The sequence below is a fragment of the Oncorhynchus gorbuscha genome, linkage group LG06 (assembly GCF_021184085.1).
Source record: "Oncorhynchus gorbuscha isolate QuinsamMale2020 ecotype Even-year linkage group LG06, OgorEven_v1.0, whole genome shotgun sequence".
Taxonomy (NCBI): domain Eukaryota; kingdom Metazoa; phylum Chordata; class Actinopteri; order Salmoniformes; family Salmonidae; genus Oncorhynchus; species Oncorhynchus gorbuscha.
The window spans coordinates 56,111,268-56,233,163 of record NC_060178.1 but is presented as its reverse complement, the minus strand read 5'-3'; the positions used below and the strand labels follow the sequence as shown (position 1 = coordinate 56,233,163).

Sequence of the window (121,896 nt, the reverse complement as noted above, 5' to 3'; positions counted from 1 at the left end):
AGATAAGGCTCCGCTGATAGCCAGGTGTAGCGGTGGTAAGGATTCACTCCATGGAGCTGAAAAGAAAGCTCTGCTGTTGGGACAGCTTTATGTAGGCTCTAACAGTTTGCAGGCACCTTTTGTCACTGTTACAGTGCAATTAAGTGCAATTATTATTTAGTGTTGTGTAGTGGCTTTGCTGGCATGCATCTCCATTTTTGTTGTTGTTTAGTTTGCCCAACCAACAGTAATAGCTAGCTAGTGATTTTACTGTCATATCAGTGGCATAACTGGTAACCGTCATGGTAGGATAATATCAACAGAACAGTTTTTACAACATGTTGCCATGCAAGGCTAATTTTTGCTTGTAGTTTTTTTTCACAGATTAGCATGGTGTTGGTGGGCTCTTACACAAGGTATGTCATGCAACAGTTTTTTTTTTTTGCGCAACTGATGTTAAAACATAAAATACATTCTAAACACTAAATATCCACTGGGGGGGGGGTTATCTTTCCTTTTCAGGACGACCCGATACGTTTGTAGATATGATACAAGAACGATACATGTTTATACGGGGGAAAAAACATTGGTTATACTTCACTGACAAGCTCTAAACTTTGCCATGATACTTGTTTGATTATTGGCGGTTTAATTGGCTTTTATAAACATCCTTAGACTGCGCTGGAGAGAACCTGTCAGTCAAGCTCAGAGGTTTGTTTGTATGCAGAAGATAGTAATGATTTAATGCAGTATAGTAAATTCTGATTAAGGGCCTACTTATGGTTGTTTTAACTATCTACATCCAACATGTATGTTATTCTGTGTCACTCACTGTCAATACACTGTGTTGTTACCCGATGGAAAAGACTGCTTCCTGACTTTTGTGGCCCATGCACTGGGGAAGGCTTGTGTTCAGGGACACAGTGGTAAGCAAGGCTGCATTCAATATGTGTTTCTCCTGCATTGATGATTGCAACTGCTGCACTTGTCCATTCATCAGAAGAGTTACATCATTTTGTGTCTCTTTCTGCAGGGTTAGTGTTTGAGGTACTGGCACCTCGCTTCTCCTCCTGCACTCACTCAGACATGGTGTGGCAGATTGTGTGCTGGAAGCTTCTGGAGAAGGTCCTGGAGTGCTGGCTGGAGAGTGTGATCACTGGGCAAGGTGCAGGCTGTCAACAGGTAAGGGAAGGGGATGGGTGTCAAACTGTCTGCGTCTTTGTCCAATCTCTTTCTCTCATAATGTAAAAGTGTTATTTTTCCTCTAGGCCCAACAGAGGTCCAGGATCATGGGGAACCTGGTGTTGAAGGACAAAAAGGCCCGGTTTGTCATCACCCAATCCCCTCTGGAGCAGCAGCTGTATGTGAGACGGGCTCTGCTGCTGTGTGTGGGACGACTGAGTGATACAGGGCTACAGGAGCTATGCTCGGATACACTACGACACAGTACTGTGTCACACGATCAGAGCTGTTCACATTACTTTCTGACCTGTCCACCTCCGGGTTGTGTTCATTTGAGAAATTAACAACAACAAAAATCCTTAACATTTTGTTATGGGAAGTGTCCATGAAGTTCCGTTTTGTTGAAGACTATTTTCTCCTGTTTGGTGCTTCATGATCACGACCCTTCTATCCTTTCCTCTGTCAGAACTGCTACAGTTCATGCTGGGAGAGATGCAGAGCCACCTGGATAGCAGCGTAGTGCGTGTGAGGGGCATGGTGGTGGGGGAGTGTCTCCACTCCTGCATGGACCTCAATGGAGCCAAGCTGAAATTCTAGGTTCAGTGTGGCACCTTTACCCAAGGTTTTGGGTGCATCTCAATAGTCTGAAGTGGCTCACTGTCATTCTGTTCTGTTCTCTGCTCATACTCACCTGAATGAACTGGACGGGTGAAAACAAATACCCGAATGCTTTCGTCTATCTGCTGTTCAGATCAGAGATCGAGGAAGCCACTGTAGACTATTGAGGTGCACCCCTACAGTAGGCTATGGCTGCCTTGTTATGAGTCCTGTGTAGGACACAGGGAATCCCCTCAGGATGAGGAGACAAAAGGAGCTGCTCTCAATGATAATCACTGGCTGATGAAGAAACGGAGCCGCTTGATGACAGATTGGGCAGACTGTAACCGCTCAGGTTGTACCATACCAGGCTGCTTCACTGGCCCAAAAATCAGGAGCTGACCCAGATTCAGAGCTGGTTAGGTAAGAGATAGCATTATCATACTCAAACCCCTAACACTCTGTAATACCTCTTGTTACGCACTACATTTATAAACATGATGTTGTCTATGAGACCGAAGCTTTAGATTCCCATTCAAATCACTACAACGTCTTTAATCTTCCCATGGGCAATTAAGAAGGCATGGTATAGAGCTCGCCAGTTTGTAGTCGTAAAAAACGGAAATAATGTACCTCTGGTTTGTTCAGTCATTTCTATTGGGAAAGAAAATGATTTTAGGATAAATGCTGAAAATGAGGTCTGAGGTTAACACAGGTATAGGAGATCTTATGTGTTTTGTTATACGAGATAATGTCAGTCAGTTAACATGACCTTTATGAATCATGACGCCTATGTGCATTTTATGATTACAAAAACACGGATGAATACTATCTCATAGAACAAAACATACAAAATCTCCCAAACCTTTGTTTACCATAGACTTTATTTTCAGCGTTAGTGCCTACAAAAGATGCCATTTCTCTCTGTAGTAGTGTTGTATTAACTAGGCTATATGTCCCTGTCCTGTGTGTGTATGAACCAGTGATGATTCGCTCACCCCTACTGACCAGGAGATGAGCCAAGCCACCCCACCTCGCTACCTCCGAGACCTCTTGATGGTAAAATACAGTATATATAGTAGGTCTCTCCATGGATGGGAGATGGACATTTTAGCTTATCAATGCTCTCTTTATTTAACTGACTTGTCGAATGACTGATTCTTCCATCCCTCTATCTCTTCCCAGCCTTTATCTCCTCTGAGGAGCCAGTGAGGCTGGAGCTCAATCAGAGAGCTGTTGAGGGACTGGTTAGGAAGAACACTTCTACAGACAGTGAGGTGAGAGGTCACATGGTTTAGATGATAAATATTTGTCACCATAGTGGTTCATCTCTGGCTGTATGAAAGTGTATTTCCCCTCAGACACACACATTTTTCTTCGTTTTTTATCAAAGTAATTTGTGTAGAATGTACATTACCCCACTCATTCACCATATCTCTTTACATTGCTTATGCATATTCGGATGCCTGATTGCATCCAGACTACACTACCGGTCAAAAGTTTTAGAACACCTACTCATTCAAAGGTTGTTCTTTATTTTTACTGTTTTCTACATTGTAGAATAATAGTGAAGACATCAAAACTACGAAATAACACATATGGAATCATGTACTAACCAAAAAAGTGTAGCCCTTTGCCTTGACAGCTTTACACACGCTTAGCATTCACTCAACCAGCTTCATGAGGTAGTCACCTGGAATACATTTCAATTAACAGGTATGCCTTCTTAAAAGTTCATTTGTGGAATTTCTTTCCTTCTTAATGTGTTTGAGCCAATCAGTTGTGTTGTGACATTATACAGAAGATAGCCCTATTTGGTAAAAGACCAAGTCCATATTTCGGCAAGAACAGCTCAAATAAGCAAAGAGAAATGACAGCCCATCATTACTTTAAGACTTGAAGGTCAATCAATACAGAACATTTCAAGAAAGTTTATTCAAGTTCAAAATATACATGTTTATTTCTGTGTTACAGGGGCAGTCAAGAAATGGAATGGCAAGGCCACAGAATATGACATACGCAGACCACCTCGTGCATGCTCCTAGTAGAGCAGGGTGTGGAGTTTACCCAGTGGTGTAAAGTACTTAAGTAAGTACTACTTAAGCAATTTTTTGCGGTATCTGTACTTTACTATTTATATTTTTGACTACTTTTACTTCACCAATATTCCGAAAGAAAATTGTGATTTTTACTTCATACATTTTCCCTGACACCCAAAAGTATTAGTTACATTTTGAATGCTCAGGGACAGGAAAATGGTCCCATTCACGCACTTATCAATAGAACATCCCTGGCCATCTCTACTGCCTCTGATCTGATGGACTCACTAAACACAAATGCTTCATTTATAAATGATGTCTGAGTGTTGGGGTATGCACCTGGCTATCCGTAAGTACATTTGAAGAAAAAAAAGAAAGAAAACGGTGCCATCTGGTTTGCTTAATATAAGGAATTTGAATTGATGTATACTTTCACTTTTGACACTTAAGCATATTAAAAACCAAATACTTTTAGGCTTTTAATCAAGTAGTATTTTACTGGATGACTTTCACTTGAGTCATTTTCTATTTAGGCATCTTTACTTTTACTGAAGTATGACAATTGGGTAATTTTTCCACCACTGTGTTTACCACACCACCACGCCTTCAGCAGGCTTGAAAAGTGGGATTGATCTGTTGGTCTTTGTTTGATCCAATTGTTCCAGTTTCCAGTAGTTAAATCCTTTGACGTATTGTTGATTTTTCTTTAAAAATGCACTGGATTGGTTGAAAGGCAATACTAAACCTACACTGACTGTACAAAACAATAAGCACACCTTCCTAATATTGAGTTGCACCCCTCTTTTTGCCCTCAGAACAGCCTCAATTCGTAGGGGCATGGACTCTATAAGGTGTCGAAAGCATTTCACAGGGCTGCTGGCCCATGTTTATACCAATGCTTCCCACAGTTGTGTCAAGTTGGCTGGATGTCCTTTGGGTGGTGGACCATTTTTGATGCACTCGGGGAAACTGTTGTGTGAAAAACCCAGCAGTGTTGCAGTTCTTCACACAAACCAGTGCACCTGGCACCTACTACCATATCACATTCAAATGCACTTAAATCACCCTCTGAATGGTACATACACAATCCATGTCTCAAGGCTTAAAAATCCTTCTTTAACCCATTTACACCCCCCATCTATACTGATCAAAGTGGATTTAACAGGTAACATCAATAAGGGATCATAGCTTTCACCTGGATTTACTTGGCCAGTCTGTCATAGAACGAGCAGCTGTTCCTAATGTTTTGTACACTCAGTGTACGCCATTGTACATCGAAGCACAGTGGATCTCAAAGCTGTATTGCTGTGATCATAAAACATGAAAACACATACCAATATCAAATTCCTTATTCATAAAGGCCTACGCTGTAGGTATCCTACTGAATTGTATATGTTCCATGTGAAGAAATCCCCCTTACAGGTATTATATGTCCCCATTGTATACACTGAAGTATGCCTTTGTGAGTTGGGATTGGGTTCTATGAAAGACTGTTATCCTTATAATTGCCAAACATATTTCTAATTTGTAAATTCATAAAGGTACACCGGGAAGCATTATTTCATGGCTTGTACAGTCGTGGCCAAAGGTTTTGAGAATGACACAAATATTAATTTTCACAAAGTTTGCTGCTTCAGTGTCTTTAGATATTTTTGTCAGATGTTACTATGGAATACTGAAGTATAATTACAAGCCTTTCATAAGTGTCAAAGGCTTTTATTGACAATTATATGAAGTTGATGCAAAGAGTCAATATTTGCAGTGTTGATTCTTCTTTTTCAAGACCTATGCAATCCGCCCTGGCATGCTATCAATGAACTTCAGGGCCGCATCCTGACTGATGGCAGCCCATTCTTGCATAATCAATGCTTGGGGTTTGTCAGAATTTGCGGGGTTTTGTTTGTCCACCCGCCTCTTGAGGATTGACCACAAGTTCTCAATGGGATTAGGGTCTGGGGAGTTTCCTGGCCATGGACCCAAAATATTGATGTTTTGCTCCCCGAGCCACTTAATTATCACTTTTGCCTAGAACAAAATAGACAAAATCTCCCAAACCTTTGTTTACCATAGACTTTCCATCATGCTGGAAAAGGCATTGTTCATCACCAAACTGTTCCTGGATGGTTGGGAGAATTTGCATTCGGAGGATGTGTTGGTATTCTTCATTCTTTATTTATGGCTGTGTTCTTAGGCAAAATTGTGAGTGAGCCCACTCCCTTGGCTGAGAAGCAACCCCACACATGGTCTCAGGATGCTTTACTGTGGGCATGACACAGGACTGATGGTAGCACTCACCTTGTCTTCTCCGGACAAGCTTTTTTCCCAGATGCCCCAAACAATCGGAAAGGGGATTCATCAGAGAAAATTACTTTACCCCAGTCCTCAGCAGTCCAATCCCTGTACATTTTGCAGAATATCAGTCTGTCCCTGATGTTTTTCCTGGAGAGAAGTGACTTCTTTGCTGCCCTTCTTGAGACCAGGCCATCCTCCAAAAGTCTTTGCCTCAGATGCACTCACACCTGCCTGCTGCCATTCCTGAGCAAGCTCTGTACTGGTGGTGCCCCAATCCCGCAGCTGAATCAACTTGAGGAGAGTCCTGGTGCTTGCTGGACATTCTTGGGCACCCTGAAGCCTTCTTCACAACAATTGAACGGCTCTCCTTGAAGTTCTTGATGATCCGATAAATGTTGATTTAGGTGCAAGCTTACTGGCGGCAATATCCTTGCTTGTGAAGCCCTTTTTGTGCAAAACAATGATGACGGCATGTGTTTCCTTTTAGGTAACCATGGTTGACAGAGGAAGAACAATGATTCCAAGCACCACCCTCCTTTTGAAGCTTCCAGTCTGTTATTCAAACTCAATCAGCATGACAGAGTGATCTCCAGCCTTGTCCTCGTCAACACTCAGCTGGTCCTTTTGTGGCAGGGCTGAAATGCAGTGGAAATGTTTTTGGGGGATTCAGTTCATTTGCATGGCAAAGAGGGAATTTGCATTTCATCTGATCACTCTTCATAACATTCTGGAGTATATTCAAATTGCCATTATACAAACTGAGGCAGCAGACTTTGTGAAAATGTATATTTGTGTCATTCTCAAAACTTTTGTCCACGACTGTACATACACAGGTAACTCTAGGTTACCTTAAACCTGCTTAACTCCTCCCTAATTTCCTTACCAACAGTGTGGGACTACTGGACTTTCACCCATAGAGCCTCGGCGGTCAACAAAAAAAAGTACAAAGGGTTGGCCATAAAGTATGTAGTCACATAGCCTGGATGTCAATCTAGCTCAGAACATAACGGCTGTATTACAGATGCAGAGGACTGGTGTCTCGGTTAGTAAACATCTCAGGATGAGGAAGAGGACCGGTGACCATGATTCCGAGGAGCAGAAGACTGACGGAAATAAAACTAAGGTGTCATTGAGTGCGCAGCCGAGGTGAGTTGGTAGGCTGTGCCTCACACTAGCACTGCTTAAAATGATCATCCCGTCTAGTCTAGTCGAGACTTGAGTCAATGAGTCTAGACTAGTAAATAGGCCTACAGTTGAAGTTGGAACTTTACATACACTTAGGTTGGAGTCATTTTTAAACATAAAAATGTGTATTTAAGGGCTTTATTGGCATTGGAATCATATGTTAACATTGCCAAAGCAAGTGAAATAGATCTCTCTCCCTCTGTCTTTCTCTCTGTCTTAGACCTAGCCCCCATTTGTTGTGGTGGTTCAAAAGAGGTCTCCTGGCTGTATGTGTCATTTATGTTTCTGTGCCTTTCATGATGCCACTGTTTCCTGACATCATAAAGCACCTGGTTTATTCTCACAGAGGTGAGTGTAATCATGAGCATTATCCAAAATACTGGACAAATGAGGAATAATAACTCAGAGTAATTAGTATATATTCTCACCTTGTTTTTTAGTCAGGGTCCCATTCTTCGTCGACCATAGCCAGCCAGCCGACCTGTCTCTTAACCACACAATGAACATGTACCTTACATCCGAACAAGGGATCTCATTGGGCGTATGGTGAGTAGGCTAACATAAACCCTTTCTCCGGGTTACATTGTGAGTTACGTTTAATGTAGCCTACCTACCTTACATCTGAAGTACATTCACTGCCACTGGACAGTGTAGATTTCTAAAAGACTGCATTGAACTTTATACATCAAAGTCAGTATACAGTCCCTTACAAGTGTTGTCACTACAATATCTTCAAGGCACACAGTCCCTGAAAGTCAGTGGAAAGAGGCAAAGGGAAAGGACTTGGAATGGTACCAAGATTCTTTGGGAGCTGGAAATCCGATCATCATTTATCTCCATGGCAATGGAGGCACAAGGTAGCAAGAACAATGGATTGCTACACAATAATATTTCAAATGTTCTCACTTTGAATCTAAAAGTACACATTATTTCAAACAGGGCAGCAAGTCACCGTGTGGGAGTAATAAATGTAAGTGACTGACAACTACAACAAAAGTTGCTTCATCATGGTGTGAATGATAAACTGGTGATTGGCCTTTGTCTACAGCTACTGAGTGCAATGGATTACCATGTTTTGGCTTTGGACTACAGAGGTTGGTTAAAATTTAATTATTCTACTAGACGGTTGAAACATGTCATATCCTTGACAACCTGACATTAGCCTCATTTTGTGGTGTGTTATTTCACCTTGCTGTAAAGAGAATGATAACCAGCTCCCAATTCCAAATACTGTAGTAAAGTTCACCTTACCCTCTGGGGTTGTTTTGCTTCTGACTGCCCCCTTGTGGTAATTTACAAATCAGTATACAACTGCATCAAGTTTACCTCAGGCACAGACATGACGTGATAGGACTATACGTAGTCTAGTACGTTTGCATACTGTACAGCCATTGATATAAGAAACTCTGACAGGTTTTGGGGACTCCACCGGAGAGCCCACTGAAGTTGGTATAACCACTGACACCCTCTACTTGTACCAGTGGGTAAAAGCCCGCAGTGGGAGCAGTCTGGTGGTATTATGGGGACACTCCCTTGGCACTGGGTGAGTGACCAGGTGGATGGTTCAGTCTGTAGAGAAAAGCGAGTGGAAATGATAAGTTATCTCAATGCATAGTTGCACACAATTCTGCTTTTACTCAAACTATACACAGTGGTCTCTTAAATGAACAATGCTCAGATTTCAATTCAAAACAAATAACAGTTAAATCATATGACCACGATTAAAATCATGAAGAGCCCAACAGTCAAATAAAATGCACATCTCAGATGTAAATGTAATTGAAGTGTAAGGCAAATTTCATAACAGCAAAGGAAATCAAAAGTAATACTGCATCTGCATAAGCAGACACAGTATTACCTTGATTAAATGTACCTTGATTAACTTCAACTTTCCCTGTAATGCCTTTGTCTTGCATTCCAGAGAGATGTGTACGTCATTCCACTGGTAGGTATCTCATTATTTAAATGATGATTATGTTTAAAAGTAAGCATTGCTCATTCAAGAGACTGGACTATGTTTAAAGTTTGATTCAACACTTACTTGTTTCATTTGTTGCTTGTTCCCCTCATACACAATACAGTATTTGTGATATTTATGTTGTGAGTTCAAGTTAGAGGATCTGTCACTATCACTACTTCTACTTAATCTACCCTCACTAATGGTTATGATTGAAATACTCAAATCAATGATTAGAAATATGACAGAACATTTTGACAGTTACTCTGATAGAGTATAAGACATGAGCAGTAAAATGCCATTTTCCCCCTCATCTTTGTACAGAGTGGCCACTAATACTGCAGTCAAACTAATGGAACATGGTAGGCCTAAATCCATTCAACTTTTGTATTTTATACCCTCTGGTTAAAGTACGATACACATGATCGGCATAATTACATTAATTTCATGAAAGTTTCTTGTGTGACTCATTATGGAAGCTGACTTGATATATTTACATGCTTAGAATATTTTTGCTTTTATCAGGGATTGTTGTTGATGGTGTGATCATTGAGGGAGCATACACCAACATTCGACAGAAGGGTGCTCATCATCCGTTTGGCTGGGTAAGTTTCACATACCCTCCTCTCCATAGTGATACAGTACATCTTTAAACGCCATGATTTTGTATTCATTAATGTACTAAACTGCATTTTGTCTTCAGTTTTATTGGAAGTTCCCAGGTTTTGAGTACTTTTTCCTGGACACAATGGCAGAAAACAATATAATCTTCCCTAATGACGAAAAGTAGGTATTTATGATTTAGACTAAAACATTTTGTTATAAATTTGTTTTGGTTCATGCAACTTTTCACCGTACTTGTCATCCTTTATTTTGATATCATAATACAGGTTTGCAATATGCGGTAACAAATCGAATCAAAATAACTGCTACACCCACTGCAACCAAAATGTGTTTCAGGAAATGTTCTGAGAGTTTGAGGTTGACTGTTCATGAAAGTGATGTTTCACCATGTCTCTACAGCTTGAAGAGGATGAGGAGTCCTCTTCTGATACTTCATGCAGAGGATGACAACGTAGTGCCTATCCACATGGCTCAGCAGGTGTGGCTTATACTTTTACTGTAACTAACAATAATTTATCTGTTGTCATCTGTCTATTTTATCACAGGCAACATGTGTGATATTATATGTATGGTTTGAATGACAATAGCAAGAAGGGTTCCTGGAAACATGATATAGAGTTCAAAGGAAGTTTCCACCTCTCGTCCTTTGTTGTGTTCCTATCAAGCTATATGAAATTGCACAGAGTGCCCAAAATTCAGAGAATCGAGTTAAGATGGTACCATTCGCCAGATCCCTTGGGTACCTTCACAATGGATTGTACAAAGACCCTCGCATGCCCAACATTATTGGGTGAGGAAATCCTGTCAACTCTTCAATTGCAATTTGAAAAAAAGGCAATTCCGATTCTATATCAATGTTTATTCTAACTATAAAACGTACACCTTTTTTCATCCATATCGTTACAGGGAATTTGTACATTCATTGCCCCCCTAATCCAGTGACCTATGCAGAAGAACCTTTGGACATCAACTGTTTCAACATATCTAGAGAACTGCAAAACCTAGATGCACAGTTTGCATGTCTCTTTACCTTATGGCAAATCAGTAGGGTGGACTTCAATCACATGGTCCAATCATTGATCTAATATCAGATAGAAGTTACATTGCCAGTAATGTAAAAGCACTTACTTAGCTGAAAGGACTGAGAAAAAAAAGAGAATCTATGAGGTTCAGCTCTGGGTTTAGCACTTACTGAGATGTCCAATGCATTATTATCTAGCTATAGTCAGTCTATGTGCAAATCAAATAACTTTTGAGATGGAGGCAATGCATTGGTTTCCTTTCTATGAATTATAAATGTGAAAAATTATTATTAATCAATGTTTAAAGTGTTCAAGCTTAGGTGAATTCTTAGTAGTGATTACATTTACAAAGTTACTGCTGTAAAAGCTTTTCTTCTTGGCGAGTATTACATTACAAATAAAACGTGATCAACGTCCATGAATCGTACATGTTCTTGTTGGATGTTTACATGACTGGTTACTAGTACGTCTGAGATAAAGACTAAAAGAGACAAATCACTACAGTGGAAGTGATACATACTGTATTTTATGATGATGTAATGAGATGTACCTAGAAATCCTAGTAGATACACTACCGTTCAAAAGTCTGGGGTCATTTAGAAATGTCCTTGTTTTTGAAAGCATCCCCAAGTCGCCTCTTCACTGTTGACGTTGAGACTGGTGTTTTGCGGGTACTATTTAATGAAGCTGCCAGTTGAGGACTCGTGAGGCGTATGTTTCTCAAACTAGACATTCTAATGTACTTGTCCTCTTGCTCAGTTGTGCACCGGGGCCACACACTCCTCTTTCTATTCTGGTTAGAGCCAGTTTGCTCTGTTCTGTGAAGGGAGTAGTACACAGCGTTGTACAAGATCTTCAGTTTCTTGGCAATTTCACGCATGGAATAGCCTTAATTTCTCAGAACAAGTATAGACTGACGAGTTTCAGAAGAAAGGCCTTTGTTTCTGGCCACTTTGAGCCTGTAATCGAACCCACAAATGCTGATGCTCCAGCTACTCAACTAGTCTAAAGAAGGACAGTTTTATTGGTTCTTTAATCAGGACGACAGTTTTCAGCTGTGCTAACATAATTGCAAAAAGGTCTTCTAATGATCAATTAGCCTTTTCAAATTGTAAACTTGGATTAGCTAACACAACATGTCATTGGAACACAGGAGTGATGGATGCTGCTGATGGGCCTATGTAGATATTCCATAAAAACTCTGCTGTTTCCAGCTACACCAATCATTTACAACATTAACAATGTCTACACTATTTCTGATCAATTTTATGTTATTTTAATTGACAAAGAAAATTAGCTTTTCTTTAAAAAATAATGAATTTTCTAAGTGACTCCCAAACTGTTGAATGGTAGTGTATAATGATGATCTGTTCAATGAGTTGTCTCTGTAAAATGAGATATCAACAGTTTAGTCATACATGAGAAGTGGGCCAGGTTTCATGCCCCCAAAGGTGAGGCATTTCTAATACTTACAATCGGATGACGTGGCTGAAAGTTGCGGACAGCGTAGAAACCGGAGTTCCATTATTCAACGGATTGTTCACCGTCTTCGATTTGATTTGAGATTACAAGCCATGTGACATGTCTGCATCAATCACAAGCGAATGCGATGCGAGTGAGGCAATTTACGCCATATGCGTACGAGAGTATCCAGAAAAACTGCCAGTGTCGTACAACCAGGAAGAAGGTGGGATAGCACTAACAGAGCTAACATCCCAAATCTGCAAACTTTCCCAGAAAATGATGGGGTCTTCCAGGTGGAAGATTGCAGTGATGGTCTTTCTCTCGGTTGCCGAGATGTTAATGCCGATTGAGGCAGATGAACACGAACACACGGTAAGATAATTTGAGGTCGAATAAAAATGGGTAGCCTTGTGTGTAGTGTGAAAATAATGGACGTTCTGGCTTGTTAGCCAGCTGTAGTAGCTACATGATACAACCGATTAGCCTATTTATTATTTTTTATCTCTGCGAGATAAGAGTAATAATATCGTTGCATGAAAATAACTAGTTCATTGTTATGAGGTTAACGTTCAATGTTGATAAATAATACATAAAATAACTAACGTTGGCGAACAAGTTAACGTAGGGGACCAAAGTTAGCTAGCGAAGTTAGCTGGCTAATGTTAGCCAGTGACATCTCATTGCATACATATGGTAGGAATATTTTGCATAACCACTCATCCATATTTGGTTATTTAGCTACTTATCTAGCTAGTTTGCAAAGTACATATAGGAAAATGTCTCTAGGAATATGCCTAGCTAGTTAAGTATATTTGGTAGTTTACTAACGTTGCCATTGCGAAGACTGCATATCCGGTTATTAAGGCGGCAGGCCTGTCTAGGTACTAGGACATCAAATGGTCAAGACTAAAGCAAATCGCATTCCGCGTTTTACAGTACAATTGGAAGTAAATACTTTTGCTCTTGATTTCTGACCTGTAACCTATATAGTGTTTTGATCATGCTTCAACCTAGCCAATAATTCTCAACTTTGCACGTTGGCTAGCGTCAACACTAGCCCATTCATAGATGCTGACTACCTTTAGCGTCTTATTCATGAACATATCTTCTGGCCGGGGGAGTGCTGTAATAGCCCCGACACTCGGTCTGAGCGTTAACGCGCATCGCTTGCGGTACTGGTTTGGAAACGTAAGAGACGTGTATTTCATATCGGTGACAAATAATTTTCAAAAAAACAATTACTAAACTTTTTTTTATAGGGTTTGTGATCCCACACGGCCATATCTCCATGTTAGCGATTGTTTACTGAAGACAGACAGCATATAGCTAATTAATACAGGTGGTCAACTATCTAGCTTGCTCCGAAAACTTGTGTGTAATGGGGAAGTGTAGCAGAAGTGTAGTTTGTTGGTTGAAGGCACACACAGGAGTATGGATCTGTGCAAACCTGCTACATGGCCAAAAGTATGTGGACACCCTTACAAATTAATCCATTTGGCTGTTTCAGTCACACCTGTTGCTGACAGGTGTATAGAATCGAGCACACAGCCATGCCATCAATATGGACAAACATTAGCAGTAGAATGGCCTTCCTGAAGAGCTCAGTGACTTCCAATGTGGCACTGTTCTAGGATGCCACCTTTCCAACAAGTCAGTTTGTAAAATGTATTCCCTGCTAGTGCAGCCCCGGCCAACTGTAAGTGCTGTTATTGTGAAGTGGAAATGTCAAGGAGTGACAACAGCTTAGCCGTAAAGTGGTAGGCCACACAAGCTCACAGAACGGGACTGCCGAGTGCTGAAGCACATAGCCTGTAAAAGTGGTCCATCCTCGGTTGCAACACTCACAACTGAGTTCCAAACTGCCTCTCGAAGCAACGTCAGCACAATAACTGTTCGTCAGGAGCTAAATTAAATGGTTTTTCATGGCTGAGCAGCTGCACACAAGCCTAATATCACCATGCACAATGCCAAGAGTCTGCTAGAGTAGTGTAAAGATTGCTGAATCTGGATTTGGGGGGTGCCAGGAGAACGCTACCTGCCTAACTGCGTATTGCAAACTGTAAAGTTTGGAGGAGGAATAATGGTCTGGGGCTGTTTTCATAGTTCGGTCTATTCCCCTTAGTTCCAGTGAAGGGAAATCCTAATGCTACAGCATACAATGACATGCCGGACGATTGTGTGCTTCAAACTTTGTGGCAACAGTTTGGGGAAGGCTCTTTCCTGTTTCAGCCTGACAATGCCCCGTGCACTGAGGTCCATACCTCACTAATGCTCTTGTTGCTTAATGGAATGTTCCAACATCTAGTGGAAAGCCTTCCCAAAAGGGTGAAGGCTGTTATCGCAGCAAAGGGGGGGGGGACCAACTCTATATTAATGCCCATGATTTTGGAATGAGATGTTTGATGAGCAGGCGTCCATATTCTTTTGGCAATGTAGTGTATGTTTAAAAAAACGTAGGCCTTTTGCAAGCGACTATTGACGTTTCTAAACATTAAAATAGAGTGTCAGGATTGTAGTACACATGGTCTTACCGGTAAAAGGCTCTGCGTGGTCAATTTGACGTCTGCAGTGGCCGTACAGCATTTACAGTGATATGGCCTCTGCAGAAGTCAGGTCATTCATACTTCTTGCGCTTTGTTGTTAAGGGAGTGAGTGTGTTTATACAGAACCTCCTGCCCCCACCTACCATCAAACAATCGTGTCAATGCAGAGCTATACGGAGCCCTCGGCATTGTTACAAAATTTGGCCTCTGCGTGTCTCCAGAAGCTCCACAATTGCGTCCCTCCATATGGAGCCTTCAACCACATTTTCGGATCAAGTATAAATTGGATTTAATCCTTGTTTATAGTTGAGAACCCTTTGCATAAGGCACAGTGCCTTGTTAATGCCTTGGATTCTCAAGAGCAAGCTTCAACTTGGTCCTCACTGGTACCGTAGCCAGTTAGCACTAGCTAGTAAGCTTTGCATCCGCACTCAGTGCAGAATGAGTAGCTGACTACACAACCAGCGCAAAGCAGACATCCTTACCAATGCTGTCTTGTCAGTGTGAATGTGATCGGATGAGTTTTTATATGGATAAAGCCCATTGTCGCTACATTGTTTTCTGCCCATGATTGTCAAGCTGACAACTAACAAGGGTGCTTGCTTGAGTTTTCACTCCGGTTGAAAAGACCTGTATTCAGTTCAATATACATTTCGTTGTTGATGACATATGCCTGTATGTCGTGTGGATTGGTTTTGACATGGTATCATTAAAACAGTAACTTTATGACTCATTGTCAATGTATTTTTGCCACAGACAGCTGCTATCCAAAAGCTTTATAGATGGAGGCTGCTTGGAATAGACTAACATGTTGGCTGTTTTTGTTATTATTTGCCTGAATGCACAATTTATATCCTTGAATGGAATACCAAATGCTGCCATCTGAGAACTAGCAAAACAAGTAAGTTATAGCATGTTTAATGTGTTTCTTCCCTTTTTCAGTACACAGATAAAGAGGAGGTGGTTTTATGGATGAATACAGTGGGGCCTTACCACAACAGACAAGAAACGTACAAGTACTTCTCCCTGCCCTTCTGCGTGGGCACCAAAAAGACCATTAGCCACTACCATGAGACATTAGGAGAGGCTCTGCAAGGAGTCGAGCTGGAGTTCAGCGGCCTAGACATTAAGTTCAAAGGTATACAAAAATCTACACCCACAGGCAACTGTACTACTTGGACTCTGGAGTGACAAAGTCACTATTTGATCAGCATTGTTTGATTTTGAGTAGTCAATTATATCCTTTCCTAGCATGAAGTTAGATCCAAAAGCAGCCTACACTTGCATTATGTCTTGTAGTGTTATGTCATACTAAACACTTTTTTTGTTGTCATTTTGCTCTCACAGATGAAGTCATGCAAACAACATACTGTGAAATCGAGCTGGACAAAGCCAAACGGGATGCCTTTGTATATGCCATTAAAAACCACTATTGGTACCAAATGTACATTGATGACCTCCCTATCTGGGGTGAGTGATACTGCTGCACTGCCTGTTGCAACTTGTCCAGTCATTTAGTTATGGAGAATCAGTTATGCCCCTGAGGCAGTTGAAATGAAGGCATCCAAATGTTCATTCATACTTTTCTGGGCTTATCTGTTGCCTCACTGGTTGGTGTGGGAAGTTGTTTGACTATGACAAAGGTTATCTATGGAAAAGCCTACTTCATTACTGTTGAAAAGGGCCAAGTTTTGGAATGAGGAATGTCTTAAACGTGGAGTTGATATGACTTCGGTTTTTATGCATGCTGGCTTTCTCCCACCGCGCTACTTCATGATCAAACAATTAATTTATCTAATGGAGTTCTAGGCTATATCAGGAAGTTTGAAGTTGTTTTTGAATGACCTAAAAACATTAACATGTTCTAACAATGTCAACTCGGCATTCCTCTCTCCCTCTGTAACATATTTCAAGTTTAGAAGTCAGAACCCATCATAGACCTAAGGTAATAATGAGAGGTAGAACAAACCATAGCAAGACAAAAAAAAACGGTGAGTCATTTAAAAAAAACATACAGTTCAGTAAATATTAGTTTATTAGCTATAAAGGAAATGATGCATGCATCCCTCTTTCTTGCTGTTGCAAATCAATTGACCAAAAGACAAATCCTACTAATTAAAATAGCCTATCAAAGCATTAATACAAGTTAGTTATGAAGAGTATTTCCCAAATAGGCTTGTGTTTAATGTCCTAAAGTTTCAGCTTTCAAATGAGAAAGTCGGTCTATAGGCCATTTTCGGCCAGTTTTATTTTGAATGAAAACTAGTGAAATCGAGCGAACAATATCAAGATGGAAAAGTCCAATTGGAAGTGAAAAGAACTTAAAGCTGATCAAAGCTTATGGAAGAGTAGGCCTATTTCCATAGCCTATTATTCGCAATGTAGGCTATAACCTACCTACATCGTATAAAACAGAAGCATAGGCCAAATAAGAGGAAGATTAGTCAAAAATGTCAATCATTGAATAATTATCCAGTTCTGGGGACAGCAGCGTTGGGGTTTGAAATTGCAACCTTCCGGTTACTAGTCCAACACTCTAACCACTAGGCTACCCTGCCGCCCCTCCACGACATGGATTGTGTATGTGTGCTATTCAGAGGGTGAATGGGCAAGACAAAAGATTTAAGGCGTATCGGTTTGTAAATTTTTCACATTCAACCGTTTCCCGTGTGTACGAAGCATGGTCCACCACCCAAAGGACATCCAGCCAACTTGACACAACTGTGGGAAGCATTGGAGGCAACATGCTTCCACAGGTGCCAGCAACCCTGTGGAATGCTTTTGACACTTAGTACTGTCCAACCCCTGGCGAATTGTGGCTGGGACGGGGGGGGGGACGGGGGGTGCAATGCAATATTAGGAAGATGTTCCTAATGTTTGGTGTACTCTGCATATATATATATATATATATATGAACAGGAGGTGGGGCAGATGGCCTTGCCCAAGTCTTTAACCACGGAATAGTTCCAGTAGCTGAGTGAATAAATATGGACTTTGGCCCTGGATCTGGTTACTGCATTCCACACCAAACTTGCCATGTTGCCAGTAAATTTCTGGTGGCAGTGCACTCATCGCACTAATCTCTCTTTATTCTAGGAATTGTTGGTGAGGCAGATGAAAACGGAGAGGATCATTATCTGTGGACTTACAAGAAATTGGAGATTGGCTTCAATGGCAACCGAATTGTTGATGTCAACCTGACAAGTGAAGGCAAAGTCAAGCTTGTGCCTAACACACGAATTGCAATGTCGTACTCAGTAAGTATTTGCAATTGCTTTATAGAGACCGGAAATGGGACTTGATTTTTCTAGTATACACAGGGTTGAATATGTATTTTGGAGGTGTGATGTTTAAATTTACTACACCAAGCTTTATATTGTTTTATATAAAGCTTAAGTCCCCTACATCAGCATCCAAACGTGGCTCATTTGGCAAAGGAATGATGTGAATCGTCTTTTACCACAGGTAAAGTGGAAGAAGTCGGATGTGAAGTTTGAAGACCGATTTGACAAGTATCTTGATCCATCTTTTTTCCAACACAGAGTAAGTTTAAGCTTTTAAGATGAGCAATGCAATTTTGCACTGCACTCTACAGTACCTGGTGGTCAACCTGTTTTAAAGATGCAGTATGTGGAAATGGCTCCGCCATTTCCTGGCTGCTAAAATTCTAATAGTTTGCCTAATTTCAGTTTGTGACCCAAACAAGCAAGTATAGTGTAGAGAATCATTGTGCCATCTAAACAGACGGGAAGCATAGAAATGGCACACAGAGAACATGTATACTACTTCTTAGACTTTCTTTCAATGAGTGACAGCTCTATAACTAATATTTATATGTGAATTTTATCGGGTCACCCAGAATGTTACATATTGCAGCTTCAACAATTCTGGGATTCAAGGATGTCATGTTCTGGAATCTAGGGATGTGCGACATTCCCTGTGGTAATAAAAAAGTATGTTTTCTCTAGATTCACTGGTTTTCCATCTTCAATTCCTTCATGATGGTTATCTTCTTGGTTGGCCTGGTGTCCATGATCCTGATGAGAACTCTAAGGAAGGACTATGCTAGATACAGCAAAGAGGAGGAAATGGATGACATGGTAACGTTTCATAGCCGTGGTAGCATTAGTGATAGAAAATCACATTGAACATCATGCACTTAAGATTTTGCTTTATTAGTTTAGGCCCAGGGCTTCGTATGATTTTGGCTAGTTGTATGTCCTTTGTCTTAATGTACCCCTGGACCTTTGACGCCTCTCCCTGCTGCAGGACAGGGACCTGGGGGATGAGTATGGGTGGAAGCAGGTCCATGGAGACGTGTTCCGGCCGTCCAGCCACCCAATGATCTTCTCCTCTCTTATTGGCTCTGGATGCCAGATCTTCTCGGTCTCGTTCATCGTCATCGTCGTGGCCATGATTGAGGATCTGTACACCGAGTGAGTGATGAGCACCTCCCCGCAGATAACCTAATGGAGTGTTTCTTCATTGCGGTCTAACGTGGGTGTGTTCATGCGCACTGCGGCTTCCCGTTTGTCTCTGCAGGAGAGGATCCATGCTGAGCACAGCCATCTTTGTGTATGCTGCCACCTCTCCTGTCAATGGCTATTTTGGCGGAAGTTTGTATGCAAAACAAGGAGGTATGTCAGGGTTTGTCTTAAATAGAAACTCCATTCCTACACATCACACCTGAATAATTACTTCACTTTGCAAGGGAAGTTTTGCACACACAATATTGTCACCATGACATTTTCTTAACATGGAGCCTGGGTGGTCAAAACGCTGTTTGTGGTACTTTGTGTAGAATGCTGAGGTTGATGCCTATGCCTCACATGAGAGATCAATATCTCTTCCAGCTCATGGCTTTAGCCAATCGGACAATAGCCATGCGTCTGCATAGCTAGAGCGCGCACAGTAGTGAGTGTCTCCAGGTCCTGATTGGCTAGCCAGCCTGACCCATGCTCCAGCCTGACCCATAAGTAAATATTGCCAGTACCTGAATGGTGTTATTCCAGTCTGTGAGTGTGGGTGGACATATGTGCATGGGATGTGTGAACACAGAAACCATACCCGTGTTCATATTCTCTTGAGTGTGATTTAAAGTTCCTGTGTGTGTGTTAACTCTTGGGCTGCATTATTCCCCTCTAATCAGGGGCGGTGTCAGTGAGTCACAGACCAATAAATTACATAGAGCCGTGTCCCTCTCTTTCACATGGTATGGTAGATTGTCATTCACTCATAATGTGCACCCTTATGGTAACCGATTTTATATTCGATCCTAAAGGCAGACGATGGATTAAACAGATGTTTATCGGGGCCTTCCTGATCCCTGCCATGGTGTGTGGGACAGCCTTCTTCATCAACTTCATCGCCATGTACTACCATGCCTCCCGAGCCATCCCTTTTGGCACAATGGTGAGTTTAGAGCAGTGGTATTCAAAATATTAGAGAGAACAGATCATTTTTTTAAATTTATTTATTTATTTCACCTTTTATTTAACCAGGTAGGCAAGTTGAGAACAAGTTCTCATTTACAATTGCGACCTGGCCAAGATAAAGCAAAGCAGTTCGACACATACAACGACACAGTTACACATGGAGTAAAACAAACATACAGTATAAACACGTCTATATACAATGTGAGCAAATGAGGTGAGATAAGGGAGGTAAAGGGAAAAAAATGCCATGGTGGCAAAGTAAATACAATATAGCAAGTAAAACACTGATTTGCAAAGGAAGAATGTGCAAAAGTAGAAATAAAAATAATGGGGTGCAAAGGAGCAAAAATAAATCAATTAAATAGGGTAGGGAAAGAGGTAGTTGTTTGGGCTAAATTATAGGTGGGCTATGTACAGGTGCAGTAATCTGTGAGCTGCTCTGACAGTTGGTGCTTAAATCTAGTGAGGGAGATGAGTGATTCCAGCTTCAGAGATTTTTGTAGTTCGTTCTAGTCATTGGCAGCAGAGAACTGGAAGGAGAGGCGGCCAAAGAAAAAAATGGTTTTGGGGGTGACCAGAGATATACCTGCTGGAGCGTGTGCTACGGGTGGGAGATGCTATGGTGACCAGCGAGCTGAGATAAGGGGGGACTTTACCTAGCAGGGTCTTGTAGATGACATGGAGCCAGTGGGTTTGGCGACGAGTATGAAGCGAGGGCCAGCCAACGAGAGTGTACAGGTCGCAATGGTGGGTAGTGTATGGGGCTTTGGTGGCAAAACGGATTGCACTGTGATAGACTGCATCCAATTTGTTGAGTAGGGTATTGGAGGCTATTTTGTAAATGACATCGCCAAAGTCGAGGATTGGTAGGATGGTCAGTTTTACAAGGGTATGTTTGGCAGCATGAGTGAAGGATGCTTTGTTGCGAAATAGGAAGCCAATTCTAGATTTTACTTTGGATTGGAGATGTTTTGATATGGGTCTGGAAGGAGAGTTTAGTCTAACCAGACACCTAAGTATTTGTAGTTGTCCACGTATTCTAAGTCCAAGCCGTCCAGAGTAGTGATGTTGGACAGGCGGGTAGGTGCAGGTAGCGATCGGTTGATGAGCATGCATTTGGTTTAACTTGCATTTAAGAGCAGTTGGAGGCCACGGAAGGAGAGTTGTATGGCATTGAAGCTTGCCTGGAGGGTTGTTAACACAGTGTCCAAAGAAGGGCCGGAAGTATACAGAATGGTGTCGTCTGCGTAGCGGTGGATCAGAGACTCACCAGCAGCAAGAGCGACCTCATTGATGTATACAGAGAAGAGAGTCGGTCCAAGAATTGAACCCTGTGGCACCCCCATAGAGACTGCCAGAGGTCCGGACAGCAGACCCTCCGATTTGACACACTGAACTATATCAGAGAAGTAGTTGGTGGACCAGGCGAGGCAACCATTTGAGAAACCAAGGCTGTCGAGTCTGCTGACGAGGATGTGGTGATTGACAGAGTCGAAAGCCTTGGCCAGATCAATGAATACGGCTGCACAGTAATGTTTCTTATCGATGGCGGTTATGATATCGTTTAGGACCTTGAGCGTGGCTGAGGTGCACCCATGACCAGCTCTGAAACCAGATTGCATAGCAGAGAAGGTATGGTGAGATTCGAAATGGTCGGTAATCTGTTTGTTGACTTGGCTTTCGAAGACCTTAGAAAGGCATGGTAGGATAGGTATAGGTCTGTAGCAGTTTGGTTCAAGGGGGATGACCGCAGCTGCTTTCCAATCTTTGGGAATCTCAGACGACACGAGAGGTTGAACAGGCTAGTAATAGGGGTGGCAACAATTTTGATCATTTTAAAAGATAACTTAATAGAAAGGGTCCAGATTGTCTAGCCCGGCTGATTTGTAGGGGTCCAGATTTTGCAGCTCTTTCAGAACATCAGCTGAACGGATTTGGGAGAAGGAGAAATGGGGAAGGCTTGGGCGAGTTGCTGTGGGGGCTGCAGTGCTGTTGACCGGGGTTGGAGTAGCCAAGTGGAAAGCATGGCCAGCCGTAGAAAAATGCTTATTGAAATTCTCAATTATGGTGGATTTATCAGTGGTGACAGTGTTTCCTATCTTCAGTGCAGTGGGCAGCTGGGAGAAGGTGTTCTTATTCTCCATGGACTTTAGTGTCCCAGAACTTTTTTGAGTTAGTGTTGCAGGAAGCAAATTTCTGCTTGAGAAAGCTAGCCTTGGCTTTTCTAACTGCCTGTGTATAATGGTTTCTAGCTTCCCTGAACAGCTGCATATCACGGGGGGCTGTTCGATGCTAATGCAGAACGCCATAGGATGTTTTTGTGTTGGTTAAGGGCAGTCAGGTCTGGGGAGAACCAAGGGCTTTATCTGTTCCTGGTTCTAAATTTCTTGAATGGGGCATGTTTATTTAAGATGGTTAGGAAGGCATTTAAAAAAAATATCCAGGCATCCTCTACTGACGGGATGAGATCAATATCCTTCCAGGATACCCCGGCCAGGTCGATTAGAAAGGCCTGCTCGCTGAAGTGTTTCAGGGAGTGTTTGACAGTGATGAGTGGAGGTTGTTTGACCGCTGACCCATTACGGATGCAGGAAATGAGGCAGTGATCGTTGAGATCTTGGTTGAAGACAGCAGAGGTGTATCTAGAGGGCAAGTTGGTTAGGATGATATCTGAGGGTGCCTGTGTTTAAGGCTTTGGGGAGGTACCTGGTAGGTTCATTAAAATTTGAGTGAGATTGAGGGCATCAAGTTTAGATTGTAGGATGGCTGGGGTGTTAAGCATGTTCCAGTTTAGGTCGCCTAGCAGCACGAGCTCTGAAGATAGATGGGGGGGCAATCAGTTCACATATGGTGTCCAGAGCACAGCTGGGAGCAGAGGGTGGTCTATAGCAGGCGGCAACTGTGAGACTTGTTTTTAGAGAGGTGGATTTTTAAAAGTACCAGTTCAAATTGTTTGGGTACAGACCTGGATAGCAGGACAGAACTCTGCAGGCTTTCTTTGCAGTAGATTGCAACACCGCCCCTTTGGCAGTTCTATCTTGTCTGAAAATGTTGTAGTTTGGAATTAAAATGTCAGAATTTTTGGTGGTCTTCCTAAGCCAGGATTCAGACACAGCTAGAACATCCGGGTTGGCAGAGTGTGCTAAAGCAGTGAATAGAACAAACTTAGGAGGAGGCTTCTAATGTTAACATGCATGAAACCAAGGCTATTACGGTTACAGAAGTCGTCAAAAGAGAGCGCCTGGGGAATAGGAGTGTAGCTAGGCACTGCAGGGCCTGGATTCACCTCTACATCGCCAGAGGAGCAGAGGAGGAGTAGAATAAGGGTGCGGCTAAAAGCAATAAGAATTGGTCATCTAGACCGTCTGGAACAGAGTAAAATGAGGTTTCTGGGGGCGATAAAATAGCATCAAGGTATAATGTACAGACAAAGGTATGGTAGGATGTGAATACAGTGGAGGTAAACCTAGGTATTGAGTGATGAAGAGAGATATTGTCTCTAGAAACATCATTGAAACCAGGAGATGTCATCGCATGTGTGGGTGGTGGAACCAATAGGTTGGATAAGGTACAGTGAGCAGGACTAGAGGCTCTACAGTGAAACAAGCCAACGAACACTAACCAGAACAGTAATGGACAAGGCATATTGACATTAAGGAGAGGCATGCTTCTCGAGTGATCAAAAGGGTCCAGTGAGTAGAGGCTGGTTGGGGGTCACGGCGATTTTCAGACAGCTAGCCAGGCCATTGGTACCAAGCTAGCATAGGATGGCGGTCTGTTATCAGCCACCTCCTGCGTTCAGTCAGTAGATTAGTGGGGTTCCGTGTGGTAGAGGGGATTAATCGAAATCACATAACAACAACAAAAAACAATAGATATAGTTATAGAGGCCCAAGAAGAGAAAATAAATAATAATAATAAAAATAAATTAATGAATTGTGTTGTATGGGACAACATACAAATGTTATTGAGAAATGTAATTAGAAAATTACTATTTTATTGAGTAAATGGTTAATTTACTCAATTTAATTTGGTTAATTTACATTTTGAAACGAGAGATTAGTTATTTGTTGATATAAAAATATATTTTTTAAAGATTGTATCATTAGATGTGGGGTGGGTTTGGCAGAAATTCTAGCAAAAAGTGAGGTCCCCTGAAATTCTGTTAATTGGTAACCAATTTATATTAGCAATAAGGCACCTCTAGGGTTTGTGGTATATGGCCAATATCCCACGTCTAAAGGCTGTATCCAGGAACTCAGTTGTGATTAAGAACCGCTCTTAGCTGTGGTATATTTAAGCAATAAGGCCCGGGGGGGGTGTGCTATATGGCCAATACACCACAGCTAAGAGCTGTTCTTATGCACATTGCAACGTGGAGTGCCTGGACACACCCCTTAGCTGTGGTATATTGGCCATATCACAAACCCCGAGGTGCCTTATTGCTATTACAAACTGGTTACCAACGGAAAAATAAATGTTTTGTCATACACGTGGTATTCGGTCTGATGTACCACATCTGTCAGCCAATCAGCATTCAGGGCTCGAACCACCCACATTACAGCCAATCAGCCTAATGGCCAATATGCCACCCCCCCCCCCCCCCCCCCCCCCCCCCCCCCCAGGTCTTATTGCTTAAATATAGTCTGCTCTCTCATGAGTCATCTCATGGATTCTACCATTCCATGTTTTCAGGTGGCTGTTTGCTGCATTTGTTTGTTTGTTATCCTGCCACTCAACCTTGTGGGGACCATTCTGGGAAGAAACCTCTCTGGCCAGCCCAACTTTCCATGTCGAGTCAATGCAGTGCCGCGGCCAATCCCTGAGAAGAAATGGTATCTATGACTATGATCTTATTTGTACAGCACGACTCACTAAAAGCAATGTATGTGTGCCATTTTGTATTTTACATTCATTGGCGTTTGTTTATTAAGCTCCCAGTGCTGATATGTTTGCTACTTGAGAGCCACTGTACTGTTAAGTTTATTTTCTCGTTGATAGTTCAATAAATGTCTGATTGGCCAAAGAGTTTATACCTACATTCCCAGGTTGAAACCAGTCCTGAATTAACAGAGGAATGAAAACCGTGCTGAGGCCTGGAGTTGCATAGCTCTGATTGATTGGTGAACTATTGGTGACACTGTCTGTATTGTGAGTTGATTGTAAATGTATAACATTTTCCAGGTTCATGGAGCCAGCTGTCATTGTTTGTCTGGGAGGCATCCTTCCATTCGGTTCCATTTTCATTGAAATGTAAGTCCTACCTCACATTAACCTCACTACACTATAATCTAGATCAGTTCTCACCAACCGGTCGATCTCCAAGGCAATCCTTGTCTATCACCAAACATTTCTATGAAAACCCAACGATAAAGCCTTGAGTTCCTATTTTAATTATTTGTTTTTCTATGAATGTACGGCGATCCAGCCGTAGGTATCAGGAAAAGCTGTGTGCAGAGAGCAACTTGTCCAAAACACTTCCAGACAGCATGCAGAGAAATATAGGAATATGTCTTCTGAGCAGAGGGCAGGTGCATCAAGAGTTTTTCTCAGTTGCAAAAGCAGCCAGGGCTTTTCACAAAACTGCATTCAGCAAATTGCGTAATTGCGAGCGCTAGCTATGCACTGTCCCACAAAATTGCTAAACATAGCAAGCCATTCGCTGAGGGCGAATTCATTAATGTTTAATTAACTCTGCAGCAATACTTTGACCCGACAAAGAGCTGTTTGAAAATGTTTCCCTGTCAAGACAAACAGTGACACTGCATGTTGAGGACATCGCAGAGAATATGGAACAACAGTTGAAAGACCAGGTAAAGGATTTCACCTATTTCTCCTTGGCCCTGGATGAGAGCAGTGATGCATGTGACACGGCACAGTTGTTTGTATTCTTACGAGGCATAACCCCAGACTTTGACATTAGAGGAGCTTGCTTCAGTGCAGTCAATGAAGACCACCTTGAACGGAGGTTGATAGCTTCGACGGCGACGATAGCTGTTACCTGTTGGCCAGTAATGGGCTGTTCCTGGGGGACAATGCTGGCACTGTTCACCACTGTGAGCACGGCTGACAGGCCATCCGAAGCCGGCGGTGGGGCTTCATCTCCCCCAGAGCTCGAGAGACTATGAGGGGCCTTCTCACTCGGGTAGCCACTGCACTGGGCATCAAACTGGTGGACAGTGATGAATCTCCATCTGTCCCCATCTCTGCTGAGTCCTGTGAGGCCTTGCTGGAGAGCTGGGCCTCTGCCAAGGGGCTCTTCCGACTCAAAGCAGAGACTGGACCATGTAGTTATGTGGCGGGCGCAGAGTCACTCGGCCTCGGGTTACCCAACCATGGACACCATGATGGCTGCCATGGTCCTCCCGGACCAGTAAATTATAGGGCGGACCCGCGACTGAAGCCGGGACCCCCCCAGAGTATTTGATGCGGACTTGAAAGCCACCTATGGGTCCCTCTGCTCTCTTGGCTGCCTTACCAGGCCTTCCTGCAGACTGTTTCCCCAGCTGCAAGGGGCACAGAGGAGCTCCTCCGGGAAGCGATGGAGGTGTCTCGCCTGCTTTCCCTGCTCCAGAGGGATGTGGCCCGCTCCAACAGATGGGCCATGGCACAGGAGGTTACCTCCCGGCACCATGTTTGGCTGGCCCAATCCTGTCTGCCAGCTGTTCTCCCCATCACCCCAGGGCTGACATTTGGCACAGGGGTTAAAGACATTCTGGAGCAGACCGATAAGGTTTGTAGGGACTGGGAGACCCTAAGACTGTTCATGCCGCCACCCCGGGTCCAAGGCAGATGAACCGTCGCCACCCACCTGCACCTGAACAACGGTGGGGTCCCTCTCTTGCCCCATCGCCTCGTGCTGAGGAACGACAGTGGAGAGGGGCACAGCGTGCGGTGGAACAACAACCTGTCAACCGTCACCGCCATAGGGACGTGCGTGGGGCGCCAGAGGAAAGGCGTGCCTCGGCAGGGCCCCTGACTCTATTTCCCTGTCCTCGTAAAGGCGCACAACCCTGCGTCTGGAGATCTCTCTCCTGGACAAGGGTGCCATCTGCAGGATCGAGAGTTTAGAACGTCTAGGTGGGTTCTACTCCACTTATTTTGTGGTCCGCAGGACCCAGGTACTGTCAGACAAACTCCTGACCCACATCGGTGGCGGGCTGGGCATTGCTATAAACGACGAAGTCGTCTGACGCCAACCCAGAGGATGGCCTTCATTGGCATGGAACTGAACTCAGTCATCATGAGAGCACGCCTACCCACAAGAAGGGTTCAGGTGATCTTATCTTGCCTCAACCACTTTCGTCTGGGGCGGATGGGATCCGTCCTAACCTACCAACGCCTGTTGGGCTTGCTGACAGCGGCCTCGTTGTTGATTCCCCTGGGCCTGCTCCATCTCTGGCCTCAGTTGTTCAACTCCCACAGGCTGCACCCGAAGCACCACCACCGGCTGCGGGTGACCGCTCAGGGCATTGTTGAGGTGGTGTAGTCACTCTTTTCTCTCAGGTGGGGTGGAGATGCTGAGGATGTGCCGCCGGGAGCTAGTCAGCACAGATGCCTCCCGGTTTGGCTGGGGGGGTATGACCAAGGGCAGGTCGGCCAGCGGCTGTTGGCTACCCACTTGGAGCGGCAGGCACATCAATACACTAGAGCCCCGAGCTGTACTGCTGGCCCAACATGTCCTGGTGAGAACGGAAAATACCACAGTGGTGGCTTACATCAACCAACAGGGTGGACTGAGGTCGTACCGCCTCAATTAAATGGCACGATAGCTCCTCTGGGCTCAGGGACGTCTAGCGTCTCTACACGCAGCACACTTACCTGGCATCCTGAATGTGGCAGTGGATATGCTCTCGAGGGAGGGCCCACCACCTCGGGACTGGAGCCTACATCCCCAGGTGGTGCAGCACCTGTAGGACAAGTTCCGGAGGGTGCAGGTGGACGTGTTGCCTCCCTGGACAATGCACACTGCCCTCTGTGGTGCTCCATGTCGGTGACACCAGGGCCTCTGGGCTTGGATGCTCTGGATCACAATTGGCCAGGGCCAGAGCTTTACGCATCCCCCCTGGTCCAGGCTGTGCTGGACAGGACCAGGTTGGCAGAGCATCGTCCGCTTCTGGTGGCCCCACACTGGCCCAGATGACCCTGGTTCAGCTTTCTGCTGTTGCTGTTGTCTGGGACATCTTGGCAACTTCCCCTGAGACTGGACCTGCTGTCTCAGGCTGGGGGTACTCTGTGACATCTGAGGCCGAACCATCTCAGTCTTTTGGCTTGGCTACTGAACGGCACCAATGGAACATGTTAGGACCACATGAGGGTGTAATGAACACCATGCAGAGCACAAGGGTGCTGGCTACAACCGTGGCATACCAGTTGCGCTGGCGGTTATTTTGCTCTTGGTGCACTGGTATTGAGGTTGTGCCCGAGTCATGCAGTATGTCCTCCAATACCTGCAGTCTCGGTTGGATGAGGGCTTGCCAGCCTCACCGAGAGTGTATTTGGCTGCTATATCTGCCTGCCATGTGAGGTGGATGGACAGGCCAGTGGGGCGCCATCTATTGGTCTCCAGGTTTATGAAGGGGTTTCGTCGCCTGCGTTCAGCTAGGACCTGCTCAATGGCAAGCTGGGATGTGGTCTTGGCAGCTTTGGCAAAGCAGCCTTTCGAACGGTTGGAGTCTGCCTCCCTGAAACACCTCTATGAAGGTGGCTTTCTTGGTAGCGATTACTTCCATGAAGAGGGTGGGTGAGCTCCATGCTCTTTCGGTAAGTTCTGAGTGCTACTGGATGGACCCTGGGGGGAGGACTAGATCTCTCTGCCCCAACCCTTCATTCCTCCCGAAGGTTCTGTCAGACAGACATGTGAACATCCCTTTTATCCTGTCTGCTTACCACTCTGCGGCATACTGTGCCCTGTGAGGGCACTGGCTGCCTGTGTGGAGCGGACATGGTCAGTGAGAACAACAGACCAGCTCTTTGTCTATGGTGAGAGCCCAACCCCCAGGACTCCATCAAAGCAGAGGCTCTCACTGGATCATGGAAATGATTACGACAGCATGCCGCCTGGCTGGCGGGCCAGTGCTGGGATCTGTGGTGGCACATTTAACGAGGTGTGGCTGATCCTGGGCTCTACTGTGAGAGGTGTGCCCCTCGCTGATATCTGTGCTGCGGCCAGCTGGGCTTCCTTTTGCATCTTTGCTAGGTACTATCAGGTAAATGTGGCACCTCCCTCAGCAGTTGGTTCAGCGGTCCTGGGTGTCGCCTCCCCTTCCGGGGACTGTGCCCCTGAGTCGCAGTCCCGCGCTGGGACTTCACCGCTGGCTGGCCAGGTCCCTCAAGCACCGACTACTCTGGTACGGGTATACCAATATATTGGAGTGATCCAATATAGTGAAACATAAATGTTACATATGGTTATGTGAGCTATTTGGATCACTCCAATCCTCTATGGCGCTAGAGGCGCCTCAAATGATGTAGAGAACAGAACGTGTGTCGAGGCCAGGGGGTCTTTATATAGGGGCGGACCCCAGCCGTGACACAGGTGTACACGGGAGTAAATCTGTAAATCCTCACCTCCGATGTATCCCTCCTCCGCGGAGTGATCAAAAGAGCTCACGTCACCGCGGTTACATATGTAACCTTCGTTTCCTTGCACTGTAGACTGCACTCACAGCAAAGTTTATTTAACATTTCAAGACTTTGAAACCATGACTAGAGAGATTGAACAAATACATATTTTTGAGGAAGTTCATATTTAAATTGTTGTTCGTCACTTTCAACACTTATTTTTTATACGCCATAAAATGTGCGTTCTCCCTACTTCCACTCACTTAGTGAAGGGTAGTTTACGAATGAACGGTTCTTTTTGAACTGATCTCTTTGGTGACAGTGCCCAAAAAGTCGGAATCGAATCGCATTGTTCAAAGACATTCATTTGGCACCCTGATTTGCATTCAGCTACTACTGCTTTGAGGTCAAAACAATATATATATATTGTGTATATATAACAACAATATATATATATATATATATATATATACTTTTTTTTTTTTTTTTTTTTGCAGATTTACAAAATAATTCTCGAGGGTGAATCCTCACTGCGCATAAACAGTGGGGAGAGCGCTTAAATCTGGCAACAACAAAAAATATAATCTAATAATTTGGCCAGGTTAAAATGTATTTGAATGCACATTTCACGATATGACATAGTAGCCTACTTTTTGGGCTTTAGAGAATTTGCCCTTTTTAAATTTGATGCTTCTATGATGATATTTTTGTAAACACCGGTAGACTGTGTCCTTCACTCCCGCCTGCCCTCATTGTTAACAGAACTGCAGAAAACCGTGTCGGGCAGGTGGGGGACACTGGCTGCCGGTTGCCCCGATAGCACAGCAGGCGAGAGGCTGGGACGACAACGACACCCTGTGTTAGCTAACGACGCTGTATGCTAGCTTGCTAATTAGCTAGCACACGGTGTCGCTCCCGCCTGCTGTGTACCGGATAAAACCGTGCCCAACAGGCGGAACAATGGCTGCCGGTTGCCCAAATAGCACAGCAGAGGGGAGGCTAGGGCGACGCCGTATGCTAACTAGCTTGCTATAGTTGAAGGACACTGTCTACCGTTGTATGGCTAGCTAGCTACCGTTGTCGCCCCTTCTGTGAGGTTTATCGGCAGCTTGCTTCAACGTTATTGTGCATTAATGCCACCTACTTTACTGGAGCGATTCCGCCAGTCCTAACTTAAAAATGGACCAATAGAAGTATATAGAGGGATCCCTGCAAATGCAGGAATGCTCCGAATTGCTGGCCGCAATTGCACCCTTCTTGAGGGACGGCGAGTTTGGTGAGGGGCAGCTGCTCACGAACTGCTGCTCCCTCCCCTCAGACTGACCATCAGATGCAGGCCAATCAGCCCAGTAAAACAAAAAAAGCACTCACTCACCTGTGCCTCACAAGCAATACAACCAGTGTGATCATATACCTACAATTTTGAAATTGAATTTCAAAATGGTCTGAACAACATTGGCAGGGCAATTCAAGCCAATATGCAATGATGTATTGGGCTTATGGACTATTGCACAAACCTCAATGCTACAGAACTGTTTTTAATTGGTTGATGTTGCATAGGCTTAAGTTTTAAAGTCATGTTTGAAGAAGAGAAATAATCTGACGGGTAGAGTTAAGATCACTTGAGTCAAAAGGTTGGTGACCACTGATCTAGATAGTTACAGCTTTATTCCAAAATTGATTAAATAAAATAAAAATCCTCAATCTACACACACCCCATAATGACAAAGCGAAAACAGGTTTAGACATGCAACCAAAAAAGTATTCAGACCCTTTGCTAAGAGACTCAAAATTTAGCTCCGGTGCATCCAGTTTCCATTGATCATCCTTGATATTTTTCTACAACTTGATTGGAGTCCCCTTGTGCTAAATTCAACTGTTTGGACATGTGCACCTGTCTATATAAGGACCCACAGTTGACAGTATCAGAGCAAAAATCAAGCCATGAGGTCGAAGGAATTGTCCGTAGAGCTCCGAGACAGGATTGTGCCGAGGCACAGATCTAGGGAAGGGTACCAAAACATTTCTGCAGCATTAAAGATTCCCAAGAACACAGTGGCCTCCATTCATAAATGGAAGAATTTTGGAACCACCAAGACTCTTCCTAGAGCTGGCCGCCTGGCCAAACTGAACAATCGGGGAGAAGGAGCTTGGTCAGGGAGGTGACGAAGAACCCAGTGGTCACTCTGACAGCTCTCGTTGTCCTTCTGGAAGGTTCTCCCATCTCTGCAGCACTCCACCAATCTGGCCTTTATGGTAATGGCCAGACGGAAGCCACTCCTCAGTAAAAGGCACATGACAGCCTGCTTGGAGGTTGCCAAAAGACACCTAAATAACTCTGACCATGAGAAACAAGATTCTCTAGTCTGATGAAACCAAGATTGAACTTGGGTCTGAATGCCAAGCGTCAGGTCTGGAGGAACCTGACACCATCCCTAGGGTGAAGCGTGGTGGCAGCATCATGCTGTGGGTGATGTTTTTCAGCGGCAGGGACTGGGAGATTAGCCAAGATCGAGGGAAAGATGGAGCAAAGTAGAGATCCTTGATGAAAACCTGCTCCAGAGTGCTTAGAACCTCAGACTGGGACGAAGCTTTACCTTCCAACAACCCTAAGCACACGGCCAAGACAACGCAGGAGTGGCTTCGGGACAAGTCTCTGAATGTCCTCGAGTGGCCCGGACTTGAACCCGATCGAACATCTCTGAAGAGAACTGAGAATAGCTGTGCAGCCAACCTGAACGATCTTGAGAGGTTCTGCTGAGAAGAATGGGAGAGAGTCCCCAAATACAGGTGTGCGAAGCTTGTAGTGTCATACCCAAGACTACTTGAGGCTGTAATCGCTGCCAATGGTACTTCGAAGTGATGAGTAAAGGGTCTGAATACTTATGTAAATAAAATATTTCAGTTTATTTTGTATACATTTCTAAACATGTTTTTGCTTTGTCATTATGGGGTATTGTTGATGAGGGGGAAAGAACAATTACATTTTAGAATAAGGCTAGCTTAACAAAGTGGAAAGTCTAGGGTTCTGAATACTTTCCGACTGCACTGCATATCAGCATTTAGCAGGTCGATAATTCACCAAATAATACCTGTGCGTAGCTGGAAGTGAATGTGTCGTTTGCTTATTTTACAGGTACTTCATTTTCACTTCATTTTGGGCCTACAAGATCTACTACGTGTACGGGTTCATGATGCTGGTCCTGGTTATCCTCTGCATTGTCACTGTGTGTGTCACCATTGTTTGTACTTACTTCCTCCTCAATGCTGAGGACTACAGATGGTGAGTAAAAGATAACCAGCAGTGTATTTACTTGAATTATGTAATCGTAGAGACATTAATTAAATGAGGGACCTTGTGGAGCCCTTATACACCACTGTGTGATTAGACCTAAGTAAGTATATAATTACATGGCTAGCTTTAAAACTATTAAAAAGCATGAGCTGACGCACACCCCAAAGTTTTAGGTATCTGACTAACGGGATGGTAAACTTTAAAGAAAGTCTCATACTATATGTTCCCAACAATTTAATGGATATTAAACATGGCCAGCTTTAGGACTATAACACAGCTAAATTCAGGAAAACCTTGACACCAGAGTTACTGTAACACAGTAATAGCCAGCCTGAGGATGTTGTATCTGTGCTTTTCAATTAAATTATTTTTTTCTCCACTCAGGCAATGGACAAGCTTTCTCTCTGCTGCATCCACTGCGGTTTATGTTTACATGTACTCCTTTTACTACTATTTCTTCAAAACAAAGTGAGTTGCAAAATCCATTTTCTTATTTAAAACATATTATTTACTTCAGTTGTGTACAATATGTTGACCGTAAAGATTAGCCCCAGTGCATTCTGTCATAGATAGAGGAAGGTTGTTATTCGTTTACTAACCATGAATACAAGTATTAAAAATGTACAAATGCAATTGAATTGTTTTACATTTTGGGGCCCTCACCAGTTTGCATCGAATAGGGGGAACCCCCATTGATTTTGTTAGTCACTTTTTTTCTCCCCAATTTTGTGGTATTTAGTAGCTACTATCTTGTCTCATCGATACAACTCCCGTACCGTCTCGGGAGAGACTAAGGTTGAAAGTCATGCGTCCTCCGATACACAAGCTGCACTGCTTCTTAACACAGCGCGCATCCAACCTGGAAGTCAGCCGCACCAATGTGTCGGAGGAAACACCGTGCACCTGGCAACCTTGGTTAGTGTGCACTGCGCCCGGCGTCGCTGGAGTTGCTGGTGCGTGATGAGACATGGACATCCCTACCGGCCAAACCCTCCCTAACCTGGACGACGCTGGGCCAATTGTGCGTTGCACCACGGACCTCCCAGTCGCGGCCGGTTACGACAGAGCCTGGGCGCGAACCCAGTCTCTGGTGGCACAGCTGGCGCTGCAGTATACCCGGGAGGCCCTTGTTGTTAGTTACTTTCACTCGTATCATTCAAATTTGCAAAATATCTCTCCACGGTATACTGAAACTTCGGTACTTTTTCTATACAAAAAAAAAGTCCTTCAGGCCACACATGATTGACAGGATCAAATCTTATCACTGCAGGCCCTTTATAGCGTGAAGAACATAGTGCTTGCTCCACCTACTCACTCATTGTTAGAGATCTATGGGCTTCAATTAGCTCCCCAGCTCTCCTCATGCTGCACAGAAGTTAACACAATTGAATAATGCAACACGATATGTAGAAATGTTGAAACTGTTCGTCACTTCGCAAAACAATGTCTATACAGGATAAAACACTTACAATGCAAGTGAAAACAGATGGCATCCAGCTTTCAATTGTAGGCTAACTTTCAGCTGGATTCACTACCCTAGTACTTTGTTTGATATGCAAAAATGCTGATTTCAAAGCTTACTAATCAAACTATTAATTCACTTCATCTCCCTGCCTCGCCACCAAAAACAAATGAACTTGTCTTCCTTTGCTTCCCGTCTAGATTCCATAGCCACAAAGTCAGATTCTACAGCCACATTCTGCCTCACGAATAACATCATTATTTCTTAAAACGGCACACACAGTTTGAAAAGAGATTCCTTGTTCTATGCAAATGTTGATCAGTACAATAAATTTGGTTCTAGAAGTTGCCAATAAAAATTAGTCCTAAATGGAAGGTACTCATCTATAGGCCCATGAAATCAGCTAAAACGAGCTTAAAAATAAAATAATGTGCTTTTTTACTCCATTGTCCCGGACACCCAAATGTACTTGTTACATTTTGACAGAGAAATGGTCATTTTCACACTTATCAAGAGAACATCCCTACTGCCTCTGATCTGGCAGACTCACTAAACACACATGCTTAATTTGTAAATTGTCTGGGTGTTGGAGTGTGCCCCTGTCTATCCGTCAATAAAAAATGCCATCTGGAATTTGAAATGGTTTAAACTTTTACTTTTAGACTTGAGTAGTATTATAGCCATTGACTTTTACTTTAGTGATTTTCTATTAAGATATCTTTACTTTTACTCAAGTATGACAATTTGAGTACTTTTTTTCTACCACTGCCTGCTGACAGTTGTTTTGTCCCACTCCGTTTCAGGATGTATGGTCTGTTCCAGACGTCCTTTTACTTTGGCTACATGGCAGTATTCAGTACGTCTCTGGGAATCATGTGTGGTAGGTTCAACTTCTCTTATTCACAGCATCTGTTTTGATCAAAGTATTGTGACCGAGTTATTCCGTAAACATATTTTTTAGATGCTCAAACGAGTGCAAAGCATGCGATGTCATTGCGTCAATAATCATCTTGTAATATATTTATTTTGTAGGAGCCGTTGGGTATGTGGGAACAAGTGCCTTCGTGAGGAAGATCTACACAAATGTGAAAATTGACTAGGACAGTCGCAAGCAGCAAGGGATCCAAGGATCAGCTGAAGCTCTCCAATAGAAGCGGGCACAAGTCGTTTCTTTTGCAAAAAGAGATTGTGGCATCTCCAATTTGTACAAATGTAGTTTTTCCCTTTTCTGAATTCATTTCAATGTTGCAAAAGAGTGTGCTAGAGCAAAAAACTGCAGGAAAAAGAAAACATTAACATCAGTTCTGTTTTTATCAATTCCTTTCAATCAATGTTCTGAAGCAGCTGTTCAAAACGTAACATGGCTTCCCCTTTACAATCCAGTCCCACCCGTCACCGGAGAACATAAAGATCTTTATTGATGGAATAGTCTAGCTCTCTTCAGTGAAGAGGCCATATTGAAAGCCTTTGTTCTATTGTATTAGAATATTGAAGAGTTGGGTTTGTTCATGCTCTGACCTGACTCTGGATGAAATATTATTTTATTCTGGCTTCTACATTCAATTTTTACCAGCTACACTAAACAATTTTTACATACAATAACTGGATGTTATACTAACTTACCTGAGTTGGCGCCATTCCCATATTTGGACAATTATAATTTCCAAATGCAGTAGTTTTACAATCAGCCACCCAAGAAATTTGTTTGCTGTACATATGGAGAGGAAAAAAAACATTCAGGAAAGGAAGGTGTGATCAACAGTTGGTTTTGAGTCACATTATAAATGACATATTGTTTTAAATGGATGTTTGCTGTGATCCAATTTCCTGTTTAGGCTATGTTTTCTTAATGGTAGGGTTTGAATGAAGACTACTTGTGAAAGATAATATGGATAGGGGGAAAAGTGTATATAACCGTAATGTAACTTTAGATGTAGATCCCAAATGTATTTTGGTTGTACAGATTTACAAGTTTTTATTATTTTTTTTACAAATGATTCAGTTATAAGCAAAAATATATTTAGTTTTGTCTCTTTGGTTTGGTGCTTGGGGTGGCGCTGTACATCTTGCCTGAAATTGCATGACGTTTCCATCAAACCATATGCTCATCAAATTCTGCTTTTTTTGTTGGCAATTTCTCACTTTCCCTGGTTGTAGCAATAATAAAAAAAAGTTGGTCGCTGACTTTGTGCTGGCTGCTTGCAGAAAGGAATGACATTAACAAGCTGACACTTTATTTGGTTTTGTGGATTATTTAAAGCTTTAAAGGGCTCTGTTCTTTGGTCAGACATGTCCCTCATCACCTGAAACATTGAATGTCAGGTGAAATGAGGCGATTGTGCCAAATTGCCGCAAACGTACTGTACAGAGTGAAATACACTTGGCTACATACAGTGCTGCAGAGTATTTAATGCTCCCCCCCATGTGGAAATACAGTATGTACCTTAAATGTATGAGAAGTTGCAATGCCTTTCTCAAATTTTACATCCACTGAAGTTGATTTCTGACACCTGTGTACCATATGTCAAGACATTTTTAACCTGCATATTAACTTGTTGTAAAAAAAAAAAACTGTACAGAGCTTATATAGGCATGGTTTGTAAATGAAGGTAAAGTTGTCTGGCTTTTAAATCTGGTAACTGCTTTTTTTTCTCAACTATCAAGACACGGTAGCAACAGTCTCTTAACACTGTGTGGGGAAAATACAATCTTTATGATCAGTTTTGTTTAATTGATTGATGGGTGTCACCCCCCCCCTGCTTATTTTGATACTGTCAACAGACCCCTGAAACTATTCATATTTGCATGCTCTTTGCAATGTTAGGACCATTTCATTATTTTAAAACAAACGCATAGGCTCTCAATACTTCCAATGTGATCACAGTGAATTGCTTGTGAGAAATAGAAGCTAGTGAACAGGATGAAATGTTTCAACTCAGACAATCGACCACTTCAAATCTTTATTTCCATCTACTTTAAAACTAAACTATAATGGAAAGTATTTGGTATATCTATAGTTCTTTTTCTTTCAATTCTGGATTATTTATTAAAGCTGTGATGTGTGTCATCTAGTTGTTGACTTTCTCAAAGTACTCCTTTGAACCTTCTGGAGTTGGCTTGATCTGAAAAACAAAAACTTGCATAGTAAGCAAACTGATCATCCAAAAACAATGTACTGTTGGGAGACCAAGACAAAGTCCTTGCTACTCATATTTTGGTGCTTGCATTCATTTTATTTGTCTGAGGCCCTGGCAGGGTAGTGAAGGAGAGTGGCCTCACCGTAGGAGAGTCGGGGGTCCAGCTAGCAGGGCATACTTCACCGTGAGTCTCCACAAACTGGAAGGCCCTCACCAGACGCAGGGTCTCATCCACACAGCGGCCCACTGGCAGGTCGTTGACGCTCATGTGCTTCACCACACCACTTGGATCAATGATAAACAGTCCCCTAATGGACAAACAGACAATGGATAACTACTCAATATCATGGTAGAAATACATACAATGAAGTGTTAAATACACTATTGGGAATAGGTTGCCATTTATAATGCACAGTACTGGCCTAGTTTAGATCTTATGTCGGAAAGATATCAGTTTGTCCTCTGACAAATCAACTGTAAATTTCGGTGTTCCTCAAGGTTCTGTTTTAGGACCACTATTGTTTTCACTATACATTTTTACCTCTTGGGGATGTTATTCGAAAACATAATGTTAACTTTCACTGCTATGCAGATGACACACAGCTGTACATTTCAATGAAACATGGTGAAGCCCCAAAATTGCCCTCGCTAGAAGCATGTGTTTCAGACATAAGGAAGTGGATGGCTGCAAACTTTCTACTATTAAACTCGGACAAAACAGAGATGCTTGTTGTAGGTCCCAAGAAACAAAGAGATCTTCTGTTGAATCTGACAATTAATCTTAATGGTTGTAGAGTCGTCTCAAATAAAACTGAAGGACCTCGGCGTTACTCTGGACCCTGATCGCTCTTTTGAAGAACATATCAAGACCATTTCGAGGACAGCTTTTTCCATCTACGTAATATTGCAAAAATCAGAAACTTTCTGTCCAAAAATGCAGAAAAATTAATCCATGCTTTTGTCACTTCTAGGTTAGACTACTGCAATGCTCTACTTTCCGGCTACCCGGATAAAGCACTAAATAAACTTCAGTTAGTGCTAAATACGGCTGCTAGAATCCTGACTAGAACCAAAAAATGTGATCATATTACTCCAGTGCTAGCCTCTCTACACTGGCTTCCTGTCAAAGCAAGGGCTGATTTCAAGGTTTTACTGCTAACCTACAAAGCATTACATGGGCTTGCTCCTACCTATCTCTCTGATTTGGTCCTGCCGTACATACCTACGCGTACGCTACGGTCACAAGACGCAGGCCTCCTAATTGTCCCTAGAATTTCTAAGCAAACAGCTGGAGGCAGGGCTTTCTCCTATAGAGCTCCATTTTTATGGAACGGTCTGCCTAACCATGTCAGAGACGCAAACTCGGTCGCAACCTTTAAGTCTTTACTGAAGACTCATCTCTTCAGTGGGTCATATGATTGAGTGTAGTCTGGCCCAGGAGTGGGAAGGTGAACGGAAAGGCTCTGGAGCAATGAACCGCCCTTGCTGTCTCTGCCTGGCCAGTTCCCCTCTTTCCACTGGGATTCTCTGCCTCGAACCCTATTACAGGGGCTGAGTCACTGGCTTACTGGGGCTCTCTCATGCCGTCCCTGCAGGGGGTGCGTCACCTGAGTGGGTTGATTCACTGTTGTGGTCATCCTGTCTGGGTTGGCGCCCCCCCCTTGGGTTGTGCCGTGGCGGAGATCTTTGTGGGCTATACTCAGCCTTGTCTCAGGACGGTAAGTTGGTGGTTTAAGATATCCCTCTAGTGGTGTGGGGGCTGTGCGTTGGCAAAGTGGGTGGGGTTATATCCTTCCTATTTGGCCCTGTCCGGGGGTGTCCTCGGATGGGGCCACAGTGTCTCCTGACCCCTCCTGTCTCAGCCTCCAGTATTTATGCTGCAGTAGTTTGTGTCGGGGGGCTAGGGTCAGTTTGTTATATCTGGAGTACTTCTGTCCTATTCGGTGTCCTGTGTGAATCTTAGTGTGCGTTCTCTAATTCTCTCCTTCTTTCTTTCTCTCTCTCGGAGGACCTGAGCCCAAGGACCGTGCCCCAGGACGACCTGACATGATGACTCCTTGCTGTCCCCAGTCCACCTGACTGTGCTGCTGCTCCAGTTTCAACTGTTCTGCCTTGTTATTATTCGACCATGCTGGTCATTTATGAACATTTGAACATCTTGGCCATGTTCTGTTATAATCTCCACCCGGCACAGCCAGAAGAGAACTGGCCACCCCACATAGCCTGGTTTCTTCCTAGGTTTTGGCCTTTCTAGGGAGTTTTTCCTAGCCACCGTGCTTCTACACCTGCATTGCTTGCTGTTTGGGGTTTTAGGCTGGGTTTCTGTACAGCCCTTTGAGATATCAGCTGATGTACGAAGGGCTATATAAATAAAATTTGATTTGATTTGAGTACCTCAGTGCAATGCCAGGACCCTCCAGAAGTATGCCATAGTCTCTGGACACCTGTTTGTTGAGGTCTGCCAGCAGGGGGATGTGGATGTCACCCAAACCTCCAGCCTGAGAACAAGACACATGACAGCTTTAAACAGTCTTGGCATTCTCAACCAGCTTCATGAGGTAGTCACCTGGAATGCATTTCGATAAACAGGTGTGCCTTGTTAAAAGTGAATGTGGAATTTCTTTCCTTAATGTGTTTGAGCCAATCAGTTGTGTTGTGACAAGGTAAGAGTGGTATACAGAAGACAGCCCTATTTGGTAAAAGACCAAGTCCATATTATGGCAAGAACAGCTCAAATAAGCAGAGAGAAACGACAGTCCATAATTATTTTAAGACATGAACGTCAGTCAATACAGAACCTTTCAAGAAAGGGTTAGGTTTGGCCAGGGTAGGCCGTCATTTTAAAATAATTTGTTCTTAATGAAATAAAAGGTTTAAAAAGTGTTTGAATTGCAGCAAAGAAACCACTATGAAAGGATACCAATAATAAGAAGAGATTTGCTTGGGCCAAGAAACACGAGCAATGGACATTAGACTGGTAGAAACCTATCCTTTGGTATGATGAGTCCAAATTTAAGATTTTTGGTTCCAACCGCCGTGTCTTTGTGAGACGCAGAGTAGGTAAACAGATGATCTCCGCGTGTGTGGTTTCCACCGTGAAGCATAGAGGAGAAAGTGTGATGATGTGGGAGTGCTTTGCTGGTGACACTGACTTGTTTAGAATTCAAGGCACACTTAACCAGCATGGCTACCACAGCATTCTGCAGCGATACACCATCCCATCTCTTTTATGCTTAGTGGGAATATAATTTGTTTTTCAACAGTACAATGACTTAACACATCTCCAGGCTGTGTAAGGGCTATTTGACCAAGATGGAATGTGATGGAGTGCTGCATCAGATGACCTGGCCTCCACAATCACCCGACCTCAAACCATTTGAGATGGTTTAGGAAGAAATGGACTGCAGCGAAGGAAAACCAGCCAACAAGTGCTCAGTATGTGGGAACTCCTTCAAGACTTGGAAAAGCATTCCAGGTGACTACCTCATGAAGGTGGTTGAGAGTATGTCAAGAATGTTCAAAGCTGTCATCAAGGCAAAGGGTGGCTACTTTGAAGAATTTAAAATCTAACACTTTTGGTTACTCCATGATTCCATATGTGTTATTTCATAGTTTTGATGTCTTCACTATTATTCTACAATGTAGTAAATAGTAAAAATAAAGAAAAAATCTGGAATGAGTAGGTGTGTCCAAACTTTAGACTGGTACTATATATGGAATGATTTCTGTATGTCTATGGAATACTACCCTAGGTACACCCACTGTACCTTGCGAGGGGTGTTTATCCATGCCAGGTGGGTGAAGTGCGAATCCACCGACACGCCCACCACTTCACAGTTGATGTCATGGAACTCGCTGGCCTTGTCACTGAATGAGATGATCTCTGTCGGACAAACAAACGTGCTGTAATGAGAAAGAAAAAAATGCTTTTAATAAAATGGCATATCCACAATCTCCTGCTTAAGTATCTGTAGTGGAAATAACATAGGCCGTTAAATAATTCTAAAGACTAATAAAGTCAAGGATTGGTGTACCGTGCACGACATGCAGCTAAACACAGCAATCCATTCTCATCTTTCCAAGGGAATAGTGCTACTCACAAGTCAAGAGGGTAGAAGAAAAGGACCAGGTATTTGCCCTTAAAGTCATCTAGGCTCATCTCCTTGAACTCGCCATTGTGGACAGCTGTAGCTTTAAAATGTGGTGCGTGCTGAGTGACAGCTGGAGCCCATCCAGCTGTACCTATTGGGAGAAAGATATTACATTAATAAAGTGGATTCTACATTTAGGGGAATTACAAAAATGTTATAACATTTACTTTATTGCAGGACTTTAATATAATTGTATAAAATTGTTGAGCAATTAATGAATGTGTTTTGGAAATGCTTATGCTTTAATATGCATAACTGTTGCATGCCCCCTCACTTTGATCAACTTCATATCACATTCCCTGTCCATACATACTGGTGGAGAAACAGGTTTTCTGCAGTACAGGACAGGTCAAAATTCTTGAGGCCTTGTTCACTGAATTTCCATGTGGCGAGGCGGATACTTTCAGTCCTCCAGTTGCAACCTTTGCCTAGATGGGGAGGGGTAACGTTAGAAAGGGAGATAGAGAAATTGCACTTCGTGACGACAACAACTGTTATTATTGGCGCTGATGATCATTAGACAGATAGTATAATCAGTGATTGTATATTTAGAGTTTTTACTTAAAATGTGGCATTAGCGGTAAGTCTTTATTTGGGCAGAGGGATTTGTCCTGAATAAAATTACAGTGACGTTCCCGTCAAGCTCAGTTGCAACTTCGTCCAATTCGCATTGCCATTTATATAGCTACACCGAAATTATAAATTGCTATTAAACCGTTGGTAATTTCAATGCAGCCCACTACTACTGTTAACGTTGTAACATAAAAATATTTCTGAATGAACTTACAGAGGTCTTTAATAGTCTCCCAATGGTGGCTGCCATTTTGTATATTGACAAGTGCAGAGGCTGAATCGCATTTCTGGATACCAAGGCCTCAATTTGCATTCTTCTAGTGTCCGCGCGCCTCTCCTTCTCATTGGATGAGAAAGCCAGAGGTCCCGCCTCTCTGACCTTCTCTTCCAATGTGTTTTGAGAATGAGGAGAGAGGACACTCACTGCAGCAAATCACATGGCTTTGACAAAGAGAATACAGTATAAAGATAGGCTAAAACTGCTTCTCCAATAGAGATCCCTGACCACACTTGTTGGCTAACAAAGCTCATGCGTAGAAACACCTTCGGGTCTCAAGCGAACTGCGCATGTGCTTGTCGTAAATTTAAAGGAACTCCTTCGATATAAAGTGGTTTTGAATGAAAAAAATATGCTTAATTACTTAAAACATTGGCTTGGATCTAGGTTGTGCCTTTAGATTTACCAACTAAGTAAGAGTTTTTAACTTCTCTCATTGACTTCTCAAACCCCGGTCTGGTCTGTTTTGCAGGCGTTCCTGGAAGTCTCGTGATGTTGCGCCTCTGGGTATAGAAACTCGGTGGACTTCTTCTTATATGGTTTGTTTTTCCAAATTAAGTTGTATAATAGCCTAAGGTACAGCAACGGGATTGGGGAATGAAAAAAAGATTAGATGCACGACTTCTTCCACCAAAAATAAAACAATTTTAAAAAACACATAGTGAGAGTAAACCCACTGACGGGAAGTAGGAGAAGATGGAACAAGATGGACATTGTGCACATTTTCTTATCAATGAAACATTTTTTGTTCACAAAACTAGAAATATGTTATGAACAGAGTGGACAAGTTTAGTTGACTTTGCCCTTTGCCAAAGTATTTTAAAATCGTGTTGTTTAGAATGTGTGCAAAGACAAATTTAGTTATTGCACACGTGCACTTCACAGAGCAGGTGTTCCCTAACGGAATATGCATATGATGCTAGAACATGCAAATAGGATCTCGCTTGCTCGTGCTTGGCTCTGCCCACCTCCTTGCTTGTTCTGCCCACTATGACTAATTTGTTCCCTTTGGAAACAGGCTGTAGTCTTACCAGGATGTGTACTCAGAGCATGTGCAGACCAACTGACATTTTCAACCTCTCCCTGACCGAGTCTGTAATACGTACATGTTTCAAGCAGACCACCATAGTCCGTGTGCCCAAGAAAGTGAAGGTAACCTGCCTAAATGACTACATCACAGTAGTACTCACGTCGGTAGCCATGAAGTGTTTTGAAAGGCTGGACATGGCTTACTTCCACACCATCATCCCGGAAAGCCTAAACCCACTCCAATTCGCATACAGCCCCAACAGATCCACAGACGACACCATCTCAATCGTGGGGCCCCTCAGGGATGCATGCTTAGTTACCTCCTGTACTCCCTGTTCTCCCACGACTGCGTGGCCAAGCACGACTCCAACACCATCATTAAGTTTGCTGATGACACAACAGTGGTACCGACGTGAGTTTGCGGACGACACAACAGTGGTAGGCTTGATTACAAACAACGACGAGATGGCCTACAGGGAGGAGGTGAGGGCCCTCTGAGTGTGGTGTCAGGAAAATAACCTCACACTCAACGTCAACAAAACTAAGGAGACGATTGTGGACTTCAGGAAACATCATAGGGAACACCCCCCTATCCACATCGATGGAACAGTAGTGGAGAGGGTAGTAACTTTTAAGTTCCTCGGCGTACACATCACAGACAAACTGAATTGGTCCACCCACACAGACAGCATCGTGAAGAAGGCGCAGCAGTGCCTCTTCAACCTCAGGAGGCTGAAGAAATTCGGCTTGTCACCAAAAGCACTCACAAACTTCTACAGATGCACAATCGAGAGCATCCTGTCGGGCTGTATCACCGCCGGGTACGGCAACTGCTCCGCCCACAACCGTAAGGCTCTCCAGAGGGTAGTGAGGTCTGCACAACGCATCACCCGGGGCAAACTACCTGCCCTCCAGGACACCTACACCACCCGATGTCACAGGAAGTCCATAAAGATCATCAAGGACAACAACCACTCGAGCCACTGCCTGTTCACCCCGCTATCATCCAGAAGGCGAGGTCAGTACAGGTGCATCAAAGCTGGGACCGAGAGACTGAAAAACAGCTTCTATCTCAAGGCCATCAGACTGTTAAACAGCCACCACTAACATTGAGTGGCTGCTGCCAACACACTGTCTCAACTCCAGCCACTTTAATAATGGGAATTGATGGGAAATTATATAAAATATATCACTAGCCACTTTAAACAATGCTACCTAATATACTGTTTACATACCCTACATTATTCATCTCTATATCTACTCTATATCATCTACTGCATCTTTATGTAATACATGTATCACTAGCCACTTTAACTATGCCACTTTGTTTACATACTCATCTCATATGTATATACTCTCAATACCATCTACTGTATCTTGCCTATGCCGCTCTGTACCATCACTCATTCATATACCTTTATGTACATATTCTTTATCCCCTTACACTTGTGTCTATAAGGTAGTAGTTTTGGAATTGTTAGCTAGATTACTTGTTGGTTATTACTGCATTGTCGGAACTAGAAGCACAAGCATTTCGCTACACTCGCATTAACATCTGCTAACCATGTGTATGTGACAAATAAAATTTTGATTTGATTTGGTAGGCCTGATCACTGACAACGTGAGACAGCCTTTATGGACGAGGTCAGAGACCTGGCAGTGTGGTGCCAGGACAACCTCTCCCTCAACGTGAGCAAGATAAAGGAGCTGATTGTGAACTACAGGGAAAGGAGGGCTGTTATTTTTTAATTCATTTTTTACTTTAGTATATTTAGTAAATATTTTTGTAACTCTTTCTTGAACTGCATTGTTGGTTAAAGGCTCATAAGTAAGCATTTCATACTAAGGTCTACTGTACACATCAATGATGTTGCTCTTGATGGTGATTCTCTGATCCACCTCTACGCAGATGACACCATTCTGCATATTTCTGGCCCATCTTTGGACACTGTGTTAACTAACCTCCAGACGAGCTTCAATGCCATACAACATTCCTTCCGTGGCCTCCAACTGCTCTTAAATGAAAGTAAAACTAAGTGCATGCTCTTCAACCGATCACTGCCTGCACCTGCCCGCCCGTCCAGCATCACTACTCTGGACGGTTCTGACTTAGAATATGTGGACAACTACAAATACCTAGGTGTCTGGCGAGACTGTAAACTCTCCTTCCAGACTCACATTAAGCATCTCCAATCCAAAATTCAATCTAGAATCAGCTTCCTATTTCACAACAAAGCATACTTCACTCATGCTACCAAACATACCCTCGTAAACTGACCATCCTACCGATCCTCGACTTCGGCGATGTCATCTATAAAACAGCCTCCAACACTCTACTCAACAAATTGGATGCAGTTTATCACAGTGCCATCCTTATTGTCACCAAAGCCCCATATATTACCCACCACTGCGACCTGTACACTCTCGTTGGCTGGCCATCGCTACATACTCATTGCAAAACCCACTGGCTCCAGGTCATCTACAAGTCTCTGCTAGGTAAAGCCCTGCCTTATCTCAGCTCACTGGTCACCATAGTAGCACCCACCTGTAGCATGCACTCCAGCAGGTTTGTCTCACTGGTCACCCCCAAAGCCAATTGCTCCTTTGGCTGCCTTTCCTTCCAGTTCTCTGCTGCCAATGACTGGAACAAACTGCAAAAATCAATGAAGCTGGAGACCCATATCTCCCTCACTAGCTTTAAGCACCAACTGTCAGAGCATCTCACAGATCACTGCACCTGTACATAGCCCATCTGTAAACAGCCCATCCAACTACCTCATCCCCATACTGTTTTATTTATATCTTGCTCCTTTGCACCTCAGTATCTCTACTTGCACATTACTCTTCTAAACATCTACCATTGCAGTGTCTAATTGCTATATTGTAATTACTTCGCCACCATGGCCTATTTATTGCCTTACCTCCCTTATCTTACCTCATTTGCACTCACTGAATATATATTATTGACTGTATGTTTATTCCATGTGTAACTCTATGTTGTTGTATGTATCGAACTGCTGTGTTTTATCTTGGCCAGGTCACAGTTGTAAATGAGAACTTGTTCTCAACTGGCCTACCTGGTTAAATAAAGGTGAAATAAAATATCAAAATAAAAACATGTGTTGTATTTGGGACACATGTGGCAAATACAATTTGATTTGATCTTGGTTTAGTTATGTGAACATATTATACTTTCGTCTCGAGTTGTTGTACCTTGAACAATGTTTGACCTTGTAGAGATTGTTAGGCATGGCAGAATTACCTGCTCGCTTTAGAAACGCCCACTCCTTTGCACACGCCCATACTCCGGTCTCCATATAATGGGTCGCAGTTGCTCGCTTCTAAAAATTCTCCACTTGACAACCCAGTGATTTTGGAGGTAGGACAACGCGAGACTAGGGAGGACGTGACCGGTCTGACACTCTTGTACAGTAGGTGGCAGTGTATGCACCTCTAGGTTGGATGCGATCCGCAAACATAATTAAAATAAGTGTCTACAGCAGTGCGGTATTTCAGGGCGTCATACAAATGTTTTGCGGAGGTAGGCTGCTTAATAATAATTTATCTAGCTAGGAAAATACCTTTGGAAAGAATATATATATATATATATAGATATATAGATATATATATATAGATATAGATATATAGATAGATAGATATATATAGATATATATATAGATATATATATATCTATATATATCTATATATCTATCTATATATATATATCTATATATATATCTATATATATATATATTATTTCCAAAGGTATTTTACCTAGCTAGATAAATTATTATTAAGCAGCCTACCTCCGCAAAACATTTGTATGACGCCCTGAAATACCGCACTGCTGTAGACACTTATTTTAATTATGTTTGCGGATCGCATCCAACCTAGAGGTGCATACACTGCCACCTACTGTACAAGAGTGTCAGACCGGTCACGTCCTCCCTAGTCTCGCGTTGTCCTACCTCCAAAATCACTGGGTTGTCAAGTCTATATATATATATATATATATATATATATATATATATATATAGATATAGATATAGATATAGCAGGCGTAATATAAACTGGTTCGCTATCTGCAGATTTCTTAATTTTGGTCATTGTGCTTGCCAATTTGCGCACTGCCCAGCTCAGGCTGACTCGTGAACATGGCAAACGCTCCCTGCCATGTGATCAACTCCGGAAGTAAATTGTACATAGAACTTGACCTAGACACGTACAATTCAAACGGAGTTATTTCTACATTTCTTTAAATAATGAAACAAAATATGTAACCTATACACCAATAATTCACTGTGACATTGTGGGTAGTCTTTGCTTTTTCAAATGGATATTAACTTGCTTTATTGGAAAAACGAGGGCAAGGTGAATATCCCATCCATCAACGTATTAGATGAGCAATTACTAACATACTGTATGTAGTAAGCCACAGAATGCATATTTGGAATGATTGTTGATCTGAAGTGTTTAAATGCATGTCATTTATTTTTCAGACATTCCTCAGTCGACTACGCCTCTGGTTTAATATTCTTGACCCAAGTTCCTTGCTCTGCTCTGATGTGAGTATCCAGGAAATGTGAATGATGAATTATTACATTTTTTTGTTAACTCCACATCGATTGTGGAGAGAACGGTTAGCTGGATTTGAACTACTCTCGGTGCCAGTACACATACGCGTCATTGGACGAAGGCGTCTCTTCTCTTGCTGTACAGTTTTGGATGCATAAAGACCTTATCTTTCATATTAGCGATGTCGTTTTTCTAAAACAAAAGGTTAAATTGATACACACTTTTTTATAGGGTTAGGATTCACACATGGCCGTGTTTCGATGTTACAGGGCTTGTTTACATAATTACAGGGAGGACCTGTGCAAATTCGCTATCTGTAGTGCTGAGCAATTAGTGCTTTGAGGTCGTTTCGATTATTTAAAAAATGGTTTTCGGTTTAGATTTTTTTTTAAACATTAAGTGCATTATGTAGGTTGCATGCTATAACAACACAGAGTACAACAATTAATAAGACCCATGATAGTAGTGACTGTCCATTACTGCTTATCCATCTATCCACATGACTTTAATACAATATTTCAGTTGTGTATTTTACATTTTGTTTGATTCTTCAAAGTAAATAAGGCATACTTTTATGACTGCTGAATACCAACTATCAATCACTTAGATCATGCATTTTCAGATACCTCGGCTGCTATCTATGTCACCTCGCGATCAAGGCATTCTTCTCTCTTCAGTAGCAGGTGTAAAAAGAAAAGGTGCAATATTTTTTATAACCAAAGTTTCGACAGCCAAGCTGCCTTTTTCTTCTTCGATGAGGTTTAACAGCGGTTGGCATCCAATATGTTGCATTACCGCCACCAACTAGACAGGAGTACAACTCCCTTATACTTTGCTTGAAAAAATAAACCAACAAATACTCTACCATCTAACACACACTCACAACAAAATCAAATACACCACTCCACTATTTAAATCTATTTATTCCTACCTCATGCCAACAACCTGAAAGGATGGGACACCACCTAGGTTGAAGTCCCTCTGGAAACCCTGTAACTCTTCTGATGTCAAGTCTCGTACACCCAAATACCTCTCTGCAGCTGCCACCATAACCTCAATTTTCTGCGACTTGCATTCCATCCCTGCAGTACAGTTGATAACCATTGCTATAAATGATAAAAATCAGATCTTACTGAAAAATATATCACTTGTTGGCCTATCCCTCTGTAGTGGTACAGGTGTACTACTCACACCACTCCTCTCAGGATCCCTCCCCATTGACCTATCTTACTCTACTTTCTTCACTGCCTCAGCATATGACAACTTCTGCACTACTCTAAACCTGGAAACTGTATAGGAGATGTTATTATTAATTCTATGATTTGATATTTGATAGAGCGGTGGTAGGCAGCAGCAGGCTCGTAAGCATTTATTCAAACTGCATTTTCCTCCTTGCCAGCAGCTCTTCGCAATGCTTGAAACACAGCGCTGTTTATGAGTTCAAGCCTATCAACTCCCCAGACTAGGCTGGCAATACTATTGTGCCTATAAGAACATCCAGTAGTCAAAGGTATATGAAATAAAAATGGTATATAGAGAAATAGTCCTATAATAACTACAACCTAAAACTTCTTAACTGGGAATATTGAAGACTCGTGTTAAAAGGAACCACCAGCTTTGATATGTTCTGAGCAAGGAACTTAAACGTTAGCTTTTTTTACATGGCACATATTGTACTTTTAGTTCTCCAACACTGTTTTTACATTATTTAAACCAAATTGAACATGTTTCATAATTTATTTGAGACTAAATTGATTGTATTTATGTTTTATATATATATATATATATATATATATATATATATATATATATATATATATACTATTAAGTTAAAATAAGTGTTCATTCAGTTGTTGTAATTGTCATGTATACAGTAGGGCAAAAAAAGTATTTAGTCAGCCACCAATTGTGCAAGTTCTCCCACTTAAAAAGATGAGGCCTGTCATTTTCATCATAGGTACACTTCAACTATGACAGACAAAATGAGAAAAGAAAATTCAGAAAATCACATTGTAGGATTTTTTTATGAATTTATTTGCAAATTATGGTGGAAAATAAGTATTTGGTCACCTACAAACAAGCAGGATTTCTGGCTCTCACAGACCTGTAACTTCTTCCTGTATTAATAGCACCTGTTTGAACTTATCAGTATAAAAGACACCTGTCCACAACCTCAAACAGTCACACTCCAAACTCCACTATGGCCAATACCAAAGAGCTGTCAAAGGACACCAGAAACAAAATTGTAGACCTGCACCAGGCTGGGAAGACTGAATCTGCAATAGGTAAGCAGCTTGGTTTGAAGAAATAAACTGTGGGAGCAATTATTAATTACAAATAATTGCTCCCACAGTGCTTACCTATTGCAGATTCAGTCTTCCCAGCCTGGTGCAGGTCTACAATTTTGTTTCTGGTGTCCTTTGACAGCTCTTTGGTATTGGCCATAGTGGAGTCTGGAGTGTAGAAGTCAGAGAATTCCTGCTTCAGTGAGTTTGTTTATACAGGACCTCCCGTCCCCACCTACCGTCAACCAACCATTTCAATGCAGAGGTATACGGAGCCCTCCACATTGTTACAAAATTTGGGAGGCACACAGCGATGCGGTACAGAGTTTGATTTGGCCTCTGGAAGCTCTGCAATTGTGTTAACCCTCCTTACGGAGCCTCCAGATTTCAAGCACCATGAATTGTAGCTTACAAAGGTGAAAAATTTATATTAAAATTAGGTTTTTCTTTTTCTCAGGCTGAAATCGAAAATGCCCACTCACACATTGGAAGTGTGGAGAGAATGGTGCAAGATGAAAAGGTAGGCTAAAATTGCTCAGAAGGTTTTTCTATCATCATGGCAAATGTTTTCATTTGACACATTTTAAATCAAGTTCTGTTTCCTCTAGGCTGGAAATGCAGCATGGGTACTTTCTCTTGTAAGTGAGATACTACAACCAGCTAAGTCTACAACCTGTACTAAATCTGGCTTGTACAGAAACAAACTGTCTATCATCAGAGCGAATTAAAAAATTATAACATTATACACTACCGTTCAAAGGTTTGGGGTCACATTTGAAATGTCCTTGTTTTTGAAATAACCTTTTTGTCCATTTAAAATAACATCAAATTGATCAGACACACAGTGTAGACATTGTTGTAAATGACTATTGCAGCTGGAAACGGCTGATTTAAAAATAATAATAATAATACGAAGGGCTATATAAAAATAAATTTGATTTGAAATTTGAATAATAATAATAATACTGGAATATCTACATTGGTCGACAGAGGCCCATTATCAGCAACCATCACTCCTGTGTTCCAATGGTATGTTGTGTTAGCTAATCCAAGTTTATAATTTTAAAAGGCTAATTGATCATTAGAAAACCCTTCTACAATTATGTTAGTATAGCTGAAAACTGTTCTGATTAAAGAAGCAATAAAACTGTCCGCCATTAGACAATTTGAGTATCTGGACCCTCAGCATTTGTGGGTTCGATTACAGGCTCAAAGTGGCCAGAAACAAATAATTTTCTTATGAAACTCATCAGTCTATGCTTGTTCTGAGAAATGAAGGCTATTCCATGCGCGAAATCGCCAAGAAACTGAAGATATCGTACAACGCTGTGTACTACTCCCTTCACAGAACTGCGCAAACTGTTTCTAACCAGAATAAAAAGAGTGGGAGGCCCCGGTGCACAACTGAGCAAGAGGACAAGTACATTAGTGTCTAGTTTGAGAAACAGATGCCTCACAAGTCCTCAACTGGCAGCTTCATTAAATAGTATCCGCAAAACACCCGTCTCAACGTCCACAGTGAAGATCCAATTCCGGGATGCTGGCCTTCTAGGCAGAGTTCCTCTGTCCAGTGTCTGTTCTTTTGCCCATCTTAATATTTTATTTTTATTGGCCAGTCTGAGATAATGCTTTATCTTTGCAACTCTGCCTAGAAGTTGTACCCAATCTTCTGTTTCTTGGCAATTTCTCACATGGAATAGCCTTCATTTCTCAGAACAAGAATAGACTGACGAGTTTCAGGGAGAAAAACTGTTTCTGGCTATACTTAACTTGTCTAATAGCCAGTTGTATTGCTTCTTTAATCAGAACAACAGTTTTCAGCTATGCTAACATAATTGTAGAAGGGTTTTCTAATGATCAATTAGCCTTTTAAAATTATAAACTTGGATTAGCTAACACAACATGCCATTGGAACACAGGAATGTTGGTTGCTGATAATGGGCCTCTGTACGCCTATGTAGATATTCCATTAAAAATCTGCTGTTTCCAGCTACAATAGTCATTTACAACATTAACAATGTCTACACTGTATTTCTGATCAATTTGATGTTATTTTAATGGACAAAAAATGTGACATTTCTAAGTGACCCCAAACTTTTGAACGGTAGTGTACATTATGGCTTGATTATGGCATTTATTTTGATATCTTCCAACGTTTTGATATCTCTATTTCTGCAGTCTTCTGTTCATGCTGGTACTGGTGCTATACTTCCAGCTGTTTTCCGTCCTCAAGGTACTGTATAATTAATCAAGTGAAATGTCTGATCGTAGCCTAGTTCTTTTCTCTGTGCTCTGTTACATTAGTCAAGCCAGTCTTAGAAATCCCAGACTAGGGCAACAAACATGGGTAACATTGTGGGAGGCAGCCCATCTGTCTAGAGCAGGGTCTCCGGTTCCTGGAGAGCTACTCTCTTGTAGGTTTTTTCTCCAACCCCAGTTGGAACTAACCTGGTTCATCTTATCCACCAGCTAATTATTAGAATCAGCTGTGCTAGATTAGGGTTGGAGTGAATTTACAGGATGGTACTTCTCCAGGAACAGGGTTGGAGAGCCCTGGTTGAGAGACTAGCTTTTTACAGAAAATAAGGGCAACAAAATCATGATATCTTTTAACGGCATTTTTAATTTAATTTATTTTTTAGCATTTTTACCAATATCAGCTCCTTTGGTAAGTGTTTTACATTTTATTTCATGGTGTATCACTTTTTACTCTAAATTGTTAGTACAAAAATGTTAATAATCACCCTAACACTCCCATAGGAATTGCAGCTGGTGTATTTCAATTTCATGGTTATTTCAAATGAATTGATTTCTCATATTCACCACACTAGTGGTTGATTAACATACTTTTCATTTTCCTTCAGGTTGTTGCCAGCTTTTTGCCACACAGTGGAGTCAAACCAGCTCTATTCTGGCAGGTAAGGGACTTGTAGATGATCACATCAACTGATATAATCATAACCAACTACCAGTGGAGGCTCCTCAGAGGAGGAAGGGGAGGACCATCCTCTTCACTGAAATAATTTATTGAAACACTGTTTTGCAATGAAAGTCTACAGTTGACTTAACAGCACTCTGGGTATATTGACTTCAAAACAAAACCTAGGAGGCTTAAGGTTCTTACCCCCTTGTCATAATTACTGTGTAAGTCTATGAAAGTTCCGGAGGACGTCCTCCAATCTCAGTGCTCTTGCAGCATGAACTGACATTTTGTCCACAATCAAAGGAACAGAGAATGAATGTAGTACTGAAAGCTACAGCTAGCTGGCACTGTAGTGCATAGAATGTGGTGAGTAGTTCTCTCAAAGAGAGAAAGACAATAGTTGAACAGCTGCAAGATTTAAGACTTCTTGCTTGGCATCTAAAATTATTGTACAGAATTCTTGCCACCAACAAAATGTTGAATATTTGGGCCGTACAATCATCGCAGCGCTGCAGATTTTGTTGTGAGGATACAGAATCAATAGACCATTTGTTTTGGTATTGCCCTCGGATTACATTTACATTTAAGTCATTTAGCAGACGCTCTTATCCAGAGCGACTTACAAATTGGATAGCCTGTTTCTGGTTTCAGGTTCAGGAATCGTTGATTGATCTAAAATTGACCCTAGAAAGTGTACTGTTGGGAAATTTGGAGAGACCAGGTCAGTCTTAGTAAAAGTATTTATACACATACACACGCTCTCATTCTCGGATGGTTGAGCGGCAGCTCTTGGGGAACTGTGGGGGGTGGTCTTAGAGGGCTGGTGGCCTGGCGGTCGGAAACTTGGGGCGGTGGCTGATGGGTCGCTGGTTCGGGTCCCCGTTTTTTGACCTTGTGGGAGATCTGTCGATGTGCCCTTGAGCAGGATGTTGACCTTGGTTGCTTCTGTGGGTCGCTCTGGATGGGAGTCTGTTACAGGACTGCTGATTCTTTTGAAAAACGTTTCTTAAATGGAAGCAAACGGAGCAAAATGGAATTTGTCTGATAGAAACTGGTTTGCAACTGTTGGACTAATGATTACACCCTAGATCAGCTAGATGCAGGCAAGAGTGTGCAAGGCAGTTTTGAAAGTGTCATTGTCTGTCACCTTGATTATTCAAATGTTTCTCTCAACCTGTGCACCTACGTTGTAAACTTTCATTCATAGGCCAGGTTGTTGCAAGCTCATGATAGGTATGAGTAGTAGCCTAAACCTATCAACGTTATGTTGAACTGGGTAAATGGAATATGATTGACAGTCATTCAATATGCTGTAATAGAAAAAGGCCATGCTCATAAAAAAAATTGTCCTCCCTCATCTTAAACATCACTGACCGCCACCGCCTGGTACTCAATATTGTTCACTAAGAAAAATATTTCTGTAGTTTTTGCTTCAGAGTTACAGCGCCGGATTCAATCATGCAAACAGAAACGTATCTTCTGACAAGGTAAATAGTAAAGAAATTACCTTATTTTTGCCCAATTGTCATCCCACACTGCTCTGTTATCTACTTTTTCTTTTCATGTGTGTATCATGTCTTTTCTCCATCAGGGCATTAAGACCTCTTTGAAGCAGGGTCTGTTGATTGTCGGATCAGTTGCATATGCAACATGTGCAGGGGTGAGTATCACTACTGGGGGAAAAATGTTATGTATTTGGTTAATGACATACTTGTAGATTGGGGCAGCAGGTAGCCTAGTGGCTAGAGCGTTGGACCAGTAACCGAAAGGATGCTAGATCGAATACCCGAGTTGACAAGGTGAAAATCTGTCGTTCTTCCGCTGAGCAAGGCAGTTAACCCACTGTTCCTAGACTGTCATTGTAAATAATAATTTGTTCTTAACTGACTTGCCTAGTTAAATTTGAAACAGATGATGGCTGTCAGAGCATGTTTGATCATCAAGATGACACCAGGTTTGACTTTACCTGTGTTTCAGGCAATTCCTCAAATAGTCATACAGCGACTTAGCATGAGCAGCCCAGCTATCCAGATGTTTTTTAGGTCTGTATTACCAATACCCCTCTCAGGTAAGTGCTAAGGATTTGAAAAAATATTTCTCACTTGAAAAGTACACTGAAAGTAAGTGATCTGAGTGCAGCTTAGCCACGCTCAAGGTCCTAAACGATATCATAACCACCATTGATACGAGACAATACTGTGCAGCCGTATTCATCGACCTGGCCAAGCTTTTCGACTCTGTCAATCACCACATTCTTATCGGCAGACTCAACAGCCTTTGTTTCTCAATGGTTTCTCAAATGACTGCCTCGCCTGTTTCACCAACTACTTCTCAGGCAGAGTTCAGTGGGTCAAGTCGGAGGGCCTGTTGTCTGGACCTCTGGCAGTCTCTATGGGGGTGCCACAGGGTTCAATTTTCGGGCTGACTCTCTTCTCTGTATACATCAATGATGTCGCTCTTGCTGCTGTTGATTCTCTGATCCACCTCTACGCAGATGACACCATTCTGTATACTTTTGGCCCTTCTTTGGATACTGTGTTAACTAACCCCCAGACGAGCTTCAATGCCATACAACTCTCCTTCCGTGGCCTCCAACTGCTCTTAAATGCAAGTTAAACTAAATGCATGCTCTTCAACCGATCGCTGCCCGCCCCGTCCAGCATCACTACTCTGGACGGTTCTGACTTAGAATTTCTGGACAACTACAAATACCTAGGTGTCTGGTCAGATTGTGAACTCTCCTTCCATACACACATTAAGCATCTCCAATTCAAAATTCAATCTAGAATCGGCTTCCTATTTCGCAACAAAGCATCCTTCACTCATAAAACTGACTATCCTACTGATCCTTGACTATGGCGATGTCATTTACAAAAATAGCCTCTCTACACTCTACTCAGCAAATTGGATGTAGTCTAGCACAGTGCCATCCGTTTTGTCACCAAAGCCCCATATACTACCCACCACTGCGACCTGTATGCTCTCGTTGGCTGGCCTTCGTTTCATGTTCGTCGCCAAACCCACTGGCCCTGGGTCATCTACAGGTCTTTGCTAGGTAAAGCACCGCCTTATCTCAGCTCACTGGTCACCATAGCAGCACCCACCTGTAGCACGTGCCCCAGCAGGTATATTTCACTGGTCACCCCCAAAGCCTATTCCTCCTTTTGGCTGCCTTTCCTTCCAGTTCTCTGCTGCCAATGGCTGGAACGAATTGCAAAAATCACTGAAGCTGGAGACACATATCTCCCTCTGTAACTTTAAGCACCAGCTGTCAGAGCAGCTCACAGATCACTGCCCCTGTACATAGCTCATCCAACTACCTCATCCCCATTATGTTATTTATTTCTTTGCTCTTATGCACCCCAGTATCTCTACTTGCACATTCATCTTCTGCACATCTATCACTCCGGTGTTTAATTGCTAAACTGTCATTATTTTGCCACTATGGCCTATTTATTCCCTTACCTCATTTGCACACACTGTATATAGACTTTTCTATTGTTATTGACTATGTTTGTTTATTCCATGTGTGACACTGCTTTGCTTTATCTTGACCAGGTCAGTTGTAAATGAGAACTTGTTCTCAACTGGCCTACCTGGTTAAATAAAGGTGAAATGTAAAAAAATCTGGGACATCAGGGTACCGTTACAAAGAATGATCATAATACCAATTTTAGATGAACGTTGTTACCATTTCTATCCGGAATCAGTGCCCCAGTGTAACACTGATTGTGTCTTATGAACAAAGTACTTGTTGATAATGTATTGTTTCTGAAGCCCTTATCCACATTTATGGATAGGGTGGTGTTCCTTTTCTCAGTTCTGTGCTTTATCCCATAGCCTCCCTGGCCTATTTCAATGTGGTCATTGTCAGAAGTGAGGAGTCTGAGAATGGAATCCAGGTGTTTGACTCCAATGGGAATTCTGTTGGAATCTCTCAGGCAGCTGGAGCAAAGGTGAGCGGGAAAAAGTTAAGTAAAATAAAAAGGCATCAGCAGGCTCTTTTTTTTATTTTATATAATGATCGCTGCCATGTTTCCTGGTTAGGCTGTGAGGGAGACTGCTCTCTCCAGGGCTGCTCTGTTAGGCACTACAGCTGCTGTTCCTAATCTTCTTATTTTCCTCTTGCAAAAGTAAGTCACTCGTCTTGTGCTGGGGCTGCATTTCCCACTATGACCTGTTCAAGTCTTTGAGTATATAAGGTTAGCTAATCTGTTTTTATAAGTAGTTGGTGACACAGCTTTGCTAATATTGCCAATGATACGACTAATACAATATGTGCTTTAATCCAGCAAACAATTAGTTTTTCTGATTTCAAGCTATGAACAAATTGACCCCATCTTTTTTCTGTCATTTCAGGGCAAGGTTTCTGCAAAGGAGCCCCCTGCTGGTGGCTCCTATACGTCACATTAGCACTGCGATCGTCCTGGGCCTGATGATCCCAGTGTCCTTCAGTCTCTATCCACAGCTTGGAACGGTAGGACTTAGATACATTCATTCTGTATTTACTGTGCGCTTTCCAAAACCCAAACATACTGCAACTCAACATTTTATTCTCTCTGCTTTACAGATCAAAAAGGAAAAGCTGGAAAAAGAATTACAGACTGCAGCAGTAAGTGGTGAACTATTCTACCACAGGGGCCTCTGAGGCACCAGCAAACAAGCTCTGCAGACTGCAGTGTGGGAGCAGGAGGACCAAGTCTGTGTGACTTCACTGACTGGGCAGCACGAGAAGTAACCTTTACGGCCACGGGATGCAGTCTTGCTTCATACACTAGGATGATGAATTCAGTCATAATTAATTACAAATTGATAAAGGACAGAGTCCATGTTTTGATTCAGTTGAATTTAATAGCTGCAACTTGTAAGTGGATGTAAATTAACAATGCACTGCAAATTCATTGTAATCATGAGTTTAACAATGCCCTTCCTCGTACAGCTGTTCACGTTTCAAGTTTAGTGATTTGGTTTACAAGTTTGATCTTACAAAAGCAAATCATATTACTCCATTATTTTAGTTAAATTGACATGTACATTTTCATTTTTTTAAAGTGTGGATTTTCTTGACAGCACAGATACTTACGTGTATTTTTAGAACAAGTAGGATATTCCACAAATTTCAAATAGATTAGTTGAAGCTCTCCTAAAACCTAGATGAGGACATGCATAGTGCACGCAACGTTAGTGTCTCATTGAGTCAATTCAGGCACAAAGACTAGCCTTTGAGAACAAGGGTAGAATTGCCCAAGAAGTGAAACAATAAATTACATTGTTTTCAAAATATCAATAACAATGTCATATTACAGTAACAAATAGGTATGCAACATTTGACACAATGGCCATATACAAAACCAAAGAAATTGTTCCAGTAACTAACAATAGCTGACAGCTTTCCAGGGAGGACGCATATCCGTTATGCCTCCACCCTTGGCAATCGGTCTCCTGCTTATCAAACTGAGGACACAAGGTTAGAAAAATGCTATCTGTTCTCCCTCTCATCTGAGCAACACCCAAACATGAGTAATTCCTTATATTGCATTACCCAAATATATTAGTTCCATTTTGGCACTTTATTCATTAATAAGAATCGACAACACATTGTTAAGATAAATGATTTTAAAATGACAAAACTACATATCTCATTTGCCATGCATCTCTTACTTTTATTCTGAAATCTAAGAGGATAAATCATGGTTCTTGAGACCTCAAATTATTCTGTTAAGTCTTAAAATAAACTTGGATTCCTGAACTATGTAATGCTAGGGCTACGTGATATTATATATTATTATTATTTATTAGACAGTTTAAGACACCGCAGTGCTTATATTCCCAGCAAATACATTCTGCACCTGGGGAACAAGACAACCATGTTCATATAACAGTAAGACAAAGTAACTACAACCAAACACGTACCTCGCCAGTGTTCAATGGATTAGCCCTATTTCACATATTGCCCATAGCACCAATATTTTAGGTATTTATTGTATTATTGTCAAGACAATACTTTACAATAAAGAAAATGTTTATCAATTATTTTTTTCTGTCACAGATAATGACAAGTAGACTTTTAGTATTGTTAAGAGTCAGGAATGCAATAGTGTGTGATACATAACACCTGAGTGTTTCCCATTCACCTTAACCATTAAAATGCCACTGTGGCATATTTGTGGTTTCAACTTCCACAATATGTGGACAAAATGTATGAAACTTGGCCACTCATCAAACTAAGCTGCCATACAACAACTGAATTTGATGAAATTGACATCAAACAGCTATAGCAGGTAGCTACAGCACATTATACTAGTTGTGAAGTATAAAAGTACATTTTTGCATTTTGGCTACTGTTGTCCCCACAAACCAAATCAAAACTTTGAATGCAAGTGCACGGTTCTTTCTTACTGCAACATAGTGCATTTGGAAAGTATTCAGACCCCTTGACTTTTTCCATGTTTTATGTTACAGCCTTATTCTAAAATGGTTAAATGTTCCTCAGTCTACACACAATACTCCATAAAGACAAAACATATATTTTTAAATGTTTGCAAATGTATATGTAATAAAAAGCAGAAATACCTTGTGTAAATAAGTATTCAGACCCTTTGCTATGAGACTCGGTATTGAGCTTATGTGCATCCTGTTGTTTCCATTGATCACCCTTGAGATGTTTCTACAAATTGATTGGAGTCCATCTGTGGTAAATTCAATTGATTGGACATGATTTGGTAAGGCACACACCTGTCTATAAGGTACCACATTTGACAGTGCATGTCAGAGGATAAACCAAGGCATGAGTTCAAAAGAATTGTCCATAGAGCCCCCGAGACAGAATTTTGTTGAGGCACAGATCTGGGGGAAGGGTACCAAATAATGTCTAGAATTGAAGGTCCCCAAGATCACAGTGGCCTCAATCATTCTTAAAGGGAAGACGTTTGGAACCATCAAGACTCTTCCCTAGTGCTGTCCGCCCGGCCAAACTGAGCAATCAGGGGAGAAGGGCTTGGTCAGTGAGATGACCAAGAACCCGATGATCACTCAGGGAGCTCCAAAGTTCTTCTGTGGAGATGGGAGAACCTTCCAGAAGGACCACAAGCTCTTCAGCACTCCACCAATCAGAACCTCAGACTAGGGTGAAAGTTCACCTTTCAACAGGACAATGACCCTAAGCACACAGCCAAGCCAATGCAGAAGTGGCTTCGGGACAAGTCTCTGAATTTCCTGGAGTGGCCCAGTCAGAGCCCGGTCTTGAACCTGATTGAACATCTCTGAAGAGACCTGAAAATATCTGTGCAGTGACACTCCCCATCCAACCTGACAGAGCTTGAGAGTATCTGCAGAGAATAATGGGAGAAACTCCCCAAATACAGGTGCCAAGCTTGTAGCGTCATACACAAGAAGACAAGGCTGTAATCGCTGCTAAAGTACTGACTTCTGACTTACTCAGAATACTTATGTACATGTGATATCAGTTTTTTTTATACATAAACTATTTGATACATTTTAGAATAAGGCTGTAATGTAACAAAATGTGGAAAAAGTCAAGGGGTCTGAATCCTTTCCGAATGCACTGTATGTATAATTACATAGATGAATACCCATGCTAATATTCAGAGTGACCTCACACCAGATGATGTAGGAGGTCAAGGGTCATATCTTGAGAAGCTGCTCAGCAGCTGCCAAGTGGAACAAGAAGTTTTCGGTAGCAGGTGGGAAGTGACGCTGCTTTAAGGTCTCCAGGGTGATTTTAGAGTTCTCACAGTCCTCAGCTAAGGACGCCAGGTTAGCAAGGATCTCCCTCGTCTTTATGGAAATGTCCTGGAAACAGGTTGAATTTCAGTCATCATAGCAAACAGACAGCTTTTTATTTTATTTTTTCGATTGTGCTAAATACCTGAATACTTATGTATTACATTTCTATAACATCTCATTACATGTATAATCTCAAATTGTATAAAATACTAAGTCTTTGAATAGACATCCCAAACATTATCTCTGAGCACAGATGGACAAATGGAAAGGATGTCATGTATGCTTTCAACTCACCTTGATAACCTGCCCATCTGTTCTATCAGCATCCTCTGCAGACTGGACAATGACGAGGCCAATGTCTTTGTGCAACTTTCCCATAGCCATGGCATCTGGTAGTGTGGTAGAGACGTTATAGTGTTTAAGAAATGGTGGATGCTTGCATTGGAATAATGAGAATAATGAGGTAAAACTCTATTTAAAAAAAATTGTAAACATCATTCTTCACTTTGTCTTCTACACTCATAGGAAGAATATACTAATTGTGACACCCACCTTTGGCACTCTGGGATACGGTAATCTCAGTATCTGGGAGGTTTACATACACATCAAACAAGTCTGGTCTGTTGCTCACTTGTGGGTCAACAAATCCTGCCACATATCCTGCAGAGACAGTGAGCATATGGGTGAATGCAGATGGTGGGTACTCAAACTGAACACTGGGTTGAAAATCTCCAAGGAACATATTTCTTTATGAACATCAGGCATGTAAATTAATTCAATGCAGGTCAATTATTGCATGAGTCTTCCTGTGTCTGTCAGTGAAGAACTGACTGTTGGGACACAATGGGTTGGGTTCAATATCTGGGTTGTGTTCATTAGGACATGCAAAGGAAAACATTTTAAAATGTTTTGCAACAGAAAATGAACATGTCCAGGAAGTCCCTCCCTTAGTACATTTTATTCTCTTTGGTGTTTAATGTACACACCCAAGTCTGAATCAGTTTGTTGTAATGTGGATCTAATGATCCAGACATCCTCACCAGTGCATGTCCTGAGATTCTCCAGCTCACTGTCAGTCAGGTGGACATAAGGGTGCAGAATGGACCAGTCTTTCCTGTGCCATGTCAGAGCTGGAAGAGCTCTGGGGGGAGGAGAATACAATTAAATCATACATTTAATATAATTTTTATTTTATTTTTTATTTCACAAGTTCTCATTTACAACTGCGACCTGGCAAAGATAAAGCATAGCAGTGTGAACAGACAGCAACACAGAGTTACACATGGAGTAAACAATAAACAAGTCAATAACACAGTAGTTTTTTTTTACAAAAAAAAAAAAGTCTATACATTGTGTGTAAAATGCATGAGGAGGTAGGCGAATAATTACAATTTAGCAGATTAACACTGGAGTGATAAATGATCAGATGGTCATGTGCAGGTAGAGATACTGGTGTGCAAAAGAGCAGAAAAGTAAATAAATAAAAACAGTATGGGGATGAGGTAGGTAAATTGGGTGGGCTATTTACCGATGGACTCTGTACAGCTGCAGCGATCGGTTAGCTGCTCAGATAGCAGATGTTTAAAGTTGGTGAGGGAGATAAAAGTCTACATCTTCAACAATTTTTGCAATTCGTTCCAGTCACAGGCAGCAGAGAACTGGAAGGAAAGGCGGCCAAATGAGGTGTTGGCTTTAGGGATGATCAGTGAGATACACCTGCAGGAGCACGTGCTACGGGTGGGTGTTGCCATCGTGACCAGTGAACTGAGATAAGGCGGAGCTTTACCTAGCATGGACTTGTAGACGACCTGGAGCCAGTGGGTCTGGCGACGAATATGTAGCGAGGGCCAGCTGACTAGAGCATACAGGTCGCAGTGGTGGGTGGTATAAGGTGCTTTAGTAACAAAGCGGATGGCACTTTGATAAACTGCATCCAGTTTGCTGAGTAGAGTATTGGAAGCCATTTTGTAGATGACATCGCCGAAGTCGAGGATCGGTAGGATAGTCAGTTTTACTAGGGTAAGTTTGGCGGCGTGAGTGAAGGAGGCTTTGTTGCGAAATAGAAAGCCGATTCTAGATTTGATTTTGGATTGGAGATGTTTGATATGAGTCTGGAAGGAGAGTTTACAGTCTAGCCAGAAACCTAGGTACTTATAGATGTCCACATATTGTAGGTCGGAATCATCCAGGGTGGTGATGCTAGTCGGGCGTGCTGGTGCAGGCAGCGAACGGTTGAAAATCATGCATTTGGTTTTACTAGCGTTTAAGAGCAGTTGGAGGCCACGGAAGGAGTGTTGTATGGCATTGAAGCTCATTTGGATGTTAGATAGCACAGTGTCCAAGGAAGGGCCAAAAGTATACAGAATGGTGTTGTCTGCATAGAGGTGGATCAGGGAATCGCCCACAGCAAGAGCAACATCATTGATATATACAGAGAAAAGAGTCAGCCCGAAAATTTAACCCTGTGGCACCCCCATAGAGACTGCCGGAGGACCGGACAACATGCCCTCCGATTTGACACAGTGAACTCTGTCTGCAAAGTAATTGGAGAACCAGGCAAGGCAGTCATTAGAAAAACCGAGGCTACTGAGTCTGCCGATAAGAATATGGTGATTGACAGAGTCGAAAACCTTGGCCAGGTCGATGAAGACGGCTGCACAGTACTGTCTTTTATCGATGGCGGTTATAATATCGTTTAATACCTTTAGCGTGGCTGAGGTGCACCCGTGACCGGCTCGGAAACCAGATTGCACAGCGGAGAAGGTACGGTGGGATCCGAGATGGTCAGTGATCTGTTTGTTGACTTGGCTTTCGGAAGACCTTTTGAAGAGGGGGATGACCGCGGCAGCTTTCCAGTACTTGGGGATCTCAGACGATATGAAAGAGAGGTTGAACAGGCTGGTAATAGGGGTTGCTACGATGGCGGTGGATAGTTTCAGAAATAGAGGGTCCAGATTGTCAAGCCCAGCTGATTTGTACGGGTTCAGGTTTTGCAGCTCTTTCAGAACATCTGCTGGGGGGGGGGGGGGGGGGGGAGGTTGGAGTAGCCAGGAGGAAGGCATGGCCAGCTGTTGAGAAATGCTTGTTGAAGTTTTCGATTATCATGGATTTATCGGTGGTGACCGTGTTACCTAGCCTCAGTGCAGTGGGCAGCTGGGAGGAGGTGCTCTTGTTCTCCATGGACTTTACACTGTCCCATAACTTTTTGGAGTTAGAGCTACAGGATGCAAATTTCTACTTGAAAAAGCTGGCCTTTGCTTTCCTGACTGACTGCGTGTATTGGTTCCTGACTTCCCTGAACAGTTGCATATCGTGGGGACTATTCGATGCTATTGCAGTCCGCCACAGAATGTTTTGTGCTGGTCGAGAGCAGTCAGGTCTGGAGTGAACCAGGGGCTATGTCTGTTCTTAGTTCTGCATTTTTTGAACGGAGCATGCTTATCTAAGATGGTGAGGAAGTTACTTTTAAAGAATGACCAGGCATCCTCAACTGACGGGATGAGGTCAATATCCTTCCAGGATACCCGGGCCAGGTCGATTAGAAAGGCCTGCTCGCAGAAGTGTTTTAGGGAGCGTTTGACAGTGATTATGGGTGGTCGTTTGACTGCGGACCCATAGCGGATACAGGCAATGAGGCAGTGATCGTTGAGATCCTGATTGAAGACAGCGGAGGTGTATTTGGAGGGCCAGTTGGTCAGGATAACGTCTATGAGGGAGCCCTTGTTTACAGATTTAGGGTTGTATCTTGTGGGTTCCTTGATGATTTGTCTGAGATTGAGGGCATCTAGCTTAGATTGTAGGACTGCCGGGGTGTTAAGCATATCCCAGTTTAGGTCACCTAACAGAACAAACTCTGAAGCTAGATGGGGGGCGATCAATTCACAAATGGTGTCCAGGGCACAGCTGGGGGGTCGGTAGCAGGCGGCAACAGTGAGAGACTTATTTCTGGAGAGATTCATTTTTTAAATTAGAAGTTCGAACTGTTTGGGTACGTACATGGAAAGTATGACATTACTTTGCAGGCTTCCTCCCCCTTTGGCAGTTCTATCTTGACAGAAAATGTTATAGTTGGGTATGGAAATCTCAGAATTTTTGGTGGCCTTCCTAAGCCAGGATTCAGACACAGCAAGGACATCAGGGTTGGCAGAGTGTGCTAAAGCAGTGAGTAAAACAAACTTAGGGAGGAGGCTTCTGATGTTGACATGCATGAAACCAAGGCTTTTTCGATCACAGAAGTCAACAAATGAGGGTGTCTGGGGACATGCAGGGCCTGGGTTTACCTCCACATCACCCGCAGAACAGAGGAGGAGTAGAATCAGGGTGCGGCTAAAGGCTATCAAAATTATATTGTTCTTTCAGAAAATGTTATGGTTATCCACTTCGACAATGAAGTCCAATATACAATGAAGTATATTGAATATTCTAAATTGCCATCGTTTTTGGCCCACCGTAATGTAACAATTATGATTGTCAAAGCTCAAACCTTGACTGCATTTTCTCATTTGCCTTAGTCACCTTGTGAACTCCAACAGTGCTTCAATCCGAGGGTGATGGACCACAATCCTCTTCTTTAGCATAAGGGCTGTGTACAGGATGATGGTCTCCATCCCAAACTGGGACACCACATCTGAAACAGTAATCACAAGATAGTCTACCTAATCCTGGCAATCAGCTTCTTTGCATGCCATTAAGAAACCTTGACAGTGTCAAGCACCTTGTATCAACAATCATTTCCTTATACTGTGATAACTGTTTTAAGTACACGTTTTACCTTTCACTGAGCCTGCTAAGTAGGCCTTCCTGACATCGTAGTCCTTGATGAGAAAGGAGCCATTCTCATCACTCTGGCAGATGCCTTTGGTGAGGACTGCAATGTAACCCTCCACCATTTTCACTGGGCTCCCATGTTTGATGTACATTCTGAATGATAAAATAGACATGAAGAAATGCATTTTTGGGGAAGTATTAAATAAGCAGACACTTGGCATTGGGGATGCATTAGTGCAGTATGTTGTACCTGCATAGTACTCGACTGAATGCCGCATACTTCTCAGGGTTGAAGTCCTTTGCTGTGACAACTAATGAAAAATGTGTGACCTAAAGAGAGAGAAATATGAGCAATATAATAGAACTTATAATCATTAGGCCTTCAACACCTTAAAGTTTTTTTCAATGAATAGAGAATTTCTAAACTAACTAGTACCTTCTTTAGGGCGGTAGATTCCTGTACCTCTACAGTGGATATGTAGTACCAGGTACGGCAGAACTGGCCGAACACAAAGGTGTTCAGGCCCTGGCCGTCCTGTGTGAGACAGCACTTACTGAGCAGGACCTCCCGGAGCTCAGCACTGACTGAGGGATAGCACCACACCCACAAGGTGTCTGCATTGACGTCTTTCTCTGTGTGGGTGAAGAATGGGAGTATACTATGTCATATTACTTTCACAACTCATTATTACAAATATTACCAATATATATTTAAATTGAACTGTTCTCAAGATTTACAGGAAGTCAAATACTTGATCACATTGATATCATGTGGTGACAGTCAAAGCCAAACAGGAGAACACTTAGCATGCATCAACCAGCAGGATAACATAATTACAACAAGGGAATGATATTCGGTGTCTTGCCTTACCAATTAATCCAATGCTTAGCATGAGCTGAGTTTCTGGTGCCGCCATCTCCCATTACAATTCAGTCGTAAACTGTGGGAGTTGACAATTAGGGAGTCATGATAGCTCGTCTTAGGACAAGGAAGCAACACTTTCACCAAACAAGCAGGCCGAAGTAATATTGGTTTTATATTGGATATTCAGCTTTCTCTAGTCAATAGCTATTGAACCAAGCATGCCATGACTATGAAGGTGGTACAGTATATTCTGAATCAGGTGGATGGAGAAAAATCTGAAATGTCTATTAAAAAAAAGACGTGGATTCCTCCCCCGATTCATAATATATCGTTTTCATAGTCATGGCACACTTTGTCTAAGAGCTATTGAAGATTTTAATAATAAGGTTTCAAACAAAATAAAAAAAGGTGTGGATTTTTCTCCATCCACCCGATTCAGAATATACCATCTTCATAGAGCTTCTAGTCCTAAAATCCAACAATAAGTTACCTCTGGTTCGTTCAGCCATCCCAAAAAAATGTATGGGGGAAGAAATGGGTTTTGGGAAAAAATGCAGAAAATAAGGTTATATAGGCTTAAGGCGTCAGAATGCTTCAGTTCGGCTGGCAGTTAGCTGAAGTCCGCTAAGCGAAACTGAACGAATGTGCTTGCATACTCCCTTAAAAGACCTTCGCTTGAAAAACAAGAAATAAGGGGCAATAGTACAGTAGCCTCAATATAGTCCGATTTAATCTAAGATAACTCAAGAAATCTGTCAATTGTTGAAGTTTTTGCCAAAGAGATCTTAGTCGTGCAATTTTACATCTAACTCGATGCTTGATGCAGTATTTTTCAATAACAAAATGTGCATGGCCTCCCATGTGGCGCAGCGTTCTAAGGCAGTGCTAGATGCGTCACTAGAGACCGAGGTTCGATCCTGGGCTGTATCACAACCGGCCGTGATCGGGAGTCCCATAGGGCGGCACACAATTGGCCCGGCGTCGTCCGGGTTAGGGGAGGGTTTGGCTGGGGGGGACTTTACTTGGCTCATCGCGCTCTAGTGACTCCTTTTGGCAGGCTGGGTGCCTGCTGACTGACCTCGGTCGTCAGTTGAACAGTGTTTCCTCCGATACATTAGTGCGGTTGGCTTCTGGGTTAAGCAGGCGGGTGTTAAGAAGTGTGGTTTGGCGGGTCATGTTTCAGAGCACGCATCCACCTTCGCCTCCCGAGCCCGTTGGGGAGTTGCAGCGAAGGGGAGAAAGAGAGTGTCAAATTTAAAAAAAACACACACACACTTCTAAAAAACGTGCATGAAAATTTGTCATCTCTCGTTGAATGACAACAAATATTTTATTGAAGAATCCCTGGTGTTGACCAATCACTGACAAAGGGGCGTATACATTGGCTCTGAACTTCTGCTTGACTCCAGAAAAAAAGTAGTGTACCCGAACAGCCGAACAAACCCTCAACAAAGTACAAAACATCACAAAATGTTGTCATAATATACACACGTACTCTTCCAAACTGTTTTGGCTGGGAAGCATGCGAACACCTTTAGGAGATCTTCTAGGTTTTGTTCTATGAGTAATAGCAGTCAGTTAACATGACCTTTATGAATTATGAAGCCTTTGATTTTTTTATTGTTATTATTAGTATTATTACCTACATCCTTAAAGATTCACAAAAAGTGATGTTAGCAGATGAAGATTCTCTCACCGAACAAAACGTATAGGATCTCCTCAGGCTGTGTTTACCACAGACCTTATTTTCGCCATTTATCCAAAAACCCTACAAAAACTCCATTAATTTTCCTCATAGGCCTTGTCCAACGAACCATGGAGGAGTTAGTGCATACAAAAAGACACCATTACTATTTCTATTATCATGTTATGCTTGGTTCAATAGATATTGATGAGAGAAAACCAAATCCATTGAATATCCGATATAAAACAAATTTACCTCGGTAAGGAGCAGGGGTATATTCATTATGTATTGCAACAAAAACCATTTACTGTTTAACCCTCCTGTTGTGTTCGTTTCATGTTAATTAATTATGTGTTCGCAGTCCAAAATGACAGCCCCATTATAGCTGATTTATAAATCCATATTAATACATATATGATCACCTAATGTTGTGTTAGATATTTTTTATCAACTTAAGTTCTTGTGAACATTACAAGTTTTGAACTTCTATTTGCTATTTATTGCCTGTAGGCCTCATTGACCTGAGCTCATACAACTTGTTTTTGAGTTTAAAAAAGCATAATGTATGGATAATTTTGACTATAACAAATAATCAGATGAAACAGTGCTATTTATCACAGACTAATTTCTCCTCTAATGCATCTTCACTGTCAGTTTCCTGGCCTCTCTCCTCCTCACAAGTATCATGATCAAAGATATAACCAAAAGAGCCTCACATACAGTATATCGTTTGGTCATTGTGCTGCCACAAAATGAATTGTGAGAAAAGTTCTATATAGTATTGAAACAATGTTGCGATTGTGAGAACGCCAACAGGTGTGGTTCCTCTGGGGGAAAGATTCTGTTGGGGAAAGGTTCCCGTGGAGGTTGCCATTGAAGCCAAGAAGGGGAGTGAGGTGTGTGTGTGGTCTGGGAGAGGAAGTGTGTCCATCTGATGAATTGGTATGTGCCTGAACTCAATTTTATACACTAATTGTAGTCTCACCCATTCATTTTGAATGACCGGTCAGTTTTAACCGGGAACACCACAGGTGTACAAAAGTTAAATAAAACACCCAGAATTTTATGAAAATCATCAAAATGTATTTTGTGTGTTCAGATGTCCTGTGTGGACAAAGTCATGGAACCTTATGACAATCAGATTAAATTAAATACATTTTTCAGAGAGAAAACTTGTAAATCGGTCCAATTCGACTGGAACACAGCAAGAGGTTTAAGAACTAAACAAGGCAAGACGGTGAGAGAACTTCCTGAATGTCCAATAGAAACTCTCGTTTTCATTGCAAAATGTTTGAAGATTTGTTTATATACACTACCGTTCAAAAGTTGTTATGCTGTTATGCTGATTAAAGAATAAATAAAACGGTCTTTCTTTAGACAAGTTGAGTATCTGGAGCGTCAGCATTTGTGAGTTCGATTACAGGCTCAAAATGGCCAGAAATAAATAACTTTCTGAAACTCATCAGTTTATTCTTGTTCTGAGAAATGAAGGCTATTCCATGCAAGAAATTACCGAGAAACTGAAGATCTGGTACAACGCTGTGTACTACTCCGTTCATAGAACAGCGCAAACTGTCTCTAACCAGAATAGAAAGTAGAGTGGGAGGCCCCGTGGCACAAGAGGACAAGTACATTAGTGTCTAGTTTGAGAAACCGACGCCTCACAAGTCCTCAACTGGCAGCTTCATTAAATAGTACCCGCAAAACACCAGTCTCAACGTCAACAGTGAAGAGGCGACTCTGGGATGCTGGCCTTCTAGGCAGAGTTCCTTTGTCCTTTGTCCACTAGCCACTTTAAACAATGCTACCTTATATAATGTTACTTACCCTACATTATTAATCTCATATGCATATGTATATACTGTACTCTACATCATCGACTGCATCCTTATGTAACACATGTATCACTAGCCACTTTAACTATGCCACTTTGTTTACTTTGTCTACACACTCATCTCATATGTATATACTGTACTCAATACCATCTACTGTATGCTGCTCTGTACCATCACTCATTCATATATCCTTATGTACATGTTCCTTATCCCCTTACACTGTGTATAAGACAGTAGTTTTGGAATTGTTAGTTAGATTACTTGTTGGTTATCACTGCATTGTCGGAACTAGAAGCACAAGCATTTCGCTACACTCGCATTAACATCTGCTAACCATGTGTATGTGACAAATAAAATGTGATTTGATTTGATTTGTGTTCTTTTGACCATCTTAATATTTTTGTTGGCCAGTCTGAGATATGGCTTTTTCTTTGCAACTCTGCCTAGAAGGCCAGCATCCTGGGAGTCGCCTCTTCACTGTTGACGTTGAGACTGGTGTTTTGCAGTTACTATTGATAACAAGATCACCAAAGTATGTTGTATCGGACATTTCAGGAACATTCCCAGCTAATGAGAAACCATTCATGGTATGTGATTTAATATGAGAATGAACAAGATCAAACAGCAACCTTGGGGGTTATGTATGTTCGCCAACGGCAGATTAAGAGATGTTTACATCCGATGAACAAGAAAGAGAGCAAAAGCTCTGATAAAACATTTTCATTAACTATATCAAATTAAGAGATTATACTATGAGTTTTTCCTCCACTCCTCAACATTAGCATGCTCAACAGTGGAATCAGCAGTTTGACTATAATAAAAGTTCCCCATTGAAACGGATAAAAATAGTGGCATCATGCCACAACTGGACCAGATTATGCTAAAATTGCAATGCTGTTATGTAAATTAAGCAAAAGACAATTTGATAATTTTACCCCAAAAAGTACAAATCAGTCAATCACACAGTGGATGTATTCAGACATGCATATTGGGAGCATACTTATATGGAAAGGCAAGTAGTCTGGTGGTTAGGAGCATTGGGCAGTAACCAAAGGTTTGCTGGATCGAATTCCCAAGCAGACGAAGGAAATAAAATATGTCGTTCTGCATTCTCTCAACCGGCTTCATGAGGTACTCACCAAAAATGCATTTCAATTAACAGGTGTGCCTTCTTAAAAGTTAATTTGTGGAATTTCTTTCCTTCTTAATGAGTTTGAGCCAATCAGTTGTATTGTGACATGGTAGGGGTGGTATACAGAAGATAGCCATATTTGGTAAAAGACCAAGTCCATGTTATGGCATGGCAAGAACAGCTCAAATAAACAAAGAGAAATTACAATCCATCATTACTTTAACACACGAAGGTCTGTCAATCTGGAAAATTTCAAGAACTTTGAAAGGTTCTTGATGTGCAGTCGCAAAAACCATCAAGTGCTATGATGAAACTGGCTCTCATGTGGACCGCCACACGAAGGGAAGAACCAGAGTTACCTCTGCTGCAGAGGATAAATTCATTAGAGTTTACCAGCCTCAGAAATTGAAGCCCAAATAAATGCATCAAATAGTTCAAGTAACCGACACATCTCAACATCAACTGCTCAGGGGAGCGTGAATCAGGCCTTCATGGTCGAATTGATACAAAGAAACCACTACTAAAGGGCACCAATAGGAAATGGACTTGCTTGAGCCAAGAAACACGAGCAATGGACATTAGACCGGTGGAAATCTGTCCTTTGGTCTGATGGGTCCAAATGTGAGATTTTTGGTTCAAACTGTCATGTCTTTGTGAGACGCAGAATAGGGGAACGGATGATCTCCACATGTGCGGTTCCCAACTTGAAGCATGGAGGAGGTGTGATGGTGTGGGGGTGCTTTGCTGGTGACACGGTTTGTGATTTATTTAAAATATGGGCACACATCAAATGTTATTTGTCAAATAAACTTGTTTAACAGATGTTATTACGTGTGTAGTGAAATGCTTGTGTTTCTAGCTCCAACAGTGTTACAGTAATATCTAACAATTTACAACAATACACACAACCTAAAATTAAAATAATGGAATTAAGGAATATATAAATATTAGGATGAGCAATGTCAGAGTAGACTAAATACAGTAGAATAGAATACAGTATGTACATATGAGATGACTAAAGCAAAAATATGTAAAACATTAAAGTGGCCAGTGATTTCAAGTCTATGTATATGGGGTAGCAGCGTCAAAGGTGCAGGGTTACGTCACCGGGTGGAAGCCGCCTAGTGATGGCTATTTAACAGTCAGATGGCCTTGAGATATAAGCTGTATTTTAGTCTCTTGGTCCCAGCTTTGATGCAACTTCACCTGGATGATAGTGGATGAACAGGCAGTGGCTCGGGTGGTTGCTGTCCTTGATGATCTTTTTGGCCTTCCTGTGACCTAGGGTGCTATAGGTGTCCTGGAGGGCACGTAGTTTGCCTCCAGTGATACATTGGGCAAGGTGAGGTTATTTTCCTGGCACCACACTCCCAGAGCCTTCACCTCCTCTCTGTAGGCTGTCTTGACATTGTTGGTAATCAGGGCTACTACTGGTGTGTCGTCTGCAAACTTGGTGATTGACTTGAAGGCGTGCGTGGCCACGCAGTCATGTGTGAACAGGGAGTACAGGAGGGGGCTGAGCACACACCGTTGTGGGGCCCCTGTGTTAAGGATCAGCGAAATGGAATTCTTGTTTCCTACCTTCACCACCTCGGGGCGGCACGTCAGGAAGTCCAGGACCCAGTTGCACAGGGCGGGGTTCAGAACCAGGGCGCCGATCTTAATGATGAGCTTGGAGGGTACTATGGGGTGTAATGCTGAGCTATAGTCAATGAACAGCATTCTTACATAAGTATTCCTCTTGTCCAGATGGGATAGGGCAGTGTGCAGTGCGATGGCGACTGCATCATCTGTGGATCTATTGGGGTGGTAAGCAAATTGAAGTGTGTCTAGGGTGTCAGGAAAGGTAAGGTAGAGGTGATATGATCCTTAACTAGCTTCTCAAAGCACTTCATGATGACGGAAGTGAGTGCTACGGGGCGATAGTCAATTAGTTCAGTTACCTTTGCTTTCTTGGGTACAGGAACAATGATGGATATTTTGAACCAAGTGGGAACAGCAGACTGGGATAAGGAGAGATTGAATATGTCCGTAAACACTCCAGCCAGCTGGTCTGCTCATGCTCTGAGGACACGGCTAAGGATGCCGTCTGGGCTGGCAGCCTCGCGAGGGTTAACATGCTTAAATGTCTTACTCACGTCGACCATGGAGAAGGAGAGCCCACAGTCCTTGGTAGCGAGTCGCGTCAGTTGCACTGTGTTATCTTCAAAGCGGGTGAACGTGTTTGGCTTGTCCGGAAGCAAGACGTCGGTGTCCGCGACGTAGCTGGTTTCCCTTTGTAGTCCGTGATTGTCTGTAAGAGCCTGTCACATACGTCTCGTATCTGAGCCGTTGAATTGTGACTCCACTTTGTCTCTATACTGATGTTTTGCCTGGTTGATTGCCTTACGGATGGAATAACTACACTGTTTGTATTTGGCCAAATTCCCAGTCACCTTGCCATGGTTAAATGCGGTGGTTTGCACTTTCAGTTTTGCGTGAATGCTGTCATCTATCCACGGTTTCTGGTTATGGTAGGTTTTAAAAGTCACAGTGGGTACAACATCTCCTATACACTTTCGGATAAACTCAGTCACCGTATCTGTCGATGTTATTCTCAGAGCTACCCGGAATACATATCCCAGTCCGCGTGGTCAAAACAATCTTAAAGTGTGGATTCTGATTGGTCAGACCAGTGTTGAATAGTCAATAGCATAGGTACTTCCTGTTTGAATTCATGCCTATAGGAAGGGAGGAGCTATATGGAGTCATGATCAAATTTTACAACAGGAGGGCAGGGGATGGCCTTGTAGGCATTTTGAAAAGCTGAGTAGCAAGTGCTGCGGTCAATGTGTTGGTAAAATTTTGCAAGCGTTTTCCTCAAATTTGCTTTGTTAAAATCCCCAGCTACAATAAATACAGCCTCAGGATGAAGTTGAAGTCGGAAGTATACATACACTTAGGGTGGAGTCGGGGAAGAGAAGTAGCCCGTGCCTTGCTGAAAACCTCCAGGATGTCGTGGTACTCTGTGGGGACGGTAGAGAAATCCGAGACTTGACTCAAGCCCCGAGGAGGCTGTCTCGGGGAAGTCTGTGCTGCTTTGAGGCAATGGGAATGGCAAAACGGACTCCAACCCAGGATTTAACTTGTGGTCTAATCAATAATGGGATTGTGTTTCTTAAACCAAGAAAATCCCCCAAAAACTAGAACATGAGGAGACTCAATGAGGAGCAGCTGTATTGCCTCACTGCTATTTCCTGAAACCCGTCAATTAACAGGAACAGTGCTGTGGGTAACTCTACCAATGGAGCGTCAGTCCAGTGCTCTAGCATCCATGGTAACAGAGAGAAGTTGAGTGGGAATACCTAATTCAGAAACTAGAGTAGCATTCATTCAAATTCACCCAACTTATTGTGAGAAGCTTGTGGAAGGCTACCTGAAATGTTTGACCCATGTTAAACAATTTAATTTAGTGTATGTAATCTTCTGACCCACTGGGAATGTAATGAAAGAAATAAAAGCTGAAATAAATCATTCTCTCCACTATTATTCTGACATTTCACATTCTTAAAATAAAGTGGTGATCCTAACTGACCTAAGACAGGGAATTTCTACTATGATTAAATTCAGGAATTGTGAAAAACTGAGTTTAAATGTATTTGGCTAAGGTGTATGTAAACTTACGACTTCAATTGTATTTGGTTTCCAGTTTGCATAAAGTTCAGTGAAGTTCTTTGAGGGCCATCTGTGTATCGGCTTGAGGGGGAATATGCATGGCTGTGACTATAACCGAAGAGAATTCTCTTGGGAGGTAATACGGTCGGCATTTGATTGTGAGGTATTCTACGTCGGGTGAACAAAAGGACAAGAGTTTCTGTATGTTATCACAAATCACACCATGAGTGGTTAATCATGATACATATGCCTTTCTTCTTCCCAGAGAGTTCTTTATTCCTGTCTGTGCGATATACTGAGAACCCAGCTGGCTGTAGGGACAAAGATAGTATATCTAGAGAGAGCCATGTTTCCGTGAAACAGAGTACAATCCCATCTCGCCCTAAACTCATCTACTTTATTATCCGGAAACTGAACATAAGTAATATACTCGGAAGCGGTGGATGGTGTGCGCGCCTCCTGAGTCGGACTATGAGTTCACTCCGAATACCTCTTCTCCGCCGGCGGTGTTTTGGATCAGCCTCTGGAATCAGTTAAATTGCCCTGGGGGGTACGAACAAAGCATCCAATTCGAGAAAGTCGTAATGCAGGTGAGTTACCGCCGCTCTGATATCCAAAAGTTATTTCCGGCTGTATGTAATAACACAAAAAACATATGGACTAATAATGTAAGAAATAACACACAAAAAGCAAAATACTGCAAAGTTGCTTAGGAGCTAAAAGCAGAGCTGCCCTATTTTTCGGTGCCATCGTGCCAACCAGCATGGCTACCACAGAATGCTGCAGCAATACACAATCTCATCTGGTTTTCACTTCGTGGGATTATCATTTGTTTTTCAACAGGACAATGACCCAACACACCTCCAGGCTGTGTAATGGCTATTTGACCAAGTCAGAGGGTGATGGAGTGCTGCATCAGATGACCTGGCCTCCACAATCACTCGACCTCAAACCAATTGAGATGGTTTGGGATTTGTTGGAATGCAGAGTGAAAGAAAAGCAGCCAACAAGTGCTCAGCATATGTGAAAACTCCTTCAATACTGTTGGAAAAGCATTGCAGGTGAAGCTGGTTGTGAGAATGCCAAGAATATGCAAAGGCAAAAGGGGGGCTACTTTATCGAATCTAAAATATGTGTTTAAATACTTTTTTGGTTACAACATGATTCCATGTGTGTTATTTCATAGTTTTGATGTCTTCACTATTATTCTACAATGTATAAAACAGTATAAATAAAGAATAATCATTGAATGAGTAGGTGTCCAAAGTTGACTGGTATTGTAAGTATGCCCCCAATGCAATTCTGAATTCAAATACATCCACAGTGTGATTTCAACTGATTTTTTACTTTACTTTGTCAAATGAACTAGCTAATTGTCTTTTGTTGAATTTATATAACATTTCAACGTTGTTTAGCCTTATCTAGTGCAATTGTGTCATGTTTTCACGATTTGCAACCTTTTGCATCAGTTTCAATTCGGAACCATTATTTTGAAGGCGAACCTAACAATCACTCCACCAATATGTGGAGTTGACAAACCCAGCTAAGGTTATACCTACATAAACCAGCCACAATGAATGATTAGCTACAATTAACTTCGATTGTCATAACATTTGAAATGAGGAGAAGTTATGTAGCTCCAGTTTGCAGAATACACTTATGCGCATAACTATAGCTACAGTACAAGGAAACAAAGGTAATAATGAAAGTACAATTACCGTGTATATGGTCCAGATCTGCAATTATGATCGTGCAGAATGAGCAAATCTAGAACATTAATAAATAATCAGCTAACATTGACGCTTTCAAAAAGCAAAGTCTATCAAATTATATTCCTACTTCCTGATATTGGATCTTCTTCTACGGTTGCTTTACGAATAGAAGTAGAGATGGTAAAATTACCTTTGAAGAAAAGCCTGAAAAAGTCTGTCTTTTTTTACACTGACTTTTTTTTTGAGCATAAAAAAAGAAATACACAAGCACAAATGCAGACTTTTTCGTCGTTTATGATTAATCTCTTTGGTGCCACCTGCTGTGTTGGCGGTATTACTGTATCATCACTATAGAAATACTATATTAGAAGAGTTAATTCCTCTTATCCTCTCATATAAATAAATATGTAATCTACCAAATGCCTGCAAAGCAAATTAATGTCTATTAAATATTTAATTTATATTTATTTGTTTAATTTTTTACGGCAACGTCATGAGAAAAAAATCACATGAAATTGTAATAAAATTTCCTCTCAATCAATATACATACGTTTAATAATTTACTTACAGCCTTTCTATCTGATGTACGTCTCTTCTGTTACATACGGGAACCTTTGTCGTCACTGATGTGGGCCGTTCACGTGGTTCATTCCTTTCCTAGGAGCTTGTCGGAACGGGTGAATGCCTGGCGCGGATGGACCGGTGAAATTTGTCAAATTCACCCAAACCAACCTTCTCTTCATTCCGCGAGAAAGTCAGAAAAATGCCGGCCTATTTCCAACGACCGGAAAATGCTCTCAAACGAGCAAATGGTGAGTCGTATATGATAATTTCTTAGATTTCCGCGCTTGCGTCCCAGTTATGTATTCACATTGGCTTGCCTTGGTTCGCTAGCTACTACGCATGGCGGGGAAGACATGTTGTAAGTTTAGAGGTACACTCATTCAAGCCACCCGTGTCACTAGGCCTTTGAATAACACCACCCTTAATTACGTTAAAAGGTGTCATAGCCCGGTCAATTCAACAACAGTACTTGAAATCTTAAATCACACCGATCAGATGTGTCTGTCACTGATGTTAGGCCGGGTGCGTCGAAAAGTACCTGCCATCTTGTTCACACTGACTAGCTAACATTAACGTCAGCACGTCCTAGCCTTGAAGGGTTAGCTAACGTATTAGCATATCCCCTAGCTAAGCTGCTAACTAGTGACACGGGGATCAACTTGTTCAACTCACTCGGAAGTCACTAGTAATCGGTTTCGCCACATCAACTGAAAGGTAAGAGCTGCTGATAAAGTTTTTAGCCTAACTAACAAGGTAACTAGCTAGATTGGATCACCAAAACAGAAGGCCCAGCTAAGATTGGCTATCAATGGGCGAGTTCGTTTTGCATCGCCCTGTCCCCGGGCAGGGTTTGCACATCTCATCCCCCCCCCTCCCCTCCCCCCATGAAAGTCGGTTGTCACGTGATGTTGTCATAGCTAACATTCTCTACTAATTAATCGTGCAGTTATATTGTCGCTCATTAGTCATAACATATGGCTGGTTTGGGGTGTAGCTAAATACCTACTATAGTAGCTAAAGTGCAGCTGGTAGCCTAGCGGTTTGGACAGTACCCGAAAGATCGCTGGTTCAAATACCTGAGCTGACAAGGTGAAAAATCTGTCGATGTGCCCTTGCTCTTGGTCCTTGCTCTTGGTCCCTAATTTGCTCTAATCTAGGGGTTCCGTGCTTACTATTGCTGACCCTGTAAAACAACACATTTCACTGGACCTGTCCGGTGTATGTGATAATAAAAAGTCAGCTATCAGGGCCCCGTTTCCCAACAGCATCTTTAGGCTATGTTAATCATTAGAACGAACCTTCCGCGTCGTTAAATCTCATTCGACGTCATTACTAAAGTTGCACTTGAAAAGCTCATAATCTGAAGAACAGCAAAATATGTGGTTAGATGTGTTGTCCCCCCTGCCGCGTCACTTTATACACAGACGTCCACAAAACAGAATCAAGATGTTTATCTGTCTCTGACCATAGATAACTTCACGAAGTTGACTACAATTCCAAAGTTGCCCATGTCTGCGGTTGTTATAAACAAGCAAAGGATAAAAAGATGCTTCAAATGAGAGCTGAGATGACTGCTTTCAAATATAAATAGCCTAACTAAATTATAGGATATCTAGGCCCATATACTGTTATTTCAATGATATTGAAATCAATTTCATGTTAATTCAATGTTGTTTTATTTGGTTACTGTCTGTAATTTCTGCCTCAATATATTTAATGATGTGCCAAATCATGATTAAGTACGTTATTATAGGGTAAGCATTAAAATAAGCTGTCTCAATATTTGCGGCCGCAAGTGATATCTTTCTAGGAGCTGATCTGTCATTATTGTGGAATAATTATAATATCAAGGTAGGATTTGAATGGTGAAAGCTCTTCTGAGAGATGGGCGGACTGCCTTTCGATCATATCAATATCGACACATGCCTCAATGATGCCCGTAGCAATGTTCTCTCGTTGCATCTTCGGCTGTTGTAGGAAAGATGCATCGTTAAAACACTCGTAAGCCTAAATTCCAGCGATGTCGGGGAAACCGGACTCCGATATTTTTAATCTAGTAGGTGTCCTTTGTGCATGAAAGTTATATTGCAGCAACGGTTTCACCTTCAGAACATTTTTTTCCATCCTTTTTCATGTAATGTGCTATGTTTTTACAGAATTTTTGGAGGTGGGCAAAAAGCAGCCAGCTTTGGATGTTTTGTACGATGTCATTAAGAGCAAAAAGCATCGAACATGGCAGAAGATCCACGAGCCCATCATGCTCAAGTACCTGGAGCTCTGCGTGGACCTGCGCAAGAGCCACCTGGCCAAGGAGGGCCTATACCAGTACAAGAACATCTGCCAGCAGGTCAGCACACCAAGCCCTCTCTTGGACAAGCGTACACCTGGCATACTATTGATCCTACAAAAGTCACTCGCCTGCCGGAGTTAAGTATGACCCTCTATTTTGTTCTGTAGGTGAACATCAAATCCCTCGAGGATGTGGTTCGAGCCTACCTGAAGTTGGCCGAGGAGAAGACGGAGACAGCCAAGGGGGAGTCGCAGCAGATGGTCCTGGACATTGAGGATCTTGACAACATCCAGACTCCTGAGAGGTATTTAACCTTTTATTTAACTAGGAACCTTTTATTTAACTTTGAGGTATGGGTCCATTGAAAACTTTTTCCAGTGTAATGGGCTGATACTAGATTTCAGATATATTACACTATCCGTAAACTTGATTGTTACCACATTTTTAATAGCTGTAATCACGATAACTATTGTGCTTCACCTCTGCTGTAAACCATTAGCATGGTGGTGATGTGTGCACAGTGATGATGAGCTCAAATATGACTTGACTACCTTGTGTGATCCTAGTGTACTTCTGAGCGCTGTGAGTGGTGAAGACACCCAGGATCGTACAGACCGTCTGCTGCTCACTCCCTGGGTGAAATTTCTGTGGGAATCCTACCGCCAATGCCTGGACTTGCTGCGTAACAACTCCAAGGTGGAGCGCCTCTACCATGACATTGCCCAACAAGGTGAGCACAATCTAAACTTTTAACCTGATGTACATCCGGGTAGGCAACTACATTCACTCAATTTGTCAGTGGATAGTCAGGGAGTGAAAATAATTATACAAATTTTCACAGCAAATTGAGATGCATAAGTGTTTAGGTTTTACTCACCTTTTCTGGCACCATAATCAATTTATTGCTCCTTATCCTAATGTACTCCACAGCTTTCAAGTTCTGCCTTCAGTACACCCGTAAGGCAGAGTTCCGGAAGCTTTGTGACAATCTGCGCATGCACCTGGGTCAGATCCAGCGCCACCACAACCAGAGCACAGCCATCAACCTGAACAACCCTGAGAGCCAGTCTATGCACCTGGAGACACGCCTGGTGCAACTGGACAGTGCCATTGCCATGGAGCTCTGGCAGGTATGTCAAATATGATTAGCTTGCCATGTTTAGTTGTAACAATGTTGCATCTCAAATATTTCTATTGCCCATTTTTGTTTTCTTCAGCAGGCAATTTTATCTACATTTTATTATGAACATTGATTTGTATGTGTTATGAATTTTGATTTTTACAGGAAGCTTTCAAGGCTGTGGAAGACATCCATGGTCTCTTCGCCCTTTCCAAGAAGCCCCCCAAGCCTCAACTTATGGCCAACTACTACAACAAGGTGTCCACTGTGTTTTGGAAGTCTGGGAATGCCCTGTTCCACGCCTGCACCCTCCATCGCCTCTACCATCTTTCCAGGGAGATGCGCAAGAACCTCACCCAGGAAGAGATGCAGAGGTATGGAAGCCCAGTCCTGACCAGTCTGGAATGTGTGGCAAAAATAATTACTTGAATGGCCATTCCCTTAACAACAACAAAACAATTGTCAAACTTTTCATCAACCAGACTTATGGTTTCTCTCTCACCTTAATCACCTGTCCATCAGTCACCCTCACACCTCTGCCTCATTTGCAACTAATCAGAGCCTTTTTTTACAGGACACTGCCCCCTTCCTCTTCATGTTAATGTGCTTTTTGTCATCAATGTTTGTTGATGGGTAGATCCAAGGTTGCCAGTCAGGCAGTTGCTCACAGCTCTCCTCTCTCTCCCTCAGGATGTCCACAAGGGTCCTCCTGGCCACCCTGTCCATTCCCATCACCCCAGAACGCACAGATATTGCCCGCCTGTTGGACATGGACGGCATAATCGTGGAGAAACACCGTAGGCTGGCCACACTACTGGGCCTGCAGTCCCCACCAACCCGCCAGAGCCTCATCAATGACATGGTATATACCCACATGCATGGAACAGACTACAGAAATAACCATAGCTTTATGTTTGTGAGCAGACCGGTAACAGTATGTCCCATATGTCAGTGTTAGGAGTTTGTATTCTAGTGCTGAACTTGTTTTAGCCCTGTGAACTACCCATGAAGATGCATTTGTTTACTACATAATGAACAATTCAAATAAACACTTGTTTTTCCATTGCTGAGATTTACTTGCATGCCGTTAGCTTGTGACCCGGGTCCTAAAATAGGCTGACTTGGTTTTCACCCCTAGAGAAGTCAGAGAAAGTTTAACTAACTGCTGTTTCTTTTTTTTTAGTTGTCCTTTTGTCAGGGGTTGTTCACGGTGATATGTGCATGTAATGTTTCCCCTTTAGGTTCGGTTCAACTTGCTGCAGTACATTGTACCTGAAGTGAAGGAGCTGTACAATTGGCTGGAGATGGACTTCCACCCACTGAAGCTGAGCGGAAGAGTAACAAAGGTAACATTTGAATTCAGACAAGTTACAATGTCGCAACATTGGGCAATTTGACTTGCAACGGTCCAAAAAACAATATAAAATACATACACATATAATTCCTGAAATTACAGTAATTTGTGTCATGGCTGATTTCATTTACCATTTTTGTTTTTCTTCATCTGTGGTATTGACTTTCCTCTTAGGTGTTGAACTGGGTGAGAGACCAGTCTGAGAAGGAGGCGGACCTCCAGCAATATGTTCCCCACCTGCAGAGTAACACCATCCTCAGGCTGCTGCAGCAGGTGACTTATTGCTCATTTTAGATTGACAGACTATTACAATTGTAAGTGAGCAATCTCTTAAACGATAACTGATATCCTTGTAACTCTATTTTGCAGGGATGGGCACTAGGAGGCCCGCGAGCAGATTTAAATACCACCCACGGTGGATTTAGTAATAATAAAATAAAAAGTGGATTAAACTACATTTGAACATCTAAATTCTGATAGAAACTATGTTAATGTTTTAATCTACCGACTGTATTTTTAAATAACTCCTTTTTACAGGACGCATTGATTATTATTCAAAACAAATTGACTAACAAACGGTCAAAAGAATATCCCGACGTGTCTCTCAAGCCTCAGGATGTTACCCATCCCTGCTATCATGTGGAATGCATGATTTCATTGATTGTTACAATATGCTAATTGTGGTCCTATTAACTAGTCACTGAACACTGTTTTATTTTAATGGGATATTAGGTGGCTCAGATCTATCAAAGCATTGAGTTCAACCGTCTGGCCTCCCTGGTTCCATTTGTGGATCCCTTCCAATTGGAGCGCTCCATTGTGGATGCTGCCCGACACTGCGATCTGCAGGTAGAGTACTGGACGTGGATTTGTCAATAATATTCTCTGTACAATTTTGCACAAAGACCCAAGTTGGTTTTTCACCTAAATACATAGGTTTTTCATACCTACACACTTTGAATTTAGTCAGTATTTCCACAACTAAATTATTAACACACTTCTGTTTGTTACACAGAATGGCACACTTCATCTTTTTGAAATGTCTTTTTCTAGGTTCGAATTGACCATACCACTCGGAACCTGAGCTTTGGCTCGGACCTGAATTACTCGACCAAAGAGGACTCTCCTGTGGGGCCGTTCTTGCAGAACATGCCCTCTGCCCAGATCAGGAACCAGCTGACAGCAATGTCGTCTTCCTTGGCCAAAGCAATCCAGGTCATCAAGCCTGCGTCCATGCTGGTGAGTACAGCCTCCCATCGAGATGGCATTTGTACATGCACTGCTAGCCCTAAAAAAAAGTAGACAACGTCGCTGTCCTCCCTGATAAAATATCAAAACATGCTTTCTATTCCATCATCCCATTGTGCATTCCATAAATTATTATAAGCTATTTTAAGGCATTTTGAAAATGTAACATTTTGGGCCAATACATATGTATTGTTCTGTGCATACACACACACACACCACCAATTCACATTGTGCATGAATAGGGGTTTCACGCAGTATCAATCTTTATTGCTCCTCCTCATTCTCGCTCTAACAAACCTATCCCCATCTCTCACTCTTCTACCCTCTTTGTCCACCATTTCCAGAAAGAGCGTGAGGAGCAGAGCCAGCTAGCCATCACCGCCTACCTGAAGAACGGCCGCAAGGAGCACCAGCGCATCCTGGCCCGCCGGCAGACCATCGAGGAGCGCAAGGAGCGCCTGGAGAACCTCAACATCCAGCGGGAGAAAGAGGAGCTGGAGCAGCGCGAGGCGGAGCTGCAGAAGGTGCGCAAGGCAGAGGAGGAGCGCCTTCGCCAGGAGGCCAAGGAGCGCGAGAAGGAGCGCATCATGCAGGAGCACGAGCAGATCAAGAAAAAGACAGTGCGCGAGCGGCTGGAGCAGATAAAGAAGACCGAACTGGGAGCCAAGGCCTTCAAAGACATCGATATAGAGGTAAACTACACACAAGCTCAACTAAGCTGTACACTCTTGACACCTGTCCAACAGAATGCTTTGTTAAAAATGAAAAGACCACATTGAGATCAACGTTAAGACAAGTTTTCTTCCCAATGGGTGAAACCCTTATCAGTACCGTAAGTGTTTGCCTGGAATGTACACCGAACAAAAAATTATGTAAACTCAACATGTAAATTGTTGGTCCCATTTTCATTTGCTGAAATCAAAGATCCCAGAAATGTTCCATAGACACACAAAGCTTATTTCTCAAATTTTGTGCCCAAATTTATTTAGATCCCTATTGGTGAGAAAGTCTCCTTTGCCAAGATAATCAATCCACCTGACACACCTTGTGCTGTGGACAATAAAAGGCCACAAAAGTGTGCAGTTTTGTCACACAACACAATGCCATAGATGTTTTGAGGGTGCATGCAATTGGCATACTGACTGCAGGAATGTCCACCAGAGCTGTTGCGCCAGAGAATGGTAACTTCTCTACCATAACGTTTTAGAGAATTTGGCAGTTGCCCTCACAACCGCAAACCGCTCACCCACACGAAGCCATACATGTGGTCTACGTGTATGGCTTCGTGTGGGCGAGCGGTTTGCTGATGTCAACGTTGTGAACAGAGTGCCCCATAGTGGTGATCGGGTTATGGTGTGAGCAGGCAGGCACAAGCTACGGACAATGAACACAATTGCATTTTATCAATGGCAATTTGAATGCACAGAGACGCTGTGACGAGATCCTGAGGTCCATTGTCATGACATTCATCCACCGCCATCACCTCATATTTCAGCATGATAATGCACGGCCCATGTCGCAAGGATCTGTACACAATTCCTGGAAGCAGAAAATGTCCCAGTTCTTCCATGACCTGCATACTCACCAGCCATGTCACGCAATTGAGCATGTTTGTGATGTTCTGGATCAACGTGTAGACCGTGTGTTCCAGTTCTCGTCAATATCCAGCAACTTTTCACAGCCATTAAAGAGGAGTGGGACGTCATTCCACAGGCCACAGTCAACCTCTTGATCAACTCTGAAAGAGATGTTGCGCTGCATGAGGCAAATGGCGGTCACACCAAATACTGACTGGTTTTCTGAGCCGCGCCCTACCTTTTTTGTAAAAGGTTTATGTGACCAACAGATGCATAGCTGTATTCCCAGTCATGTGAAATCCGTAGATAAGGGCCTAATGAATTTATTACAATTGACTGATTTCTTTATGAACTCTAACTCAGTAAAATCTTTGAAATTGTTGCATTTATTTTTGTTGAGTATAGATAACATCTGAAATCAAAGTTTATTGATCACGTATACAATTTTGCAGGTGTTATTGCAGGTCAGCAAAATGCTTATTTCTAGCTTAAATTGCAACCATATCTAGCAATACAATACACACATAATCTAAAAGTAAAAAGAACAAGAAATGTTAGAACAAGCAATGTCGGAGTCTGGAATATAAATCTATATCTAGAATGAGTTTTGGAAATTAAGTGTGGATCTACAATGGTGAAATGAACTATTTAACCTCTCTTTTCACAGGACCTTGAAGACCTGGACCCTGACTTCATCATGTCCAAACAGGTGGAGCAGCTTGAGAAGGAGAAGAGAGAGCTTCAGGACCGCCTGAAGAACCAGGAGAAAAAGGTGAAGACATTTACATTTCAGCAAATGTATATTCCTTGTTTTTGGTCTTGCCTGTTAAACACGTGATGCATAAAGACCTCCACTAGGGGGAAAATGACTCGCTCAATGTTTCATGTGTGGACTGGTCCTTGCAGATTGACTACTTTGAGAGGGCCAAACGTCTGGAGGAGATCCCCTTGATCAAGAAGGCCTACGAGGAGCAGCGTGTCAAGGACATGGAGTTATGGGAGCTCCAAGAGGAGGAGAGGGTAAGACAATATATTTATTCAGAGTCTATGCCTTTTGTGTTTAACATTCACAAAGCCATTGTAGATGGCAAGCACGAACTGAATGCTCTAGCAATGCAAAACTGTCAGGCTGACTGGTCCATGTTTTTTGTGATGAAATTTTAAAATATTGTTGTTACACAATGGTCAATGATTATGATCCATCTGTTTTGTAGATCAGCAACATGAAGGTGGAGCGTGAGAGGGCCTTAGAGCACAAGCAAAGGATGTCCAGAATGATGGAGGACAAGGAGAACTTTGTGGGCAAAATAACAGATGCTCGAAGCTTCATCTACGAGGTAAATGCCATTTTTAAACCGGGTAGTTTGGCTCCTGGATGCTGATTGGCTGAAAGCTGTTATACCACGGGTATGACAAATAACTGTCTACTGTTCTACTTACATTGGTAACCAGTTTATAATAGCAATAAGGCACCTCGGGGTTTGTGGTATATGGCCAATAAACCACGGCTAAGAGCTGTATGCAGGCATTGCGCATAAGAACAGCTCTTAGCCGTGGTATATTGGCCATATACCACAAAATGTCATAAAATCTGTATGACACCACCGACTCTAGAAGCCCATTGGCAATGGAATTAAAGGAAAAATCCACGCAAAACCACTCATTCCTGTAATTTAAGTGTCCCATAACACTGAACAATATTTCTTGTGGGGAAAAAATGTTTCATTTTGTCGTTATACGGTTGGTAGCAATGTGGAAATCTGATGCAGCTCAGGTCGACTACAAAACCCACAATGCAGTGCTATATATGGGCGGGCTAGCGAACATAGCTACACTTTAATACTAAAGTCACTATTAGCATGTGAAGTAGCTAGTTAGCTGTAATATCGCCTAAACAAACTGCACTATCAATTTAAGTCTACAAGACTTAAATTAACCTGTAGATCTATATGCCTTAGAGTGGAGTCTGACAATCACAATAGACTATGTGGAAACACCCTAACATATTTCTCCTATTTGTCAGTCGTCAGTCCATTGCATGACGAATGACAAATATGAGAAATGTGTTAAGGTGTTTTCACATACAGTCCTCTTTAAAAGAACCAATCTCAGCCCTCTTTTAAACTGAGGTAAAGAGCTGAATATCTCAGTTCTCTTTGTATTCACGCTGCCCTTGCCTTTGAGGATGCAACTCATTTGCCAGTTCACTTCACCTATTTTGTGGTGCGAGTCCTCTTTGCATTCACATTGCTATGTTTAGAAAGGAACCAAGATCTTTTTCCAACATTCACTCAATGCACTGTGTGTTTTTACAAAGTGCAGGACAAGCCATTCCATCAGAATGTGTGAACGGACAGCTAGATATTCCATATACCTACTTACATTTTGGGAAGCTAATAGATTACAATTATGGCTCACTGGCTCATTCGAGAGAAGACACCCTCCCACGTTATGACATCTGCCCGTATTGAAATCTGACATGTATGTTTTGGCAATCTAAAAGTCCTGTTCCTATTAACTTCCAGTGTAGCGAGAGCAGCTTTATCTCAATGCTACGTCATAACCGGCTGCATTTCTGCCTGCTTGAACGGCAATATCGGAGATAAACATGAATTGGCCCAGGGAATCGATAGAACATCACTCAGCGATGCACAAAAACAATGTCACATTCAACATGGGTGAATATTTACTTTAAAGAGCTTCAGTTGCTGCAAATAAAGCAGGAATAACCCCTAAAAAAAGTGTTAATTGCCAATGGAGTTCTACCATGAGTTATTTTCATTTTTGTATTTTATTAAGAATACACCTCAATATTTTTGTTCTTGTTACCATCCAAGGAAAAACTGAAACAGTTCCAGGAGCGTCTGGTGGAGGAGAGGAAGAAGCGTCTAGAGGAGAGGAAGATCCACCGCAAGGAGGACCGTCGCAACACCTTCCACCGCCAGAAGGAGGAGGAGGCCCAGCGCATCCACGAGGAGCATCTCAAGAAAGGTACCTCACGTCACACCTCAGGCCCAGAGGAGACTTGGTGTATCTAGTATGGATGTCAAATGATCTTAGATCTTGTCAACTCTGATGTTCCTCTTAAAGATAATAGTAGGTAATAGTTGATGTCAATGGAAGATATCTGCAAAAACTTAAGTTGTGTGCACAGATTTTGGGTCCAAGTGTGCTGGTTGGTGTTTGTTCATCTGGGTGTCCCATTTTAGTCTTCAGTGTCCTGTTGTCTGACTCGACATGTTTTCCACGTGGTGTTGCAGAGCGCGAGGAGCGAGAGCGCATCGAGCAGGAAGCACGCGAGGCAGAGGAGGCGGAGTACCAGGAGCGCCTGCGCAAACTAGAGGAGCAGGAGAGGAAGCAGCGAGCCCGGCAGCAGGAGATCGAGGAGCGTGAGCGCCGCAGGGAGGAGGAGATGAGGGCCCCTGCCAGGTCTGAGGAGAAACCCAGAGGAGAAGCGAAGGTAGCCTACTACACATTCTTGCCAACATCTTCTCCAGAGCACTTTCTCACAGCTCAGTTTCTGTTGAGTCGAAGATGGCTCACTTTAGAGGGATGTTAAAATAATTATAATTTTTCTACATGGGTTTATGTAGCAAGTTTTGTTCGCTCAGTGATGATTCTCCTTCATTGATCACTCAAAAGAGCGACATGAAATTAAATACACTTCTATTTCACCGGCGAACTGAGAGCGAGAAGCACAGGCAGCCATCTCAACGTAAAAGGTGAAGTTTGTTGACATTTTGGGTGGAAAGTGGGACATGAATGTACTCCATAACAAGATTCAACAACTGAGACATGAACTGAACAAGTTCCACAGACATGTGACTAACAGAAATGGAAAAATGTATCCCTGAACAAAGGGTGGGTCAAAATAAGTAACAGTCAGTTTCTGGTGTGGCCACCAGCTGCATTAAGTACTGCAGTGCATCTCCCCCTCATGGACTGCACCAGATTTGCCAGTTCTTGCTGTGAGATGTTACCCCACTCTTTCACCCAGGGGACCTGCAAGCTCCCAGACATTTCTGGGGGGAATGGCCCTAGCCCTCACCCTCTGATCCAACAGGTCCCAGACGTGCTCAATGGAATTGAGATCCGGGCTCTTCTCTGGCCATGGCAGAACACAGACATTCCTGTCTTACAGGAAATCACGCAAAGAATGAGCAGTATGGCTGGTGGCATTGTCATACTGGAGGCTCATGTCAGGGTGAGCCTACAGGAAGGGTACCACATGAGGGAGGAGGATGTCTTTCCTGTAACGCACAGCTTTGAGATTGCCTACAATGACAACAAGCTCAGTCTGATGATGCTGTGACACACCGCCCCAACCATGACAGACCCTCCACCTCCAAGTCGATCCCGCTCCAGAGTACAGGCCTCTGTGTAACGCTCATTCCTTTGACGATAAACATGAATCTGACCATCACCCCTGGTGAGACACAACTGCGACTCGTCAGTGAAGCACATTTTTCTTGCCAGTCCTGTCTTGTACAGCGACGGTGGGTTTATACACATAGGCGACGTTGTTGCCGGTGATGTCTGGTGAGGACCTGCCTTACAAAAGGCCTACAAGCCCTCAGTCCAGCCTCTCTCAGCCTATTGCAGACAGTCTGAGCACTGATGGAGGGATTGTGCGTTCCTGGTGTAACTTGGGCAGTTGTTGTTTCCATCCTGTACCTGTCCCGCAGGTGTGATGTTCGGATGTACCGATCCTGCAGGTGTTACATGTGGTCTGCCACTGTGAGGACGATCAGCTGTCTGTCCTGTCTCCCTGTAGTTCTGTCTTAGGCGTCTCACAGTACAGACATTGAAATGTATTGCCCTGGTCATATTTGCAGTCCTCATGCCTCCTTGAAGCATACCTAAGGCACATTAATGCAGATGAGCAGGGACCCTGGGCATCTTTCTTTTGGTGTTTTTCCAGAGTCAGTAGAAAGGCCTCTTTAGGGTCCTACCTTAATTGCCTACTGTCTAAGTTTCTTAACGACTGTTCCACATGTGCATGATCATTAATTGTTTATGGTTCATTGAACAAGCATGGGAAACCGTGTTTAAACCCTTTACAATGAAGATCTGTGAAGTTATTTGGATTTTTACTAATCATCTTTGAAAGATGGGGTCCTGAAAGGGGTCCGTTTTCCTTTTTTTGCTGTGTGTGTAATGTAATGGTAATGAAAGTTGTACACTTTTCCTCTCCAGGACTGGGGTGCTGAGAAGGAGGAGGGAGGTGGAGGTTGGAGGAGGCGTACTGAGGTTGAATCAGAGAGGCGTCGCCCTGTGCCTGATAAGTGAGTGGGACTTAATTCAGACTGTATTTTTGAAGCATTTCATCTGGTTAAAAATACTTTTTGTTCACTGGTCAAAAAAATCTTTTATTACTCTCTATAGTGACACCGTACCAGATAAGTGAGTGGAATTTAATTCAGATTGCATATCTAAAGCATTTTCCCTGGTTTAAAATACTTTGTGTTCACTGGTGAAAGTGACCTGTCCTATAATGATGCTGTTCTTTCTCTCTCTAGGGACTGGAGAGCCGATGGCGGCGAGGACAAAGACAGAGAGCCACCCTCCAGGAGAGGAGGAGACGGCCCTCGCCGTGGTGGAGCCGACGACCGTGGACCCCCACGCAGGGGCTTTGGGGATGACGACCGCCCCCTGCGCAGAGGCATGGACGAGGACCGTCCACCAAGGAGAACCTTTGGGGATGATGACCGGGGTCTTAGGAGGGGGGGGGACGAGGACCGCGCTCCCGCAGAGGCTTCGATGATGGCCCCAGGCGTGGCTTTGACGAAGACCGAGGTCCTCGTCGTGGCTTTGACGACGGCCCCCGCAGAGGCACGGACGAGTCTAGGGCCCCCAGACGCGGGGCTGATGATGACACCTGGGGCCCCAGGAGAGGAGGAGATGACGAAAGGGGCGGGCCCCGTGACGACAAGCCATGGAAGCCAGCTGGCCGGCCCGGTATGGATGTTTCCTGTTTAATCTGTCACAAATATGGATAATTGGAATGTGGTTGCATGTTTCTCTTGTGTAGTGTGTTGTGTTGTTGAAAGCCCGCTTCCTTGTACTTGTTCTCCTATAATTGTGTTAATTAATATTTAATAAACTTCTAATAGTAAATGTTTGTGTGGTGGCAACTTTTGCCAGTTCTTCTTACACATTGTGCTGGATCATGGGCAGTTGCTCTGGTGTCTGCTTCAGGTGGTGGCTGGCGTGAGAGGGAGAAGGCCCGCGAGGAGAGCTGGGGTCCACCCCGCGAAGGTAGCAGCAGCAAGGAGGGCGAAGAGGTCGAGAGAGAGGAAAAACAGGAGAGCGAACGCTTCCCTGAGCGGCGCCCACCCAGGTCAGATGCACAGTATGTGGACTACAAACAGCACCACTGTGATGTGGAGCCTCAAATACTATATGATCAGGAGTGCACCTAAACTGGTGGATGGTTTTACTCATATCGTGAAAGCTTACTAATCTTACAGGTGTTTTTATTTAAAAGAAATATGCCGTAATCGGGGACCTCTGTTTTCAGGGAGGAGGGTGGTGGTGGTGGTGCTTGGAGAAGGCCGGGTGCTGATGATGAGGCGCCCAAGAAAAGCTGGAGAGACTCTGCTCGTCAGGAAGAGCCTGACCGCGAGGATCGCCCTCCTATCCGTCGAGAGCGACCTGAGCGCAGGGATGACCGTGACCGTCCCCCACCCAGCAGAGAGCCTGAAGAAGGTAAGATGAGCCTGCTCAGTCCTTTGCAAACCTACCTTACTAGCACATGTTTTAAAATTTCGGTATTAAGTTTGTTTTTAAACCATTTAGCCAGCTCTGTATTCATTGCAAGCGTCAACCAGTATCAAGCATCAACTTATTAATGCAGCAATACTCATACATGCCAATATCCTGAAAAATGAGACTTCTGTAACCCCTGTTCTCTGGCAGTGTTTCCAATCTGGAGGATGTATTTTTAAACACAGTACTTAGTTAAGATGCCACCCCCTAACGAGACAGATTCTCTGCCCACAGGAGGAGGCTCTTGGCGCCGTGCCGGCGACGAGAAGCGTGACGTGCGTAAAGAGGAACGTCCGGCTCCCCCCAGACCCAGAGAGGGTGAGCGTGAAGCGGACGGAGAGAAGAGCTCCTGGCGCTCGGAGAAAGACAAAGAGAACGCTGGTCGCGCCAAGAAGACCAACGAAGAGACCGACGATGACGGCTGGACCACTGTTGCCCGCCGCTGAGTCCACTCTCTCTCTGAGCATCTGCTTCCAATTGGCCCCACAATGACTGTTGTACACCTCTATTGCTGCCAGCCTCCTAGTAATTTTACCTTGGCATAAGCTTGTCATCTCATCAATGGTCTCTATTGCCATTGAATATGTATTTTGCTAAAATTAAGGTTGCTTCTTAACCTAAAAACTAGTTAATTCCCATTTTGATGTGCATGCTTAGAGTATACAATTAGTCTCACTTAATATCTAGTGTGTGGTTCTATCTTAAAGCATTCAACCATATTTGACACAATGAGTTGCATGTTTATAGATAAATATGGCCTTTATTAATAAAGTACTTTGCTCAACAGTTGATTTTATTTCTTTGCTCACTCAATTTATCTGTGAATGCTCAAGGTCTGACTGATTGTGGTAGCATAGCTAGTAGCTACTTTGTAGAACTTCTTACACTTGGTCCTTTTTGAAGGATACGCAGGATTTGTTATTTTCCTGGTAAGACAAGTTTTAGTAACTTTTTGGTTTTTACTGGGCTGCATCAAATGTGGCATTAACCCTCAAAGCTAACAACATTTTACATGCACTATAAGTACCAAAGTATGGATGCCCCTTCAAATGAGTGGATTGGACTATTTCAGCCTCAACCGTATGCATACGGGTGTATGAAATTGCCTGGCTGTGTGCTCAATCTCCATAGAGAAACCATTGGCAGTAGAATAGCCTTACTGAATGGCCACCTTTCAAGTCTTAAGTAAAATGTCTGCCCTGCTAATGCCCCGGTCTCAACTGCAAGTGCTGTCATTGTGAAGTGGAAACATCTAGGAGCAACAATGGCTCAGACGCAAAGTGGTAACACAGAATGGGACCCCTCAAGCTCAAAAATAATCTGTCCTCAGTTGCAACATTCACTACTGAGTTCCAAACTGCCTCTGGGAACAATGTCAGCACAATAACTTTGTCGGGAGCTTCAAGAAATGGGTTTCCATTGCCGAGCAGCCGCACACAAGCCTACGATCACCATGTGCTATGGTGTAAAGCTCGCTGCCGTTGGACTCTGGCGCAGTGGAAACATGTTCTCTGGAGTGAATAATCACGCTTCACCATCTGGCAGTGGTGGACGAATCTGGGTTTGGCGAATGCCAGGAGAACACCTGCCCGACTGCGTAGTGCCAATTGTAAAGTTTAGTGGAGGAATAGTGGTCTGGTTATTTTTCATTGTTCGGGCTAGGCCACTTAGTTCCAGTCAAGGGAAATGTTAATGCTTTGGGGAAGGCCCTTTCCTGTTTCAGCATGACAATGCCCCCGTGCACAAAGTGAACTCCGTACAGAAATTGTTTGTCAAGATCGGTGTGGAAGTACTTGACTGGCCTGCACACAGCCCTGACCTAAACCCCATTGAACACCTTTGGGATTAATTGGAACGTTGACTGTGAGCCAGGCCCAACCTCACTAATACTCTTGTGGCTGAATGGAAGCAACATCTTCCGGTGTGATAGACTGAAAAAGAGGAAAAGGAAAGGGGGCTAGCTCATCAGTTGTACAACCCTAGTCAGTTGTACAACTGAATGCATTCAACGAAATCAGTGTTGCCAACTTAGTGACTTTGTCGCTATATTTAGGGAGTAGTCAGACCCCTCTGGACACATTTTCAAAAAGCGACTAGGGACTTTTTCTGGTGTTATTGGAGACTTTTGGAGACTGATGTGAAAGCACGTATCATTCTTACTCTTCTCAACGAGCAGCATGTGCACTCACAGGCAGCCCAGTCCTCGCGTAGCAGTCACTCCCAGCTGCAGCCAGAGCAGGAGATGTTCACCCCTCCGCGTCCAGACTGCAAATTAATCATGCATGCAGGAAGCCGCCACTGGCTGATCCCGCCCTGGCTTACATTCAGGGTGGGATGTAAATGTAAAATGTCATTTGTCTAAAATAAATCACTACATTTGACTCACACAGCCTCAGTCACTTACTCACCTTTTCTACTGTGTGGGTGCCTCTCTGTGAAATAAGCTAAACATCTAGCTGGCTAGCTCATGTCTCAGTCTAAACTGTACACTCAAAAATACAGAAAGGAGTGGGAATCAAACCCTGAATTTAAAGTCTGGTTGACGATGTTTATTGGACATGATACACAGGCATACTATACTGGCAGTATTGTAAGTCTGATTTCTACTCCAAACTTAGTGATGTAAAAAAAAAAACATGACAACTAAAAAACATACTCAAAAGGCAAAGCCTTATAACAGTTCCACCCAAAACAAGAGGCCACAATGGCATTAGCTATCGCTGAACACTGTTCCATGCTGGCATGTGATCACATTGGAGAAGCATGTAGAGCTGCTTTCTCAGACTCTGCTGCTGCTGCCCACTTAAAAATGCACAGGACAAAGTGCACAGAAATTATTAATGGTGTTCTAGCACCATACTTTCTGAAAAGGTTGGTCGCAGATGTGGGTGAGCAGCGTTTCAGCCTCCTCCTCGATGAGTCCACATATGTAAGTGTTTCCAAGTACCTGGGGGTTGTGATAAGGTACTTTAGTGACACCAAGCAGACAATTGTATCAACATTTCTGGGGCTTGTTGGGTTGGAGGGAGGAGATGCCAAATCTATAGCCCGTGCTGTTGTGGCTTTCCTCAAGAAGTGTTGTCTTAAAAAAAGACAATCACCAGGGGATAGGGACTGACAATGCCTCTGTTATGACAGGGATTAACAATGGCTAATGAGTAATAAATGTACTTCCTGAATTAAGTAGCTAAATCAAGCTACTTTCTATGTTCATTCACATCTGCTGGTGAACAGTCTACATTTTGGAAAACAGTTAATCCACTGAAGTGTGGAATTTTATTTTATTTTTTCACCTTAAATTAACCAGGTAGGCCAGTTGAGAAGAAGTTCTCATTTACAACTGCGACCTGGCCAAGATAAAGCAAAGCAGTGCGACAAAAACAACAACACAGATTTACACATAAACAAATGTACAGTCAATAACACAATAGAAATATATGTACAGTGTGCAAATGTAGAAGATTAGGGAGGTAAGGCAATAAATAGGCCAATGAGGCAAAATAATTACAATTTAGCATTATTAACACGGGAGTGCTAGATGTGCAGATGATGCTGTGCAAGTAGAAATACTGGGGTGAAAATGTATCTCCTTCCCTGCATAATCAAGTTGTGTTTAAACTTTTCTACTTGTGATGTGCTAGATGCCTTGCTTAAGATTGATGTAAAAAACATTCCACTGGGGCTGATTTGCTTCATCCTTGCTTCATCTTTCTGCTCCTCTGGTTGCGGAGTCACCAACCACATATTTTTTTTATCATGATAGCTGTGGTGGAAACAGGAAGTGTCATTACAATTTTACAAATGCCTACAGATAATTTGTTTGTCTGACATGGTGGGATCTTTTTGTGTCTGTAAAATGTATTATGTGAGTAATGGCAGTGGAAATATAATAATCATATCGAAGGTAACTTGGAGTCACCCGATGATATATGGTTGTCAAAAATACCTCATGTTGTCAAAGTGAAATTGTTATTACAAATGTTTACAAATTACTAAAAAATGAAAAGATTAAATGTCTTGAGTTGATAAGTATTCAACGTCTTAGTTATGGCAAGCCTAAAAGAGTTCAGGAATAAAAAGTAGCTTGACAAGTCACATAAGTTGCATGGACTCAATGTGTGCATTAATAGTGTTCAAAATAATAATTATGACTACCTCAACTCTACCCCACACATACAATTATCTGTAGGGTCCCTCAGTATTGTCCCTTAGTCAAGTAGTGAATTTCAAACAGAGTCAACCAGAAAGACCAGAGAGGTTTTCCAATGCCTCACAAAGAAGGACATCTATTGGTAGATGGGTAAAAATCAAAATAAAGCCAACATTGAATATCCCTTTGAGCATGGTGAAGTTCTTAATTACACTTTGCTGTATCAATACACCCTGTCACTACAAAGATACAAGCATACTTCCTAACTCAGTTGCCGGAGAGGAAGGAAACTGTTCAGGGTTTTCACCATGAGGTCAATGGTGACTTTAAAACAGTTACAGAGTGGCTGTGATAGGAGAAAGCTGAGGAGGGATCAACAACATTGTAGTTACTCCACAATACTAACCTAAATTATGTTAGTACTAAATGTATTAAATTGGGGTTACGCAGTGACTACAATCTGGTGAGCATTAGAGAGGGGGATGAATGGAAAAGCACCTTCGGCACCAGCAGCGGGCACTACGAATACAGGGTAATGCCCTACGGCCTGACAAATGCACCCTCTGTGTTTCAATCATTCATTAATGAGGTGTTTAGATACATGTTAGGTCGCTGTGTAGTGGTGTACATAGACGACATCTTAGTGTACTCCACTACATGCGAGCAACATGTCTCTCATGTCATGTCCGTTTTGGAGAGGCTGATAGCGCGTCACTTGTACTCCAAGGTGAAGAAGTTCTGTTTATTTCAGCAGGCGGTCTCCTTCCTGTGCTATCGGATATCCACCGCGGGACTAGAGATGGAAGAGCAGAGGGTCAGTGCAGGACGCTGTGCAGCACTTTCTTGGTTTTGCCAACTATTTCAGGCGCTTCATTAGGGGTTTCAGCGCAGTGGTGGCAACTCTCACCTCCCTCGTGAAGGGAGGTCCTCGACAGCTGCGCTAGACTGGGGAGGCCAATGAAGCCTTCCGTGTGCTCAAGGAACATTTTACTAATGCACCTGTTCTAGCTCCTCCTGACCCGTCCCTGCCCTTCATCGTGGAGGTGGACGCCTCCAAGGTTGGAGGAGGGGCTGTTCCCTCCCAATGCACTGGATAAACTCCATCCATGCGCCTTCTACTCACTGAAGCTGTCTCCCCGTGGAGCAGAATTACGATGTGGGGGATCTTGAGGCGCTGAAGCACGGTGGCACTAGCTGGAGGGTGCTAAACACCCATTCCTTGTCTGAACGGACCACAGGAACTTGGAGTACATTCGAACAGCAAAGAGGCTGAACCCGCATCAGGCCAGGTGGACCCATTCTTCGCCAGGTTTGACTTCACCCTCTCCTACCGTCTGGGATCAAATAATGTTAAGGTCGATACGTTGTCCTGGGTGCATGACACAGAGGATCGGAGGGAGAAAGTGACACCCAATATTCCCCTGACCCGCATTGTGGATCCTGTTGTGGTGATGTGAACGTGGATATCCATCGAGCCTGTGACAGGAGCCCTCACCTGCCCACTGTCCTGTGGGGCGTATCTACGTGCCATCTGATGTGCGGGACCGTCTCCTCGCCTGGGCACATACAGCACCTGTGTCAGGGCACCCGGGTATAGCCCGTACTATTGACTGTCTCTCCGCCAAGTACTAGTGGCCCACCTTGGCCCAGGACGTCCGGGTTTATGTCTCTTCCTGCACACAGAGCAAGACACCTCCCCTATGGCAAACTCCACCCACTGCCGGTTCCACAATGACCCCAGTCCCATCTCTCTGTGGACTTTGTCACAGACCTTCCCCCCTCGGAGGGGTACACCACCATCCTGTTCATTGTGGACCAGTTTTCCTAAGCCTGTCATTTGATTCTGCTGCCTGGTCTCTCTTACGGCCCTGCAGACTGCGGAGGCTCTCTTCTCTCACGACTTCCGACACTATGGTATCCCGGAGGACATTGTGTCTGACCGCGGTCCTAAGTTCACCTCCCGTGTCTGGAAGGCCTTCATAACGACTGGGGGTCATGGTCAGCCGGGTACCGTTCCCAATCTAATGGGCAGGTGGAAAGGGTAAATCAGGAACTGGGTAGGTACCTTCGTAGTTACTGTCAGGACCGTCCGTGGTGAGTGGGCTGCATTTCTGCCTTGGGCAGAATATGCAGAAAACTCCCCCCGCCACTCTTCCACTAACCTCACACCCTTTCAGTGTGTTCTAGGCTATCAGCTGGCCCTGACACCCTGGCACCGGAGTCAGATCGAGGCTCCTGCAGTGGACGATTAGTTCCGGCAGAAGACGCCGACCGATCTTCCCCGCAGTATGGCCCCGGTCTTTCACCCCGATGACAGGCTCTGGCTTTCTACAAAGGACCTGCCCCTCTGCCAGTCCTATCGGAAGCTGAGTCCGTGTTTTATGGGGCCGTTCAAAGTCCTCAGGCCGGTGGCAGCTGGTCCCTTTGCTAGTGTTGGACCCCACAACGCAACGACCTCGAGGGGGCCCTGGCATACTCCGTCCGCAGCCTGTTGGACTCACGGCGTCGTGGGGGCTTCTGCAGTATCTGGTTGGCTGGGACATGATGCTGGGCATTCAGGCCAAAGAGTTCAATCTTGGTTTCATCAGACCAGAGAATCTTGTTTCTCATAGTCTGAGTCCTGTAGGTGCCTTTTAGCAAACTCCAAGCGAGCTGTCATGTGCCTTTTTACTGAGGAGTGGCTTCCTTCTGGCCACTCTAACATAAAGGCCTGATTGGTGGAGTGCTGCAGACATTGTTGACCTTCTGGAAGGTTCTCCCATCTCCACCGAGGAACTCTGGAGCTCTGTCAGAGGGGCCATTGGGTTCTTTGTCACATCCCTGACCAAGACCCTTCTCCCCAGATTTCTCAGTTTGGCTGGGCGGCCAGCTCTAGGAAGCGTATTGGTGGTTCCAACCTTAGTCCATTTAGGAATGATGGAGGCCACTGTGTTCTTGGGGACCTTCAATGCTGCAGATATTTTGTGGTACTCTTTCCCCAGACCTGTGCCTCGACACAATCCTGTCTCAGAGCATTTGATTAGATGTTCAGGAGTCTTATGGCTTGGGGTTAGAAGCTGTTTAGAAGCCTCTTGGACCTAGACTTGGCGTTCCAGTACCGCTTGCTGTGCCGTAGCAGAGAGAACAGTCTACGACTAGGGTGGCTGGAGTCTTTGACAATTTTTAGGGCCTTACTCTGACACCGCCTGACTAGCCTATGGTTATAACAAAAATTTGAAGAATGTTGACCCCATTTAGTAGCTTATGGGTTACAGCTACACAATGTTCTGCACATATCATCAAAGAGTGGGTCAATTTGACATGCAACCGTCAGGTGATCTCCATATATGTAATGCTCAAGGAGTGACATTCCATGAGAGCATTCTACATGATTTATAGAATTGCTTCATTTGGTTACAAAATCTATGACAACAAAAACAATGGTAACAGGTCCCTCATTTGTTTTATATACTGTATATAGTAAGATGCCCCTGCATCCCACTGCTGGCTTTCCTCTGAAGCTATGCATGGTTGGTCCCTGAATGGGAGACCAGCTACTGCTGGAAGTGGTGTTGGAGTGCCAGCAGGGGGCACTCTTCCCTTCTGGTCTAAGGCGATCCCAATGCCCCAGGGCAGTGAAGGAGAAATTGCCCTGTGTAGTGTGCTGTCTTTCAGATGGGATGTTAAACAGATGTCCAGACTTTCTGTGGTCATTAAAAATGATATGGCACTCATTGTAAGAGTAGGTGTGTTAAACACGGTGTCATGGCTAAATTCCAAACCTGGCCCCTTTCCATCATGGCCACCTATTCACCCCCTCATTCCTAACTGGCATGTATCACTCCCCACCTTGATAGCTGATGTGTGGTGAGTGTTCTGGCACAAAAAATGGTTGCTGTGCATCACCCAAGTGGGTGCTACACATTGGTGGTGTATGAGATGAGTTTACCCCTCATTTATTTATAAAGCCCTTTTTACATCAGCGGGTGTCACAAAGTGTTATACAGAAACCCAAACCGCAAGCAATGCAGCTTTGAGTACCTCAGTTGGTAGAAATGTGCTGTAAAAATCCAATGTATTATTAAAGACAATATTAACAATTTGCATAAAATAACTCAACAACAGTAACTCCTTGACCATTCAAGCTAGAGACACCAAACCAAATTTCTCATGTTATCCTATCTTCAAATATTTGATTAACTAATAGCTATATACATTTGCATCATACAACCCACCAACATCAGCTCTTGAACCAATCAAGCTAGAGACATCACACGTCTCATGTTCAGGCTATCGTAACTTCCAATTCTTCTTCCAAAACTTTATCAATTATATCTATATAAATGTGCAGAATAGCATAAAATAACTCACCAAAAGTAACTATTGAACCGTTTAAGCTAGAGGCACAAAAACAACTTAATGTTCATCATGTTCAGGCTATCCTATCCATTCAATACATTTTTAAATCTACTTACTTTTTCAACTATAACCAATCACTACCATTATGACTGCAGTCACTGCCACTACTGTGACGTATTTCAGAACCATAAATACAAGCTAGCAAGCACACTGCATTTTCTTCAGGAAATGTACTTTCTCGTTTTTTATTCATCTTTAAAACATGTTTAAATATTTCATCCTCTTTGACATTAGTAATTTGGGTATATTATTGACAAAAAATACAATTAAATCCATTTAATAACACTTTGTAACACAATCAAATGTGAAGAAATCCAAGGGATCTGAATACCTTTGCCAAATTCGAAAAGAGCTAATACGAAAATGTGTAGAATATAGGCCTAATGTAGTGGCAATTTTAGAATGTAAATCTTGTTGGGGCAACAAACAAAAAAAAGTGGGATGCATGCCAGCAAAGCCACTACACAACAACACATTAATTGCACTATAAAGGTGACAAACGGTGGCCACAAACAACCTACATAAAGCTGTCCCAACATCTTACCACTGCTACACCTGGCTATCAGCAAAGCCTTGTTTGACAGTGAAACAGTTCATTCAGCCTCATTTACTGCCTTAAAAAAAACATAGCTGATATAGCTGACTTGCTTTAACAAATGTGTTTTTTAACGACAATTGAGATGTACAAACTATGGCGTAAGGGGATGACAAGCGAATGAGAGGCAATTCATAATTTCAATTAAGACATTAATGAGCAAGCTAGGACGGACGTAACATTAGTAAATATAACTATTTGTTTAGCACCTTTGAAATGTACAGTGACAGAATTCAGAACATGGGCCGTTCTTACAGTGTTGTCCCTGTACACTAAGTCAGAACCGTAGGATAAATAAAGGGGGCATATAAGCAGCCAATGAAAGCTCTTACAATAGTCGATGATTACATTCTCTAAAGCAGGTTATAGGCTACATGTGCACCACCAAGTCAAGTAGGTAAAAATTAAGAGCGGTAAATATACCAAATAATTAGGGTGAGGCACATGAACATCTTACTACACAACATACACTTCGCTAAAGTATACATATCTCCTTGGGAAATTACATAATTTATGCAGCAGCATACAGTACAATAAAGTTTTTGGACTCATCTTGTTGTGTAAGGGCACAAGGCGAGACCCAGATGCAGACACAGGAGGCAGATGGTTAGAGTCCAAGGTGTTTATTAACAATACAATAAGGGTAGGCGAGAGAATGGTCAGGCAAATTGTCAAAGCCAATTCAGAGTTCCAGAATGGCAGGCGGGCTTGAGGTCAGGGCAGGCAGAATGGTCAGGCAGGAGGGAATGGAGTCCAGAAAAACAAGCAAAGGTCAAAACCAGGAGGACTAGTAAAGAGAATAGATAAGCATGCGCACAGGAAAAACATGCTGGTTGACTTGAACATACAAGATGAACTGGCACAGAGAGACAGGAAACACAGGGATAAATACATCAGGGAAAATAAGCAACACCTGGAGGTGGTGGAGGCAATCCCAAGGACAGGTGAAACAGATCAGGGCGTGACATGTTGTGCTGTGCTCACTTGAACAGGAAAGTGGTGTGGCGGTCCTTCGTGGGCTAATTTTTTCATCAAAGTCTGGCATTCTCTGAATTTATGGTGCTTTCAAAACAACTGAAAGACGGATTTATAATTCTGAGTTGGGTGATCCTTCAAACATATTTTCCCAGTCGGATCTCGTTTATTCCCAGTTGTCTTGAACTCACTGAAGTCAGGTTTTCGCAGTTCCGAGTTAACAGTTGTTTTGAAGGCGGCACAAATCAGGCTTCATTGACGGCATGGCTAATGTTGAATGTTTATCATTTGAAACTTGGAAAAGAGCCCCTTAATCCCACATTTGTAGCCACACAGCCACTGTCACTGATTCCTTCCAAACCACTCATAGTTGTTGGGGCTGTTTTTCTGGACCTAAGGAAGGTTTTTGATACTGTTAACCATGAGGTTCTAATCACAAAATTGTCCAAGTTCATCTTTTCCCCTGATGCCTTGAAATGGATTAAATCATACCCTGAAGGCAGAACTCAGTGTGTCAGAGTGAGCAATGAGCTGTCGCCCACTCTTAGCTATGATGTGGGCGTGCCCCAAGGGTCAATACTGGGTCCCTCCTGTTCAGCCTGTACATTAATGATCTGCCTTCTGTCTGTACTGGGTCTGAAGTTCAAATGTATCCAGATGATACAGTGATATATGTGCATGCAAAGTGCAAACAACAAGCTGCACAAGAACTCACTACTGTCATGGTCCAGGTAACAAAGTGGCTCAGTGACTCATGTTTGCATCTCAGTGTGAAAACAACTGTCTGCATGTTCTTCACAAAGAGGGCAACTGATGCAACTGAGCCAGATGTCAGGTGGTATCTGATTTTAAGAACCTTGAAATAACGAAATACAACCTAGCTAATTTCAAATTTATACTAAATTGTTTGACTGCAGAGGTAGCAAAACTGTAATTGAAATCTATGATTACTCCCCCACTTGACATACTGCTTGACTAGTTGGGCCCAAGCTTGCTGTACCACATTAAAACCCATTCAGTCTGTCTACAAACAGGCTCTCAAAATGCGTGCTAGGAAGCCCAATAGCCATCATCACATTTACATCCTCAGAAAGCATGAGCTCTGGGGGCCTCCCAGGTGGCGCAGTGGTCTAGGGCACTGCCACCAGAGACTCTGGGTTTGCGCCCAATTGGCCTAGGGAGGGTTTGGCCGGTAGGAATATCCTTGTCTCATTGCGCACTAGCGACTCCTGTGGCAGGCCAGGCGCAGTGCACGCTAACCAGGTCGCCAGGTGTATGGTGCTTCCGCCGACACATTGGTGCGGCTGGCTTCTGGGTTGGATGAGCGCTGTGTTAAGAAGAAGCAGGGCGGCTTGGTTGGGTTATGTTTTGGAGGACGCTTGGCTTTCGACCTTCGTCTCTCCCAAGCGTGTACGGGAGTTGCAGCGATGAGACAAGATAGTAACTACTAACAATTGCATACCACGAAATTGGGGAGAAAAGAGGGTCAAATTCAAAGAAGAAGAAAAAGCACAAGCTCCTAAGTTGGAAAAATCTTGTGCAATACACCGACGCATGTCTTGTATTCATGATCCTAAAGGGCCTGGCTCCCCCTCCACTCAGCACTTTTGTTAAACAGAAACCACAAACATATGGCAGCAGATCCACAAGGTCAGGTGACTGTAAGGGGTGACTGTATAGTTCCCTTAAGGAAAAGCTTTAGTCAATCTGCTTTCTCTGTGTGAGCATCCCATGTTTGGTATATCAGACACACATAACTGCACCACCTATCACATTTTCACAAAAAACATGAAGATATGGCCGAAGGCCAATCAGATTTGTGTATTGTGTATTGTGTATTGCCGCTTTCCATGTAGCTGTGAGGTTTGGAAACATTTTGTTGCTTTTATGGATTTTGTCTTGTTGCTTTTTGTGCTATGTTGCTCTGTCTTCATGCTATATCTTGCTTGTCCTATGTTGCTCTGCGTGTGCTCACTGCTCAATGATTGTCTGTATTGTTATTGTAATTGTTTTTAATAACCTGACCAGGGACTGCTTTTGAAAATTAGCCGGCTGGCTAAAACTGGCACTTTTACTGAAGCGTTGATTAATGTGCACTGTCCCTGTAAAAATACAAATAAACTCAAACTCCTTGTTGAATTTGCTATTTCCAACTTGTTGTGTAATATTTATGTCCAATGGCCGATGAGCTCCGATATGTTTTATCTATAATTTATCTTCATTATTTCTCTTCATATGACAAGAATTAAAAAGGATTTGCCAGTAGATTGTCGACTTGATTCATGATGATGACTGCTAGCTAAGATTTTGAAAGTATGATGTTGACATGATCAATCCAATCAAAGCTACTGTTCATATAACATGATTTGATGTCATTTTATCTGTGGCCAATGACCTTGAGCCTTCTTGGATGGGCACTTCTAATGTAACTCTATGGCAGCATCTAAAGGGCTATAATTTTCGAGGTCTCCCTTTAGACTTGGGGGTGACATGGTGTCCCTATGAGTGACAGAACAATGAGCCAAACACAGCGCAATGTATTTTCTGCTGGCTTGCCCCACCACCACGGAAAGCACTGAGCTAGGCTGAAACACCTGCATTTTGGAGCTGCCTTGTGCAAGAAAACAAAGAGACCATGTTTGTATGCACTTAATTAACTCAGTGATATATATATATATATTTTTTACATTGTTTGCAAAATTATATGTGAGACTTGTTAATGCCAACATAACATGTAACCCCCCCCAGGGTTTACACTGGCCTAAGGCTGATTTCAAGATGGCTTGAGAAAGACCTATGCCATGCTGTCAAATGTGTATAGATAATTAAATTTCGTAAGTCTCGGCTGATCAAAATCTACAATATCAGGGCTATGAAGATATTTGCTAATAACTTTGCCTGTGTTATCTTATTTTGTTTTCATCACCGGAATTCGTTTTAAAAAATGGAACAGTGTGCAAATGACACGCTGTTAACATGTAGCCTATTGAAAATCGGATAATTCATAGGCTATGCAGGTTTAGATCTACTGGTCCTACTTTACCTATGCACCTTATCATTCAACAATAGTTTACGCATGGCAATTTTTCAATAGGCATAGTCATTATGCATTATGCCGAAATTGTTGGCTATCTCCAAAAAGGTTGGCTTGTAATTATTACTCAACATCTATTTTCATCCGTTTAAATGTAATGAACATGGAAAGATATGAAATTATAGTGACCCTACAGTTTAGCTATGTCAATACAACATTAGCCTATGTTAAAAAGTTGACTCAACAATTACTTTATTATTTTTGAAAAATAGTTTGAGGTCTAGCCTAGGCCTACTATGTGAAATATTTCATATTTACATATATTCATGGGAATTAAATAGGCTTATATCAGAAATGTCTATAAAACGCAATGACACCATACGTTTCTCGATGAGGACAACTTCGAATACATACTTAAACTATTTTTCTCACTTGCTCGTTGTTTCCTGTAACTGAAATTAACACATTTAAAGCGTTTGCAAAAATATTTAGTCTACACGTTTTAATGATGGTGTGAAAGCCTACAATAGCCGAATGCAAGTGCACTTTCACAAGAAGTCCACTTGAGGCCGGCAGCGCACCATGACTGAATATTGGTCAAAACCGAGAGGAAATCCGCACAATCCGTGACGGATGCTGTAAAGAAAACCCTGTACATTTATCATAATAATCTTTACAAACAGATATGCAACTGAAAAGACTGCAACTGAAAATACAGATTTTTCTTAATCACCGATAAACAAACGATTATCCGCATATGTAGGCCTAAATATTCTGCATTGACAACTCTACCAATAGGTGACGCACTTTTGAACTGCCTTTGAGCAACTCTCCTTCATCACTGGTTCCTTGGATGGATTAAAATAAGAAACAATTTAAAGAACGAGACCCGTGTAATATAAGGGGGAACTTGCTATGTTGTAGGAAAAAAATGATGTATCTTGCATCATTTCACTAAAGTGAGTAGACCCACAGTTATTCCTTAGGTCTACTAAATAAATAAGGGAATGTATTGTTATACAGCTATTAATATTATAATTTTTGTAACAATAATACGGATGAACTGATAATAATAATAATATTTGTTTATTATTACTCATATTTTGTTTTAGTGCTGTAGTAAATGCATTAGCCTACTGTTTATCAGTCTAACTTCAAAACGTCAGTTTCCTCATTGAGTAATATAGCCCAATATGATACATAGGCCTACAGCAGATAAAATGTAAATGTAAATCATAGACCTATACTGTATACACAGGACGTTTTAAAAAGACACTGTCCGTGGAGGGAAACAGTCAATATTACTACGGAATGAGACAATGGCCTTCAATAAATGGTGCAATGTTGTACGATGACAAATGCTTATTGGTGTTGCAATTGATTCAAATAAACACAATGCTTGCTGACTTCAGTAAAGTTTCCGTCGTCCCAGTTTTCACGTAGAAGACATGACTACCATTCTGCTATTAGTCAATTGAAATGCCACAGACTTGGTTGGCCCTGTTGCCTACTATCATGAGGTGTCCCGGCGTAAAATTAGTTCAACTGAAGTCAGCCTTCGAAATCTTTCAGATATATTTTAAAGGAAAATTACAATTGGCTCAGAACAGGGCAGCACAGCTGGCCCTTGGATGTACACAGAGATAAAACATGAATCATATGCATGTCAATCCCTCCTGGCTCAAAGTGGAGGAGAGATTGACTTCATCACTACTTGTATTTGAGAGATATTGACATGTTGAAAGCACCGAGCTGTCTGTTTAAACGACTAGCACACAGCTTAGCCACCCATGCATCCACTCAGGTCTCTTCACAATCCCCAAGTCCAGAACAGACTATGGGAGGCGCACAGTGCTACATAGAGCCATGACTACATGGAAATCTATTCCACATCAGGTAACTGATGCAAGCAGTATAATCCGATTTAAAAAACAGATAAAAATGCATCTGCGAAGCAACACAAACATAGGCACAGACACATGCATACACACACATGATAACATAGGCACTGTACACACACGTACACATGGATTTTGTGTTGTAGATATGTGGTAGTGGAGTAGGGGTCTGAGGGCACACACTTAGTGGGTTGTGAAATATGTTATGAATGTATTGTAATGTTTTTAAAATTGTATAACTGCCTTAATAATTTCGCCGGATCCCAGGAAGAGTAGCTGCCGCTAATGGGGATCCATAATAAATAAAAATACAAAATACAAAGTCAATCTTAGATTTAATTTACAGAGTGTACCCTCGGCAATAACAATGAAATAACAATTAATAATCATATACATAAGCATATGTATATGATCATGTCAATGTTTTGGACACGCACTCGATAGCATTTTCTTACACTTGTGGGTCACCAAAGATGGGCTTTATAATAATGATAATGACTAAAAACCTACAGTTATCTTATTCCAACAGTGCGAGTTTAATGGATTAAGAAAACATCATGCGTATTTTCATTGGAATTCAGCAATAGCAAAAATAATGAATATATCACTAACATGTAAGTTTATTGCGGTACATAGTAGGTTATACATTACGATTGGCTTTACATTTAAGTTATTGTTTATTAAGCTTTATTGTTATGGTACAGGCTTTGTAAACCTCAAATGACCAATGATAAAGTTTTCATCAGTGAATGTTGGACTTGCACTGGATATGGTAGGCCTACGTAGTCCTAAATGAATGGATCGTTAGTTGGTATGTCAATACAACAAACGAACTGCACTGAACGTCGTGTGGATCCAATATCCATTACTCCAATATTCTAGCCAATAGAAATTGGGGAGACCTCAAGCCTTGACTAATCACAAACGGATTGGAGAAAATGAAAACACGGAAAGACGATGCCAGGGTATGTGGTGGGGTATGCTGGAAATACCATAATAATGGAAAATAAAAATTGAATTTAAAAGGTAGACCTACATGTAAAATGGTAGACCCTTATTTAAACAAAACTATGTGCTGGCTATGGGTAAACACACCCAGTTCAATGGTTTGTAGGCTACATTTTACACTAAGAATTTATCACACATGTCAAAAAATGTTAAACCGAATTTTAGCACTATACCTCAACATAAAAATCAACACTGATAAACATGAAGGCCCCTTTAAGACCAACTGCCCTCAGGCCTTATCGGTAGACATAAATGCAAACATAAGTACCTTGAGCTTTTCTACTGGTTCAGATGAGTATGTAAAATGTTCTGAAGATCTGGTTCTGAACGAATCCGTTCCGTTTTGCTCGAGTCCGCCTCTCTGTGCCTGTTCCTATTGACGCACTTAAAGTCTCTTCCCTCAACCTTAAGGCGAGTAGCAGCGACCAATCACCATGCCATTACAGGCTTCAGAGGAAGCTGTTTATGTGACTCCAGCGCTAATTAGGCTCATGAACTAACAAATCGCTTGCACAACTGTGAGGAACCGATCACATCCATGGATTGTCTGGCGCAGTCGACCACCTTTATGGCTATTAATTGATTTGTTGTTACTTTGGCTTCTATTCTTGCTGTACTCTTTGCTCCAAAGTTATTTATGCTGACAAACTTTCTCGGTGTGGAGTAGTAGCCTATTTTTACGAAGAACGCCTGCACCTCTTAAATTCTAAACTGGGGAATCTTGACTATCAAACCATGTTTCAACCTACACCGAAGAGGTGTTTTACCATAGAATCGTTGGTAGCGAAGGATAATCCTCTACCAGTTTCGAGGTCAGAGGAACCCATACGACCAGCGGCTCTGAGCTATGCAAACTCCAGCCAGATGAATCCATTTCTGAACGGGTTTCATTCCAGCGGCAGGGGCGTCTACTCTAATCCGGACTTGGTGTTTGCTGAGGCGGTCTCACATCATAACAACTCCGGTGTCCCAGTTCATTCGGTGCCTCCTCCACACGCTTTGGCTCACCCACTTTCGTCCTCGCATAGTCCGCACCCTCTTTTTGCCAGCCAGCAAAGGGACCCCTCTACTTTTTACCCATGGCTAATACATAGATATAGGTACTTGGGTCACAGATTCCAAGGTAGGTTGAGATCGCATTTGTCTCTTTGACGTATTTATTACGGATTTGTACTGTTTGTCTTTTGGGATTTTTCCATAGCATTTCTCGTCAACTGTAGTTTATATAACATGTATTTACGAGGATAAAGACACGAATGCTATAGTGACGTAAATATCAGTGAGCTATCGAAATATATATTTGTGGTCCTTTGAACAAGTGTTTAAATTGTTTTTGTCTGTTATAGGCTAATTAGAACTGTTAACCTGGAGTAGACTACTTTCAGTAATGTAGGGCATAGTATTTCTTAAGGTGGTTACACGGGTTCACATGTATTTTGCCTGTAGCCGATTTACATTTTGTTGAAGAAATCGCAGTGTGGACTTAAAGTCCTTTAGCATCTAAAACATTTTATTGAAACACAAGTAATCATAACACCATACAAATCTAAATTGTAGATCTATATAATTAATTGGATTGTTATTTTTTTAAACAATTGCTGACTTTAAAAAAATAGTTATTAATTCCTTTTCTCGTTTTAAAAATGTGTGTGTTTAAAGTGCAAATCAACTGAACAACATTGATAGAAGACTGTGTCATTTATTGCAATCTTCTGTGCCATGTAATATGCTATGGGTAATATTTGTGGGATATGTTTTTATGGCCAAAACTGCTGTTTTAAGAAATTGTACACTATGCACTTTTAAAATCACACTATTAATTTATACGCCCGCAAATTGGACTGTCATTTGAAAACATTGTTTTATGCTGGTGCATGCACATATGTATATGAGACGTGCAAATTGTATAGTAGACCTAACTAAACGATTTATTTTAATTTGGAACGAATAATGGTTACAAGTGTCTTGTTAATAATTAAGACAAATGTTGGGTTAATGTATCCTGTGTTATTCTCCAGCATATACTTACATTAAAGCCTACCAGTGACTGTAATGTAGAAAATAAGTTTGAAAAGGGTAGCCTATATGCTCACAGAACTCTTTGTTATTGTAGACTATTATATTTTCAATGTGTAGTGTTTTTAAGATCCCGTATCACAGTCGGGATAGAATCGCCGCTTAAATAGCTACTGCATAATCCTAACGTTGCCATTTGAAGACTATAAACGGTATCAATTTGCTATTGTTTAAGTTCTTGTTGTCGAAAAAAAATCAAGGTGTTCCTGTGTCTAAATTGGTCTCGATGTTCAATTGAGTGGTGCCGTAGACTTTAGTTAAAAGTTAGAAGGCCCAAGTCTACCGTATAACCAAAATATGATCATGGCATCATCGTCTCTTTAGCCTCAGTTTGCAAGATTGTTCATAATGAATATCCCTCCCATTGTCGTTTTCAGGTAACGAAACAAGCCCGGAGAGCTTCCTTTTGCACAATGCATTGGCCAGAAAGCCCAAAAGAATTCGGACAGCTTTTTCACCTTCGCAACTTCTGCGGCTTGAGCACGCATTTGAAAAAAACCATTACGTCGTAGGTGCAGAACGAAAACAGCTTGCGCACACCCTTAGCCTCACAGAAACTCAGGTAAGAACATTTTCCCTGAATTTAATATTCACAGGTTTATCGTTAAATCCGCATCAGTTCTAGTTTGAATAGGGAATGGATTTAAAATACGATCATGTCAATTTGCATCAAACCTTACATGACCCACAGGTTACAACAATAACTGTTTTTGTGTAGACTACGGAATCTGGAATATGCTAATTTTTCTCGGAATAATTAGGCTACTTATTGGGAATTCAAAGTTCTCATTGCATAAGCTATAAGTGACATTAGGGGAATTATACAAATATATATTGAAAACAGATAATATGTTGTATATTGGGGGAAACTGCACAAATGCCATACTTAGAATAAAGGTTCCATATAGCATAGAACCAAAAATGGTTATAACGCTTTCTTTATATATGGAAGCCCTATAACTTCTTTAGGCCTAAATAACCCTTTTGTATGGTTATTTTCACTGAACCAAATGGTTCTAGAACCCCAAAATAAACATATTTCTAAGAGTGTATGGTTATATATAGGCCTAGACCCAATCTATCTAGCAAGATGTCCTAGACTAGGCCTAATTTAAATGAAGGGGGAAAACGATAGAAATGAAAACACAAGTTTATTCATTTTTCAAAATCACAAGACAAACAAATAAATGTATAGGCTACACCATTGGCATTGAAGCTTTAGTTGGAGCAAATCCATGATCATAGGCTATAACCTCGTTTTAGGCGGGGTTGAGAGAAAAAGGTCCCCATTCAAAATGGAGGGCAATTAACCAGTTAACCATTTTATAGGATCTATGGCACGCTAAAAAGAATGAGCCGGACTCAATGAATTTTCCTGGCCATATTTAAGATCGTATTTGTGCCTATCAGCTTGCGGAACGGTCGGTGTCTTTTGTCCCAGTGTCACCACCAGCTCTTCTCTAAACGGAGGCTATTAGAGGGGAATGAGGAAGAAATGAACCATCGCCCACTTCAATTAGCTGACTGAAAGCACATTAAATGCACCTCACTTGCCAAGCTGTCGGACGAATGGCTTGTAGATATGAATATAGCCCAGTGTAGCCTATTGATATGCATTTACAAAAGGCTTAAAATTAACAGGTTTATGTATAAGAAATCTGGATTTTGACAATTGTTTGAAATTATTATAAATTAAATTAAACATTTATGCAATTGCATATCCATGGCCCTATTTGCGTCATGTTTTTTTCGACCAATAGGCTTAGGGACATCAATTTCTGGTATATTGGCTTATGTTTATACTAGGCTATAACCGACAGACCTAGAGCATGCATGCAGTTAAAAAAAAAAAAAACTTTATCCCATAAAGGTATGAATGGACTACCCCTACATTTATTCATGAAATAATTTTTTTATCTTGGAAAATAACCTTACTTCTAGCCTATAATGTAAAGCCTTTAGTGCCATAGCATTGGGCACATTTTCACACGGCAATCTATGAGAGCATATGTTTATCTTTTGCGCTTCTGCTATTTGAATTCACACTTTTGCGCACATGGGTGGTTTTTGTTTAGTATTTGTGAATTTATTCTAGCCTTTATTTGTTTCCCTTAGGTAAAAGTGTGGTTTCAGAACCGAAGAACTAAGTTTAAACGGCAAAAGTTGGAGGAGGAGGGTTCAGATTCGCAACAGAAGAAGAAGGGGACCCATCACATAAACCGATGGAGACTTGCAACAAAACAAGGATCGGGAAGTCCCGAGGAAATTGACGTCACTTCAGACGATTAAAATAGCCTACTAAATTGTTTGAACCTGTGACAGCCGCGTGGCGTGAAGTATGACGTGGCTAAGGATGCTGTGTACAGGGAGAGGGTTAAGCTAATGTCACATTTCGATTCTTCGGAGATCGGCAGCTGAGGGTGAGAGAATTCAGATTGGTGGCACTGCTGTCACCATGGGTCTGTCAATACGTATCAAATTGCCCAGGCGAAAGTGATCGACAGTATCGCAGTCCACTTACCTGTCCCCCTTCCACGCACCAACCCACCACTACAATCTCCCACGAACCTCCCAAAAATGAATCTCCAATTCACATTGGAAATTTGCACTTCTGAAAGTTTCTAAATATGAACGTTTCCACTCAAGATACCAAAATACAAAACTGTTTTTGTAAAACTTGAATTGCATGGACTTTCTGGTAGTTGTTATAATTTGATTATTTTTTCAAAACACAACTTTGTTTTTACTCAATCGCAGAGATGTTGTGCTTCTTCCTTTTTACAAAGTGTGCAGTCTTTTAATTAATGATTATCGTGTTAAAGTGATTGTGAAAACAGTATGAAGTAGCAGTGCTGCGTTATAGTGTTTTTAAAGAAAACACAAATGGAAATGAATTTCGAAAACTTTATAAAAGTTTATCAAACCACATATGAAGTACTTAAAGGGAAAGTATCCAAGACACTCCTTAAACCCAAGCTTTACCATGTCTCTGTTTATTCTGGCCCGAGCATATTGTCAGGACGTGACCCTCAACGTGAGAGTTGCCACGAAGGACTAATGCAAGAATTGACAGCCATAGAGGCGAGAGAACTTCAAGCACTGAGCGTTTCCATGTACAGAGATAGTCCAACAAAAAGTTAATGTTTCTGTTAAACCATCTTTTACCAGAATGTACATAATTTTGTGTTTGTGTTAAGTTTGCTACAATTTTAACACAAAGTATACTTCCAAGAAGTATGTAATTGTCAATATTTTGTCAATAAAGTTTTATCAATATGTTGCGCGCAGAGTAAAAGTAGGCCTAATGGTTTTGATTTACGAGCAGCTTTCCTATCTTGACATTTTATACCCGCTGTCACCAATCACCCGCTTCATATCCTATATCTTGATTTTGGTCATACCAGTCTCTCAAGTAGCCTACACTTGAGGTAGCTCTATGACACATTTCAGAGGGAATCCAGACAATGTGGAGGCTTGTTAAAGTAACTTATAAATCATGCTATTACTAGAGAACGCAAGATTTTTTTTTCTGTAGCAAGTGCATGGTTGTTTTTCCGAGGGGCAGCGTCTGGTCTGCTCAGGCTACAAAGAGTCCTACGAGCTTTTGTGAAAGTGCAAATCAGTTTGGGCAATTATCATGGGAGTAATATGAGGGGGAAAGGGGATGCATTGCCCAGTGGTCCACGTTAATCTCTTAATCCGTGGATCCAATGGGGTTTGGTTGGACATAATTTAGTACAATCTGACTACCCCTCAAGAAGCGATAAGAGAAGGTTGCAATGTGCAGCAAAATGGGATCTTTGTTTAATATCTTGTCTCGTACAGCCACAGATATACACATACACACGCTCTTCCCACAAAACAGCATCAATCCATGCCTAGGCTACTCTTCTCATTTATGTGCAGCCTTATTATGCTTGTGTGGGGAAAAAAGAAAAGCATATTATTTATTTTTTTAAATGTAAAAATAGTTTTTACATCTGTGACACCTTTTATATAGCCTACCCACATCGTTCATTATAAATGACTCAAAAATAACAAGGCACATAGGAAAACTATTTACACTAGTTATCTCAGAAATGTGTCAAATCCACTATGAACGATTTATGATGTGAGGTGTAGTGTTTATTTCTATAATTGTTTCACAGCTTGAAAATTAGCTTTTCGGAGGGGGTGTGGTGTGGGGGGCTATAGGCCTATATACAAACTATATGGATGGGGAATTTAAGTAGGCCCATGCACTATAACAGCAATAAAAATCTTCAGAGAATACCATTAGCTTTGAAAAAACCCTAAAAGCTTTATTACAAACCCAGCTTTGAAATAGGGGGATTAGAGGGCTGAAAGGGTCCCACAATAGTTAGAAGAAAAGGTTTCATGCTAATGAGGTTAATGCCCTTTGTATCTCCGGACTCCACAACTTCATTACTCCTATCTCGGGCAACACCGAGCGGCTCAGAGCGCGCAATCCACTCGAGCTTCTCCCTAGCCTGCCTAAAGAAGGATTTGATAGCAGTCCTGTTCAAACTAGATAATTATATCTTTTCAAGTTGGAATTAAGATAAAGAAAGTGCAGTGAAGGCGGTGAGCCTTGATCCGCTGCAAACAAATTTGGCGCACTTTCTCCCTCCGCCTTGCATCAATAGGCAGGATAGCCCCCTCATTAGGCTATGACTTGGTCTCCTTTTATTACATTTTCACTCTTTTGATTTAAACAAGGCAATATTTTGAATTTAATGGCAGATCCTTGCATTTAACGAAATTAAATAAATAACAGAACCAGATCTGTTAAAATGTACGTGTTTCCCTATGAATAGCCAAGGCCTACATCATTCACAGACCAAATTTAGTTGATTTTTTATTTAACTACGCAAGTCAGTTAAGAACAAATTCTTATTAACAATGACGGCCTACCTCGGTCAAACCCTAACGATACTGGGCCAATTGTGCGCCGGCCTATAGGACTCCTAATCATTGTGGGTTGTGATACAGCCTGGAAACGAACCAGGGTCTGTAGTGACGCCTCTAGCACTGAGATTAGACTGCTTTAGACTGCTGCGCCATTCGGGAGCTCGGGGAGGACATTTCTATTTAACTTGCATGCCTTTATGGCACATGCTGACATTTATGTAGCCAAGTGGCCAGAGTGTTGGGCCAGTAACCGAAAGGTTGCTAGATCGAATACCCGAGCTGACAAGGTAAAAATCTGTCGTTCTGCCCCAAACAAGGCAGTTAACCTACTGTTCCTAAGCCGTCATTGTAAATAAGAATTTATTCTTAACTCACTTGCCTGGTTAAAAAAAAGTATATATATATATATATATATTAGAGTGACTATATTTGTCAAATAGGCCTAAAGGATTAACACTGCATTCTATCTGGTGTCAATTTATTTTATTCAACATAGCTCTGTGTTTTTTGTGATAAAGACCATGATAGGCCTATATATTGCATAGAGGTTTGTACCTAAAGACAAACCTTCTCATTTTTATAAGGCCGACAAAATTAAAGGATTTAATGATATTTTGTTTTGATAATTTACCATGATCACTGAGGTGACAGAGTAAAGCAGTAGCCGGAGGGATAAAGTACCAATGCGCACAGAAAAGCGCACCTGTCTTGAACAAGGCAGGTCCCACTGGGCACAGACGTCAATTCGACGTCTATTCAGCGTTGTTTCAACATAATTTCATTGAAGTTAGGTGGAAAACAACGTTGATTCAACCAGTGTGTGCCCAGTGGGCTAACGTTGTTGGTATTTTTATTGTACTGTTTCCTCCACTCAAACATGCTCCGAGTCAGTGAATGTTAGGTTATGAGGTGCTAGACCTCATATATCAATCGATTACTTTCCCAAACAATCAAGCTGTGCGTATGGGGAGTGCTGGGGACCCTGTGACCCGCTTATCTAACCTTGCGCTGCTATAGGCAGTACAGGGGCTAAAACGTTTTTTTTTTTGTGCCACGCTTATTAAGGACTGGGAAACGATCAATCATCAAAGCCCCATGGCTTTGGTTTATTATTAAGTTACTTAGCCTGGTCCTCGTTTACCAGTTGCGATGTAACTTAAGCATTACGATGATCGTACCAGATGCATCGTTATTTACGAGTCAACTTGTTAAGTGTCCCCCAAACAAGCACGTATTATAACGTTCACTTAGTGATTTCAATATTATTGTAATAGCCTAGAGAACTACATGTCTATTTAGCCTGTGTATCTTTTAATGCTGTCATCTCGTTTTTTATTTGAAGCATAATTGTATCCTTCACTTGTTTGTAACAATTGCCTACTTTGGAAACTTTGTATTAGTAGTCAACTTCCTTCTGATGTTTTGGCAGTCACAGTCAGACACGTCGCCTAATCATCTTGATTCTATGTTTAGCGCGGATCTTCTGTGAATAAAGTGACTCGGAAGGGCAAAAAAAAGCGGTCAGGATCACTCGTAGATGTGTGAAGGTTTTTAATAGCCACATTAATAACGAAGGTTCTAACGAAGGCTCTGGTAAATGAGGCCCTGATCATTGCTGGCTGCTAAATACTCTATGAGAAATATGGATTCTGACACCATCTGAAAGGCTTGTGCATAAGCCAAAGGTCTACTTACCTGATGTGAAATAATTATCCGTCATTTAAAAAGCGGTCATATCAAATGGTCCCAGTGACCAAAAAACCCCAATCTACAATTAGTACCTAGACTATAATTAGCCAACGTCTGCTGAAGTCACTAATGTGAATGGTATTTGGATGGCGACCCGCGACCATTACACACCAATAACGACACTTTCCTGCTATATCCTAAATACTGAAAACAAGTAGGCTATATCTGCAAAAACAAACACACATTAGTTGAAGCCCACCTAGTTAAAACACGCAATGAGACTAATCCGCGCGTGTTAGCCTAGGCCCTGTAGTCTACTGATAACTCGCACTTTCAAATTAATCAAAATATATTTTACATCACCATTAGGCACAGACGACTTTAATCATGGCTTATATCGTTCATGTTTATGATTCCATTTTTGAAAACGTACTTTTTTGCTTTGCATTTAGGCTACTGGTAGGCCTATGCTGTAGCGCTACATGCTTACTTCCGTCATTCACCTTGCTTGACACCAGGTTAGACCTATACAGTGCGGTGTACACAGTGTCAGCTACGGCCTTTTCACGTTCTCATCTCGTATAGTAAGTGGGTTGAAGTCATGTCAGAGAATAACATGTTTCTGAGCTGCCGTCGCACTGTAAGAATTTGATGCCAGGACAAACTGATCTATCCTGTTTCACAAATTGCATCTGAAATCGATCCTTCAAACGAGAGAATGAACCCTAAACACTTCCCTTGGCCTTGACATAAGGTACAGTGATAAATATACAAGACTAATTAGCAATCACCATATAATCATCTTCCAAATTGCGTAATAAATTAGATTAAACATGTTTGTGTCTCGGAAGCAGTTTCTCGTTTGATTATTTACGAGGGAGGGGCTTGCATAGGCCTATTGAGATTATTGTTTTCCAAACACATCAATTTTCATTTTTACATGTAGAAGGCAGAGCCAATTGTAATTTAGATTGGCGGACTGCATAGTTCACTGACTTTTTCTAGTGATATTGATCGGGTGGTTTTGACACGTATTGGGGAAAAAAATACCCATTTTGGAAACATGGAGCAACAACTACAAAACAGAGATTTTGATTCAACTTTACGTGCCCTTTTCAAAATAATATTTCTGAAATTTGAGTGTCAAAGGTTTCATGTTGTTATATAGTTGATATAGGGCCCAACTGAGGACACACGCACACGTGAATTTATTGAGATTAATCTGGATAAGATTATATTCAATTTAGGAGACAGATACACCCTATTCATTCTAGAAGTGCAATCTATAATTTTGAATTTATAGGGCTATGGACCATACGTTCAGCAGAGGTAAACACTTTTCAATATCACCGATTAGCCTAGCATTGACTGCCCTATATAGCTCATTAAACGACTACTATTACTGTTTCTATAGCCTTATATTTAGGCTAATATAATTCACATGTTAATTTAGAACACTTTCCTTACGTGCTTTATTATAAAGTAAGAAACAAGTAGTCCTGATAACCGTAAGTGCCTATTTCCCAGAGAGATATGCCTATTTTACCAATCATTTACGCCTATCATTGGCTACAATTCTATTTTAGTTTCAGGATAGCATTCACCTGAAAATATTGTTTAGTGTAGTTTAGCATCTTATCCAAAGTAGCATGTTATGTTTATTTCTCTCTAACGTTCTAGTAGGGCCTACTTTTATTTGGGGGGCAAGACAATATCCTATGGGCGCAGGATATGGGTTCACATATGGTTATGGATCGCGTTAAATATTCAGTGCTGACCCTTATGATGTTATTGGTGCTCAAAAATGTGTTAAAACGTTCTCCATGCGGTAGCCTATTTATTAAGATTATATATCGCAAGCTATTAAGTAGTACCATATTTTTGAGAAATTCCTTTATTACAGAATAGGTCTAGATTTGTGTTCTGCTCCTTGTGTTCGCACCATTAGTTGTTTGCGAGTGTTGCCAAATACATGCATCATGATGTAATGTAGGGTTCCTGACTGTTACTGTTGTTGGAATATTATTTCTAAATAATGGAAAATTCGGGTATTCAGGAATCCCCTGTCCTCACCCCTTTCTACTTGATGTTATCTATAGTCCACAGAATGAGAGAGAAAGAGAAAGAGAGAGAGAGAGAGAGAGAGAGAGAGAGAGAGAGAGAGAGAGAGAGAGAGAGAGAGAGAGGGAAGAAGCTTAGAGCAATGATGGGAGCTTTTTCAACATAAAGATGTTCTATTCTCTAACTCTAATTAGCAAACATCTGAATATTATTCTATGGAACATTGCAAATAAGCCATGTTTGACAATAGGAACACGTAACCCTTCAACTACATTTCTCTACGTCAGTGGTGTATAATTATATATTCTCCGTAGGCCTAAATATTAATGACAGCAAATACTGTGTCATTAATATTTAGCCAACCACAAGGTCAAACCTGGTTCCTAATTTGGTCAAGACACGTCTCGAGCGCAGCAGTGACAAATGGCCCACTTTATAATTAAACATTTATATCGTGTTTCGGCAAGATGGTACTGGGAAACACCTGTACACGTGTCTTTCGCCGTCTGTCAAGCTCCTAGGCTACAGGGCTTCTTGGCTAGAGGCCGGTGACAAACCTCGTGCGGACAGTTTCAGCATCTGCTTGAACATTGACCAGCAGAGTGCAATCACCTTGCTGACCAGGATTAGCCTCCAGCGGACAGTGTTTTAAAGGCTTTTAACCACAGGAGGTTGGTGGCACCTTAATTAGGAAGAACGGGCTCGTGGAAAATGGCTGGAGCAGAATAAGTGTAATGGTATCAAATGCCATTCAATTCGCTCCACTCCAGTCGCACACACAATGTTACAGGTAAGTAGGTTTTCATGTATTATTTGATGTGGTTTGTTGGTCAATATAGAACTCGTTTGCAATGAGTGTGTTTGTATAAATATAGCCAAGTCATGTTTGTAATGGCTTAGCGATAAAACGACCATTGTGACTTATTTAAACTTCTGTGTTAGGCCCAGAGACCTCAAAACTAGGCACAGAGACCTCAAAACCTCAAAACTAAACCTTTGTTTACTGAGGTTTATGAATTTGTATGTTTTCCCTTAACAGAGGCCCATCAGCCTACCTTGCCCCTTTTTATGTCATGATGTCCACAAACCCTTTAGTCAGAAAACAAATAATATCCCTATCTTCTGAAGTACTGCATTCAAAAACATTATACAGCGTACTGCAATCTGGTCTCAGAGCAAAACGTATGATATTTTACTACAATGCCACTCATTTAGTATGATATGTTACTTTACGCTAGGTTATATTACATTGGCCAAAATAGTATACTACGTCTTGATAGTTTAGTATGATATATTATGTTTGACTTCTTTACTATGATATGCTACATTAGGTAAGGAGTTAAGGTTAGGGTTAAGGTTGGAAGTTAGGTTGAAGGGTTAGGGGAAGGGTTAGCTAACAGTCTAAGTAGTTGCAAAGTACCTCAAAAGTAGTAAGTAGTTGCAAAGTTAAATTAACTGAAATGCTGAAGTTGTCTGTGATGAGTATCGAACACGCAACCTTTGGATTGCTAGACGTTCACGGTATGCACCCACCCACCCCCTACTTTTGTTTCTGCCTTAAGTAACCTACTATAACACACTAGCTCACCAAAGGTATGTGGACACCCCTTCAAATTAGTGAATGCTGCTATTTTAGCCACACCCGTTACTGACAGGTGTTTAAAATCGAGCACACAGCCATGCAATCTCAAAAGACAAACATTGGCAGTAGAATGGCCTTATTGAAGAGCTCAGTGACTTCCAACAAGTCAGTTAGTCAAATTTCTGCCCTGCTAGAGCTGCCCCGGTCAACTGTAAGTGCTGTTATTGTGAAGTGGAAAGTCTAGGAGCAACAATGGCTCAGTCACAAAGTGGTAGGCAACACAAGCTCACAGAATGGGACCAGGAAGTGCTGAAGTACGAAGCGTGTAAAAACCATCTGTTCTCGGATGCAACACTCACTACCGAGTTCCAAACTGCCTCTGGAAGTAATGTCAGCACAATAACTGTTTGTCGGGAGCTTCATAAAATGGATTTCCATGGCAGAGCAGCTGCATACAATTCTAAGATCACCTTGCGCAGTGCCAAGCATCGGCTGGAGTGTTGTATTGCTCGCCGCCATTGGAGTGATGAATCACGCTTCTCCATCAGGTAGTCTGACAGATGAATCTGGGTTTGGCGGATGCCAGGAGAACACTACCTTCCCCAATGCAGAGTGCCAACTGTAAAGTTTGGTGGAGGAGGAAAAAATGGTCTGGGGCTGTTTTTCATGGTTCAGGCTCCTTAGTTCCAGTGAAGGGAAATCTTAACGCTACAGCATACAAAGACATTCTAGACGATTTTGTGCTTCCAACTTTGTGGCAACTGTTTTAACATGATCATGCCCCCGTGCACAAAGCGAGGGCCATACGGAAATGCTTTGTCAAGATCGGTGTGGAAGAGCTTGGCCGGCCTGCACAGAGCCCTGACCTCAACCCCATTGAACATCTATGAGATGAATTGGAGCGACGGCTGCGAGCCAGGCCTAATCGCCCAACATCAGTGCCTGACCTCACTAATGCACATGGAAGCAAGTCCCTGCAGCAATGTTCCAACATATAGTGGAAAGCCTCCCCAGAAGAGTGGAGGCTGTTATAGCAGCAACGGGGGGACCAACTCCATATTAATGCCCATGATTTTGGGATGAAATGTTCAATGAGCAGGTGTCCACATACTTTTGGCCATGTAGTGTTTACCAAATGTAACATATCATACTAATTTGAGTGTCCTGGATTTACGTAGGCCAATGTAATGTAACCTAACGTCTAGTAACATATCATAGTAAATGGAGTGGCACAGATTTTTAGTCAAATATAATACGTTTTGCTCTGAGACCAGGCTGCATATATCAGTAATCAACATTCCCTTCAGAGCACTAATGTGTAACATATGGCTGGACTGTACACCTGATAAAATACTTTAGGGGCCTTGCAGTTAGGAAAATCCTCAATTCGTTCCCTAAATAAAACAAACAATGGCTTCACTAAATATATCACATGTGCAGCCAAACTATTTAATGTCTCTTGACCTAGAGTTTACTCCTCCCACATCAGGACTCAGTGTGTTTCTGTTTGCTGACAATGAACTGTCCTTTCAATGTTTAGGGCCTGTTTTACATGGCACATTATGGCAGCATGCCATGCAATAACAAAATGGAACAAATGCTTGTTGTTGTAT

The 121,896-nt window shown here is 42.3% G+C and overlaps 7 protein-coding genes across 11 annotated transcripts; 5 read left to right on the top strand and 2 right to left on the bottom strand.

The window, feature by feature from the left end:
• Positions 1–7,017: 7,017 nt before the first annotated feature.
• On the top strand, positions 7,018–11,295 carry LOC124037179 (lysophosphatidylserine lipase ABHD12-like). Its single transcript, XM_046351848.1, has 13 exons — positions 7,018–7,235; positions 7,495–7,622; positions 7,715–7,820; positions 8,012–8,131; positions 8,214–8,244; positions 8,323–8,368; positions 8,688–8,817; positions 9,556–9,593; positions 9,757–9,836; positions 9,935–10,017; positions 10,255–10,333; positions 10,521–10,645; positions 10,762–11,295. Exons 1-13 carry the CDS (start codon positions 7,111–7,113, stop codon positions 10,787–10,789), a joined length of 1,119 nt encoding a protein of 372 aa, XP_046207804.1. The 5' UTR covers positions 7,018–7,110; the 3' UTR covers positions 10,790–11,295.
• Positions 11,296–12,526: 1,231 nt separating this feature from the next.
• tm9sf3 (transmembrane 9 superfamily member 3) lies at positions 12,527–37,707 on the top strand. Its single transcript, XM_046353606.1, has 15 exons — positions 12,527–12,713; positions 15,827–16,022; positions 16,232–16,354; positions 17,981–18,141; positions 18,350–18,427; positions 18,853–18,984; positions 19,154–19,320; positions 19,427–19,521; positions 20,166–20,296; positions 25,015–25,154; positions 25,504–25,572; positions 33,020–33,166; positions 33,563–33,646; positions 35,444–35,520; positions 35,673–37,707. Exons 1-15 carry the CDS (start codon positions 12,618–12,620, stop codon positions 35,738–35,740), a joined length of 1,764 nt encoding a protein of 587 aa, XP_046209562.1. The 5' UTR covers positions 12,527–12,617; the 3' UTR covers positions 35,741–37,707.
• Positions 37,586–42,864, bottom strand: LOC124038124 (thioredoxin-dependent peroxide reductase, mitochondrial-like). Its single transcript, XM_046353607.1, has 7 exons — positions 42,716–42,864; positions 42,242–42,356; positions 41,878–42,019; positions 41,545–41,680; positions 40,172–40,275; positions 37,920–38,085; positions 37,586–37,762 (listed from the first exon to the last, which is right to left on the bottom strand). Exons 1-7 carry the CDS (start codon positions 42,812–42,814, stop codon positions 37,709–37,711), a joined length of 816 nt encoding a protein of 271 aa, XP_046209563.1. The 5' UTR covers positions 42,815–42,864; the 3' UTR covers positions 37,586–37,708.
• Positions 42,865–47,928: 5,064 nt separating this feature from the next.
• On the top strand, positions 47,929–59,623 carry sfxn4 (sideroflexin 4). The gene is made up of 14 exons (XM_046353605.1): positions 47,929–48,178; positions 48,307–48,372; positions 51,125–51,187; positions 51,276–51,305; positions 52,846–52,900; positions 53,310–53,335; positions 53,532–53,585; positions 55,015–55,077; positions 55,182–55,250; positions 55,568–55,658; positions 57,431–57,546; positions 57,638–57,723; positions 57,950–58,067; positions 58,161–59,623. The coding sequence occupies exons 1-14, from the start codon at positions 48,140–48,142 to the stop codon at positions 58,236–58,238; spliced, it is 954 nt and encodes a 317-aa protein (XP_046209561.1). The 5' UTR covers positions 47,929–48,139; the 3' UTR covers positions 58,239–59,623.
• Positions 59,624–60,883: 1,260 nt separating this feature from the next.
• LOC124038120 (DENN domain-containing protein 10-like) lies at positions 60,884–78,730 on the bottom strand. Of its 4 annotated transcripts, XM_046353602.1 has the most exons (11): positions 77,176–77,269; positions 76,992–77,040; positions 66,975–67,044; positions 66,540–66,736; positions 66,354–66,433; positions 66,108–66,256; positions 65,852–65,963; positions 62,377–62,477; positions 61,889–61,996; positions 61,631–61,725; positions 60,884–61,402 (listed from the first exon to the last, which is right to left on the bottom strand). In XM_046353602.1, exons 3-11 carry the CDS (start codon positions 67,018–67,020, stop codon positions 61,235–61,237), a joined length of 1,056 nt encoding a protein of 351 aa, XP_046209558.1. In that variant the 5' UTR covers positions 67,021–67,044; positions 76,992–77,040; positions 77,176–77,269; the 3' UTR covers positions 60,884–61,234. The 4 variants fall into 4 exon arrangements, with proteins under 4 accessions (XP_046209558.1, XP_046209560.1, XP_046209559.1 ...); XM_046353604.1 differs by lacking the exons at positions 76,992–77,040; positions 77,176–77,269 and adding an exon at positions 78,626–78,730; XM_046353603.1 differs by lacking the exons at positions 76,992–77,040; positions 77,176–77,269 and adding an exon at positions 77,554–78,279.
• On the top strand, positions 77,624–92,692 carry LOC124038119 (eukaryotic translation initiation factor 3 subunit A-like). Its single transcript, XM_046353600.1, is given in 23 exon segments — positions 77,624–77,797; positions 79,706–79,896; positions 80,007–80,143; positions 80,406–80,569; positions 80,770–80,969; positions 81,125–81,333; positions 81,650–81,821; positions 82,201–82,305; positions 82,488–82,586; positions 83,046–83,162; positions 83,367–83,552; positions 83,906–84,253; positions 85,806–85,910; positions 86,045–86,158; positions 86,353–86,475; positions 87,976–88,129; positions 88,399–88,598; positions 90,335–90,423; positions 90,658–90,884; positions 90,887–91,096; positions 91,337–91,478; positions 91,659–91,846; positions 92,141–92,692. Coding segments are annotated over 23 exon segments (3,741 nt in total). The 5' UTR covers positions 77,624–77,748; the 3' UTR covers positions 92,353–92,692.
• Positions 92,693–108,247: 15,555 nt separating this feature from the next.
• Positions 108,248–113,632, top strand: LOC124037178 (homeobox protein EMX2). Of its 2 annotated transcripts, XM_046351846.1 has the most exons (3): positions 108,254–109,087; positions 110,418–110,602; positions 112,156–113,632. In XM_046351846.1, exons 1-3 carry the CDS (start codon positions 108,700–108,702, stop codon positions 112,327–112,329), a joined length of 747 nt encoding a protein of 248 aa, XP_046207802.1. In that variant the 5' UTR covers positions 108,254–108,699; the 3' UTR covers positions 112,330–113,632. The 2 variants fall into 2 exon arrangements, with proteins under 2 accessions (XP_046207803.1, XP_046207802.1); XM_046351847.1 differs by lacking the exon at positions 110,418–110,602 and having other exon boundaries at positions 108,248–109,087; positions 112,156–112,315.
• The last annotated feature ends 8,264 nt before the right edge of the window (positions 113,633–121,896 follow it).

What these genes read in the sequence shown, in the direction of transcription:
- tm9sf3 (XM_046353606.1), top strand. Translation starts at nt 12,618, where the DNA reads ATGATGGGGTCTTCCAGGTGGAAGATTGCAGTGATGGTCTTTCTCTCG. An exon ending in CCTAGACATTAAGTTCAAAG is followed by an intron (nt 16,023 to 16,231) that starts GTATACAAAAAT and finishes TTGCTCTCACAG; the next exon opens with ATGAAGTCATGCAAACAACA. An exon ending in CCATCCCTTTTGGCACAATG is followed by an intron (nt 20,297 to 25,014) that starts GTGAGTTTAGAG and finishes CCATGTTTTCAG; the next exon opens with GTGGCTGTTTGCTGCATTTG.
- LOC124037179 (XM_046351848.1), top strand. Translation starts at nt 7,111, where the DNA reads ATGCAGAGGACTGGTGTCTCGGTTAGTAAACATCTCAGGATGAGGAAG. An exon ending in CATGGCAATGGAGGCACAAG is followed by an intron (nt 8,132 to 8,213) that starts GTAGCAAGAACA and finishes TATTTCAAACAG; the next exon opens with GGCAGCAAGTCACCGTGTGG. An exon ending in CTCATCATCCGTTTGGCTGG is followed by an intron (nt 9,837 to 9,934) that starts GTAAGTTTCACA and finishes TTTTGTCTTCAG; the next exon opens with TTTTATTGGAAGTTCCCAGG.
- LOC124037178 (XM_046351846.1), top strand. Translation starts at nt 108,700, where the DNA reads ATGTTTCAACCTACACCGAAGAGGTGTTTTACCATAGAATCGTTGGTA. An exon ending in CTTGGGTCACAGATTCCAAG is followed by an intron (nt 109,088 to 110,417) that starts GTAGGTTGAGAT and finishes TGTCGTTTTCAG; the next exon opens with GTAACGAAACAAGCCCGGAG. An exon ending in TTAGCCTCACAGAAACTCAG is followed by an intron (nt 110,603 to 112,155) that starts GTAAGAACATTT and finishes TGTTTCCCTTAG; the next exon opens with GTAAAAGTGTGGTTTCAGAA.
- LOC124038120 (XM_046353604.1), bottom strand. Translation starts at nt 67,020, where the DNA reads ATGGCGGCACCAGAAACTCAGCTCATGCTAAGCATTGGATTAATTG. An exon ending in AATCTACCGCCCTAAAGAAG is followed by an intron (nt 66,434 to 66,539) that starts GTACTAGTTAGT and finishes CTCTCTCTTTAG; the next exon opens with GTCACACATTTTTCATTAGT. An exon ending in TTCAGTCGAGTACTATGCAG is followed by an intron (nt 66,257 to 66,353) that starts GTACAACATACT and finishes TTTATCATTCAG; the next exon opens with AATGTACATCAAACATGGGA.
- sfxn4 (XM_046353605.1), top strand. Translation starts at nt 48,140, where the DNA reads ATGGATATTAACTTGCTTTATTGGAAAAACGAGGGCAAG. An exon ending in CAGCATGGGTACTTTCTCTT is followed by an intron (nt 51,306 to 52,845) that starts GTAAGTGAGATA and finishes CTATTTCTGCAG; the next exon opens with TCTTCTGTTCATGCTGGTAC. An exon ending in TACCAATATCAGCTCCTTTG is followed by an intron (nt 53,336 to 53,531) that starts GTAAGTGTTTTA and finishes ATTTTCCTTCAG; the next exon opens with GTTGTTGCCAGCTTTTTGCC.
- LOC124038124 (XM_046353607.1), bottom strand. Translation starts at nt 42,814, where the DNA reads ATGCAAATTGAGGCCTTGGTATCCAGAAATGCGATTCAGCCTCTGCAC. An exon ending in GAAAACCTGTTTCTCCACCA is followed by an intron (nt 42,020 to 42,241) that starts GTATGTATGGAC and finishes TTCTCCCAATAG; the next exon opens with GTACAGCTGGATGGGCTCCA. An exon ending in GGTCCTGGCATTGCACTGAG is followed by an intron (nt 38,086 to 40,171) that starts GTACTCAAATCA and finishes TTTGTCCATTAG; the next exon opens with GGGACTGTTTATCATTGATC.